A 144,179-nucleotide genomic window follows, 5' to 3' on the forward strand; every position below is an offset into this window, starting at 1 on the left:
GTTTTCTCAGATGGAGGCTTCTGAGAGGAGCTAAATCTGCGTGTGGAACTTCAAGGGAAACGATCGTATCTGATCCGCGCAGGGGGTGATGTGTGCCTGGCTGAGAGGCAGCCTCCCTCCCTAACCTGCTGTTCAAGGATTGCCATGGACGGTTCCCTACATCTTCTGTTGACTGTAAATAGCCAACCCCGGTGGGGAAAATCCCTCTGCAGAGTCCTGCCGGCTCAGTTCAACACCAAACAAAAGTGACAGAACACAGCTCTTTCTGTCGTAAGCAGAAATAGTTAATGCCGTGGGAAATCACGATAAGACAAAATCCTGCCTTTATGGACAAACAATGGAAGCCCACTTCATAAGACCACCCATGGTCCCAGAGAAAGTGGTTTTGAGAATTCAAGTCTTTTGGAGAGGCTAATGTGAAAGCAGCCATAAATCACACTGATTCAAATGCCTCTGGTGGTTTATGGACAGACCTGACCCTGATCTGCTTGATCCCTACAGGAGACGCCCTGTGACCTTCCTCGGGCTGAAATGTGACATAACCACCATCACGGTGAGCTGTTGACTTCATTCTGTATAATTACATGTCTAGAATCACTTACTAGGTCACACTGAAGTTTCTTAGGTGTTCTAGAAGGTTTGGGGAATCCTCAGTGTTGTTTAGTTTCAACCTGACTGATAAATTTAAGCTGCCTATGCCGAATCCGTTTTAAGAAAATCAGTCAATACCTTCTCAAGTTAAAATGGGACAAAGTCAGAACAACAACCAGCCAGCTGCAAAGAGACCTTCATTATAGTGATGACAGTGAAAATAAGTTGTTTGTGTGGCTACAAGATCCTTCAGACCTCCTGTTAGAACCTCACAAGCTTTGAGTTGCTTTTCTCAGAGAGTTGAGGGCACCCACGAGCTCAACCAGCACGCGTGGATACAGGAAACGTCTACATGAGCCAAGGAGCTGGTGTGCGGGTGGCGGTATGGAAGAGGGACAGCAGCTAATGTCCTTCCCTCAGGGAATCTGTAGTGTCGTTTAACACCACGGACTAACCAGCGGAGAGAATATGGCGTCACTTTCAAATAACCTAATTTTTTCCAGGAAGTTTAAAGTCCTCTCTCAAAATCTAATAATAGCTTTAAAAGCTTTACTGAAGGGAAGGAAGGTCAGAAGCTGGGAAGGCAAAACGAAACTCTCACAGTGACCGATGTTGCTCTGTGGGAGTTTAGTCCACTCCTCTGCAGGAAAACAGTCTACTGACCTCTGGAAAGAATGAGTATAAAACTTCTCCTTTATTTTTCCCCTATGTATGTCAGGAAATGAAGGAGGCAAAAGAAGAGATCGTAATAAAATCTTGATGCCAAAGCTTCTCAAATAACTCAGAGCATTCTTCAGTAGTCTGACATGCCTGAGAAATAGAACCAGGTCACCAGGAAGGATTTCAAATCTCCCTCATGACCTTTGAGGGGCCAGGGAGGGAGCGTTACACTGGAAGGATCAGAACTCAGGGAGACCCCCACGCGGAGAGCAAGAGGGGAAAACAAATTTGTATTCCCATCACTTTTTTTTTTTTTTACTGGACATGTCAGTATGAATGAATACCAGATAACAATTTTATTCACATATAAAAAAGGGTATTACAAAAGTATTTGTAAGAAAATGAAAATTTACAAATTTGTAAATTCCAGTATGCAAAATAGTAATGATGAAATCTAAATTGATTCAAGCTGGCGACCTTCAAGCAATGACAGACTCTCTTCTTTTTTCTTTTTTTTTTTTTCTTTTTTTTTTAACTAGCACAGACAGTAGAGCTTAACCAGATAATAGCAACACGAACACTTTATCTAGAGTACAAAAATCTATACTGGAAAAATATATTCCATATACACAAAATGAGAAAACCCATGCCTTTACATGGTTGTTCCCCAAATCCTCGTCTCATTCTTGTTGGTGGGTTTCTGCACCATTAGACGTCACACCGATTCTCACTCCCAGTCTCATTACCCGATGATGATTTCCCAGCACCCACGTGGGGAATCCATGTGGGTGCTAGAGGGATATTCCGACTGTGGGAAACGCAGACGGGATTTTCCTCTCAAGTGTTTACCCAAAGTATAGAAGAACCTAGCATTATTGTATGTTTCTGTAGTCACTGGTGGTCAAGTGTCTTCATCTTGATAAAATAACCCAGGATTTTCCGAATGCAGCATCAGATGAAATTGACGTTTAACCCTCAGTATTTCCCTACTGATCAAAAGTCATGTTTCAGGGTTTGGGGGCCACAGTCTCATTCCCATCGATCCAGCCTTCTCTCCAGCAACTATACGTCTTTGAAGTCGAGGAGGGTTTCTACATGTGGAAAATATATTCAGGTCACCAGAAGGAGCACAACCCTGGCCTACTTTGATCATCCCTCTGTCAAAACAGAACGATCAGATTGCAAACAATGGCACACACATGCGAATTACAGGGAAACCACTCAAGGAAACTCCAGTGTGCATTTTCATGGACATCTTGTGGTCAAATCCTAAATATTGTACATGACTTTCCTGAAGCAACTCTCATCAGAGCTGGTGAGTTAATCAAAGTTGAAAAACCATTGGTTCATGCTACAAAAAAAAAAAAAAAAAAAAAGAGGAAAAGCCAATCAGTTATGGCTGGGTATTAAATAGACGCAGAAGGCTATGGGTTACCCTGAGACGACTCCAATTTCTTATTTTGGATAAAGGAACCGAGGTCACGAGAATCCACACACGTTTGAACCTAAAACTGCAGCTAGATAACCTAGCCCAGCCACGAGGAAGAGGACTCATTAGATTTTCCTAAATACCCTGCAAAGAGTGGAAACACAGTTTCAAGAAGTGAGAAGATAAGTATGTCCTAAGATTTTTTTTTTTTTTAATGCAGTTTAAACGTTAGGTAAAAGACACTGCTTTGGTTGGGGCAGTTGTGAAACAGAAGAATTTTAGTGCACTCAAACGCAATGCTGTTCTGTTTCTCTTTTAAGTGCAAGTGTGACAGAGCCAACGGTAATCAGTGAAAAGACAAAGGCCAGAGCTGATCATGCAGGTTCAAGTAGGAAACAAATCAATCCTCTTCTGGTAATTCCTCCCCAGGGCACGAAGAGTAACAGCAAACGAGCCATCCCCTGGTTCGTGACTGAACTGGGTTCATTTCTATCTTAGCTGTAGAGAGAATTCTGGTGTGTAACTACCAAGCAGGTGAGGGATGGGGTGCCAGAATGAAGCACTTACACCCAGCCTCAGTGGCTGAGATAGGAGATCACGGTGGGAACGAAACGTACACGGTCGGAGGGAGCACCGTCGTACTTGGCCAGACTGCCTAAGGGGAATCACCAACTGTTCACCTATATGCCGTCTACAAATTGTGCTTTTTCTTTTTGTTCTACTAGGTAGTGCAGTCTCACGGGACTACCCGCACGGTGTTCCATCTTGGCGGCAGGGGAACCTGACATGTAGTTTCTAAAGCCCTTCGTGTCAGACAGGATGCGAAACAAACAAACACAAAACCACAACCCAACTCACAGGTGCAGAGAACAGACTGGTGGTTGTCAGAGGCAGGACACTGGCGGGTGAGGAGGATGGGAAGGAAAAAAAAAGAACATTATCTTTACAAATACCACTTTTGTGTAAAGGACAGCTTCTGCATCTTTTGAGCCCAGTCACAGGGACAGAAGTAACAAATGCTTCCGATCGACTGATTTCCGCAGAAGTATGTTAATCAGTGCACACAGGTCTCTAGGATAGATGTGCTCAGTGGTTTGCAAGGCGGGTAATCAGTGAAAAGACCACGTTCCCAGCCCGGGCCCTCTCGATACTGGGTCTAGCAGGGCTCCAGAGACCAGTGGCCGAGGTTACTCGTGTCGACTCCAGCAAAGACTTGCTCTCCTCTGATTCCTAGTCGGGCCAGTTCACTTCACCTAACAGACCCATGATGTAGGCAGGTGGCGTGCAAGTCCGTTCTTACCTCCTAAACTAATCAGACGACGGAAACGTGAGCTTCCTCAGATACACGCGCTCAGTTTGGAACCACTCTCCATAAAAACTAAGGAAACCAATCCGACGTTGACTTTTAACAGGATCAGCGGCTATATGAAATTATTTCTGGAGAGCAAACGTCAGCGAAAACTTACACCCTGGGTCTTCAGTCTGGTAAGACCACATTCGCCATGCAAATACGCATGAATGCACTTCTGTTTCTTGTTACATGCTCATAATCTCGTAGGCTGCAAACTCAACCCATCAGTCTTTGAAGTCTCGCTTGTGGCATAGAAGCTTCTTGTTCAGGAAAGATGCAAAGTATCGTGAGTGCCTGGAGTCTTTGCTTGTTATTCCTTGACGTTTCAGCTTACAGCTGGTCTGGCTCAGAAGCAACTGGTTGAAAGGCTTAAAACGCCATCAGTTTGGTTCAGATTTATTTTCTTTCCCCCCAGAAGCCATGCAAGGTCCAGACAGTGCTCAGTCCATAAGCCCAAGCGGAGGAGTAAGTGCCTGCTGGGTTCCATCCGTATTCTTCTCCTGCAGAAAGAAGCAAGTCCTTTAAGCTTCCCAAAACAGCAACAGAAGGAGAGCTTGAAAAACAACCTCACGAACAAAAGCTGCTAAACTGGAATCATTCAAAATTATTGTACGTGACTTTTAACTAGGAGTACACATGAACTTAACAACATATAGACAAGCAGCTCATTCATGGTGTCTGAATATCCGGGTATCCACGTATTCTGAGAATACAGTAAAGATTTTATAACAACTCACAGCCCCTCAGCATTTGCAAACAACACTGCAGAGGCGATCATGTGACCCACAGCCAACAACATGTATTAACACGTGATTCTTTGGCTGATTTCCAACCCCATTCAAATATTTAAAGTTTGTTTCTGTGTTGTGTTCTTGTAAAGCATTTGTAGGTAAAGATGTTAGGATCTGTTAGTCCCTTCTTTAAAAGAACAAAGATGATTAGTGAATAGTGACATTCTTATTCTTTGCATTTAAAACTTCTGCTAAACCACTGGAGAAAGTTTAGAGATGGTTTAGAAAGGATTCCTCTAGAGATCCTCAGCAAAGTGGCACCCTTAGATCTGTCCCTTATCACAGAAGGGCAGCGACCTGACTTCTGGAGGGATTGGCCAACTGCACTTTACTGCAGTGGATAAAACCTTCCTTTTATGCTGTAACCTTTCATTCACTTATTTACCACTATTTTGGCATTGGTGACCTATCGGGTACGTTTACAGGAGAACATTTTTTCCCCTGAGTTGAAGGACAGTACCTACATATAGAAACTTCTGAAAGAACTCTTAATAATATGAGATCGTTTCATCAAATATATCTATCAGTTAATATGACAGTAAGAACCACATTAACACTATTGTGGGAGACAAATGTTAGTCATTTTGCCAATACGGAAAAAAAAAAGTTTAAAAGATTGAGCAGCCAGATCGTAGGTCATATCTTTTTTTTTTTTTTTTAACCACTCCTATTATTTTATGTTGACATTTCCAATGATGGCTAAAAACATCACCCCCAAAAAAGCTTTTCCTGTAGGTAAACAGCCTGGCCTCATGCTCCCAAGTATCCTAGCAACTGATGTCCCAAATATCTTAGTCTGTTCCTCTTCTGGGGAGGTGTGTTTGGGAAAATTTGATTAGAATTGAGTCATTCAGACTCAAGAAGGTTCTCACACCTATTTACTTTATCCTGCACCGTAACTATCATCATCAGATTCTGGGTGGTCTTAAACCAGCCACAAGAAAGCTACTGTGTAAAAGTACAGTTTTTGGAAACAAATGCATCATGCCTTAGCAATCTGAGCCTCACACCAAGCAAAGACAAAAGTGCCACTGTGCATTCTGTGGTATAGACGTGTATCCAATGGTCACGTCGCAGGTCTTAACTTCCACAATGTTAAGTGTCAATTACATCTCAAGCTGAAGCAAAGGGGAGAACTGAGGCTAAAAAACTGAAAATATGAGTGAATTCCTAGATAAGAATTTCAAGTTCCATTGAAAAGATATAGAAATAAATCACTAAAAGGGGGGAGGCTATAATGGCTACGGCTGTCCTTACGCGTTTTCCAAACAGGAATGCCGCGCTTTGCTGGATTACGAATGAGCCCATGGGCTCAAGGTGTTCAGTCAAGCTGACTAAACACAAACTCAAGGAACCGGAAGTCCTCTGGTTCATAATACCAAGCTGCTGAACGAAAATTCTTTATGTGAAGTAAGTATGTTCCCTACCTTGGAGAATCAGCCTGGTAAGAGGAAATCCGAATTGCCTTCTGGAATCTAATGGATTGAACAAAAACAGAACTAGTTGAGCTAAATTCTTGGTCGACCCTTGAAACTAAGAGACTTAATCTCCCAAAGATGCGCAGTTGTGTCTCCCTCCTGGTTGCTTTTGAAGATTAAGGTTCACTCACTAAGCATCACACGTTCAGTAAGTGCAACCAAACATAAAGTGCTTTCCAGAACCTGGAAAAGATGATCTCTTAAATGGGCTCAAAATATTGTTGTTGGTTTTGGTTATAGGGAGAAAACTGAAATGATTCACGTTTTAACAATTCCTTTCTTGAGTTCAGAATGTCTCGCTTATATTTACCAAATTATCCAGTGAGGGGATACATCTTGGAAAGCTAATAAAAACCTGTCATCACTAAATTACGTTGTGCAACCTGAACGGAATGTAACATTTTCCCATTCATTTTATACATAATTATAACTTTCTTTTCATAATAATTTGGGTTGAAAGTATCTTTATGTAGATCACCATTACCTTGACAATGGTCTTTGAAAAGAAGTCAGTGCCATTATCTACACCAGTCTTCTACACTAACCCATTTTACATTCACGTAGCTGTAATAATAATGCTTACCAGCATCCCCCCACCTCACCGACAATATAATCAGAAAAAAGGTAGAGAATGCTTTGGTTCTGACACCACTCGGCATCAAGATGCTTCACTCCTTAGTCTTCGAATTTACATCACAAAATTGGGCGTGAGCTACACAATAAGCTGAGCAGTACTTTTATTGGCTGGCAATGCTCTGGAAAACCCGCGGTAGTCACCGGGAGCGCAATTCCAGCTACTCCATCTCGCCCCTGGCAACAGATATGTGGGGAAAGGTAGCAGACATTTGTGAAGGTCACACAAGCAAGTTCATGATCAAAACCAATTGACCTGATACACAAGAAACTTGGACATCTTGTAATTTTAATATTTTAAAAATCCCAAGACTTTTATTTTAGAGTACTTGGAAAGGGCATCCGACTGGGAAGTTGGGGTTAGTTGCTAAAGGGGTGGGGTCTCTTTCTCCAAGCTGTTCTCTGCCTCTGTCACCTGCTCTCGGGACCTGTTGCCTCCTTCGGGCAGCTGGGTGTGCTCAGCCCCGAAGGTTTGTGAGCCATGGGGTCCATTCTTGGGACCTATGCAACTTGGCTAACTCTTAAGTCTTTTCTTATTATTATCACGGAAGTCATAAAAATGATGGGACAGCTCAAAAGAACAAGGTCAGTAAACACCTTCCTCAGCTACAGAGGTATGTATTTTACATTTTAAATGCCTAATTGGTTTGCTTTTTCTTCCCTTATCTCTTCTGTATTTCCTTTATTTGGAGAGAAACCACCTTGTTTTTCTCCAAAGCCAACAAGTGTTTCCTGCGTAGAATTCCCTGTAAATTCTCTATAGAATTTTCTTGGTAGTTCAGAAAAAAAAAAAGTATCGCAGATTTAGATCAACATATAACCTACGTGCTGTTCTTGAACACATCTCTATTCACACTTTGACTTCAGGCTGTGTCTAACGTAATTAGACAAGGACACATCCCCTTGTGGAAACAGAGGCACGCATTGAGAGTGCACCCACGCGCCAGAGCATTTTTCCCACAGGCTGCGTGTGCAGGCGGGGCCTTGTGGGGCCTGGGAGCCTTGCTGGTGCTGTGATTCTGCCCTTTTTTTTTGAAGGCGGGCATCATTTCTCCGGAAGACTATTCCAACAGTGTATGTGCTTTCACGTTAGGGAAATGTTTGCAGACCTCAAATCAAAGGAAAGGCGACATCCTCGCCGAAGGGGAGAGCAGAGGTGGTGCCCGGGGATCTGTGATGCTTCTCTGCCTCCAGCCTTGCAGCAGGCCTGAAAGGCCCATCTCCCTGCAGTCACCACCTCCCCGCAACCCTGATTTTAAACCCTTGGTTCTAGAAGGTTCGTAGGCAGTATTTGGACCCAGATCACAACCGGCAATTTCCAACGAAACCGATCAAAGCAGAGCAATCTCGAACACAACAGTGAACGAGAGAAACTTTGAGAGATCCAAGTTCCCATCAACCCGACGGTGAATGAAGTGCATTTCAGTATTGGGAGTAAAGCATCACAGGGAAAATAAAGGTGAGGGGTGGTTTACAAGACGTTCCGAGACGGACTCCTCTCTCTCAGCCAGGAATGGAGCTAGGGGGTGCCGTGCTAAGTAGCTGGATTTATGAAGAGTAAGAGAACACAGCTGCTCAGTATGGCCTTATAGGGTAGCTGTTAGTTAAACCAAGAAAAGACTCCTGAAATTCAATTTAAAACACATTCTCCAAACAGACTAGAACAAGAAGTTCCAGAAGATGGAAAAACCTTCTCATCGGGTCCCCCCACATTCTACGGTGAGAGGAATCCCATCCCTCGGGCCTGGCACGAGTCGATGCCACGTCCTTACTGACACCAGCCACTGCCTTACCTGGAGGGACGTCTGAGCGGTCAGGCCGATCATGTCGCCGCTCTCCTGATGCAGCTGGCTTCTAGCAGGCAGTGTAGCCTGAGTTAGCACTGATTCCGTCAGTGAGCTGTGAGGTCTAGAGAAATCAGCGGCATCTGTCAAGTTTTCAGGAGGGGCTTGAATTGGAAGAGCTCCACCAACCGAATCCTGACGACTGTCTGAATCCGAGGAGAATGAGCAGTGGTTTTCCGGACCGAGAGGATGAACGTCTTCTCCAGTGAGTTCAGGATCAGAGTCACAAAAAGAGATGTCGTCACCACAGACGGGGTTCCGCATCAGAGGCCAGGCATCTGAAAACTCGCCACAGGTGGACCTTGAAAGGGACCCGAAGAAAGTGGGCATGGTCTCCCCCACCGGACCTGCGTGTCTGAACACACATTCAAAAGGTCTGTAACTCTGTAGGGAGGAAAAAACACCACTACTGGGCAATACGCCGTCTCTGCTTTTAAGTTTTCTGGATGGAACGGCAACCGATGACGTCAGACTTCTAGTGTTTCCTTTGCCATAAACTTGCTTCAATGAACTTACTTTATAACGCTGAAGTTTCATACCTACTGGTAATCAAGATCGTTATTCTTAACCCGATGTCTAAAATATGGTTTCCTGGGCTTAACTGAGTTTCTTGATGGCTATTCTAAAATTCTAGGGGTAAATGACATGCTAACTGTTACTTACGGATGACAGAAGTGTCACAGATCACGGACAGGAGAAAAAAATGAAATGAATGGAGCATAACGTGTGAAGGACACGGCACTGGGCATCAGTAGCCTTGAGAGACTTACTTATCTGTTGCCAAAGATTTGTCCCTCTCTGATGTCCAGAATGTCACGAATAACCTGCTTTAAATGATCTCTCATAGTTTCGCGGGAAAACTGGCAAATTAGTAGAGCGCATATTTGCACAAGGGGATATAGAATCACGCGGATTAAAAATACCGAGTTACCTCTCCTGAAGAGTGGTCTTGGAATGCACTCTACAGCCCAGAGTCACCCGGTCGATGCTGCAGGCCTCGTCACAGCACAGGGACGGAATCAAGTGAACCGGCCCTGGGAAAGTCAGCGGAGGCGTGAGACACGAGGTGTTCTTCTGACAACTTTCTCTTTAATACCAGTTCGACGTTGCTGTGGGAAATCCAGCCATTTCCCCCCTTGGGTGACTTTTTTTGGAGAAAGGAAATGCGAGGTTTCATTCTCTCCCTCTTTTGTTACCTTACAAAAATGAGCAAGCACTTCTGTGAAGTACCTGGAGGGGCAGCCAAAGCCAGAGAGCCCGGAAGTGGCATGGGGGGTGCCTGGGGCCGGGGGTGGGGCGCTGTTGTTTAATGGGGACAGAGTTTCAGTCTGGGAAGGGGTTCTGGAGGTGGGTGGCGGTGGGGGTGGCACAGCGGTGGGAGTGTCCTTAATGCCACCGAACTGAACAGTTGATGTTAGACTGATACATTTTATGTTATATATATATATATTTTTTTTTCGTCTTGTATTACCCATATTTATATTATTTCATTGCAGTTTAGCCCCAGTAGAACATACAGGTCTTGGGCCCTAGGATAAAATCAGCCATTTTATGGTACATACGTTTTACCACAAGAAAATGAGACTCGCGTGACGGTAGAAATAGCACGTTTCTGTTGAGTGGCCTGGCGGTACAGGACAGGGGCACAGAGATGTTCCAGCCCTCTCACACACAGACACACACACACACACACACACACCACACACATCACACATCTACACACACACCCCACACACATCCACATCACACACACACACACACAATTATTTTTTTACTGGTGAGAATGTAACATAAGGAATAACTAGATGTATGTACACAGCTTTACAAGCCATTTTGTTCACTGAGGCAGGTTACATTTTTGGTTACAAAGATAATATGAGTTTACTGAAGAAAAAAATTAGGCAGAAGAGAGAGAGTATGAGTAGGGGAGATTGGTCGGGGGGCGGGGAGAGAGAGAGGAATCCTTTTTAATGTTTGTTTATTTTTGAGAGACTGACAGAGCATGAGCAAGGGAGGGGCAGAGAGAGAGGGAGACACGGAATCTGAAGCAGGCTCCAGGCTCCGAGCTGTCAGCACAGAGCCCGATGTGGGGCTCAAACTCACGAACCGTGAGATCATGACCTGAGCCGAAATCGAGTTGGACGTTCAACCGAATGAGTTACCCAGGTGCCCCACAGGAAAAAAAAAGACTAAGAAGAGTGGGATTAGATAAGAAATTTACAAATAGAGATTACCCCCTCCTATAAACTGGACATGAACACTGTCAACATTTGGTGAACAGCCTTCTAGACTTCTATTTACATACAAATATAATTCTGATTTTTATAGAACCACAAACATACTAAAGCATATAAAAAAACACACACACAGAAAAAGATGTGAAGAAATTATGTGTTTACATATATACACCTATACGTTTTTGTGTGTATCCAAAGTTTTCATGAGAAGTGACTTCTTTTATAAAAAGGAAAAAATATTGTGAAGTTAATGTTTTCCTTTTTTAAGACGAATGTTAAGTATTGACACGCAATTGCAAACCAGCACGCAGTAGGACAGATACCTGCACACCTTTGCCTAGACCTCTATCTGCGCATATGCTCCTCTGAGCACAGGGAACTCGCCCGGACCCACTGCCAATCAGCTCAGCAGGTCTGTGTCATGCTCACCGTGAGACGTTTCAAAATTATTTAAAAGTAAAAGGTACTGCCATTCCTTTTAGAAATGGCTTTTCCTAGGGCTCAAGCAGTGAACGTGCGAGATAAGCCTGGAACTTTGTGCCAGAAATTAAGAAAGCGCCAAGAGAATAATCAGGACGTGTCAAGATGACACATGAGCCACCCTGAAGGGACTTCCACTGGCCTAGGCTAGGAAATTGTGAGCGCCAAGGTAAGTAACGGTAGCAAAGGAGCATTAGCCGCGGAAGAGGGTCCAGGAGTCCATGCTAATTCGTGTAAATAAATGGGGAAGAAGAATTTCTTTCTTACCATAGGAAACCAGCTAATAAATGTGGAGAGAATGATGGAATTATGAAACCAGCATCATGGTAATTACTGATGCAGGTAAGAACCATCGGGGGATGCTAAACTCCGGGGTAAAAGTTTGGAGGGTAATGGGATATTTATATGGTGTCAGAGAGTCTCCCAGAAGGTATTTGTCAATTACACAGAGAACAACAAGAATTTTACAGCAGCAAAAACCTGGCCGATGCCACCTTAACGAAGGGACCTAAATGAACCTGACCGGGAATGGGGCGGCTGCACAAGCTGTGGCTCCTGATATGGGGCACGGAGAAGGACACAGCATCGCCTCTGCGGTACTTGGGAATCCAGTCGTCTGGAAACAGCAGACAAATACTGGCCTGTGCCCATCAAAAAGAATGATGTCATGACACAAAGAAAGATTAAGGACCTGTGCCAGATTAAAATCAGGTAACCCTAACCCTAACCCTAACCCGGTCTAAGTGGGAAACGCTCAGCTTAAGGAGTGGCTCCAAGGCCATTGAGGTCTGCGGGAAACCCTGCCGTCTGTCTCCCTCCCTGCTGTTCTTTAAGAAATCCTGAAAGACATTCATGGATACCTCCAAGCTCGGCTTGAATCCACCAGACAAGACAGGATACACACTCCTACTCTACAAAAGGACCCTATCAGTGGCTCCTGGGTGGCTCGGTCAGTTAAATGTCTGGCTTCGGCTTAGGTCACGATCTTGCAGTTCGTGAGTTCCAGCCCCACCTCGGGCTCTGTGCTGACAGCCTGTCGGCGCAGAGCCTGCCAAGGATCCCCTCGCCCCCTATCTCTCTCGGCCCCTCCCTGGCTTGCGCTCTCTCAAAAATAAATAAACGTTTTGAAAAAAGGATTAATAGAAGGTTGACATTATTTTAACTCTATTGACCCAAAACAATAAAGGCAAATTTGCTTTTCAAAGTTGCTGAATAATTCTAGAATTTTAATAAGCTGCTTCTCTTCTTTTTAATATGTAGAAGGCTCAAAACACCAAAACCATCGGGAGACAGAGAATAACTTAAGACTAGCTGTAATTAGAAAACGAAGCAGAGCTCCTCAGCTGTGGGACAAACGGGGACAATTCCTTGCAGGGTCGGCGTCCCTGGGGTTCCCCTGACGGCCCCTTACCCCACTGCACTTACCGCAGGTCTGGGCCGAGTCCCGGTGACACTTACAACACGGTCTGGGAGCAGATCCGTTGAGCTGAGGTCTGTCAAAACATGACAGTTCAGAACCGTTGTACTGAATGTCCTGTGCTCTCAGAGACCCTACAGGGGGCGAGAATTCGGTCAGTGGGGACCATTTCCTCCGTAAAGGAGCCCATGAACACCATATGCAGACATGCACCATTCTGGCCCTTGTCTTTCTGAAGAAAAAGGTGGCTAGCGTTCCCATCTAAAAATACTTCTCCTCACACGGAGACACAAATATGAAGCAATTTGTCAAAGCTCACGCCATAGAGTACTTCTGTTGCCAGAACGAAGACCGACTTCCATTTTTGCCTGGAGGCACGGGACACAGTCGCCTTTCCAATGTCCTTCTACAGCGGTGCCCCTGGGGGACCGGGTGGCTGTGAGCCCGTTTCCACGTGTGCTCTGTCCCTTTCACAGCTCTCGACCCTTGTCTTGGTCAAGGCCCTCAGGGAGGCTCGAGTGACCACGACGATAAACACACTTCACCCAGATGCTAAGGAACAGACAGAGCTCAACACTCACAGCTGGGTTTCTTCTCCATGAACTGCCTCTTACAATAGATGACACAGAGGACGAGCAGGGCCAGCAGGACGGTGGCCAGGGCGCTGCAGATCACGGCCGCCAGGGCTGTGTCCCGCGGGCTGGAGGCCGTGGACGGGATCTTCACGAGGTTGACCTTGCTGGTACCTGGAAACCACAGGAAGGGGATCAGCAGGCTCTCGACAACCCAGGAGACTCTGACGTTTCCACCCGACATGGTGGTTGCCTTTAATAACGGCCTCCGTGCAAGGTAAGTAAGAGCCCAGAACACAGGGGGAGGGATTTCCAGATGGTTCGAGCGTTCCCACCTCCTGGGAGACTTCTTTAAAACTACACCTCCTCCCGGTAGCCTTCCCACAGCACTCTGGACACACAACCTTCAATGCATCGTGTTGTCTGAATGTGCCTCTAGGCCCGCTGGGCCAGAGCTGTTGGGCAGCTGGAATTCTTCATCTTTCTGTGTCTCCCAGTAGTTGATGCAGAATTTGGCACATAGTAGGTGTGTCACGATTGTTATTTAATTGGAACTGGACGACCTAGATTTTCAAACGGCCTGAATTAAGGCGTGCTTTTTGGGGCAACTTCAGGGAAAAACAAGGAGCTAGAATGTTCACAACCTAATAATAGCCCCCGACTTCTGAGACAGTAAATATTTTTCATGCCTGGCTGTTAAATTACTGAACATCTAAATTTTGCAGGAAAAAAACACAATTCCTGTTATTATACTATGGTTGGGCAGCACTGTAATGTGGTACGAAAGTGTCAATAAAGAGATTTTATTTTGTATGTTTATTTATTTTGAGAGAGAGTGCATGAGGAGGGGAGGGACACAGAGAGAGGGAGAGAGAGAGAATCCCAAGGAAGCCTGGCGTTGTCGTGCAGAGCCCGACATGGGCTCGATCTCACAAACCGCCAGATCTTGACCTGAGCCGAAATCAAGACTTGATGCTTAACTGACTGGGCCACCCAGGCGCCCTGAGATTCTGCTTTAGAGGGTGGGACTGCGCCATGGTTAAGGGCTGGAATCTCACTGCTTGGGTTAACCTCTGGATGTGCAACCTTGAGCCAATTACTCAATCTGTTGGAGTCTCATGCACGCCTCTGCTCTCTGGAGGGGTTGCTAGTAACCGTCCCCCCTATTGAGAGGACAAAATGCATTATCAGGAAAAGCGTGTAGAGCACGTCCTGTACGCAGTGCTCTAGAATCATTAGCTCTCGACTGCTATCATTATTAATGATGATAATAATCAGCACTCACAGTTTTAGGGTACGGGGATGAACAAACATCTCATGTAGTGCAGCCGCTCCGTAACTGAATTAACCGGACAAGAATCTGAGAGAGCCTGAAACCTACACAGAGGGGCAATTACGTTTTCTCCTCCTCTGGGCACCTGACCCCTGAGTGAGGTGGGCCCTCATTCTGTCCCTTCGGATGCTCTCAGCTCCTTGGAATCCCCCTGAGGCTGAGGGTTACTCCAGACCACTGCTGCCTGAGGGAAACGTAACACGTGCCCCTCATGTTCGTTTAAGTTGTCTAGATGCCCTGTTAAAAAAAAAAAAGAAAAGAAAAACAGGGGCGCCTGGGTGGCTCAGTCAGTCGAGCGTCCGACTCTTGGTTCCGGCTCAGGTCATGATCTCACAGTCGGTGAGATCAAGCCCCACGGCAATGGAGCGTACTGTCAGCACGGAGCCTGCTTGCGATGTTCTCTCTCCCTCTCTCTCTGCCCTTCCCTGTGCTCTCTCTCGTCTCTCATTAAATAAATAAATAAACTAAAAAAAAAAGTACAATTAATCTATTTTACCTAACCCAACATACCTTAAAATATATGTATTCACGTATTCGATATAAAAATTATTAGTGGCGTCTTTTACGCTGTGTATTTTGTACAACAATGTCAAAGCCCAGTGTGCCTTCACGTTGATATGCCCATCTCCGTTTGCACTAAGCACATTTCGGGTGCTCCATAGCCACCTACAGCTAATGGCTATTGTCTGGACATCAACACTCTAGACGTTAAGGGTTGGCGTCTGTATTTGTGCGGCATGGCCCCTAAAGGCAAGCCAACTCATCAGCTGGTAACTGTCTTTCTTTCTTTCTTTTTTTAATGTTTATTTTTGAGAGAGAGCGAGAGAGAGAGAGGGAGAGCAAGCGTGAGCAGGGGAGGGGCAGAGAGGGGAGATGGTGGACAGAAGATCCGAAGCAGGCTCCTCCCTGGTAGCAGCGAGCCCCATGCGGGGCTTGAGCTCACGAACGGTGAGATCATGACCTGAGCCAAAGTTGGATGCTCAACCGACTGGGCCACCCAGGCGCCCCAGCTGGTACCTTTCTTCTGGTCCCTGGTTACACATCTGCCTTCCCCCATAAGATTGTTTTCCACCGTGCGACACTTGAGGGTAGAAACAGAAACTTCTAGGTTTGTAATGTTGAATCATAAAAACATGATAGCAGGGTGATCATCTGAGAACACTGAATCTTGGTATTTCTAGGCTCAGTGACTCTGGGGCCACCCTGATAAAAGTTTCTTATTGCCCGGTGGAAGGCACCTAAGCTATATGGCTTGGGTTTGGATGATTAGGAATCATAGTCCAATCAGACATTTTAAAGGATGTTTGCTCATAAACATGTTGAATATTCCTACAAATAGTTACCACTTACAGCCATACAGACACCCTATAATAACCAAATAGCAGGTACTGAAGTTTATCCCACAGCAAAGTACATCCCTGACCCGACAGAGATGGAATCTGAATCTGAAACAGCCTCTGCGGGTGGACAGGTGCACAAGAGGGTGTACAAACACAGGAACCGCTGGACAAACCACCCTGACCAATCGATAACTGAACAGGAATTCGTATCCTACGCAAGGGACAGGGTAGGTGGCCTGCAGGGGAAGGGACCTGGGAGATTTGGCCCAAACGGTGAAGTGGTGGGAAACTGCCACCTCGCTCGTGTTTGTGCGAAAGGGGCTTGACTTCAGAGCGGGATCAGGTCCTCTCGCTTAGCCTCTTCATCACATAACGCAGCTCCACACGACGCGGGGCTTTAGCAAGAGCTGTTGTCGGGATGAAACACGGCACATGATTGGAGCTGAAGATCTCAAAGTTCCTAACTATGTAGTAACTGCCGAGTTAAGCGCATTGATTCATACAGTATTGGATATTCGGGAAAACCCTACTAAGACTTCAGGTTCCAGTGGAGTCCCTACCAGAACCTGTAAGTTCTTGCTTAACCTCCTTTAAAATATGTTACTCACCTCATTTGCCTTCATCTGACAGCAACTGTTTCCAACTTATAAACATGCTAAAATGCCCCCGGTGGGGATTTTATTTTGAGTTTGGTGGTTGGTGACTCAGGATCTATTTTCCCCAAGCTAATCATAAAGGTCCTATGAATACATATCTTTCCACAGTAGGGTATTAATACTGTAATTTCAGTGACACCGAATTGCCATAATAACTCAGTAAGCCCCCTCGCTAACATTTCCCTGGCAGTAGCATCTGGAGATGAACAAGAAAAATACAGTAGTTTTGCCTCTCAGTGTTTGACATCGACGTAAGAAAAGGTATCCTGCTAACTCCAACACCCCCTCAGAGAGGTCTCCATGGGAAGCAGGGCTCTGGAAACCACATTTTGGATTTTTGTTTTTATGTCCAAGTTTATGACAACGGTTACAGCAAACAAGCCATTTTGTAGGACATGGGCTCATCCTTCTCAGTTCCATCATCACATACAGCAAAGCAGACGTAAATGTGGACGTTGTGGGAGACTGGGCCGCACAGCGTTTGATTTAAGAACAACCCCAGGGGCGCCTGGGTGGCTCAGTCAGTTAAGTGTCTGACTCTTGAGTTCAGCTCAGGTCATGATCTCACCGTTGGTGAGTTTGAGCCCCATGTGGGGCTCCGCACCTGGGATTCTCGTTCTCCCTCCATGTCTGCCCCTTCCCTAGTTGCATTCTCTCTCCCTCTCTCTCTCAAAATAAAGTAAATGAAAAAAAAAAAAGAAGCAGCAGCAGCAGCCCAGAAACTCATTCACATAAGTTTCTGGTAAAAGTCTGTTTCCTTATCATTCTTTTTGAGGGGAGAAAGAGAGGGGGGCGTTTGGTACCAGTTATAGAAAGTGGTTTCTCTTACATTAAGTCCCGGTTAATTGAGATATTGCTGAGAAATTCTCAGGAAAGGCTTTATCTGCTACCAACTGAAAGTTTCGCTTTGCTGACCTGTGATTGCCACAATGATACTGAGATGAAAAGATTCTTTCCACCCGCGTGCCTTGACTACATTCCCGTCCACAGTTGACCAAGCGTACTGAATGCCGGTGAGGACTTTCACCCATGCCTTATTAGGATTCTGAAGAGTTGGGAACAGGAATGTCCACAGTCTCTGGAAAGTTTTAACTCTTCTGGAATACAAAGGCATCTCTTACCCTAATTAAGCTATTAAATTCCACTATCGTCTTAGCACTACCTTCTGGCAATTTACTTCAGAGTGAGAGCTGTTTTCTTAGCCGAAATTTTGCTCTACTGTTAGGTAACTGGAATTTCATATCTACATTTCCGTAGGCGTGCAGCTCAACTAACAGGCGCTGAGTATCTACCGTGAATAAGACATCCTACAAAGCATTAAATAAGCCGAAAGAGAATCTGAATAGAAGAAAACGGAGGTCACCAAGAAAGTCTGGCAAGGGTTTCTAGAGAAGTCCACGTTTACCCTCTTTGGAGTGCGACCAAGGTGCAAAACATCCAAACCGCAGAGATACTCTGCCCTCAGAATGTAGCTGCAGAGACGCATATATTGGAGAGATCTGTTCTCGGACTCTGACTACTCATGGAAAAGTCTTAGAAGAGGAACACTCCTCAGAAGCTGCAGATCGGGAACTCAAGTGCAGGCTGCCGACATCCCCGAAATGCGCTTCTCAGACCTCTGGGTGCTTGTAGAACTCTGGACGCTGCTTATGCACCCCCGGTGATTTCACTCCCTTGACAACTGGGCAGAGCCGGGAAAGTGCGCGGACAACCTGTGTCTCCTAGATGAGAAAACCAAGACTTCAGGTAATTTGCCCAAGGTGCTACAGCAAAGCGGGGACAGCTCAGGAACTGGAGCCAGGCCTTGGGACCCTTTCGGGTGGACCACACTGGTCTGTGGATGCAGGTGGCTTCTGAGAAACACATTCTCCCAGGGAAAGATGAAGCACAGCGTGGCTCGTGTCTACGTGATGGATGTGCTCTTGCCTGCAGGTTGAATCCAGCCGGGCCACGGGGGGATCGGGGGACTTTCTGAACAGCAGACCGTCCAGGTGTGCATGAAGCCAGTTCCGCACGGACGTGTCTTCCCCCGAGAGAATATTTCAGGGCCCCTCGGCCTCAGTGTGGGTCTTGCAGGTGGGCACGCAGGGCGTCGCCTGGGCATCACTGAGGCGGGGAGGAGGGGAACTGAACCCAGGAAGGGTCGGAAGCATCAGGCTCGTGTGCGTGCTCCGTGAGGTCTCGTGTGCATTTCCGTGCTTCTTCCGTGCAGATGTCCCTACCTGCTTAACCACCCCAGCTTCCTAGTGGTCTGTTTAAAACCTGCTGAACAGAAGATCCTTCTTCCCCGAGTACGTTCCTGACAAAGGGCTCTGTTCAGGGAGGGCTGGCTTGGGAGCAGGGAAACTGGTCTCCCCATTCCGGCTCTCACGGCTCTCCGCGCTGGCCATGGACAAGACACGCCCCCTCTCTGAATCTCGGCTTCCTCCCAGGGAAGAGTCGGTGGCTGGTCACACAGACACCAGGATCCACCAGCAGGGAGGCCGAGGGCTCACTGAGAGTGTCTCTCGGGCCGGGTGAGTGCGGTGCTAGCTTCTGCGCACCCTCGGACACGTTCGCTATCACGAAAGTCCCGTGACCGATCTGCGGCCTGGCCGGTTTCTTCCTACGCGAAGGACCGTGGCCTTGACATTAAAGAACAAGATGAAGCAGGATGCTGTCTTTCCCTCCCCCGCATTTGTGCGTCCAGTCTGCACAGCTTCCCTGAACTCTAGATTCATCTATCCAACAGCTTACCGGACATCTCTGCGCGGACGGAGATGCATCTCAGGCTCAAAACTGAGTCCAGAGCAAGACCTCTGACAACCTCCGACAGCCCCAACCCCCTCATTTCCTCCCACACCCCTCCCTCCCCACAGACCTTTCCCGCCCATCACTGCCGGTCCGCAAGGCTCGTCCTGGGCCGCACGGATCGCTCTTTCGGCTGCCCCTCTGCAAACATCACCCGCTTAGCGAGGCTTCCCCACCAAGCCCTTTCAAACTGCAGTGCCTCCCCGCTCCGTGTTCCCTACCCCCCTTCTCTGCTTGCTTTTCCTTCTCACTACTTACTGCCATCTGACACTTGATGTATTTGTTTGATTCATCATCCTTCTCCCCTCTGGCGGGGGTAACAGAACGTATCCTGCACCCCCAAACACACCCACCGGCGTTGGGCCCACCAAGAGGCCACGTTTCCCAGCCTCCTTTGCAGCCAGATGATGCCATGTCTAAGTCAGAGCCAACAGGGAAAGGGGGCGATGGACAGAAGTGATCCGTCACCTCTGACGGAGGGACGAGCAGCTTGCCCCAGACATCGCCTTCACTGTGGGCTGGAAGCTGGATACGGCTGGACCGTGCCCAGTCTTGAGCCTACGGATGAAGGAGCTATCCAAAGGCTGGCAAAGCGCTGGGGGCTCTGAATGACAGCCGCGAGGCGGGCCTGTGCCACCACCCAGAACTGGCTGCACGACCGCAGAGGTGGGAGAGGAACGTCTGTCTTACGCGGGCAGCGGTATTTTGGGGTCTCCTTCCACCCCTGGTGACGGTGCAGGTGCGGGCAGCTGGCGACACCGGGTGTGACGTTACTGTGACCACAGGTGGAAGCACAAGGGTTGCTCGGGGCTGGCGATACACAAACCTGGAAGATTGCTGAATGAATAGGAGACGACAGCTTCACCTTCCCCAGGCAGTTTTAATTAGCGCTCCAAGCACCGGTCACAGAGGGGTCTTATTTTAGTTATTATACGCCAAGTGTAATCTGAAGTCACTCGTACATATATAGTGATGACTAATTTGTAGTGAATTACCAAAGAAGCTAGCAAAGGGAAGGACCTTCGGGAGGCCAACCACCTCAGCTTCCAGCGAAAGCCGCCTTGGTGCCGACTTTGGAAACTGATTCCGAGCTGAACCGGATAAAGGGAACAATTAGGCACTCCCATCATTTTACCAAATCAAACGTACTCAGCTTACACTTTTTCGGGGCCCCGCCCCCTCACACTATGCAGAAGCGTGGAGAAAATGACACACGAATCTACAGAACTGTTGATGACAGGAACCTGTGATTATTTTCTAGAGACAGTTACCCGGCTTATCAACACTACAGGCCAAACATCGTGTCTGCAGGCAAACGCCTAGAGCGGGCCGGCCCCTTACTTACTCACGTTCGAAATGTCATAATAATCCTCTGCAGTGAGGGTTTGTTGATGAAGAAGGCTATACATCGCTATAAATATATGTATGCTTTTTCACTTCAAGCAAATATTGGGTGGTTGGATCTAGATTTGAGACTGGTTTATCTGACACTCAAATTTATGCTCGCTCGCTTTTTTTTTTTTTTTTTTTTTTTTTTTTTGGTAAATTATGCTATGCTTTCCCCAACCATTTAGAGCAAAAAATATATTACCGTGTGAAAGATTCTTGGCTCAAATTTTGTACAGACGAGTAAATTCTAGTTAATTGGCTAACTAACATACACAATATAACTTGACCTAATCCAAAACACAGATCTAGCTTCACAAATTCAAACTGTCTTGGGGCACCTGGGCGGGGCTCAGTTAAGCATCTGACTTTGGCTCAGGTCATGGTCTTGTGGTTCGTGAATTCAGGCCCCATGTCAGGCTCTGTGCTGACAGCTCAGAGCCTGGAGCCTGCTTCCAATTCTGTGTCTCCCTCTCTCTGACTCTCTCCCACTCATGTTCGCTCTCTCTCTCTCTCAATAAACATAAAAAAAAATTCAAACTGTCTTATCCCCAAGATTAAAGAGGCTATTGTTGCATTTTACTGCAGGGAAAAATAACTTATGACCTTTTTAAGCATTATTTTTTAAACTTTATTTTTAAGGTCTTTATGATATACTTAGATGAGTAGCAAATAGGTATAGTAGGGAAGAGCAAGTTGTAAACGAATTATGCTTTCTAAGTTCCATTTTCGAGATTTCACTAGTACCTTGTGTTTCCATCAGAGGGTTTAGCACATGCAAATAACACATCAGGTTTTCTGCCCTATGACAGACAGGTCATTCTAGTTCCAAGGAAACAGTTCAGTTCATTGCTTTCTGTGCTCTCCTGTCATCACCAATAAAAATCCCACACCAAATGAAGGTTTAACGAGATTAAAGCCCAGTGAATCTGTTTCTGGAAATGTTCTTAATTAAAAAAAAAATGTATTAACAAAGAGCTCTTTGCAACGTTAACTGAGGCAAGGACACAGTTTTGGAGTGCAAGCTTTATATTGTTAATCTAAACTGGCTAAACAAAATTATCGTTGTTAACACTCACATATGAATTCCAGATATACCACAAGAGTCGGCCACTAAACGAAAACAGTTGGATTTTTTTAATCCACTTTATACCAAGCATTCTGACACTGGATAAATGTAAAAGAGTGAGACGTCATCATATTTATTTATTTTTTTCATTTTAGACTTGGGTTTTAGAACTATGTGGTTTGTTTTGCAGTAACTGATGGGAATATTAGTCCAAAATGAGCTTTTTCTATGTGTTTCTAGGTATGTATACTTAAACTGGACTGATTTTTTTTATTGTGGTAAAATATACGTAACATTTACCACTAGTGACATCGAATATATTCACAACATTGTGCAACTGTCACAACTAATTCCAGAACGTTTTCATCGCCTCAGAAGGAAAGCCCATACCCACTGAGTACTCAATCCCCATTCTCCTTTCTCTCGACTTCCTGGCAAGCGCTAATCTGCTTTCTGTCTCGATGAATTTTCCTAGTCTGGATATTTCATATGGATGGAATCATGCAATATTATGTGGCCTTTTGTGTCTGGCTTCTCTCACTTAGCGTCATGTTTTCAAGGTTCAACCGTTTTGTATTATTATAAGAACTCCATTCCTTTCACACTTGAGTAACATTCCACGGTATGGACATACAGCTTTTGCTTATCCTTTCATCAGATAACGGACATTGGGGTTGTCTCTACCTTTTGGCTACTGTGAATAATGCTGCCATGAAGATTCACGTATCAGCTTTTCCCATATATTTTAAAACTTTTCACAAAGATGCATTGTTTTACATGCTATCAAAAGACACGTTATTATTACACTAAAGCATTAAGCCGATGAATGACTCGGGAAATAAAAGTATTTCCTGAGCAAGAACGAAGAGGACAGTGGAGGATGACGATGACGGAGAGTAGAGACACTGGTCGGGGTTAGTTCACGTAGGGAGGAGTTTGGATTCTATTCCAAGAATAACAGGATATAGTCAACAACAGCAGAATATATACTCTTCTCGAGTGTATATGGAGTATTACCCAGGACAGAACATTTGTGAGGTCACAAAACTAGTTTCAATAAATTTTAAAAGTTGAAATCATGTGGGGCACCTGGGTGGCTCAGTCGGTTAAGCGCCTGACTTCGGCTCAGGTCATGATCTCACAGTCTGTGAGTTCGAGCCCCATGTCAGGCTGTGTGCTGACAGCTCAGAGCCTGGAGCCCGCTTCAGATTCTGTGTTTCCCCCTCTCTCTGCCCCTCCCCTGCTCCTCTCTCTCTGTCTCAAAAATAAATAAAAACATTTAAAAAAAATTAAAAAAAAAAGAAAAAGAAGATCTAAAGTCAATAACTTAACTTTCAGCTTTTAAGACATTAGAAGAAGAGCAAATTAAATCAAAAGCAGGTGGAAGGAACTACTAAGGATCAGAGCAGAGATAAATGAAACGGAGAATAGAAAACAATACAGGGAATCAATAAGACCAACAGTTGATTCTTTGAAAAGATCAACAAAATTGACAAAAACGTCAGATGGACCAAAAAAAAAAAAAATGGAAAGGATTTAAGTGATTAAAATCAGAATTGAAAGGGAGGACACAGCTACGGACTTTACAGAAATGAAAAGGAGTCTAAGACAATCCCGTGAATAGCTGTACAGCAACACATTAAATAAACCAGATGAAAAGCACAATTCTTAGAAACATACAAACCAACAAAGCCGAAACAGAAGGAATAGAAAATCAGAAGAGACCTATCAGAAGTAAGGAAATGGACTCAGAAATCAAAAACCTCCCCAAAAACAAAAGCCCAAGACTGGATGGCTGCACTGGTGAATTCTACCAAGTATGCCTGTATGTATTTATGATTTTTTTCTTTTGAGAGCGAGAGACTGCATGCACAAGAGAGGAAGGGGGACAGGGAGAGGGAGAGAGAGAATCCCAAGCAGACTTCATACTCAGTGCAGAGCCCGATGTGGGGCTTGATCTCACAACCTTGAGATCATGACCTGACTGGAAACCAAGAGTTTAACCAACCGAGCCATCCAGGTGCCCCTCTACCAAGCATTTAAAGAAGAATTCACAAAAAATAAATAAATAAATAAATAAATAAATAAATAAATAAATAAATAAGTAAATAGAAGAATTCACATCAGACCTTCTCAAACCATTCCAAAAAGAAAAAGAGAGACTACTTCCAAACTTTCTATGAGTTCAGCATTACCCTGATAGCAAAGCTAGATAAGGGCACTACAAAGAAAGAAAAACACAGATCAAGATCCTTTATAGACACAAAAACCCTCGACAAAATCACAGCAAATCAAATTCAGCAGCACGTCAAAGGATCACACACCATGACCAGGTGGGATTTATCCCAGAAAGGCAGTGATGATTAATAAACATCAGTCAGTGAAATACTTAATAACGAAATGAAAGGGAGAAAAAAAAAACAACACTGATCATCTCAATTATGCTGCAAAAACACTTCACGAAATCCAACACCCTTTCATGATAAGAGTACTGAAAAAGGGGGCCCCTGGGTGGCTCAGTCTGTTGAGCGTCTGAATCTTGATTTCAGTTCAAGTCATGATCTCATGGTTTGTGGATCGAGCTCCGTGTCCTGCTCTGTGTGGACAGTGTGGAACCTGCTTGGGATTCTCTCTCTCCTCCCTCTCTCTCTGCCCCTCCCCTTGTGCACGTGCACTCTCTCTCAAAAACAAGTAAGGGAATATTTAAGAAAAAAAAATTTTTAAATACTGAATGAATTAGGAAGACAAAGGAACTTCCTCAACACGATAAAGGTCATATGTGAGAAACCCATAGCTGACATCATATTCAATGATAAAAAACTGAATGCTTTTCCCCCCAAAACAGGAAGAAGACAAGAATGCTTGCTTTAACCACTTCTATTCAACCTCGTGCCAGAAGTCCTTGCCAAAGTAGCTAAGCAAGGAAAAGAAACAAAAGACACCCTAAGTGGAAAGGAAGAAGCAAAATTTCCTCTGTTCACAGACAACTTGGTCTTCTACGTAGAAACCCCAGAAGATTCCACAAAAAGATAGGACAAATTAATAAACAAATTCAGTCAAGTTTTAGAGACGAATCAACACATAAAAATCAGCTGTATTTCTATACACTAGCAAGAGACAATCCCCAAAATTAAGAAAATAATTCCATTTGTAGTATCATCAAAAAGATTAAAATACTTAAGAATAAATTTCACCAAGGAGGTGTAAACTTGTACACTGGAAATCGCAAAACGCCGCTGAAAGAAGTTACAGGAGAGCAAAACAAATGGAAAGACATCCCGTCTTCATGTATGAAATACTTAGTGTTGCTCAAACGACAATACCACCCACAGTGACACGCGCAAGGCGCCTAGCTGGTTCCGTCAATAAAGCATGTGACTCTGATCTCAAGGCCACTCATTAGTCCAAGCCCCACACTGGGCATAGAGCTTACTTTATTTTGTCATTATTATTTTTTAATGTTTTACTTTATTTTTGAGAGAGAGAGGGAGAGAGAGAGAGAGAGAGGGAGGGAGGGGGGGGAGACAGAGAGGGAGAGAGAGAGAGAGAGAGAGAGAGAGAGAGAGAGAACGAGTGGGGGAGGGGCAGAGAGAAAGGGACACACAATCCTAAGCAGGCTCCAGGCTCTGAGCTGTCAGCACAGAGCCTGACATGGAGCTCGAACTCACGAACTGCAAGATCATGACCTGAGCTGAAGTCGGACGCTTAACTGACAGGTGCCCCGGGCCTGAAGATTAGTTCAGATTTAAATTTAAAAACTCACTAGAAAGTAACAAAGTGATAAGCATGATTCAATGCAATCTCTATCAAAATCCCAATGGCTTTTTTTTTCTTTGCAGGAATGAAAACAAATCCTAAAATTCATATAGAACTTCAAGGAACCCTAAGTAACCAAAACAATCTTGAAAAAAGGAATTGAAGGATTCACACTTCCCAAATTCCAAACTTACTATAAATGCTGTAGTATTCAGAAAAGTATGGTACTGACATAAGGATAGACATACAGACCAATGGGAAATGAGTTAAGAGTCCAGAAATAAGCCCATACAAGTCAACTGATTTTTAACAAGGGTATCGAGACCATTCAATGCGGGAAAGAACAGTGTCTTCAACAAATGTTGCTGGAAAAACTGGATATCCACATGCCAAAGGATGAAGTTCTTATGTATCTCATCGTATTAAAAGACCAACTAAAAAAATGAATCCAAGACCTAAATCTGAAAGTTGAAAGCTATAAATTCTTAGAAGAAAACATAAGGGAAAATGTCCATGACCTTGGGTTTGGCAATGATTCCTTAAATATACACCAAACGCACAGGCAATGAAAGAAAAAAGATAGGTTGGGCTTTATCAAATTAAAAAAGTTTTGTGCTTCAAAGGACACCATCAAGGACATGAATGACAAGCCACAAAGTGTGAGAAAATATTTGCAAACCACATATCTGGGAAGTGTTCAGTGTTCAGAGTATATAAAGAACTTCTCCAACCCTACAAAAAGGCAAGCAATCCAAAATGGACAAAGTACTTAAACATCACTTCTCCGAAGAAGGTATATGGACGGCCAAAGGGCCCAAGAAAAAAATACTCAACATCATTAATCATTAGGCAAATGCAAATAAAGACCACAATGAGATACCCCCTCACACCTACCAGGATGATGATGATACAGAAAATAAGTGTTGGTAAAGATGTGCACATTGCTGGTGGGAACATCAGTGATATGGCCACTGGAGGATACAATGTGGCAAACAGAAATACCTGTTCTGTTTACCATTCTGTTTACAATGTGGCAAACAGAAATACCATACAACCAGCACTTTTACTCCTAAGTATATACTCAAAAGGATAGAAAACGGGGACTCAAATAGATCCTTCCACGCCAGTGTTCACACCAATGGCCACAAGGCGGAAACAACCCCGTCACCTATCAACTGATGATTGGGTAACACAACTGTGGTGTATACATAAAATGGAATGTCACCCAGCCTTAAAAAGGGAGTGAAAACTTGGTACATGCTACCACGTGAACAAACCGTGAAAACATTATGCTAAGTGAAATAAACCAGGCACCAGAGGCCATATATTGATACAATTCCTCTTGTATGAAACGCCCACCACAGGCAAGTTGACAGAGTCAGAAAGCAGAGCAGACCTCACAAGGGGTGGACACGGGAGGCCAACAGGGAGGTACCGCTTAGTTGCCAGGGTTTCTGTCCGGACTGACGAAGGGTTAGGGAAGCAGATGGTGGGGGGGGGGGGGGGGCAGCACAACACTGTGGACGTAGTTAATGCCGCCGAACTGTACACGTCCAAATGGCGAGTTCTATCACCGTAGAAAAAGGATAGGAGGAAGTGACTAGAGGGTTTCAGGGTGGACGGTGACGGGCTCTGACTTATACTTTAGAAAGAGGGCCGCCTGCAGAGGGAGAGAGGACATCTGGTGGGAGGGACCACGAGGGGTCCAGACGACAAGGATCACGGCTCGGGTTGAGCTCATAGCCAGGGCGGTGTCGTCGACCGGCTGTATTTGCGAAAGACTTGTTGTGAGAGCAGCTGGATACACTGAATGGCAGTTGGATGCAAGGCAGACGGAATCCAGAATGATGCCTAGGTGTCTGAAGAACACGGGCAAATCATAGTCCATTTGCTAATTTTTGGGGAGAGTGAAAACTTGGAAGGATGGTGGGTGGGGGGGAGGTGGCAGGAAGGTAAGGAATAGACAATTCTGTTTTGACTGTCACGTTCGAGATACCTATTCTCTACCCGTGTGGGGCTGTGGAGTTGGCAGATGGCTGGACGAACAAGACCGAGGAGAGACAGGAACCGGAGACACAAATGTGAAAATCCTGAGTTCGCGGATAACACCTGAAGCCAAAGGGCTGGTAAAATCCTCCCCCCCCCACCCCCATATGTAACGTAGTCAAAGACAAGGACCTAGCACAGAACCCAGGTACGCTGTGAATTTAGGAAATCTGATGGAAGAGGAGGAGCTAGCCTCTGAGACCAGAAAAATAAGCAGGAACGGTGTTAAGGAAGCCTGGAAAAGAATGTGTTTCAAGAAGGAAGTGGTAAACCAAAGTTTACTGGGATGAATTCTTCTGATTCTTAAATAACCAGGCTACGTCACGGTATTTTATTTTAGGGACTAATAATAGAAAGGAAATTTTAACATTCCAGCAGGAAGCTAAGCAGGTTTGTGATTTTCAAAAGCTAGTGACCTTGCTCATTGGAGCTACTGTTGAATAAATTTTTGAATTAAGATAAACCAAAATGTGATTTAAAAATACAATGTCACCAAGTAAAATTATACAAGCAAAGCACGGTGGAAGTTCGTAATAAATAGTAATCATGACTTGAGCAAGATCCCACTGCTTATGCAAGATTATTTACTTTAAAAAAGTTACCATTTTTCAAATGAATGCTAGAAAGATCAGACCGGGATCTGCATCTTTTTCCTAAGGAGCCATTCTGACTTGACTTTGAAGCATCACCCAAATGTGTACATTTTTAGCTTGACATCTCTGTTTACCAGCATCTGAGACCAGTAAACATCGTCCAGAGTATCTTCTAACTCCTGTATCTAGGACAGACAGGTGTGTGTGTGTGTGTGTGTGTGTGTGTGTGTGTGTGTGTGTACAATCAAAAGTTCACCACGTCTGCAGGTTTCAAACACGTTCTGAGTGCCAAGTTTCCAAGTTAGTGCTCTAAATGTTTTTACGGATTTTCTTTTTTGAACTGAGAGCACATCAAAACCACTACAGCTCTGCAAGCCCTTCTCCTTTGTGGAGCCACATTGTAACTAATGTCTGTTGATAAAGAACTTCTGAGCTTCACTCCTTGCGAGTTCCCTTGGAGCCAGCACACTAATTACCATTTCTTCCGTGATTTAAATGCAAGTGAATCGAGGCAGAATCCCAAAGGGGCCCCAGGCTTGCTTGCTTTTAATGCTCGGGCAGATGATTCACAAACATGGCTGTATTATAAACAGAGCCCAACCCTAAGAAGTTAACTTTTATCAGTCGATTCCCCGCCTGGCCAAGTTGTATCTAAGGGCCACTGCATATAAAGAAAGTGGAACGTGAAAGGATGTCCTTGGAACGCCAACGATCCACGTATATGAAACCCAGTCTATTGCAATGGCACTGACAAGGTCTGCAGCTGTAGCATTATGGGATGAAGGTTATTCTGTTCTTTAGAGCGTGGTGGAGCAGGTGACCCTGAGAGTTCCCACTAAGACTCTTTGAACCCTCTCCCCAGTGGGCGGCCCTGACTTGATCAATTTCTTCTTCCTCTGGGCTGCCTGCCCATCACGGTTTTATTGCCATTGTCAGCCTGTTACCATGTTTGCTGGGAGGAAGCCATGAAGAAAATGCGACATACCCTTCTTGGGGGAGCGGGGAGGGAGGGGGAAATATAACTGCACTCGTTCCTAAATTTAAAGCACCAAGGAGTGCACTCCACACTTATGTTTATTCTCATATCCTTATATGAAGACATTTAAACAGTAATTTCCCTTAGATTCATAACACACATTACTCCTTACTGTAAGACACTTAGAAATATATGGCTATACCACCGTCTGAATTACAGAAGGAGAGGTGCAAATATTGCAATTACAACATTAGTTATGACCATCAAAGCTTTATCTTGCATTCTGGAACGCTTTCGCCAAAACATTGTGTTCAATTTCTTAGAACAGATGTGTAATTGGAAAAGTATAAAGTTCTTTAAATAACAGGTCTATCAGTTATTTGCGATCTTATCTCCGCTCTTAAACCTTCACTGAAGCCAGTAGTTTTAAATCATCTCTCAGAGAGTAAAACAAAGGCAACTGATTGTTAATAATTTGGTACTGACACAACACTATTATGAATCAAAGGGTTAAAGGTGGCAGCATATTTTAATTATGTAGAACAGTCGTTTTCCATTAGACCCACTGATGAAGCAGAAAATGGTACCAATGACTGTCCAGATATATTAATATACCTAATAACAAACTGAATGGGCAGATTCTACTGGTAAACAGCTCATATCATGTAGAGGATATTCACATTGTGTGTACATGAAACTGATTTTACTAAGGGAGAGCTAAAACAGCGAACGCACGTACTCTAAAGGCCTGATCTGCTGTTTCTGCTGGGGGCTCTGCTGTGGGAAGGTACTACGAGAACTGGAGGCATTGCTTGTTGACCAGTTTAAGCACTTTGCTTCTGAAGGCTCACAGATTAAATCTTTAAAAAGGATTAAGACAGAAACCTGCCTCCACTGGTCCGTATGTGATACCTGTATATCAACAGGTGTTCATCCTTTGTTCCTTTTGTCTTTTCCTGGTTTTAAAACTTACTGTAAAGGGGCACCTGGGTGGCTCATTCGGTGAAGCACCCAACTCTTGGCTCCAGCTCAGGTCATGAGCTCATGGTTCATGAGTTTGAGCCCCACACCTGGCTTTACGCTGACAGTGTAGAATCTGCTTGGGATTTTCTCTCTCCCTCTCTCTCTGCCCCTCTCCCCTCCCCACGCTTTCTCTCAAAAAAATAAATTTAAAATAAAAACATGTTTGGTTTTTTTTTTTTTTTTTAGAACTTACTGTAAAACACTACACGTTGTAATTGTTAAGAACTCTGTAGTAAACAGTCTGGGTTTCGAATCCCCACCTGGTCACTTAGCAGCAGCGTTACGACCAGCAATGACAACTTTTTGCCTCAGTTGCCTCATGGATAAAATCAGGAGAGAATAATAGCTACCTCACGGGACTTTTTGTGAGAACTAAATGAAAGAATGCATTTAAAGGGATTATTAGTAGAGTACCTCACGCACAGTAAAATTTCTGTGTGAACCATGCTTTTCCCCAAGACCGTTCAGAATCGGACATGATATTGTCATTATTATTATGTCAGGATTCGGATTGTCTTTTAAGCGGGTTGAAACCACCTACATAGTAGATAGGCTGTGGAATAAATGGGTGGGGTGAGCATAAATGTGTCCTCGTAACACACCCCTAAAGCACTGGAAAGTTCAGAAAGAAAATTAACAATAAAACAAACCAAAATAGTTCCCCCCAGAAGTTTAGATGCATTTCTTATAAAAGACATAGTTCCCACTGCTTTTACGGAAGTATCTCAGACGCTTACCAACATGATCCAACTGGTAACATTACGCAATGTTCAATAACAGTAAGCAACAATGAACAAAATACCTAAACCTCAAGGAATACTGGGACTAAAATGGTAAAACCATTACTAAGAAAATCCTTTAGGGGGAAAAAAAAGAAAGAAAGAAAAAGGAAACATCCAAGGGGCACCTTGGTGGCTCAGTCGGTTAAAGGGCTGACTCTCGATTTTGGCTCAAGTCATGATCTCACAGTCATGAGACTGAGTCCCGCGTGGGGCTCCACACTGGGTGTGGAACTTGCCTGGGATTCTCTCTCTCTCCCTCTCTCTCAAAAAGTGACAAACAAACAAAAAAACTCCGACAAGCAAATAAAAAAGTTTAATTACCTATTAGTTACAGTGATACCTCTGATGATCCAGAACTTGGGCATAACCGCCAAGAGTTGAAGGCAACCCCTACGGTTCATGTTCTCACTTGAGGGATACAGAAGACGAAGGCCAGGACCTGTACTTACTTTTCCTCAAACGCACCTTGTTGAGAATTCTGCAGGGGTGAGGGCCAAGCTGACCTTACCCCAAGTGAGGGCAATCTTGGTACAAGGTCTCCAAATTCTTCCAAAGGCTTATAGTAAGTTATTATTAGCATAGGTATTTGGAAAGAATGAACTAAAATAACGATTCCTCTTTCTTCCCTCGCTCCTTGAGCAGGACTTATTACCTACATAGTGACAGACACACAGAACCAGAAGAAGCGCTAAGGAGAAAGAAGGGTGCACATTTAAATCACATGCAGAGAAGGGGTAGGGAAGGAGGAGAGAGGTACAGAAATGATGTCTGAAAGGAAGACGCAGAGAGGAAGTCGAGGTCTCTTCATGGACACCTCATTTGTCTGGTTCTACTGCCAATATTTAATTGGCAAGATTACGGCAAGATTACGGCAGAAAAAAAGACCAGTTACGTGGGCAGGGTAGTTTGACTCTGTTCATTCATGAGGGTGGGTTGGTGACACTCAGGTGAACATCTTCGACATGGAGGACTGTCAGCACGGGAAGAGAAGGACTCACTCTTGGGAGGAGTGAAAAGAAGGAAGAGAAAGAAAGGAAGAGAAAGAAGGAGAAAGACGAACGGAAGGCCCGCTGGCCCAGCAGAGCAGCTGTAAGCAGAAAGATACAGAGACCAATGGAAAACTGTATCCTATGTATCCTATGCCTCTTTGCTCTCCTTAATTTACCTTTTTATTTTTACCGGGAGGGTCAAACTCTCCCTCAAAGTTGGCCACATTGCAGTAGTCAAGGAAGTCTGCAACAGCATTTATTCGGCAATAAGCGGACGGTATGAAACAAAGTAGGGATTTGCTCGTTTCGAACTCTCATCAACACGGCTCAGTGCATTTGCTGACCTGAATTGCTAACCTGTGAGTTTACAAAACCTGATTTAAAAAACTAAGGCAGAAGTCACCAAGTCTGTGGTTGGTGCGTATAGACACGGGCTTGGTTCCCTATTCAACGCAGACCATTATTTTCCATGCAAACCTCCTCCAAGTAAATACAGGGCCTCTGACATTTTTTAAAGAGTCTTTGGAAAAATAAAAAATAAAAACAAAAATAAATAAAGAGTCTTTGGGGCAGCTGAGCTCCTCTCTCCTCTCAGGCTGCACCACCCAGAACCCTCTCCACTGCTCCAGACATCGCCACGCCGACGCATGGGATGGTGTAGATGCCGACTCACACTGCAAAGGGAGGTGATGGTACTTTGTAAGTGCAAAGGGTTGTTATCGTGCCAATGTAGTTTAGTTTTGCTCCTAAGCTGGAAACACACAGTACCATCATTCATGCTGACTGCTCTGGTAAGTGCTTTGTATTTAAACTGCTGGAAACATTGATTTTAGAATACTCTTTCACATCCAGCACCGATGCTGCTTTCAAAGATCGACTTTCCGAATACTTGGGTCTTTCTCCTCGTCCCCCCTACAGCCACCACCTTGGTTCTCGCTTGTCACCCCTTCCTCAACTGCACACCACGGCCTCCAAAGCGGTTTGCGTCCTGCCAGGCGTGTGGACCACGGGCTGGACGCAGGAGCCTGTTTTGTTTGGACCACACAGCATTGGCTGGGGAGTTGCCTAAGCCGTGAAGGCAAGTGTGGACTCAGACCCACGATCCTTCATGGTTTGCTCCCCAGCACTGGGTGTGGGGGGAGGGAGACACCAGGGGAAGAAGGGGGACGAATCAACCCAGCATGTGGATGTGGCTGAGCACTCACTCCGTCACGGCTGACTCTGTTACCGACAGTGAGTGGCAAAGATTTTTAAAAATTTCTTTAAATGTAGCTTTAGGGGCGCCTGGGGGCTCAGTCGCTTAAGCGTCCGACTTCGGCTCAGGTCATGATCTCGCGGTCTGTGCATTCGAGCCCCGCGTCGGGCTCTGGGCTGACAGCTCGGAGTCTGGAGCCCGCTTCGGAGTCTGTGTCTCCCTCTCTCTCTGCCCCTCCCCCATTCGCGCTCTGTCTCGAAAATAAACATGAAAAAAAGTACAATACATAAATACACGCGGCTTTGGATTTTACTTAGTAGTCCAATATGTGAATGTTTCTAACCAGAAAAGGAAAATTACCTGTATTTATAAGACGTTTTAACCAAACAGCTGTATTTCTTTCCAACAGGACGAAAGAGAATCATAGATGCACAAGGTAAAGAGTTTTTGCTCTTTACGACGCACGCGTCATGGAACGCGCTATCAGAAATGCAGCAACGAAAGTAAGGGCGCTGGGCAGCCCGGTGACGGGACCAGAGCAGGTGCGACGCAGGGCCGAGCAGACCAAGGGGTCAGGGGCACTGCTGAGAGAGGCGCTGGGCTGCTGGCTGAGGGATTCAGTCTGGCGACAGACAGCAAGGCAGCTGTGAAGGCCGGGGAGGCAGGAAGAGCGTGACCTGCGACCTGCGAGGCTGGAGGTCAGAGAGCACGGCGAAGTTCACCCAGGACGTGAAGAAGCGTTCCGGAAGGGAGAAAATCCCAGGCAGCGGCCCTGTCGCTGGAGGCCGATGTCACAGTGGCTGAGACTCGGCGAATTACTTCACTAGGCTGGGTTTCTGCCGTTCGTCATCTGGCTTCAGATCACCGGGCCTAGAGGTCTGTGGCCCGCCAGGGAAAACAGGACGAAACGACCACGCGTGTCTCTGAGGGAAAAGAAAAGAGAAGGAAGAGAGGCGGAGAAGGCAGCTCTCACAGGAGAGTGGCTGGCCGGGCAGGGAGGCGACCGACAGCCGCTGGCCGCCCGCAGCGGAGACCGCCGGGTCAACTAAAGACCGTCGCCGCCACGTGCTGTTCCGGGAAAGCCGGTCACGCCCACGGCGAGCTCGCTGCTCCTTCTCTTGGGAACTCGGTGGACTACAAGCGTAACTCTTCGGTGCTTCCATCGTGATGAACACCATAATTAACGCCGGAAACATCATAAGCCACAGAATGGCAGCGGATTGTCTATGGCAGTTCTCCGCGCCCACAGTAAAGCGAAGCGACTTTTCCCGCCTCCGAGGATGTTTTTCTTCTTCTTCTTATCCCACAGTCCTGTAAGGTCTTGCTGTGTTTATCGGACCGATGAAACGATGGAGCGCTTAAACTCCCACACCGGGACACCAAGAGGACACCATAGAAGAAACACATCATTACGGCCTTAAACATCTGTGCCGAAGGATACACAGGCTCAAAGACAGTTTTGCTTCAACTGGGACTAACAGACGGGGTTGCCATCTGGGAACTGGAACAAAGATCCGAAACTGGGCCTTACGAAACAGCGCGCTTAACCCTTTGGGTGCCAGAGTCCATTTCGGCGCCTGGACTCCATATCCTTGTAAAAGCATGACCTTGTTCATTTTGCCTCAGAGTGGAGAAGGCGGCGTCAAAGAGGCAAGCTTTTACCTAAGGACGCTGCCTCCTGTAATTGTGAGCTTCTCTGTTATTAGCAAAGTGGATAATTTTTATTTACCTCGCTGCAGCATTTAAAGAAGTAATCTCCTGTGAAATTACCCTGAGATGATGAAACTCAAAATGATTTCTGCCCATTCACTTCCAACTACGGAAAAATAAGGCATGTACATTTATGCACAGCTTAACACGGCTGGGTCTACACTGAAAAGGAAATCGGGATTTAGGCTGTGCTTCTTGGTGTCGCCTAGTCCAGCAGAATTGATTCTGCTACTTACGAATTTATATATAATTTTAGAGTCGACAGAACTTACGGTAACGAACAAAACCCTGGGTGAAGTCGGAAAGAGCCCGCTCTTCTGCGGACTTGGAACATGGAGCAGATTCAGGAATTCGACCAATGATTTCCTCTCTTCAAATGATTAGCATCTTCGTTTGGTACACGAAGAAACCTGGGTCACGGAAAATCTAAATGTCTGGTTTGAAAGTTAGTACAAAGACCAGGACTCCAAATCACGTCCTCTTCCCAGGGAAGGTTACGTGAGCTAACGTGTAAGACGCATCAAGCCGATACTGGTCCGTACTGGTCCTGGGATGATCAAAGCGGGTGGTTACGTGAGTGTCCCTTCGGTCCTAATTAGCTCTAGACGTCAGAGAGAAAGTCCCCCGACTTTACGGTTCAGATCTTTGCCGAGGCCCTAAAATAACAGACGACAGTTATGATGAACTAAAATCTAATGATACTGATGTGACATCTGAGGTGAACCTCTTCCCAATTTGTGACCTCCCCGACTTTCGGGAAGAAATCAAATGCTGTGGCATCACAGGGAGCCGGCAAAATGTAACAAGTATTATAGTATTAATACAACTAATAATTAAATTAATGAAATGCATTGAAATTTATTAAATTAAATGAAGTAGTAATTAAATCTTGAGCAAAGGGCGAAGGCCTGTTTATTTGCTGTATCGGCTGAACATACCGTGTGCCACTAGTCTCCTCTCTTCCCTTGCCCCCCTGAAGGCTAGTCTGAACCGCAACCAGAAGGGCTTTTTAAGTTAAGTCAGGTCGTGTCATTCCTGTGGGGACCCTGGGGTCTCTACAATGGCCCACCAGCTCTACTTGGCCCACACCCTCTCCCCAGGCCCATCCATCCCATTCACTGGGCTCCAGCCTCTGCTAAGTGTGTTGCTGGCTTTGCCCCAAATCGCAGCCCCCAGCTCACTCTCTCCTCCTCTCCTTCAGGGTTCTGTCCTAGGATCACTCTACATAGGCCTCTCCCTGGCCACCTTATTTTAAATGATACCCCTTCTCTGGAGCGTTAGAATGCCAACTGGCTGGGGACTGAGAATTTCATCTGTTTTTCATTGTGGGGTCCCCAGTACCCATGTCAGTGCTCAGGGAAGGCATTCAACATATTTGTCAACGAACAAGAGGGCAGACTGATCTACAGGTCATTCGCGACATCACAGAGATGCCCTGAGGATGATTCCGCTGTATCCATACTACATCAGGCGCTCAAAAAGTCTTCCCTGACACGCTTCCTGAGTTCAAGAGCCCAACACCAAAAAGTATTTATTTTTTTTTTCATTTTAAAGAAAAGCATGCCTCCTGTGACCACTGGAAAGCTTTCCAAAAATGATTAATTTTCAATGACATTTTCAGGTCTGATAGATTTTGCTCATTTAAAGACAAAATGCAACGTTTCATGCCATAACGCTTGGGTCTCATGATAGAAACGTTAAACATGGTCAGAACACACTAATATATACGTGCATAAATTTTTGAAAACGCAAGAGAACAAAAAGATGCCCAAGCCATATCTTCAAGGCAGCTGGTAAATAGGATAAAAAGAACCCTTCTGAGGCTACTCCACCAAAGTTGTCAGTTAACAGCACTTCCCTTCTGAGAGAAAGGATGCAACGTTTTACATCTTTATAGGGAGATGATTACACGGGCATATACATCTGTCAAAACTCACCAAATTATGTGCATTTGCTTGCATGCCAATTACATTTCAATTAAGTTAAAAAATTATTGTGTAGCGGTTAAAAAGAAGAGGCACTGTCCTCCCTTTCATTGTAACTGTGTAAGTATCAAGGAAAGATATTTCTTGAATATTTAAGAAAATGGCTACATGATTAATAACATAGATAAGACTTCCATGAAAACTTAAAACCATTTCTCTGAGATCATCAAGATAATTTTAAAAAGCCGTCAAAGTAATGTTTTGAGCCACCAAAGTGGGATATCATCTTGAAAAACCCTAATTCCTATTTGATACAGGACTTCAGCCTTTCAATTTTTACTTTCGACCACCTTTTCCAAATTGGAGTTATTTTACGCCTTTTCTTCCAGTAGAGCGACTCAATTACGTTTCATTTATAGTTTCACAACTTTGTCTTAATTTAACGATTATTTTTAAACTCTGTTATAGGCACAAGAGAGGTCCTTCCGAGTTCGCTTGGAGAGGCGAATATACAGCTTGCTGGTCTACGCCGTCAGGCCGACCTGGGATCGGATCCTGGCTCCTTTTCTCTGCGCCTGATGCCTAGCTGTGAAGGGAAGGCACTGGAGAAGCACAGAGAAACAGTGCAAGCTCAGGCTGGGACAGGCAGGTGGAATGTCTGGTCCCCTTCAGAATTCAAGCTGTGCTATTTTCAACCCTCCTGGTGATTCTCTTTTCCCTCCTCAAAATGAGGTGCCTCAAATTAAATCCCCTTCCAGCCGATGGAGGAAGTGGCCGGAGGCACTGACCCTTGTTTAAAGAGAAAAGAGACCTCCATCCGTTGGTGAAGGTGACATATTCCAGTTCCTTCTGGAATGTGAGCCCACAGGGGACCAAACCCTGGTCTCCTGGCACAAGGTGAGCCCTTCCATACTACATCCTGAAAATAAATGTCCCCCTGTAGGAAGGGGAAGGCTTTCTAAGTTTAAACGCTGAGGATCTCCACTGCAGGTGTGGCACAAACTGCTAGAATGCTTTCTCCACGTTTATTTAGATGCTAAGCATTTAATGGGCACACACACAAATCACTGTTCCATTTACAAAGTCCACAACTTCATGAAACAGGCCTGTTGGATTTCATATTTTTTTTTTTAATTTTTTTTTTCAACGTTTATTTATTTTTGGGACAGAGAGAGACAGAGCATGAACGGGGGAGGGGCAGAGAAAGAGGAAGACACAGAATCGGAAACAGGCTCCAGGCTCCGAGCCATCAGCCCAGAGCCTGACGCGGGGCTCGAACTCACGGACCGCGAGATCGTGACCTGGCTGAAGTCGGACGCTTAACCGACTGCGCCACCCAGGCGCCCCGGATTTCATATTTTTTAAATAAACTGTACTTAATCTAACATTCATTTAATTTAGTGATGGCCTTTAACAAACCACAACCTGTTTCTTCATGAGTAAATATTTAAACCGGCTCACTGACTTTAAATGTTTCAAAGAGACTGCAGATAAAGGGCAGAGAAGTCCGACTTATAGCTGACTGGGTAATAATCAACAGCTACCGGGATCAAAGCCTGTGGGTTCCTTTTGTATCTCCAGCTCAGGACACCCCTGCCTCCCAGATGTCACAGGCAAACAGGCACTTCCCCAGAGAGACTGCGAGCGGGGGAGAGACAGAGAGAGAGAGACAGAGAGAGAGAGACAGAGAGAGAGAAAGTCCCAAGCAGGCTCCGTGCTGTCAGCTCAGAGCCCAGCACCGTGGGGCTCTATCTCATGAACCAGGAGATTGTGACCTGAGCTGCAATCCGAAGTCAGATGCTTAACTGACGGAGCCACCCAGGCGCCCCTGAAGAAGTCTTGATTTCTATAACTTGCATGAGGCTAGGGCTAAGACAAATATTTGAAATAGCTACCTGATCATACAAAGCGGTAGCATTTATAGCACACTTTTCCTCTAACGAGGCCAACCCATTTAGACTCTCCAGCTATTTTTCCAACGTCCCTGGAAAAGGAGGAGTTTGCTCTAGCCCATTTTCAACCTATTTGCAGACGCCCGTTCGCCCCGTAAGCAAATGAGCTTCACAAAGGATTCATCATTTTCTAAGGAAATCCGTCTAAAACCATTACAGTGGGTTTCTGCTTTCTTAAAAAGATTTCAACAAATACAAGTGGATCATCTCCCCACCTCTTTTTCGGGGCCCAGGAAGAAGAGGGAGAGCTACGGCTAGCAGGAGTGGTATTACCAGGACCCTCAGGGGTCCGGCACTGGGACGCGTAGGTCTGTTTGCGCTGCGCTAAATGGCACAACATCTCAGCTGGTTCGGAGCTCCTGTGGCTGCTTTGTGCATGTTTGGGACTCCTCCCCGCTGGACCGCAGGCTGCCCTTCTGCTTCTCGCCTTCTCCATCTCTGCCTCTGCTAGATCCTTCCCGCCCCTCCTCCCTCCCCCGGGGCTGCTTCACTTGGCACAGCAATGCTTAGGACAAAAAAAAAACCACAATGGGTGGATTCCACGGGAGGGCTGGAAAGGTGCTCTGCTGTGCGGGGATTCTGCAGGGACGCTGGCTGATTTGTTTCTTGGGTCTCCACGTAAGCAACCTTTAGCCGCTACTATTTTAGACCGTACATGCCAGGAACTGGGCTTTTAACCTCAGCAGTTTATGTGCCGAAAACGTCCAGAAAAAAAGCTGAAGTCTGCTTGCGATTCACCGAACGCCAAGGTCTCTTCCTCTGCCCCCTCCCCTTTCAGAGAAAACCTGAAGACGCATCGTATTGGCACGGATTCCAAAACACTTGCAACTTCCTTCCTTTTAAGCTCGTTTCTGGTTTCTTTAAAAGACGCTTTTCCCAGGCACCCTACCTTTAGAAGAACCTCACGATAGTTGCACATGAATACCTTTGGACCCAGAAGCTGTGGGCACCCATCCGCAGTGCGATCGTGGGGAAAGACTGCTTCCTGCACAGCGATGTGAACAGCAACGATGCGTGTAACACAGCAGCCTTACAATCCAACTGTAGCCCAAATACCTAAATGGTACTTTAATCAATAATGCCACTAAAACTGGGGCACCTGGGTGGCTCAGTCGGTTAAGCGTCCGACGTCGGCTCGGGTCGTGATCTCACGGTTCGCGGGTTCGAGCCCCATGCCGGGCTCTGTGCCGACAGCTCAGAGCCTGGAACCTGCTTCGGATTCTGTGTCTCCCTCTCTCTCTGCCCCTCCCCTGCTCACGCTCTGTCTCTCTCTGTCTCTTAATAATAAATAAACGTTTAAAAAAATAATGTCATTAAAATAATGCTTAGATAGTATATGAAAAAAATTATAGCGTAAGTAGAAAAAGGCAAAGCAGTATGAACACCATAATTACATCGAATTTTCAAATATCAGTGGTAAAGATTGAAAAAGGATCAGAGGAAAACCACCCAGATGCTGGCTTTTGTTTCGTATGTATGCGCTAATGCGGGAAATGCTTTGCTTATGGTATTCTCCCTCCTTGTTTTCTACTAATCGTTAAAAGTTATCTTTAAGGAGCAAGCATTTCTTTTAAAAGGTTATTTCGATGTTACCTTTCTCTGTTAATTTGGAAGGTATCTTAAGTTTCTTTTGAAAAATAATCCTTTTTTAAGGCTGTCATTTATTACGTATTGGTACAGAGACCTGCTGTGTTTAGAGACGGGTAAGCCATGTAAAACTCCTAAATAGTTGCAGGCCAGCATAGCTCCTGCTTTTCTCTCTTTCCCCCACACAGAGACTTATCTGGTCACTTATCTCTTTGGAATCACGTGGCTTGTTTTACAAAGCCCCCAAGAACAAAGCAAACATCTAGGTTAAACACACTTAAATAAAGCTGCGCTGGATGAAAAACCGCTTTGAATTTTTTCAAAACCATTTGTTCCAACCACAGTATTTGTTCCAAATTAAGTAAACATTGCTCAAAGAAATCATACAAAATCTGCATTTCTTATCAGACCCAGGGCAGGATGTAGTTCTTCTAAAATTTCTTGTGTGTTCCCCCCCCCACCTCCCCCCCCCCCCCCCCCCCCGCAATTTCTCCTTAATGCCCTAAATGGGTGCATATTTTTAGAAAGTGAAGATAAAAGCAATGAGGAACAAAGCCCCAAGCAGGGACTTTTATGTAAATGGTGCCTTTTATTGATCTGCAATTTACATTGATGTCACCAATCAACCCTGTGCTCTTGGTCACAAATTAATGCTATTGGTGAGCTGACAAAGAGGTGACCAGTGGACTAATCAATTGCCTTCACACATCCATCAGTATTAGCTTGAGGGGAGGGAAGCTGAAATTAGCTCACGCTGGTCAGGCAGGTGGCAGGGGCCTTGGGCAGTGGGGACAGAGAGGAAAGAGACCAGCCTCTGTAGGGTTGCTGCAGCCTGGTATTGTAGCCATTCCAGTCATCAAACACAAAATCCACCGCAGCCCCTTTCTGGGTATCCTTTGTTGCTCCCCTGCCAGTGGGGGTGGAAGACAGCAAGACAACAATCAAAGGCAGCTGCACCCTGAGATCCTCCCCATGTGGGACAACTCCCAACCTCCATATGCTCCAAGGAGCACACGTGGGCTGGGGTGGGACGGCGGGAGATGTAGGGCAGGTGCGGTCATCACTTAGAGCAGGCCGGCAGGTAAACCGTCATTACTGAGCTAACTCTGTGGCAGGTATGTTTCTGGATCTGATTTCATTTAGTTCTATCGAAAACCTGCATGAGGTATTCCGTGCTCACATACTGGAAGAATTAATGTTAAAATGCCCATAGTACTCAAAGCAATGCACAGATTCAATGCAGCTCCTATCAACATTTGAATGGCATTTTTCACAGAAATAGAACAAACCTTCCTAAAATGTGTATGGAACCATAAAGACCTGAACGGACAAAGCAATCTTGAGAAAAAAAGGACAAAGCTGGAGGTAACATGCTTCCTAATTTCAAACTATATTACAAAGCTATAGTAATCAAAACAGTATGGTATTGGCATAAAAACAGATCAATGGGACAGAATAGAGAACGCAGAAATAAATCCACAGATAGGGGGTCAATTAATTTACGACAGAGGAAATATACAATGTATTGTATACAATTGTATACAATAAATATACAATGAGGAAAGGACAATCTCTTCAATAAATGGTGTTGGGGAAAAGTGGACAGCCACATGCAGAAGAGTGAAACTGAACCACTTTCTAACACCATATACAAAAATTAACTCAAAATGGATGAAAAACTTAAATGTAAGACCTGAATCCATAAAATTCCTAGAAAAGAAAAGAGACAGTAAACTCCTTGACATCAGTTCTTGGTGATGATTTTTGGGATCTGACACCGAAAGCAACGGCAACAAAAGCAGAAATAAACGAGTGGGTCTACATCAAACTAAAAAACTTCTGCACACCAAAGGAAACCATCGACAAAGTGAAAAAGCAACCTACTGAATGGGAGAAGATAGAAACATCATATATCCCAAGGGGTTAATATCCAACATATATAAAGAACTCACAGAACTCAATAGCAAAAGGAATTCTGATTAAAAGATGGGCAAGGGGTCTAAATAGACCTTTTCCAAAGAAGACATACAGATGGCCAACAGGTACATGAACTCATCATCACTCATGAACAGGTACACGAGCTCAACATCACTCATCATCAAAATCACAATGAGATATCACCTCACACTTGTTAGAATGGCTACTATCAGACAAAAAATAACAAATGTTGGCAAGGATGTGGAGAAAGGGGAATCCTTGGCACTGTTGGTGGGAATGCAAACTGGTGCAGCCAGGCTGTAGAAAATAGTATGGAGGTTCCAAAAAAAAAAAAAAAATTAAAAATAGGACTACCATACGACTGAGCAATTCCACTTCTGGGTATTTATCTGAAGAAAATGAAAACACTAAGTCAAAAAGATATCTGCACCCCATGTTCGCTGCAGCATTATTTATGATAGCCAAGACAGGAAACAACGTAAGTGTCCACTGATGGATGAATAAAGAAAACGTGGTTGACAGAAATGTGGGAAGTTTTCAGTCTTGCGTTTCTGTTAAGTCGTTACTTTGGTATGCTTCAGGTATTACATCAATATAAGAAAATGTACTTAACATTTATTTCAAAGTACTCTTGTGTTACTAATATGGACTGTTATTTTCAAGACTTATTTGTAGCTTGCTATAAGCTGCACATTTAGGGCACCACTTACGTATGTTCTGGGGCACCTTCAGAGGTGGCCTGAGTCACCCCTGTAGCAGAAGCATCTACAGACGTCACGGGAGAAGCAAACAATGCCCTGCTATGACCGCGAACTTCATCTGGACTCTTGGTGCCCCCGGGAAAGCCACTGTTTTCTCCGATCGACTTCCCTCCCACACTCCGTAATGAGAACTTCAAAGACCTGTGCTTTTCCAGCCTCTGAGTTCCCTGGCTCCTGCCTGACTTGGCAGAAAACAGTGCCTCCTACTTCACACACACAGAAGCCAAGTCCATGAGCCCCCGCCCCCCACCTCCTGCCACCGAAGGCAGAAGTCCATGGTCGCTGCCCCCGCTCCCCTCTTCTCTCGTTAGAGCAGGGAGCACTCCCTCCTTCCAGAGAGGGCCAACCCGACAATTATGCTTCAGGGTCCTCTTCCAGCAGCCCTTATGCGACTGCCCATTCCAGTGTTTTCTCATATAAAATAGTCAACCTCTCTCAACCTTTCCCTTCAACCTGCAAACAAGCAAATGTGTTGCTCACCTAAGGAACGAAATTAAACAAAACCCTTCGCTGGCTGCACACTCCCGTGTCACCTTCACAGGCAAACCTCCGGACAGTTGTCCAGAACTGTCTCGACTCCGCCCCTCGTTTCATTATCACCTGGTTGCATCTCCATTACTCACTAAGACGGTGATGTCGATGTCACCACAGACCTCCGGGGTCCTAAGTGCAACCGACTCGACTTGCACACACCATCCAATGGCTGCGGGACTCTACATACTCTCCTGGCTTCTTCTGACTTCCCTGGCTCATCCTCCTCTAACCGACCCTTTAGATCACAGCTTGAAAGTCATAGCTCTGTAAAGTCGTCCCTAATGTTCCTACATCATTATCCGCTATACATTCTTAGAGCACCACAGATCCCTCCAGGCACAGGACCGGCCCGTCACACTTTTGCAGCCATGTGGGTAGGATGTGAATACTGTTGCATGTGGGGTAGTCAGTTGACAACTCCCCCCGCTATACCATAAGCTCCAATAAGAATCGGGGTCTACTGGTCCATCATCGTGGGCCTGGCTCCCATTGGGCGCTCAGATATTTGTTCAACAGCTAAATGAACAAGGCTCTGTCTCACAGGACAATGGTATTTCACTTGGCCAATCAGAGTCTCTCCTGCAGAGGCATGACCCGAAAGTACAGACCGAAGCGGCCCCTTGGAAGCATGGGGGGAAATGAGGAGACATAAACAGAGTCCCCACTGGCTGAGAAACCATGGTGGTGCTGACCAGAACCCAGGGCAGAACTCACAGCCTCCTGCCACAGAGGGGCGACAGCTCCCACACTCCAGCGCTGCCCCAGGCCCCAAGTAAGGGCTGCCCCCAAGTTCAGGGAAGTTCCAGCCTCTCACTACCATGTAGAGCCTCAAAACAAACCCCATTATTTGAGGCGGCTTGAGTGGTGCCACTTTCTTACAGCTGACTCTAAATAAAACAGGAACTCTTCAGCAGGAAAAAAAAAAATCACCAGAGTAGTAGTTCTTTGTGGATGACTTGAAACACCCAAAGTAGAAGAAATGAAAACATAAGGTTCCTTACAGAAACCCCCCAAAAGACTTCAAGATCTCTTTTGAGGAGATTAGTTGTGTGCGCCCTGGAATTATTCCCAAGAACTGTGCCAAAGGCAGCAAACCTTCCTTTACAGAGATAAGGATTAACACTCACTCAAGACCACCAGACCATTGTTTCATGATTTGGAAGGCTATTACCTGGCACACGGCATTTCCCACTTAGAAAAATAACTTGTTTTTCCTTGCTTTCTAAAAAGTGGCATTTATGGAGGAATAGATCTGTACCCATACATTAAACCAGTTAACTTTCTCTTCAAATTGTAACTTACTCAGGACTTTACAACACATTAGAAGTTAAATGTGAAAACTATGTTGCAAGTCTAATTTATGATGTCCGAGCTTAGCCAGATCCCCAAAGGCAAAAAATTCCAATGCCTCAGACTTATGACCAGATCATATTAAATTTAAACCGAGTAAATTAAAGAGAAAAAATAACCCAAGTACTTTCCAACTCTAAACTGGGCAATAGCAGTTACTTTACTAAATCTTTTAATGGTACTTTGGGATGAAATACATGATCTTAATTTGCCTTCTGGGCAAAATGATGGCTGAGCTGACCCACAGGCATGACCAGGTCGCCGCCCTGTTTTAATTGGCAAGAGGACATGTCCTTTTACGGGCTGTGTAGCATAAAGCATCTCCTCTACATTAGGTTTTTAGAGTTTTGGTTTAAATGATGAATATTAAAGCAAACAAAAAGTCAACATGTCGTAGATTACATGTTTGTTTTTCTTAGGGAGACAGCAGAGTGTGGTGGTAAGGACACGACGTTTGACATTAGACAGACAGATGAGGGTCTGAATTGTGTCTCCACTGTTTCCCAGCCAACCATGGAAAATTATTCTTCTTTCTGGACCTGGTGTCCTCATCGATAAATTTAGACTGGTGATAGGGCAGCGGGAAAGTTAAGGAAAACAACGGTTTCCCTATTGTGGCTGAAACATAACAGTCAAAACTGCATTTGTTAAATGCAATGAATTATTTGGCCAATGTTTGCATATTATAAAAACAGGGCCAATATGCATTTCTGTAAAGCTCAGAATCCCCTCCCCCCCTTTTTTTTTTGCCTTTCTACTACATTAAACAAAGAATAGAAAGTAATGCATTTCGGTAAAGGACATAATAATATGGATTGCAAATTACGTGACATTCTTGAAAACACAAGCACTATGTGGCCTTATCAGTAATACAGTCACTTTCAGTTAGTTCAGAGGGTGCTTTTGTCACAGAAGAAGCAAGAACACATCAAAGAGACCCCAAATATATACATGTCTATTACCAACGCTCCCCAGAAAGGCATGAGCGACCTATACACAGGATCAACACCTCCCACCCTCTCCCTCCTGGACACAGAAGCACAACCCACTGGAGCCCTGCTCAGCAAAGACAAGCCTTGAGCCCGCCTGCCCCGGGGGGAGCCCATCTGCTGATTTCTTTCCTGGCCCATCACCTGTGAGTTTCCACTGGCCAGATCTGTATGTGGGATTAAGAAAAGCCAGGAGCCACTCTCCTTCCTATTCAAAATCAATGCAAACTGAGAACTTCTAACAAATATTTTTTATATCAAAGGGGAAAATATGACAGAAAAAGATCAATGTTAATACAGAGAAGAAAAGGCAAAAATTTCTCATTCATAGTTGTATTTCTGCCATGCAATGGGTTTTCTATTTATCTGTGAAATGAGAAAAATGAAGGAGTGAATGAAAGGAGCCAGTATTTAACTTAATGATATATTAATGAGGGTGGTGAATCATGGACAGGAATGTCTCTGGAAAGGCAGGGAAGTGGCCACATAACAGTGCCTGGGGACTAAGAAGGGAAAACACAGGAATTCGTGGGGCCAAGGCAAAGACCTTACGCATTAGGATTTGGATCACCTAGTTAATTGGAGTTGCCCGAGTTCCATATCCAGAATGAAGATAAGAGTTAGAATGAAACAAGAGGCAGCAAAGTGTCTGTATTTCCCTCTGAGAGTCAAACCAAGGGACACAGTTGGCTGACTGGGGCACACAACAAAAGGACTTTATATCTTGCTGGAGGCTTGACAAAAGAATGCGCATTATAAGCCCCACTGTAGACAAAGACTGTGCTCCATTTGCTAACCGTAGAAAGGTTTCTAAAAGCCTTTGGAGTTCACTCACAGTGTGGCTCGTAAGGGGGTGGGGGGTCCCCGCAAGGTACACACTCCATGTCTTGAAAACCGACGAGTTTTGTCTTCCTATAAAATCTGGAAGAGAAAGAAAATAATCCTCATTAGGTCTTCCTTCTAAGCTCCAAGTTGCAGCTAACAGATTCATGATAATTTACAAATTACCAGTTCTACTTTTTTAAAAAAGCAATTCAAAGGCTTAAACATAGCAGTATCTTAGACAGACACATCCTTAGATGCGGTGAACATTTAAGAAATATCAATTCCACTAGACATTGTAAATTCTACTCAGCCCCTCTATATTGAGATGGTCGTGCTGGTGAGGGAATAGGAAATCAGTGGTCTTTTGCAATTCTATTGTAACTTAAATGACAAAACCCCTCGTAAATCAAGTGCTAGTTTTTAAACACCCGAAATTCAGAGCCCCCAAAGAGCCAAGCAAACCATAAATGCAATGGAAAAATGTAGGGAGATACTTATGTAACTTTCATACAGGGTTATTTTTGTAGGCATGACAAGAAACCCAGGAGCTGGAATGGAAGAGATAATAGCTTTTACCACACACACATACACAAACGCGCGCGCGCGCACACACACACACACAATACTGCTGAAGAGCAAAAAGAAATAAAGCACCATCAACATAGTTAACGGGCAAAATAACCCTGAAAAATAGTGCTAATCATAGCATTGTCTGTAATTTCAGTCTGTAATAGAAACAGGCAAAGAACATTAACTCCCAAAAAGAAGAACATTTCATAATTTAAAACTTTCAGTGAAAACTAAAAAGCGTGATGCAATTAAATGTTAAAAAAATTTAACACTGAAATGCTAGACCCTGTGAAACTAATCAAGTAAATGCACACTGCAGTGAAAATGTACCATTTTTACTCAGAACACTAGTGAGTACAGACAAAACAGCACATGTCTGGATGCCAGTGGCGTCATAAAGGCCACTTGTAGAAGGGCAGTTCAGCGATACGCCATCAGAACCCAATAAAATAGTTTATACATCCTTTAACCAGGAGGTTCATTTTTTTGAAATTTTTCCTAAAGAAACAACCAAGTGGGTAACGCGGTATTTACAACAATGCAATCGTGTTATTATTTCTAAAAGAAAAAAACCCAGTTAGGCACGCTTTCAGTACATAACAGTCGATACGACTAGCCACGGTAGTCCCGAGGCAATGGAATACGACGTAGATCTAGTATACATATTTTTTTTTAACTCATGAAATATCAGTAGGTGAAAAAAAGAAAGGAGAATAACATAATTCTATTTTGTACGAACACACACTCTGGTATAGATCCTTTCAGATTTTTTTTTTTTTTTTACCAAAGCAGCTAAAATAATTTACATACATGTATTTGCACTGAAAAAATGTGGAAGCATATTATATACCAAATATTAACAGTGATTATTTAGGGGTGCCTGGGTGGCTCAGTCGGTTAAGCAGCCAACTTGGGCTCGGGTCATGATCTCACACTCCGTGAGTTCGAGCCCCACGTAGGGCTCTGTGCCAACAGCCCGGAGCCTGGAGCCGGCTTCGGATTCTGTGTCCCTCTCTCTCTGCCCCTCCCTCACTCACACTCTGTCTCTTTCTCTCAAAAAACAAATTAACATTTGAAAATTTTAAGAAAACAGTGATTAGTTGTAAATGTATTTCAAAATATATTTTTTTCTATGACAAAATAGTGATTTGGAGAATCAATTTGCAGATCAAGTTTATAAAGAGCAACACAGATGAAATTATTTTATGAAATTGGATATTGTAGTAGCAAATCTGTATGATTTATGGTTGAAGCAAAATTTTTCTTAAAAAAAATTTTTTTTAACGTTTATTTATTTTTGAGACAGAGACAGACAGAGCATGAACGGGGGAGGGTCAGAGAGAGGGAGACACAGAATCTGAAACAGGCTCCAGGCTCTGAGCTGTCAGCACAGAGCCCGACGCGGGGCTCGGACCCACGAACCGCGAGATCATGACCTGAGCCGAAGTTGGATGCTCAACCGACTGAGCCACCCAGGCGCCCCTGCAAAATTTTTCTTTAAAAGCAGATAAATTACCTCAAATGCTAAGGTACATTCAGTATTTGCCTAACCTTCCATTTTCATTTGACTATGAAAATATGTCCATATTGTAATATGGTGACTTCCCACCTGGTTTTATTTAAAAATTTATTTTGTGATGCATAAAGCAATGGTCAAAGAACAAAGGTGGAGGAGTAACACTTCCTGATACTGAAACATATTACAAAGCTATAATAATCAATAGAGTGCAATACACAACACAGCGTACCACATACAATACAGTTCAATAGCCAATTACAGCTACAATAATCAATACTGGTACAAAGACAAGACACGTAGACCAATGGAACAAGACAGCCCAGAAATAAACTCTCACATATAGGGTCAAATGATCTTCAGCAAGAGTACCAAGGCCACCTAAACGGAGACAGGTCTTCAACAAATGGTGCTGGGAAAACTGGATATCCACATGCAAAAGTTGGAACCTTATCTAACACCCTATACAAAAACTAATTCAAAATGAATTAAAAACCTAAACATAAGACCCAAAACTATAAAACTCCTAAAAGAAAACAGGAGAAAAACTTCATGACTCTGAATTTGGCAATGATTTCTTGGATGTGACGTCAAAATGCAATCAAAAGGCATATGTGAAATAGGCAACAAAAGCAAAAACTGATAACCTGGGCTACGTGAAATTTTCTGCATGAAAGGACACAATCAATGTATACTTATCCCCAAACTCATCAAGTTTATACATTAAATATGTACAGCTTTTTAATTGTCAATTATACCTCAATAAACTGATTAAAACCAAGTAGATCATATCAAAAAAAAAGTTTTAAATGACAATAAAATAATAATCTTCTTTTCCAGGATTAAAAAAAACACAAGGATACAATCGACAATCAACGGAGTGAAAAATGAACCTGCACTAGGGGAGAAAATCTTTGCAAATCCTGTATTTGGTAAGGAGTTGATGTCTAGGATATTCACTCAACAACAAAAATCAAATAACCTGATTAAAAGATGGGCAAAGGACTTGAAGAGACATTTCTGCAAAGATGGTATACAAATGGCCAATAAGCACATGAAAAGAGGGCTACAGCCAACATCACGCCTCATCAGGAAAATGCACTTCAAAACCACAATGAAGTATCACTTCACACCCATCAGGACGGCTACCGAAAAGCAAACCAAAGCAACACAGAAACCATCGAGTGTGGGGAGGCTTCGGAGGGGAATTGGAAGAGCTGTGCACCGTTGGTGGGAAAGTGAGATGGTGCTACGGAGATCAGTAAGGAGGTTCCTCAAAACACGAAAAACACAACGGCCATCTGATCCAGCAATTCCACTCCTGGGTTGATTGCAAGAGAACGGAAGGCAGGGTGTAGGTGAGATATTTGCACCCTTACTCCTAGCATCACTATTCACAACAGCCAAAAGGTGCATGTCCAAATATCCACGGGGCAAATGGAGGGGTAAACAAAATGAGCCCTAGCCATATAATGGAATATTATCCAGCCTTGAAAACGAAGGAAATCCTGGGGGCGCCTGGGCGGCTCAGTCAGTTAAGCATCTGGCTCTTGGTTTCGGCTGAGGTCACGATCTGATCTCACGGTTTCGTGAGTTCGAGCCCCACATCAGGCTCTGTGCTGGCAGCACGCTGGGGATTCTGTCCCACCCTCTCTCTCTCTGCCCTGCCCCCACTCATGCTGTCTCCATCTCTTTCAAAACAAATGAATAAACTTAAAAAAGTTTTGTTTTAAAAAGAACAGACCTGCTCTAATTTAAAAAAAAAAAAAAAAAAAAAAAGGATGGGAGGAAGGAAATCCTGTCCCAGTCCCATCCTAGAACACGGATGAATCTTAAGGACGTTATGTTAAGTGAAACAAACCAGTCACAAAAGGAGAAATACTACATGATTCCACTCAGATTAGGTATGTAATCAAATTCACATAAACAGTGATTACCAGGGGCCGAAGGGAGCAGGAAAGGGGGATAGGTTGTTGTTTACTGGGTATAGAGTTTCAGTTTGGGAAGATGAAAATGTTCTAGAGATCTGTTCCAAACAACGTAAATGTACTTAACACGAGTAACCTATACACTTAAAAATGGTTAAGACGATAAACCTTATGTTATTTTTCACAACCAAAAATGCATAAAAATTTTTGAAGTAAGGTAAAAACCGTAGCGTAATGTAAGACAGCATTATTACAGATGTATTTCTTACTAAACATCGTAATATATGCAGACTACTATTATTTATCCTCTCGGCCAGAAAATCTGCCAAATTACAAGTAAACATCGACACAGTCTACAATAGTTTTACATGTGAAAACTCATTTTTGTAAATAAGCAGAACAGAAAGTGAAATAAAAGAATGTTACACCCAACATTTTCAACATCGCATTTTGATACTGAAACACACATTTTAAAACTTCTTAAAAACTAAGGAAATGGAAAGCATGGAGAATCCAATGCAGATGTCATTAAATGTTTTTAAAACAAGGACCTCTCCTTGTGACAAAACGCTTTTGAGGTCTAAGCTTTCCCTAACAAATGAATCACATATATTTGCCAAAAGTATACTGATGGAAATATATTATGAGTTTGAGGGCCATTATGGAAATGAAACTAGAAGGTGAGCAAATCACATCATTTTTTTTTTTTAATTTTTTAATGTTTATTTATTTTTGAGAGGGAGAGAGACAGGCCGTGAGCAGGGGAGGGGCAGAGAGAGAGGGAGACAGAATCCGAAGCAGGCTCCAGGCTCCGAGCTGTCGGCACAGAGCCCGACGTGGGGCTCGAACTCATGAACTGTGAGATCGTGACCTGAGCCAAAGTTGGATGCTCAACAGACTGAGCCACCCAGGCGCCCCAATCACATCATGTTTAAATGACCATTAAACGCTAAGCAGAAATAGCTTGAAATGCTGACTAGAAATGAGGTTGAGTGGACACACCAATTCATGAGGCTCCCACGTATGTAACCGCTGCACCCACGGACAGATGATGCTTGGACGTGACCCAGAGCGCCTATCTGCAGCTGCACGGAGATTACACCAAAGCATTCAGAATCTGCCCTGCCAGCTTCTTTATTCCAATGGCGTAATGGCAGAATCTAAGGTTTTTTAAACTTAATTTTTAATTCTGATTTAGCTTTTCAACTAAAAAAAAATGTAACAAAATGTTTAAAACCATCCACCGACTCTCCTTTTTTTCTGTTTAGTACAAAGTGCGATTAATTCAGAATTCTAAAAACGAGTAGTTACTAAACTACCAGTTATGTACTCGCCATCACAGACATTGTGCTTTTAATTGTTAGAAAAGTTGCCTCAAAATTATCCTCCAATTTGAAGATGAAGGTATAGAAATTAGAGTTTTCCTACGTAACTGAAGGGGCACCTGGGTGGCTCAGTCAGTTGAGCGTCCGACTCTTGATTTCGGCTGAGGTCATGATCTCATGGTTTGTAAGTCTGAGCCCTGACGTGGGTTCTGTGCTGACAGTGTGAAGCCTGCTTGGGATTCTCTCTCTTCCTCTCTCTCTCTCAAAATAAATAAGCATTTAATAAAAATAAAAATCTTTAAAAAATATGTAACTGAAAGTATTAAGTGGATAAAGAAATGTATCAATCTTTAAAAAATATTTTACCTTCTCTTGCTTAGACTGCCATGGTTTTAGGGACACAGAAACATTGGTAACTCTGCTTTCTGACCAAGTGAGAAAGGACACAAATTTTAAAAAATAAAATGAGGGGCGCCTGGGTGGCTCAGTCGGTTGAGCATCCGACTTCGGCTCAGGTCACGATCTCACGGTCCGTGAGTTCAAGCCCCGCGTCGGGCTCTGGGCTGATGGCTCAGAGCCTGGAGCCTGCTTCCGATTCTGTGTCCCCCTCTCTCTCTGCCCCTCCCCTGCTCATGCTCTGTCTCTGTCTCAAAAATAAATTAAAAACATATAAAAAACTTGAAAAATAAAATGAAATAAAAGGGATCAGGACATATACAGGTGTTTGGCTAAACTGGGATCCATAGGGGAACTTCGAATTTTACACTGGGCGTTCACATGGCTAATGCACACAGAAAAAGGAAATCATGCTGGATTTTACCTAATCACAGTAAATGCATCTTTTAGACCCAAAACTTTCTCCAACGCTGAATTTGAAAAGAATTTTTAATTGAACTCAATCCAAACACCAGTTTGCCTGACGAACGCCATGTTTGAAAAGGGCCATTTTAAGAAAACCTGGTTGTAAACCGTCAACTGTTCAATCAATGAAAGCATTTCTGCAGGGAAAACGACACACCACAGTCCAGCTCTCGTTTTATACTGAGCTCGCTCGATACAGCCCGGAAGGCAGTCACCATGTCCTGTGCATTACAGGCAGGCCACGGTCAAACGTTCTGCAGTGGATGTTCTACGTACTGGATGACCACTCTGTTCTCTCCCTTTCTCTCACCGGCACCCAGCTTCATACCGACGGACGGCCTACTGTTTATGTTCCTTAGCAACTGACAGCAAGGGCCCCTTGAAAGCGAACAAATACCTACGAGGAGATGAACCATCAGGGTCAGGGCCAAGAACAGTGCGGTGCTTAGGGATCTCACGCTGGATACTCTGCCCCTACTCTGAGAATGGGCAAGGGGGGCCCCACGTCAAGACGACAGAGCCCGCCAAGGCAATTCAGGCAGCTTCCAGGAGCAAGGAGGCTGGCGGGGCGCCAGGGTGTACTGGGGCTGGGGCACAGAAGGGCTGTGGCAGGCCGCATGGTTAGCCTCAGTCACAGAGGCTCCAGGGGAGGGCTCCCTGTGACACCAGACATGTGGTTAGGCACAGGGGCTCAGCAGTAGCATGACAAGTGGGGTGACCTTGGGCGTGTCATTTATCCCCTCCAAGGATCGATTTTCCCTTGGTAAAGGGGGTTTGATATTAATCCCTGGTTTACGGAGTGGTTTTGATGATTAAATAAGCTAACCTGCACACAGTGCTCAACTCATCATAAATGCTCAATAAACGTCAGCTATCGTCGTCACGAGAAGCAGCAAAGAACTGGTAGGGGCTGGGTTATCCTTCCAGGCGGGGGCCCATGTCCCCTTGGCAGAGAAGGGAGGGGAACACGGGAGACAGAGAAGGCGGCTGCAGGCCCACTGGCCACACTCTAAAAACACCTCACAAAAAACCCAAAAAAGCAGCAGTCATGTAAATAAAGCTTTCACTGGCTTCTAGTAACACCAATCGGTGAGGATGTCAGATATGTATTTAGTGCTTACTAGGGGCCAGGCACTCTGCTGGGCGCTTTACATGCATTGCATCCTCGATCCTTCCAGCGATGCTGCAGGTCGGTATTATCAGATGACAACGTACAGGTGAGAAGAACAGGTGTCAGAGAAATTAAGGAACTGGCCTGAAGTCGTTGGACACGTTTGGGAACAAGGGCACTGAGGCTCCAATCACTCACACCGAGGCACAGGGGACACACTATTTCCACGCCCTACTGCTTGTGGGGAAAAGGCAGCTGCTGTCCTATTGGGGCTGAACCTTAGGACAGCAGAGGACTCTTTTTTTTTTTTTAATTATTGCTTTTTATTCCTTTTCTTAAAAACATTTTTTTTAATGTTTATTTTTGAAAGAGATAGAGTGTGAGTGGGGGAGGGGCAGAGAGAGAGGGAGACACAGAATCCAAAGCAGGCTCCAGGCTCTGAGCTGTCAGCCCAGAGCCCGATGCAGGGCCCGAACCCGGGAACAGTGAGATCATGACCTGAGCCAAAGTCGGACGCTCAACCGACTGAGCCACCCAGATGCCCCGGGATCATTTTTCTGAGAGCAATATGCCATTTGCTTATTTTCTTTCTGCCTCAGTTTTCCTATCTATAAAACGGGTTCCAACTGTTTACCTTCTTCACACAAATATAGTCAACCTGGGTGAGCACTTTAAAACAGTCTGGAAATCCTGGGTTAAAGTCACTACATAATTATTGCCTGCCTCGTACATTCATGCTGGCTTAGAAAGGATGTAATTTTAAACTAATCGTATAAATAAACTATGAAACATCATTCAAATGTCTACTCCCTTGTATCTGACTTTCCCACATCTGAGCATTTACTTAAAAAATGAGCAAACATTACAGAAGCTAAGCCAGTGGGTTCAGGTGACAACGAATGAGGTTAAGCATGAGGAAGCACTTCTGGTGGGAGGTCCTGGGGAGAGTGCGTCCTGTCTCAGACTCTACAGCGTATCCCTGTGGGCTCCTTCTTTGTAAAAACCGAGACCCTGGGTCCTGTGCTTTTCCGCACTCCCGCTGCCCCCTGAATCTCCTCAGGACCTCTTCTCCCTGCCCCAAAGATGAAGGGCACCCACGTGCTTTTATCAGACTTGTAGAAGAGGAACAACGGAGACGCGTCAGACGTTGGGTTTGTGTTCCTCAATCAGATTTGCACAAGGTCAGAACTCCGGCTGATGATATTCATAGGTATCAGCATCGTCTGAGATTACAGACCATTCCTTTTTTTTTTAATGGCAGATTTACTGATACCTGATTCACATACCTTATAATCCACCCACGTGAAGTACACAATTAAATGGTCTTGAGTGTACTCACAGAGGCACGCAACCATTGGAATGATCGGTGTTAAGACATTTTCATCACACCAAAAAAAGAAAGCCGGTAGCCTTGAGTGGTCACCCCTCACTCTTCCCCACGCTCCCCAGCCACCGGCCCCAGGAAACCACTAATTGAATTTCTGTCTCTATCGAGAAAGGACGGGTGTGGATGACCGTTCCGGTTTCTTCACACCAACACTTGTCATTGTCTGTCTTTTTGGTCGCAGCCATTCTAGTGGGCTTGAAGTATGTGGTTTTAATTTGCATTTCCCTGACATTGAGCATCTTTTCATGTGCTTACTGGCTGCCTGAATGTCTTCTTTGGAGAAATGTCTATTCAGATCCTTCACCCATATTTTAATTGGGTTATTGGTCTTTCCATGAGTGAGTTGTAAGAGTTCTTTACGTATTCTAGATGAGACAGTCCCTAGTCACCTGTATGATTTACAAATAGTTTCTCTAATTCTGTGGGTTGTCTTTTCGTTTTCTTGATGATATCCTTTGGAGCACAAAAGATTTTCATTTGGGTGGAGGCCACGAGCTGGTTATCCTTCCACTGCCTGTGTTTCCGGTGTTACACAATTACAATTTGCACCGGTTCAGATGCTGAATCATCGCGTAGCGTCACACGTAGCCCGTAAGGCTCTTTCCTACCCTGTTTCTGCCCTTCAGGCCCACAGGTCTGTCTTCCCCTCTCACCTCAGCAACAGCCACGGCGCCTTTCGGTGACCCGTGGCGTGCTCTCGCTACGTCCAGCGAGAGCCGCGCCTCTGCAGCGACCTCGAGCCTAGACTCCTCGGGGGCCCGAACTCCAGGGTCATGTCCACGACAGGGCCTGTCTCCACATCCCCTGTGTCCGCAGCAGTGCCCCTCCCCAACACAACTGCTCTGAGTCTCGCTCAGAGCCCCCTGCCCTGATCACCCACCCCGGGCACGCCTGGTTCGCCTCACCCGCTCCAGGTTCCTCTCCTACAACAGAACTCACTTCTGTGTTATTATTTACTGTTTGGCCCTTTCTAAATCCCTTATTAGGACACAAGCTTCACGCAGGTAGGGCGCTCGGCCTCTGTACCTCAGCAACGCCTCGCTTCTCCCAAAGCCGCTTCACAAAAACCCGCGGAAATGAGCGAACACCTGTGATCCGCATCTCTCTGATCACGAACGCGGATGAGCATCGCCATCTGATCACAGGCCACACGTGTTTCCTCTTTTGTGAACTGCCCGTCCGCTCGTTTGTCCACTTGTCCACATTTTCTTTTTCATCGATTTATAGGGAACGCTTTAGGGTCTCGCGACGCTAATCCTTTGTTAGTGTGCTTATTCACTTTATTTATAACCAGCGCCTGCCACAGTGCACAGCGGGCAAGGATGGAGTCACGACCATGCGACAAATGTGTTCCGCTTCCCATCGGTGTGGGTTCACACTTGGGAGGGAACAAGGGAAAAGCCCGCTTAAAAATAATCCAGGGAGGCCTGGGTGGCTCAGTCGGGGTAAGCTCAGGGCATGATCTCATGGTTCGGGAGTTCGAGCCCTGCGTCGGGCTCTGTGCTGACAGCTCAGAGCCCGTTTCGGATCCTCTGTCCCCTCTCCCCACCCCCCCACCTCCTCTCTGCACCTCTCCTGCTCCTGCTTGCACTCTCTCTCTCTCTCTCTCAAAAATAAACAAACATTAAAAAAAAACCTTAAAAAACTTAAGCCAATAATTATGAGGCAGAGAAATCGTGCAACCTACCCTGGCAAGCAGTCCCCGCAGACGGCGTCGCTGGTGACAGAGCAGTTGGCCTTCTGGAAGCGGTTCACCACCGCGCACTCCAGGCACGGCTTGCATTTCTGAAAGCCCCAGTCCTCCTTGAACCGGTGCGGCCGGCATGTCAGGCACCGGGCATCCTCCCCGTAGCCAAAGCCACATTCCTGCAGGGATTCACAAGCACCAGAACGCTATTCAGACGTCGCAAGTGTGAAAAAGACGAAAAAGACAGCGGGGATAAAAGGAAGAGCTGGTCTAATAACTACGGAGTGGGTTTTCCTGGACACAAAGGCAGCTCTTCCGGCAAGTTCAAATGTGTCTCCCGCTGCTAATCATCTCTCTTACTGCATTAAGTATTCTTAGTCATCCACTTTATTCAAGAAGCCACGAGCATTTGCATAAGAAAGGTCCCCTGGGACCCCCTGCTGCTGCATTATGGCCAGTTTATGGCAGAATTATGGCCCTTTCTTCTTCTCCAATTAAGCCAGTCATGTGCATGTTCAGAAACTGAAGTCAGAGAAAAACTCAGACGCTTACTTACTTATCAGGGCAGGAAATATGGACTCTGATAGCAACGGTGATAGTTTCTTTTTTTTTTTTTTCCACTTTTATTCATTTACTTATTTATTTTTTACTATGAAATTTATTGTCAAACTGGTTTCCATACAACAACAGTGATATTTTCAAACCGAGGCTAACCGGGTAAGAAATTTCCTAAGCTGACGATCTGGAAGGTCTACCCAGAAGAGGGCACCTTGAAATGTTCAGCCGTTTATGGTTGTGTGATAGTAGGAAGGTTCCTATTTCTTAGAAGAATACGGAATTCTTGTTTGGATTCAACTGTGTGACACCAAAGGTCCAAGGATGAGCAGCACACATGGTTCATTTCCACAAGGTCCAGAACCAAATAAATCATAGCCTGCCGTGTAATGCAAATACGATGCAACAACACGAAGAATGGTGTAGACACGTGTTCACAATCGCTTTAAAAATAAGTCATAACACAGAATGAGAAGTACGTGTCCGTCCCTTACAAAAGCATTAATAATTAGTGTAATTATTATACTCAGTGACATTGAGTTGGTTAATAATAATCAATAACATCAATTGGGTTACTCGGTGCACATTATCTCATGAATTCGTACTTCTTCCCGATGAGGGAACCACCATCATTATTCCCATTTCATGAATGGGGGTAGGGAGCTTCCCAGAAGGTATGTACCTGAACCCAGGTGACATAGCTAATGTTAGAAGCAGGATTTGAACCTACCCAGTTGAACCCCAGAATCAGATTCCACACCACCTCACTGTGGGATCTGTCGGGTACGTTCTCTCTCCGTCTGGAGAGCATACCGAGCAAGCCCACAAACACAGCTCAATGCAGCAGAGGAGAAGAGCCCCACCAATATCTCTTGGCTCCCTCCCCTGTAAACTTTGGATGCAGAATGCAAATCCCCGCTCATTCAAAATGCCCATTTGCCTATAAAACTTACATGCCTAAAATCCTTGATCTGTAGTTACATCCACAGTCAGCTAAGCGGTATTTATCGGTCAAAAACGAAATCAAAACAAACACAAAGGGTAGTGTCCCTGTACTCAATAAGCTACTGAATAAAATATTCAGAATATTTTTGGCTAATGAACTCGTTCACGTCTTAGAGGAGCAGTACGTTCCTTCCTCATTTCAGTTACTCAGCTCGCCTTTCACATGTGAGCCCTGAACATGCACAACAAAGGGTAGGGGACCAAGAAAGCAGAAGGTCAACAACCTTCTTAATCCCTAGTGTCCTAAACCAAGGCACAGACTGAAGGGAAAAAAAAATCTGACTTGAAGAATGGATTCACTAGAGATTATCTTTGGGTGGGGGGGGGGGGCGGGGGAGAGGGGGATAGTGAAATTATGAGGTGTTTTGAATTTTCATAATTCTCTGATAATTTACTCTTTGGCAAAACGCATCTATGACTCTGGCAACCAGGAAAACAACAAAGATACATATTCAAAAAGAATTTCTTGGGGGGTACACTAGGTCTTTGCAGGGAGGTCCCTGCTGGTTTTGGTGCTTTGTACGTGGGCGCTGTGCTTCTGCACGGGGGCAGAAGTGGGTTTTTGCCCAGTACGTTAGTTGCCGAGAGAGCCGAGTGCATCCCAAGGCTCTCTTTCAGTATAGATGGGAGCCGCCCTGTCACAATCTTCCGGGATCAAAGGGTGGTAGGTGTGACATTTGGGTAGGGGCGTGGGGACCTCGCTGTCCACAGGTTCGGCACCTCCACGTCAAAGGTTCACGCAAGAGCCAAGTTTCAAAATCACACTTGGATCCAGGCGGCTGGGACTGGAAGGGTCTCATATACAAGTTACAACCCAACAAAGAAAGAAAGGAAAAAGGAAGAGGGCAGAAGAGGCAAAACAAAGGGAAAGAGAAATGAGAAAGACAAGAAGGTGTCTTAGCTGGGAATACATGAAATGCCGTTTTTCCAGCGAGGCTGATATGGAAGAAAAAGTGTGTCTGACAATGGAGCCAAAGACACATGAGCTTGAAGGCCAACGTTGCCACTCGTCAGCTAAGCTATTTGGGGAACTCTGATCCTCAGTCGCTACATCTGTGAGAGGGGGTCAGTACTCGCCTGCCCTCCAGGGCTGTTTTGAGGAATAAAAGGGAAAAAAACATAGACAAGCTGTAAATTATAAATCGAGCACAGGGTGAGCGCTCACCAGATAAATGATACCTTTTAGATTCTCTACGGCCCAACAAACCAACTGTTCTGATTTAAGTATGATAAAGCCCCACTGGGGACCTTCAGGCTCCAGTGTTTTGCCGGGTTACCAGAAAGACCTCTTTCCACCTAAATTATTTTCGTTGAATAAAATAGGTCTAAAACGGAATTATCCGTCTTTTAACAACGGTACGTGGAATACAATTTAGCCGCACCTGCCTGGGTCAAGTGCGTGCGCTGGGTGGGCAGTTTGCGGTTTTAATTCCCCTGCCGGGCAGTGAACAATCATTCTTGCTCCTGCTCAGTATCTCTGCCTCCAGCAGTTCACTTCCTCTTCCATCCTGAGAAACAAACTAGACAGACAGCCAAGTGGACACCAACTTGAAAGAACTACAAGTAGGTGTTTTGACGGGTCTCATCTCTTTTGAAAAACAACAAATACTTTTGAGTCCTGACTGGATTCCAGAGTTTATAATGGTACACGGGAACCGTTTTGACCCCCGTATTTCTGCCATATACCATTGTGTGTCATTTACATGTCGTTATACTTCATAGAATGAGGATTTCGTGAAGCTTTTTTTTTTTGGTCCATTCTAAAGATTTTATTTAAAAAAAATTTTTTTTAATGCTTATTTATTTCTGAGACAGACAGAGACAGAACATGAATGGGGGAGGGGCAGAGAGAGAGGGAGAAGCAGAATCCCAAGCAGGCTCCAGGCTCTGAGCTGTTGGCACAGAGCCCAACGCGGGGCTCGAACTCACAGACCACGAGAATGTGACCTGAGCCGAAGTCGGCCGCTCAACCTACTGAGCCCACCCAGGCACCCCAAGATTTTATTTTTTAAGTAATCTCTACACAGTGTGGGGCTTGAACTGATGAACCCAACATCAAGAGTTGCATGCCCCAGGGACTGAGCCAGCCAGGTGCTCCTTTCTAGTCCATTCTATATTGGACCAAATTACATATGAAAAAAAACAACAAAGCCAGGCTCTAATGCATCATAATTTTGCCTTCATTGTCTGGATATTAATTTACTAGTTCTGCTTAGATTTTATATGTTTTACTGGCAACAATAGTAATTTTGGAGTAGATTTAGGTGAGAGGTTGATCACAAAATAATACCTAAATGTACTGAACAGGTACAGTGAACCGTATAGTCTCCTAGGAACCTTTATACAGAGATTGATTATTTGAAGGAATTCAGTTTAAAATATATTTTCTCTAAAGCATTTGTCACTTTTTAAAAGACAACATTAAAACACCGACCTAATATTATTTTTAAACTTTTAAAACATGCTTGCACTTCATGATGGTCTAAGGAACTTATAAAGTGATCGTTCTGTATTTGAGAGGAATCTGAGAAACTTAACAGAAGACCATGGGGGAAGGGAAGGGGAAAAGCAGTTTCAAACAGAGAGGGAGGCAAACCCATAAGAGACTGAAATACAGAGAACAATCTGAGGGTTGATGGGGGGGCGGGGAAAATGGGTGATGGGCATTGAAGAGGGCACTTGTTGGGATGAGCACTGGGTGTTGGATGGAAGCGATGAATCATGGGAAGCTACTTCCGAAGCCAAGAGCACACTGTATACTCTGTATGTTAGCTAACTTGACAAAAAATTATACTAAAAAAAAACAACAACCAGAAATCTTGAATTAACCATTGAATTAACCAGAAATTCAGAGAAGGTATTTCCGAGGAATTAAGTGACAGCATGGTGTCCACGGCAGCAATCGCTTTTAGAGCTAATTGTCTTATTTCTAAAGCACCATAAACAGAGACCCTGCAATTATTTGAAATCCAGGCTATAAAGTAAACAGCATATAAACATTAAATTACCCCCCAATATAAATGTCTACTTTGATGTTTTTATTTCATTCAGTAAAAGTAGGTGGTTAAAATGCCTTGAAACCTTTCCCATTAAGTTCAATAAATAACTAGCGAGAGAAAAAGGAAAAAGGCCAAACGGCGTAGAGAATGGCCCCCCAGCCTCCTGCCCAGAGTAACACTGCTGAGAGAGCACTGAGACTGTGCCTTTGTAACCCTGTGTCCTCTCCCCTAGGGCCAGTGACTGTTTCTGCTGTCTTTTCATCCCTTTTTATGCTGAAAAAACTTCCACTGCACACAAGATTTGTATTAAAAAAAAAAAAAAAATCAAACAGTGCACCTTCCTTCCCATCCCTGGTCTCACGTCCCGTTCCCTCCACACAGGCAAACACTGCCACCAGCTTTTGGGAGAACCTCCCGGAAACATCCCAATGTCTTCCGCGTGCGCGTGCTTTTTTTAATTTTTTTTTTTTTTAACGTTTATTTATTTTTGAGACAGAGAGAGATAGAGCATGAACGGGGGAGAGTCACAGAGAGAGGGAGACACAGAATCCGAAACAGGCTCCAGGCTCTGAGCCGTCAGCCCAGAGCCCGACGCGGGGCTCGAACCCACGAACCGTGAGATCGTGACCTGAGCCGAAGTCGGCCGCTTAACCGACCGAGCCACCCAGGCGCCCCCACACGCGTGTGTTTAAACACGCTGTTCCGCAACTAGTTTTTCAGTTTCCCCCCCCTCGGTGCGTCTGCATATGGAGAGCCCGCCATGGTGCGGCTACAGCTGAATCCATTCCGCTGGAGCCCACTCACCCTGCACCCCAAGTACCGGGACGGAGGGGGCAGCCGTGGGCGTCCGCTGAAGTACGCGGGCCCTGGTCAGTGGCCTAACTCTGCCGCGGATGACAACAGCATGCCACCTTTTGGGCCTTCCCTCCGTTACTTTTGGGTAGAAAGGGGGCAACTCCCCTAGGCGTGCGGTTTTCCCCAGCAGGCTAGTATACTGCCGCTGGGAAGAAAAGAAATGGTAGGAATGGGTTTGTGGTGAGGGAAAACAAAGAGTCCTCAGAAAAGAGAGTAAGCTGGCCGTGCTGACTGGGGTCCCGCTGAGCTTTCTGAGCAGCCTTCACGGGCTCCTGGGAGCTGCCTTCCCAGTTAGGCCCCAACCCCGGGCCTTGTGCTCCAGAGCCCGTTGTCTGAGACTCCTGTGCCTGCTTAGCCAGAATCCCCTACCCTCCTATCTGCTCACCCTCCATACCTGGCCAAATTGCTTCCTGCCCCTCCACCCTCTGGCCACCCTGGCCTGCCTTCAGCAAGAATCCTGTTAGGCCTGCTTTAGCCACAATCCCCTTTCCCCTGATGTTTCCTCTTAGGAATTTTCCGTCCACTGCCCCCCACCTGGCCCCTTGGCTAAAATCCCCTCTTGTCCATGTTGTATTTGGAATTGAGCCCAGTTCCATACTGAGGCCTCTCTTTCCCTATTGCGATAGTTCCTGAGCGAAGTCTGTTTTTACGGCTTTCCCCTCTGTCCTGCTGTGGTTCTCTGAAACTTCCCAGGTCACAACTAGGGCTCTCCCTCTCACCATTTCCTTGGAAGGACCACATGTGTGTTTGGTGAGGGAGGATACGTGGGAGGGGACCGGGACGGGAGTGGGGGCGTTAGTCATCAGCCTGGGTGTCCGCATTAGAGATACGACTTTTATTTTTATGGCGCGCCGTCTGGCCATTCATATCAGTGGTAGAAATGCATTTAGCCTTCAACATAATCCTAGAGTCTTTAGTTTTGAAATTACGACTTGGTACCTTTGGAGAAATACTTACGATGTCCCTGAGTCCCTGGGGAACCTTTTTTATTAATGAGCTTGGAGGTGGGAAAATATACACGTGAAGAATAACCCATTAAAAAAAAACATTACAAATAAATAAATAAATAAATAAAGCACAGCTATAGGAGCCCTACCTATTTCCCCAGATCCTACAATAAGAGAACAATCCCCAGTATCTGACGCCTCCCTCCACCACTCTCTCCCCAGAGCCTCTCAGAGTACGTGGTACTTATGAAGCTTCTTCGCTTGACCAAACTTCAGCCAGGATCCTTGACCTTCCTCTGGGCCCATCCGTGTACCTCCTTACAAAATCCAGCCTTAGCAAATGCTCTGCTCCGTCAGCTGCACCAGAACCACCCACCCTTAACATCTGCTCACGTTCCTCCTCCTCCGTTTGAAGCTCGGTCACCCTGGCTTATCATCTCCAGCAGAGAATTGTTACATTTGCGTTGACCAGGCCCCCCCTGCCCCCGGCTGCTTCCCCTCAGCGATCTTCTACCCGCTGCCCCTTGCTCCTTGGCGATCCATTCCCGTGAGCTCATGCTGCACGGGGACGGAGCCCCCTGGCTCCCCCCTCCACTGTAAGATCCCACAGTGGCCGTCCCCCTCCATCCCTAAAGCCTGCCTTGCCATCCTTAAAAAGTGCCATGGAATACCTTCTTCTTTAACAACGCATACCAGGCCGGTGAGTAACACAGCAATGTTTGCTGACCAAACAATGGATGAACGAGTATGCTTGAAGGCACCATTTCCTAAGTTGTTGTGGTTTCATTAGTAGTATCATTATTGCTTTATTGTAGGCAGCGCTAGCCTACAGAGGCCACGGCAGCGTCCCACGTGGTAAGGCCACGTAGACCGTGTGGGCTGGTGCAGGTGGGCGGCGTGGGGTGTGTGTGTGTGTGTGTGTGTGCGTGTGTGTGTGTGTGAGCGGCTTCCTTATCTTGGTTCCAAGGCAGGAGAAGGGCTGCGTCCAGCTGGGCCATTTCCACCCAAGCTGGCGGCAGCAGGAGCTCTGACACCCTGCCCAATATTTTTAAGCCACGTTTGGTGGCTTTCCAGTGGCAAAACGACTCAGAGTAAACAGTCCTCAAATCCCCTTCTCTCTCTTCGCCCTCTGCAAATTCAACACTTAGCAAAAACACAAGTGGATCCCACCTACACGCTCCCGGAGCAGCGCCCCAGACCAGAGGGGAGACGCTCACAGACCATCGACTGGCCAGGAAGCACATCCGGGGGGCCTCGGGTCGAAAGCACTATTCACTTGGAAAGCAAGCCGGTAAGTTATTAACTTTGGTTCTTTGAACTTTAAAAGCTCAAATCTGGACCGAGAAGAAGTTATTCGTAGAGAAAGTCTAGCGCATGCAAATGGATATGACACATTAGATTTATGTGCCTGGTATTTAGAAATCAGCTTTCTAATTTCCTTTAATAAAACAACACCAAAGACAGTTCCCGCCCCCCCCCCACCTCCACCAACTTCCAGTTTATGAAAATCTGTAACTGAGTTTTTTAAAGAAAAATTACAAGCTAGAGCTTGCTAATATCTGCCAAACACCGCTGGGCTCGATTAGGTATAATTAAACAGAAATAAAGTGAGCAACACTGTAATTAAATGGCAGAAATGAATCTTTTTCATGCTTGCAAATTACTCTAATTTTTTTTGTGTGCATGTGTGACTTTCTTCATGGGGATGAAAACAGCTTTCCAAAAAGTAGATGTCTTCAAAAATCGGAAGCCAGGCACGCACCCGTGGGGAGCAAAGTGTGTTGTTGTTTACGAGAATTAATTTTTTCACATTAGCAAAAGTCCTCCCAATAATTGGTTAGAAAAGCTTCCTTTGAAAACCGTGCCAGAAGCTTGAAGACTATGTCAAGTGGTTCATGCAAAAACTAGTTTCCTGGTTTACTGCTGGGAGGCGATCATGTTAAAAGCACATTGTTGGCAATAATACTCGGTGAGGAGGAGGGGCTGTGGCCGCGCAGATTCTAGACGGTAAGAAGTAAAAGGCTAATGTGGTCACTCGGGGAAAACAAAAGTCATCCTCTCCCACATATCGCCAAGCTGCTTATTTTCGTAAGCCGCAAGGCCAGCCGTGTAGCTCTCCTGTGCACATTCGTGGCTCCAAACGTCCAGCATGTACCGCTTATGGAGCTATGAAAACAACAGTTTGTATTTTTTTGCCTCAGAAATAGGAAGAAGGCATTATCAATTCTCTTCCTCATAAACTTTTGAAACCTAAGCCCCGTCATGGAAGAGGAGGCGACTATGGTTCCATGGGAGAGCGTCCTCAAAGCCGACCCCGCTCGGCTCCATGGCCTGTCCTACACTTTCCCAAAGACACAGAAAGATGACCCGCGAGCCTGCATGACTAAAAAGAACTTGACTGAGTAGCCAGGATGCTTGGGGCTTTCAGGGAAAGAACTGGAAACCAAAAGAGCTAAGTCCGGAAGACAGCTCAGAAGGCACAAGAGGGGGACACAGAGGGCACCACCCGGTGTGAGGAGCCACACCCAGGATGCCCATGTGGCCGGACCAAACAGAAGCAGAAGCAGGTGGGTGTTTGGAGAGCAGTGGCCGGGCCCAGGGCTGCTCAGACGAGGAAGGGGAGGAAGAAGGCTGACCAGGAAGGCAGCTCCTGGAATGCACAAGCATGAGGTCAACATGATTTGGAGATCCCTTTGTTTTAGAAGTCGGTCCTGGGCCAGAATTTTGGGAGGAACGTTCACCACTCTAGAGCTGCAGTGTCTAATATGACAGCCACAACTGCGTGTGGCAAAACTCAAATTTAATCAATTACAACGCAATAAAATGTAAAACCCAGTGCTTCCGGTGACACAAGCCACCTTTCAGGTGTTCATGAATACATTTCAAGTGGCTTGTAACCCCCGTGTTGGCCAGTGGAGACACAGACCATTCCGTCATCGCAGCGAATTCAACCGTAGCACCGTACTCGAGCATTATTCAAAATGAGAAAAAGACCATTACTCCCATGTGGCCCCACCGCCTTCTCCCAGCACATCACTTACTAACGGTGACAATGGACTGATCCACTAACCATCTCTGTGTCTGTTTCCTCATCTATAAGACAGGAGGCGTTATACCCTCTATTTAAGACATATGTTAAAAGGACTCCAGTAGTTAATATATAAATACCACATAGAACCTGGCTCATTATAATAAACGTTAGCTAATACCTATTGGTTGCATGATATGTATTGCAGAATAACAACCGAAAGCATATTTGAGAAGCAGTGCATATTTGTTACAAGAAATCCTTTTCATGCACATAACCCAAAGTATCCTGGGTGAAAGGTCAAACTAGATAATCATTTAAAAAGTGGCTAATTGGGGGCATCTGGTTTCAGTTCAGGTCATGATCTCGTGGTTTGTGAGTTTCAGCCCCACGTTGGGCTCTGCACCGACAGGGTGGAGCCTGCTTGGGATATTCTCTCTCTCCCTCTCTCTCTCTCTCTCTCCCCACCCCCCGCCCCCCCCCCAAAATATATAAACTTAAAAAAAAGTGGGTAGCAAAGGGAAGGGTCTCAATCTAAACAAGCAACAATAGTTATTATTGAGCCTGGAGCTTCTGTGCAGACTTCTTACTATCTAATAATTGAAAGGAAGTGAAAAGAGGTCAGAGGAACCACTGACCACACATGTCAGGTGTACCAAAAAGCATACTGTCTCCAGGAATGCTATTCCGGTAACTTCCCCCAAACCCAACTACATGTTTTAAATGGCAGAGACCTGACAATGGGAAAGTCAGCCCAGGCATCTTGAGGAAAACAAAAAACAAACCAGAATTGAATGCATTCCAAAGAAAATAATCATTAGGAGTAATAAAGCCACAGATGGAAATATTAACTCTACCTGCTTACCCAGAGTATTTCCAGGCTTCAGGTTTAAGACATAAACACGTTTATAACTTGAAGAACCTCATGACCCAGTCTTTTGGTATTTTGGGTAGAGACAAATGATATTAGAAAATGGACATCAAGTTTAAGTTATGTTTACTACAGCAAAACAATTAACTTAATAATGTTAGAATAATAGTTATTTGAAAGCTTTCCTGTCTGGTGAAAATGCACTTTTTTTTTTACCCTTAATGTAAAGAAAACTTTAGTTGTGATTATCAGTAATTTGATTCAGCTTTTCTACTTTTTAATAACTCACTTTAAAATATTTACTGTTTATTGGGCATTCAAAATTTCAAGCACCACAGGTAACCAAAATTTTAACCCTCAGTTAAAAAGCTAAGGACTACTGAACTTAGTCATCTCATTACAGATTAACAGGTATCCAAACTTATATTTCGTGAAAGAAGTAAAAAACAATTCAATTATTTATAAATATTTCACTATTTTTTTTAAAAAAAAGCTTACTCTTAGCCAGAAATGTAAAACTTGGACATCATGACTAACCTGTTGAATATATTTGCTAATTTAAGTGATTTATCTGATTTTAATATACTCAGAACTTAATTTTTTTTCCTCTGAAAGATGTATGTTACTACAGAAGACCTAATCAGGGCAGCCCGGAAAGAAGAAACTGTAAAATCATGAATGGACAGTTTAGAAACTTCTGGCTCCAAGGTGATTGCTTATTAAAAACTCAAGCTCTTTGTCTTGATTAGTTAACTAGGAAACAAATATATATACTTCCAATGACGTGTTTGACTTCTTTGCTCCCTTAGGCCATAAGCAAGGCTAAGTTGGGAACTTTATTTACTAGGAGCTAAAACCAAGATAAGACACTTGGCAAAATACATAATTTAAAACACACACACACACACACACACACACACACACATTCATTAACTTTTATAATACAAGATTTAAGTGTCACTTTTTCTCCCCAAAACTATCTGAGGTTGACTGACTTGCTCACTCCTTTAGCAAAGGTATACTCTGCCTGCTAGGAGCTACGCAGGGGTGGAAGCCAAGGTCAGCTCCAGACGCCTACCCTCAAGGTGGACACCCCAGGCTGTGCAGGGACATGGCGTATACATTTGTAACATTTGTGCACCCGCGTGGGTCTTACCCTAAGTTTTCAGTGACATATTGCCTTTAGTTTTATTCTTTCTCACTCAGTTTGTCCTGGTCTTTTTTAAATGAAGAAAATGATAGTAAATAGTGAAACAGAAATATTAACAAATACACTAAGTAATAAAGGCAGAACTATTCAGATGGCTTCCCTTTGGTTGATTCCAGTGTCAGAGGGTTAAACGCCTATTTCAACACTTGGGGGAAATTACTACCTAGAGAAAAACATTTCCTCTGGAAATCCATGAAAAATTACGAAATAGAAAAACTATCACCAGATCGTCTCAGTAGATGGATTATTAAAAAAAAAAAAATCAGAGTTGATAGGACCTTCATCCTATTTTTTCAATTAGAAAGTTAGGTGTTTTTAAATAAAAATTTTTAATAAAACAGCTTAGATAAAAATGCTAAAGGGGCGCCTGGGTGGCTCAGTCGGTTGAGCGTCCGACTTCGGCTCGGGTCATGATCTCACGGTTCATGAGTTCAAGCCTCACGTCGGGCTCTGTGCTGAGAGCTCAGAGCCTGGAGCTTGCTTCGGATTCTGTGTCTTTTCTCTCTGCCCCTCCCCCATTCGTGCTCGCACACGCTCTCTCTATCTCAAAATAAATAAACGTTTAAAAAGTTTTTTTTAATACTAAATAAAAAAAAAATTTAGAACTCATAGAACCTTCATCATCTGGTCTGATTTCCGAGAAATTACTTGGAGGTTATATTTTCTAAATTCAAAGAATGAAGGAAAGGAAGCAGCCTCTTGAAAATGTTTTATACGTCTCTCAGCATCTGTGACATTTCACTCAGATTTGCACAGAGATTTGGGAAAAGAAGAACTTCTGAGGGGTAGCAACTTCATCATCTACTTTCCTCTCGGGCACTGCCTGCACTTGTAACTACATTACGCACTGATCCCAGACCTTCAGTTGGCTCCAAAGAATCCCTGTCCGCCCAACACAACAAAACCCACCTGAAAATGCACCTTACTACAATCAACAGAGACTGAAAAATACCAGCGGTGGAAATGCTACAGTCAACATAACACAGGATCCGAAGGTCGGCCAGCTTCAATCCAAATGTAAAAGCCCTGGGTACTAAACGGCACCACTTACTTAACACAACAAGCAGAGGAAAGCCATCCACCGGGAATCAGTTGGGGAACGCATGACATTTTGTTTCCTGCTGGTTGTAGATCATTGGTCAAAACTCTATGCGTGACAAGACTCCACATTAAAGGAGGGTAGTCTGTAGGGGAAAAGGACTTCTCTTTGGAACGTCACTCTAAGTAAAAAGAAAAACCTTTTGTTCCTTTTCTGCGAGGAAGACTGATGATTTAGAACAAAATGAGATACCAATTATCCACAACTAGTAACATCTTCAAAAGGTCAGATAATAAAGCAAATGGATGTTTAGCTCCAAACATGCCCATAAAAGAGGAAGTCAGTGAAAATATCCACGATTCTGAAATATGCTTCTTAACACACAGTGGTCAAGGTGAATACACTTAAAACGATCTTGGGAGTAACATACACCCAACATGGGGAGACTAACAATCATGCATGTTGTCAAAAGAATGTGAAAAACCCTGGTTTGGAAAGTAACTGCTACCATGGGACGTGGTTACTGTAGGTGCTACTTTTGGACCAGCAATGGGAATATTCATTTTAAGAAAAAGAAGGTCCAGTAAGAGAAGATATCACTAGCATTTTCTCTTATCACTCCTTTCTTTTTAAATCTTTAGTAAACATTGATTCTTTTTAATTAATGCAAATACACCTTAATCATTCTATTCTTTCAACGAAATACGATAACACAAATTACATAAAACATGTATTAAATTCTAATTATTGGAACCTACTTCCTTTATCTCAGTAAGACATATGAATCAAAGGTATTGGAAAGAGAACTGTGCAATCTTTGGCTAAAGTAACATAGGGACAGGCGCCTGGGTGGTTCAGTCAGGTAAGCATCTGACTCTGGATTTCGGCTCAGGTCATGATCTCACGATTTGTGAGATTGAGCCCCGAGTCGGGCTCTGTGCTGACATCACGGAGCCTCCTTGGGATTCTCTCTCTCCCTCTTTCTCTTTGCCCCTCCCCTGCTCATCAGCTCTTTCTCAAAATAAATAAATAAACTAAAAATAAAAGTAAATGTTTATTTATTTTTGAGACAGAGAGAGACAGAGTGTGAGCCAGGGAGGGGCAGAGAGAGGAGGAGACACAGAATCTGAAGCAGCCTCCAGGCTCTGAGCCATCAGCACAGAGCCCAATGCGGGACTTGATCTCAGGAGCCATGAGATCATAACCTGAGCCGAAGTCAGATGATTAACCCACTGAGCCACCAGACGCACCCCCCCCCCCAAAAATTAAAAAAAGAAAGTAACCTAATGATCCAAGAATTATCTCATGGTGTCAAATCTTCACTAGTAATTAACTAAAAGAATCTAGCCAGAAAGAATGTATTTTAAAAACACAGATCTACCCCTTCTCCATGCATCCGATACCTACCTTAGACAGCTCCATGCCTGGCCCACACTGCTTGCAGAGAACGCAATTTCCAGACCCATCCCTGTATTCTTGTTGTCGACAGTCTCCTGTTTCGCAAATCACTCTACATACCTGAAAAAAAAAAAAGTTTCCCAAACGTTGTATTTTTTTATTTTTGAGAGAGAGAGAGAGAGAGAGAGAGAGAGACAGAGGGTGAGCGGGAGACGGGGAGAGAGAGGGAGACACAGAATCAGAAGCAGGCTCCAGGCTCTAAACTGTTGGCACAGAGCCCGATGCAAGGCTCAAACCTACAGACCGTGAGACCATGACCTGAGCTGAAGTCGGACACCTGAGTCACCCAGGTGCCTCCCAAAAACGTTATTTTAAAGTAAGTTCATCACATTTTTTTTTTTTTTGCAAGAAAGCAGCAACATTATCAGTGTTGTTCATATAAGCACTGAATGTCAATGTTAATGTGGAGTGAGGCCGATTTAATTTTCACACTTTAGGAAGAAAAATCACTTTCTGAACAAGTCAGTGGACAAATAAATCAATAAACCTGATTCTCCTCTGTATTCCCTGAATGAGGTCTTTTTTTTTTTTTTTTTTAAATGAATGGCCTATTCCCTTTTCTAAGTAAGAAGCACTGGGCAAGCAGACTGTTGCTCTGTAGAATGCCTGTCACACACAGGGGTATCGGAAATTGTTTTTGATGGTTGTAATAATGAGCCATTATTTAGTACAAACTGCCTCCACCTTGACACGAGAGTGTCTACAATGATGTCCTGCAAACTAATTGAATAAAATCAAAGCCTGAACCTCTTGAGCAGGCAGAAGGGGAGGATTCAAGGCAGAGTTCAGCACTAGAAAATGATCTGGGGCTAAAGGCCTAATAATATCTTCCCGCCTCTCTTAACTCCCCTTGACTACCCATCTTAAGGAGTCTGATTTTATTTAAGAGAGGTATGAGACTCCATTCCACCACAAAGAGACTGCAATGGCTTTGCGAAAGAAATTCCACGACCTCCCTCCTAGACCAGTCATTCGAACGTTTAACAGCCCCAGCTGAAAGAAAGGAAATTTTCCTTGCCGTACCTGAACCTCAGAATCCAATGTGACCCATTTCCCCTCACTTTGTCTTTCAAGAAGACTTCAGGTACTGTCTTCAGGGTAAATAAGTCTTTTCACATTTGCAGGTGATGATCCTATCTCCAGATTTAACGAATTTCAATTCTTGTGAACATCTTATAGGTCTTTGCGTCAAGTTTTCAAACATTAAAACTCTCCAACTGTCTTTAGTCCTTTTTGGGACCAAGAAGGATATAAGTAACCGTATAAAAATAACAGCTCTTTTGAAAGTCAATTCTAGTGTCTTCACACACACACCATGGAAGTCATGAACTCCAATTAGAATCTGGTCTCGTCAGGGTCTAGGGTGTATTGTAGAGGCATTTGCCTATAAACCCGAGGGCGCACCATTGTCATTGGTTATAAGTTACGCTGTGATTTTATTGCTTCATCTAAATGTAGTAAAATAATTTTAGGGGTGCCTGAGTAGCTCAGGCTGTTAAGTGTCCGACTCTTGGTTTCGGCTCATGATCTCACGGTTCTGTGAATTCGAGCCCCTCCTGGGGTTCCTCCGTGCTGACAGTGCATGCAGAGGCTGTTTGGGATTCTCTGTCCCCTCCCCGACTCACGCTGACTCTGTCTCAGAATAAATAAATAAACTTAAAAGAAGAAAATAATTGTAACCATCAGTACAAATGTCAAGACTCGGCAGCAATCTTTGCTTCTTAATTACACGCGACGCTGACAAAACACAATTTGAAGGAAAAATTGAGAAGATGGCACTGGAAAAAACAAAACAGTTTCAATACGATTTATAGCGATTCTTTCCCACCTTCTTATGAAAGTAAAGACTTGACTTACCAAATAGGCCAGTAAAACCACAACGGTGCGGAATGCCCTCTCTTGTCCCAGGTGCGCTTTGAAAGTCATGGCTCCCTTTTGTTGAAGAGTTTTCTAAAAGACAAGAAGATCTAGTTAACCGGAATAACACTGGTCACCGTGTTCTTGTATTTACCCTAGAATGTTTACCGTTAATAGATATACTAGGTAATACTATTTATGTTTTAAAGGAAATCGCTCTGTAAAAGATACACAGACAAACAATAGGTAAGCCTTTAACAATTTCGGTTGGGAGAATGAAAGCTTTGTCCTTCTGAAATTGGTCCAAAATTCTTTCTGGCTCCGAATTCCTGGGCTATCCATGACTTTATTTTCTTCTTTTTTTAAAAAATATCTTATTTTTTGAAGTAGTCTTTACATCCACTGTGGGGTTCGCGTTTAAAACCCCAAGATCAAGAGCCACGTGCTCTACTGACTGAGCCAACCGGGAGCCCCCACACATGCCTTTATTTTCTACCCAGGCCTCGACAGTGTCCAAACTACTCCACCCAGCAGAGAGGTATATTCAAACAGCGACTATATAAACCGCCATGGAGATGGGTTTGGTCAGTGCCAAGAGGGGAATGAATAATAGGGGTAAAACAACAGTAAACGTGTGCTAACCACTCTACGCCAGGTACTGTCTTCGGCGCATTAGCTCATTTACCTTCCGAAGTACTCCAGAAGGGAGATACCGTCATTATCCCCGCTTTAGAGATGGGGAAACTGAGGCTCAGAGAGGGCTGGATCACACTGCACTAGGCCACACTGCTAGTAAGAGGCAGGGCAGGGAGCACACCCAGGTGGGTTGGCTCCCGTGTCCCTGCGTCACTATCCCCGGCAACACAGTCGTGACGCTTGGATGGTGGGGCTTCAGCTCCACTAAGAAGCCGACACGGCCAATGTCTGGCATGCGTGAGTTCCTCCTCCAACCAGTACAGTGAAGGTAATCTCCGGGCAGAATAATAAGCATTTATTTTAAAACACCTAAAAATCATTCACAAGTGATGAAATTGGAGGCATTTACCTTTCAACAAAAGGTAAACCAAACCTCTTCATCTTTGCGAGAAATGACCTAAAATGTAGCAACAAACAGGGTTGCCTTTCTTACAGGTCCACACAACGTCAAGAGAAGAGATTTATGTTTTTTAAAAAAAAAGAAGAAGTGAACATTCAGCTGGTGGCTCCATCCATCAGGTAGAGAAGCAAGGGTTCAGTTTCCCTTCCAAGTGGAATCTTCTAAAACTAACAGACACCCAGAGCAGACAATCAGGCCACTTAGAAAGAAATCAGAGCAGGGGCTCTTGGGCGGCTCACTCGGTGAAGCATCGACTTCGGCTCAGGTCATGATCTCACGGTTCATGGGTTCGAGCCCCGCGTCGGGCTCTGTGCTGACAGCTCGGAGCCTGGAGCCCGCTTCGGATTCTGTGTCTCCCTCTCGCTCTACCCCTCCCATGCTTGCACTCTGTCTCTGTCTCTCTCTCTCTCAAAAATGAACATTAATTAAAAAAAAGAAACAAACAAACAAACCAGGGCAGAGAACCAGAACTGTGGGCCAAAGACCTCAAGAAAGACAGTAACGACAACAACAAAGGAAGTGGAGCGGGGCCAGGCGGGTGGCCGTGTCACTGCTGGCCAAGCAGCCAGCCAGGGGTTAGCCTGAACAAGCCGGGACAGCAACAACCCACAAGGTCACCCCCGTCGCCTGAGTAGGTCCAATTATCGGGGCAATAAGGAATCATTTACACGTTTGCTGAATGAATGACCCATTCTGAGCGAATTCCAAGTGTTGTGGGGTGTTTTTGTTTGTTTGTTCGCTTTTGCTTTTCTAGCTTTTTGGTCACATCTTTTTTCCTCCTTGCATATCTCAGAATGACCCAGCAATTACCCAACCATGCGGCTTCCTGCTTGTGCAGACACGGGATTGGGATGAGATAAACTCACATTCCCTAAAAAGTATGCTTCAGGTTATCTCTTTTTCGACATGGTCCTGATTTTTAAAAATGTGCTAATTTTTAAAAGTAGTAGCATAAAATCCGTACGGATTTAGCTAATATGGAAAAGAGGGTATAAATACCCGTGCATTTACACAAAACATGAGAAGAAAAGAGATTGACAGAGTCAGAGTACAGCACAATCAGGCAACTGGTCTGGACAGATCGCTATACTGGGATACCGTACCCACTGCTGGGGGTGGAACACAAATACTTAGCATCTTCCCGCCGGGCGATCACTGCCATGCACACCAAGTGAGAAGTCATGGCAATATGATTCAGAAGATACACCTGTTTTATGTACAAAAATAGATGAGCCAGGGGCGCCCGGGTGGCTTGGTCGGTTAAGCGTCCGACCTCGGCTCAGGTCATGATCTCACGGTTTGTGACTTCGAGCCCTGCATCGAGCTCTGTGCCAACAGCTCAGAGCCTGGAGCCTGCTTCGGATTCTGTGTCTCCCTCTCTCTCTGCCCCTCCCCCACTCATGCTCTCTCTCTCTCTCTCTCTCTCTCTCTCTCTCTCATAAATAAATAAACTTAAAAAAAGTTTAAAAAAATAAGAAAGGAGCCAGGACACCATCAACGGTTAGGTTCCTTCATATCGTGGCATCCTGGCTGAACGTTTCCCCCTCTGTTTCCTATAACTTCTTTGTAGTGTAAGTATTTCATTGTTCATGAAGTAAATGAAAAAAATACATGTATAATGTTCTTCAGGCAAACAGATAACTGCAGAGTCCTGCTTGAAAAGTCTACAAATTAAAAGAAGTGACGAGATAAAAATCACATAAACACTATTAAGGAAAAAGCAAAATTAACTACAGTACTATGATTTGTGCCTCAGAAAGACAGATTTTTTTTTTTTAGATTTTTTAAGGTAGAAACTGAATGGAACTATAGCCTATGTGCTGACTTGTGTTATTCTCCCAACACATATGCTAAACTGAATAGCTTGAGTGGGTTTACATTTGCAAATTATCCTTTAAACTCCTCAGCCTGGACCTAGGCCCTTACAGTCTCACCTGCTGGCCTGCCTGCCTGGTCACTGCTCTCATGACCCTCTGGCTGTGCCACAGCCCAATAGCCACGTTCTTCCTGAACGCCCGTGGTCTTGCCCTGTTGCACAGACTGTAACTTTGGTCTTGACAGACGTCCCCCCTCAATCCCTCCAAGAACCAGGTCAACTGTCACCCTGCTGAGATGCTGTCCACAAGCAAGCACACTGAAGAGATCTGCTCCCTGTGGCCCTAGAGGTCTTTCTTGCCTCCATGCACCGTACCGATCGTATGGCCTAGCAGTTATGCTTATTTTCGCTCACCAGATTGTATGTTCCTTGAAAATAGGAAGCACGCATCATTGCTCTCTGTATTTCCGGTGCCTAGAATACTGCCTGGCACACACAGGCACACAAATGTTTGCTGGATTAAATGCGTGGAGAAGCACAAAACGATGAATGTGTTGTGGAAAACAGGTGAGAGGTGGTTGCACATATTCTGGGGTGAACGAGAATAAACATTCCATCTCAGATAGATCTTATTACTATCTCATAATATCTATGGGGTATTAAGTGCATTGGACTAGAAGGCAGGACTGAAGGAGGATTTTTCTCTCTACAAACCCTAATTCACTTTAAAAAATGTGAGCAGTTTTTTTTTTTTTTTTTTCCCCAGGTTTCCAGGAGCTAGAGATTGAAATGTGCTGTTGGAATATGTCACTTCTCTTTTCTGTGACTTCTCTCTTAGCTTGGTTTTTTTTTTATACCAAGGGGCTGGGAAATAATTTCGACTGGGTCGACTGTTCTGACAGCAGTTGGGGATGATCCAAAATCCAGGTTCAAACAGTTTTCTGCACGTGAGCCCGACACGGGTAAAAACACCCTGGTCTTAGGGGAAACTGGCAACCAGAACGCGTGGGTTTTCAGTCCCGTTTCTTAGCGATGTCACTTTGAAGCTACATAGCCATAACGACAGAACCTATCTCACAGGGGAGTTGTGGGGATTACTGGAGATGATGTTTATAAAGCGCTTAGCCCAGCACCTAAAACAGAACAGACGCTTAGCGGATGACTGGGGCTGATGTCATTACTACCGCAGTTGTTCCTGCCAAGGTCACTCATTAGCGTGTGAATTTGGACAAGTTACTTAATCTGAGTCTCAGTTTCCTCATCTCTACATAGGGCACAGTGACAACACCTCCTGAACTTCCTGTGAGTTTAACAGCACTTAAAAAGCACTTCCGGGGAAAGTTCATTGATACAAACTGTTTCTAGTAAGTGCTGCATCGGTGTTAGCGATGATTACTGTTGTCGATGACGTTATGATTGGAGGCCATATGATCCAATGCGTGTGACAGTTCTTGAAGACTGTAACCTGTTAGACAGGCAGGCGACATTATTCAGATGGCCACAATCCGGTGGCTGGTGATGCTTTAGATCTCTAGACCCACAGGTCTGCAGAAAACATTCAAACACTAAGAATCAATTCAAAGTCTGCACTAAGCACTTATATGTTGAGGGTTGCGGTAAGGCTTTACGAAAAGTATAATTTTTTCCCTTACTCCCACACTGTAAAGTAGATATTTATTCCCACCCGATATGAGAGAAGACCAGGGGTCAAGGACACGTGATAGAAAGGTGAAAACCGAATCGAGTTCACGCCTGGTAACTCCAAAGCGAGGCTCGCGGCCACCCTGCCAGGTTGACTCAGGGTTAGATCATCATACGCCGTGGCACCCAATGGTCATTTGGCACAGTAGGAGTGCCTGAGCAAAACTGATCAACAAAAGCAAAACTATATAACCAAATAACACATGTAACGATGTACTCATTCAGCACGCTTTGATTAAACGGTTATTAGGTGCTTGAAAGGAGGCAATATCAAGTTGGGGCAGGACAGTACAAAGGTGCACTTTGAGGAAGCTCATAGCTTAGCAGGGGCAGGGACATCTCCTAAGCACCCTTTAGCCTAGCCTGGCAAAGGGCTGTTTGGAAACAATTTAGCTGGTAGGGTGTTGTAAGTGTGACTTTGCACTTCCCGGAATAAAGCGAAATACCTTGTGAAATGCTTCGGCGTTCATAAAAAGAAGGAAAACGTAACGAAATAGCGAGTGTTCAAAGAATGATATTTAAAATAAAAACAAGGCAATAAAAAGGTATTTACTGAAACGGCTTTTAGCTTCTGAACATTCGGGGTCTGGCCCAGACGGAAAACGACTTCAGCGTTCTGCTTATTTGGAGATGACTTATCAGCCACGAGACGTACAAATGACCGGGATCATGGGTTTTCACAGTTTGCCGAAACAATCCAGACCAGATAGGGCCTACTAACCACCAAGCCACCATTCTCGCGAAACGTGTGCAGAGAAGCTGGCTATCGCTAAGCGATGAGGAAAAGCCTAATGACGCCTGGTTTACTGTATTCGAGGAGTCTGGCCCTTCTGCCCCACCGGCGGCATCAACAGCACCCAACAGAGCGGCAGGGCTGGGAGACCCAGGCAAGCAGAACAAAGGCACAGGCGCCTCAGGGGCAGAGCTGGCAGACGTTGTGCTCGGCGGCACGGAAAGGGGCTGCTTATCAAGTCAAGCTGCTCGGCCTGCTCATTCGAACGAAGGGTAACTCACTCACACGATATGTCCTAGCTGGCCAGCCGCTAACGGGGGCAGATCCAAGGGGCGCGGCAACGCACACGCCCTCTGCTTCCTTGTCCAGATCACGGAAACCTACGCTGCTGTGTCCTCAGGCCAAGAAACCAGGCCCCCAGCAGCTGTTCACAGGAGCCCGCTAGAGAGGAGCAGTTATGGGCGCCACCTCCCATCGGCCAGGCAGACCACTGGATCCCAAACCACGGCAGCCGTCTCCACCTGCAGTTGGCTCAGTGACCGCCCCTCTTTTGTCTTGGGTCCTTCCTACGTGTACTGTGACTCTATCTGCCACGCCTGGCCCACCATCTGTCAAAGTTCTTCTGGGCTCTCCCTGAATCTGGGATGACACCTCTCCTTCGTGCTTCCCTGGCACCGCCCCTGCACCCTGGGTTCCTCTCCACCCCGCAGCATAATTACCCGGTTAGTCCACTCTCTTTGCAGCCCGATGCTACTGCATCTGGCCAGCAGCATTATTTTCTACAGTCACGGTGGTTCTTATTTTGTTTTTTTAATGTTTGTTTATTTTTTGAGAGACAGAGAGAGACAGAGTGTGAGCAGGGGAGGGGCAGACAGAGAGAGAGAGAGAGACACGGAATCCCAAGCAGGCTCCAGGCTCCGAGCTGTCAGCACAGAGCCCAACGCAGGGCTCGAGCCCACCAGCTGTGAGATCATGACCCGAGCCAAAGTCAGACCCTTAACTGACTGAGCCATCCAGGCGCCCCTAATTTTTTAAAATAAGTTTCCAATATCAAAAATAAAGAATTCTCTTGAAAAACTAGAAAATCTGGCAACCATGAGTCCCACATCAAGGCAGCACGAGCGAGAGCTGAGCTATCAGTTGTCCCTTACACAGAAGAACATATACGTCCTAGCGCCCCAGTCTCCACCACTCCCTAATGCGCACTGAGAACCCTCCCTTCACTTCAGCACCAACCAACCCATTTGAGTTTACCACCAATTATGGTTTGAGGACTTAATGGCAAGATTAACTGATTTCGCTGTAGAACTCTAACCCAAAATATGTGCCCAGTACACATTGAATGAATGGAGAAATTCACTAATTAGCTATAACATTTTAGCTCTTATGATTGTTATAAGGACTAAAACAATATGTGTTGAAAATATGTGCAGCTGTAACTTGAGATTGAAATATAAATTGCTTTGGTAGAACACGATTCAGTTCAGGACCCCACTTCTTGAATATCGTGCTATCATATTAACAAAGATCACTAACGAAGAATCTGGTATTTATTTTTCTTTTTTTTTAAATTTTTTTTTTCAACGTTTTTTATTTATTTTTGGGACAGAGAGAGACAGTGCATGAACGGGGGAGGGGCAGAGAGAGAGGGAGACACAGAATCGGAAACATGCTCCAAGCTCCGAGCCGTCAGCCCAGAGCCTGATGCGGGGCTCGAACTCATGGACCGAGAGATCGTGACCTGGCTGAAGTCGGACGATCAACCGACTGTGCCACCCAGGCGCCCCAATTTTTCTAATTTTAACAATCCATTAACTCTCTCTGAGAATGACCTTTATTTTTTGTCTTACAAATGACCAGAACGCACGCATTTCAGAGTAATTCGAATAACCTGGATATTTTTTCCAGAATAAATTAATTTTAGTTTTTTATCCTTTTACGGTTATTTGATTTATTATCCAACATACAGTGCCCGCAATAGGTAACAGTTTTCATCTCATAAAACTGTATTACCATTATGTAATAAGGCTGCATTCAACTCATACGTTTTTCCAATGTGCAATAAATTGAAATATTTTTTTAAAAAATCAACATTAAAGTAAACTGGCAGGCTTACAATTTATAAAAATCAGCTTTGAAATAAAGCCAGTGCTATGCATACGGCCTTTTTAATGGTGGACCATAATCATAAATGGCTTAGAAATAAGGTCAGTCCCAGATGCTGAGAGAATAAAAACTAGTTAGCAATGTAGGGTACGGCTATTTCCAAGCAGGACAGTGACCCCGGCCTCTGGCCTCCTCCCACCTTAACCCTCCCTTTCCTTACGTTCTGAAAATCATTCTTCCTACATCATACAGTGGGCAGCCTCTTTGTAGCCTAGGAAGCCTCACAAAGGCATGCGGTAATAAGGATATACATATTGTTGTTGGCTGGGAAATGAGAAAGATTTCCCTTTTTCAGATCATGAAATAGTTTCTACTAAAAACTCCACAAGCTTTACAACGTTCTGTTGCCAAACACAATACCTTCAATTCCCCCAAAGTTCAAAAACATTAGGGGCCACTCACTGTCAAGGCTTCTACAATAATTTTTTTTTTTTTTTTTTTTTAAGAACTTAACCCAGGACAGGGTTTTTGAAGATGAATTCTTTTGGTTTCTCTGAGTTGTGGACTCGCTCATCTTTGCCTTAGGAAAATCACGGTCAGGGTTCTCGAGAAATGTGGCATACTGTAACTAGGGCACCTCCCCCCACCTCACTGCAATTCATAAATGTTTTTCTGTCTCAAAACGCAAATAGAACAACGGTAGCATGAAGGAGTGTGGGGGCCTCAAAGGCCGACACGGCGTATCTTCAGAGAACTGCGCATAGCCATTTCTAAAACACAGCTGTTTCAATTTTTATTTTAGAAGTCTGGATCGGTTCCAAAACTTCTCTTTGAAACATTCGAAGGTTCTTTTCCAGTATAAGTGGCGTCCATTCTTTTAGATCTCCTCGTGTTAAACCTATCCAAGCCCACTGAAGAGGGGCTCCGTAATATTTAATCTCCAGATACACAAGTTCCTTTGTTTTATCTAATTGCTGATGGGTGCCTGTTCTCTTTGTAAAGCCCGGGTTTTAAAACCTCAGTTTGAAAGGCACATATTCTGTGATGTGTGGACTGAAAGATAGCCCGATACTGTTTAAACATCTTACTTTTAAATGTAAACATTTTAGGTGGATGAAATACAATGAATGAACTCACTGCTCAACGTAAATCACGAAAAGAAACTGTGTTCACAGTGCTTTACTGTTGTTTCTTCAGTTAGAAAGTTACTCTAAAAAGGCTATGAACGTTTCACAATAATCAGCTGCCATGAGACAAACGTACTTCACTGTGGAACCGCTCCCGGCTCTTATCACATAAGCAGCTGTCTATTTATTTGGAGTGTACATTTATTCAAGGTGGGTATTCTTATTCAACCTGTCATCAACAGAGATAGGGGATGTTGGCCTTTCCCCGAATTTTAAATGCTTGACTTTAAATATTGACTCGGCAGATTTGAAAGGACTTGCTTTCTTCATATGTTCACGGTGCCTGCAGCTTTTTTGTGTTTTAGTAATTTCTGAATGATGGAAGGGATCACAGGGGATTGGGCTAAGCTTGGAGATTTAAATACACGAGAAAGGAGAATCAAATTCTCTTCGTGGGTGTTAGCTGAATATTTCACTCATGTTTCGAAAACTCCCAACATGCCCTCGATTCACGTATTAAGAGCTGTAACCAGTAAATTAAATTAACGTATCAAGGACAACACGTGACCCTCACATGTCTCCATTTTTCCGTTCATATGTTGTGTGCAGGTAGGTACAAAGGAAATCCAGTGATTACCTGAAGTAAAGACATTTCATTTACTTTTCTTTTCTTTTAAAAAGCTTATATTAGGAGTGTTCCTTACTCAATTTTCCGGATAGGAAAGGTACTGTAAGACTGCAATTTCGAGTGCATAAACGTCTTCACATGTCCTTAACTTCAAATTCAAGATGCAGCCTAGACTCCCAGTCAAAAGACACTCTCGTCAAGGATGGTAACTTCCATCAATGTCCCAGAAAATACTAATACAATATCTCAAAGTCAGCACTTACTGTGGAAAAAAAATTCTCAAGTCAATAAAGTCATGTGGCCTTGGTAAGAGGGTAGATGTTATGGCATTTCATAGATCAAAAAATAAAGAACTTACAGAGCTATGCATTGATGTCAAGGTGTTATTTTCGCAATGAAATGCATTTCTAGGTTTTGTATTATTTTCAGGACAACTCGATAAATATCACCCAAGATAAATTCTTTTTAAGCACCCACATCTCTGTGAATGATGATTAATGCCGAACACGTTCTTCTTCCACAGTGGGACTCCATTCTCACCCCCTTCAAGTTGCCAATCTTTAACTCAGAGACTAAGCAGCGCTTTGCAATAAGATATTTGTAAACTACACGAAAGCAGCACTGGCGAAAATGCCCGAGGTGAAACTGCACAACAGAAAACATACTGAGCAAATCCTGAACTAATGCAACATAATCCTCCCTTTTGCAGAGCAGTACCGGATCATGAAATAACAGCGTATTAAAATCTTCCGTTTGCATAAGTCATGTTTAACAATAACTGTTTCCTGTTTATGTGAACAAACTGTCTTCTAGTAAAGGAAAACCGTCAATGGAGTAGAAAACTACACCTGCATAAGTATTTTGAGTTATTTCAGCTAAAGAAATACGGCACGAGGCTTATGATCGTGTTTGCAGATCGAGTCCTTTGGTGAAAATGCAAAAAAAAAAAAAAAAAAAAAAGAAAAAAAAAAAGACTCACATGGATTCCTCCCATGTCCGATGAACAGTTTGCTACCATCAAAACGGATCACTGAACGCCGAGCCTCCCAAACTTCATCTTCGACAGTTGATCACTAAATTTCTCTGGGACGCAACCCAGACGAGGGCCGCGAGCATTGACCTTCCTCCCTCATCTACGACCTGCTCTGCCCATCACCGTCCTGACAGATGGTCCCAGGTCTGCGAGATTCCGCTTCCACGGAATTTGTTTACGGAGGACTCGCAAGGGCCGTGAGTGCCCTCTGCCCCACCCCACGGCGGCGGGGCGGGCGGGCCAGGCCCGCGCCCGCTTCCCCCGAGCAGCGCCGCGTCCACGCAGGGGCGCCGCGTCCACGCAGGGGCGCCGCGCGGCTGCGAGGTGCCCGGGGCACACGCTGCAGCGCCACCTTTCCGGGCCCGGCTTCAGCCTCCCGCAGGTTCATCTACACGCGCGCACACGTTTGCCTCACAAGCCGTTTCCCATTTCCAAGATCCCTGGATGTTAAGACCCAGTCCCGCCGCTCCCACCGCCGGCGGAGACCCGGAGGCGTTCGCTTTCCCGCGTCCCCCTCGCGGCCGCGACCAAAGCTCCGGCATCTGCAGAGCGTCCTCCCTCCTCCCCTGGCTGTCACCCCGCCCGGGGGTCACCTTCGCCCGGCTCGGTCCGCCCGCCTCCCTCCGCTGCGCGGGAGCAGCCCTCGCCGGCGACCCTCGCCTCAGGCAGCCGCCTCCTCCCCGGCTGCCGAGCCTCGGGGACCCACCCCGGGCGGGGGCGAGGGCGAGGGACCTCCGCGCGGCCCCCGGCGGAGCCGGGCACCTACCTTCCCAGTGACCCGGGAGGCTTCGCCGGCCGCCGCTCCCCGTCGCGCCCTGCAGGTCCAGGCGGGCTTGCGGCCAAAGGGGCGCGCGGAAAGGGCCGGGTGCAGGGTACCGGGCGCGCAGGCGGGTCTGGGGGGGTCCTCTTCGCGCGCGAGCCGGACGCTTCCCTGTGCTGCGGGCCGCGCGCTCTCCGGTAGCCCGGCAACGGCAGCCGCCTCCCGGGCCCCGCCCACCCAGGGCCGGCCCCGCCCACCCAGGGCCGGCCCCGCCCACCCAGGGCCGGCCCGCCCACCCAGGGCCGGCCCCGCCCACCCAGGGCCGGCCCCGCCCACCCAGGGCCGGCCCCGCCCACCCAGGGCCCCTCCCGTCCTCTCGCCCCGCCTCCGGCCCTGGGCCGCCCCAGCTGTGCTCAACCCCGGCTCCCCTCCTACTGCCGAGCCGAGGTCAGAGGCGCAGAAGGCTTGACCCCTGAGGCTGCGGGAGCTGGCGAATGCTTCCCGCAGGCTAAGGGGCCGGGGGTGGGGGGGGGGGGGTGGGGGGAGAGCGGGGCCCCGAGACCAGCAAAAGCTTGGCTGTGTGAGGGGAAATGCCTTTGGCGAAGGCAGAGAGCCGCAGTTTGTACCCTGGACGTATTTTCTCAGGACCTTTGTGCCTTTCCCTTGCCTGGTCGCATTACCCAGCACCTGCTTCTGCGTAGGAGGAAAGACACCCCCCCCCCCCCCCCCCAGAAAACGATGTGGCACGTTTGCTCTGGTCGATCAAAATCATGATGACCTGGCTCGTCAATAATCGTCTCATTCACTCATTGATACATTTTTCCAGCAGATACTCACCCAAGGCGCCCCCTCCCCCACCTTGGCCAGAAACCTCTAAGGATCAGTTAACAAGGTGAATCCTTGTACATACGCTTGGGTCCCCCTCCTCCACGCCAGCACTAGCCCAATCCAACCGTTAAGGTCGCTCCATAACCTGGAAGCCGCTGGCCATGTGGGGGAGCACAGAGTGCTGGCTCCACGCCTTAACAAAGTATTTTGTGGAAGGTGTTGAAACTTATGCACTTGAGTTTATGCACTTATCAAACGGAGCTAACGGTGCCCAGTTTGCAAATTTGTTGGAAGGAGTAAAAGAATGAGGTACCTAAAAAATACTTTTTCAGCAGTAGAATGCCATAGAAATGTAAGCAGCTATTGTTTCATCTGTCCAGCGGGTAAATAAAAGGGGAAATTTCCTTCAAACACAAGATACGTTCATGACTTTAGTGAAAAGAGGCATCCACCGCTTGTCTGTTGGTTTTGTTTTCCTGACACAATGACACCACTCTTTGGATGGAACCATAGCCTGTGTTTCTTTACGATACCTTAAAGCCCATAGTAGCCCCTCGATAAATGTTTGTTGATGAATAAATGAATGAGTTGTTCTAGTTAATTTCTGATAGTACATCTTGAGGCCTTGAGCACACCATAGTGCTAGGCCAGAAAGTATATTCAAAAGCATTCCCAAGGGTCACACCTCAAGATGACCTACTTCAAATCTAACCCAGTCTGAATACAGACCCCAACATCGACTTTGTAAATAACTTACAAATGATATGCACCATCTTATTTGAACCTCACGGCAAGACTTCCATCCTTAGATGAGAGGTGGTTTCACACCATCCACAGTGAGGTCAATTTGCTCTTTGATGAAAAGTGGGGGGGGGGTTCGGCTTTGCAGCGACTTTATCAATCCATTCATTCCTTCCAGCACAAACCACTCTCTGTGAGAGGAGTTCTGATCAGTGCAGCTTTCTGCATCTTCCTAAACGTCCCCGGGCTCGGGCTGCCCTAGCCTAGCATCATGTGCTGCTGCTCAGGGAAGTTTCATGCAGAGCAGTCTGCCGTATTTATCGGGAGATAGGAAGAGAGCCTCGCAGCCCATCTGTGCCGTCGCCTGGCACAACTACACGACTGCACTCCTGTGCGTGTTATACCGAAGTCACCTGTTTGATTGCGCCCCTTTCCCTACCTGGACTTGAATCACCCGGAGGGCACGTGTTACTTCCTTAACGTCCCCGGGTCTGGCACCTAGAGCACTCAGCGTCTCGGTGAAGCCCAATTGTTGCCTCTTCCTTTGTGAGGTCTCACACAGTCACCCTTTCTTCCTCTAAAAAGAGGAAGGGAAAACCCTTTGTCCCACTAACTCCACCAAGGTACAGGCCCTCCCCACCGTGCCCGGGGATATTGCCGCAGTCAACCTTTCTCTCCGCTGGTCGGTCCGGCGGTCTGCTTCCTCCCGCCTTTCATCACCGGCAGTGTCTAATTAAAAGGTTTACGAGAGGCTCCTCATTGTTAAGACCGGCTTTCCGGCTCCTTAAATTAGCATTCAAAGGTTGCCGTGTTTGGGGCTCTGCCCACATTTTCAGCCTTATCTTTCTCTCCTCTAGACCACACACTTTCTGTTCTGGCCAAACTGGTCGGCTCGCCTTGCCTCGAATGTGCCCCGAACTTCCCCTTTCCTTCCACTTAATACTCACTAATGCTCTGCCTCCTCACTTACTTACACCTGCTTCTATCTCAGAACCAGCTGGAAAGCCACAGCTCTCACGAGTCTATCCAAGATTCGTGGGCTTCCTACAATGATAGCACTTGCATCCAAGTGGGACTTACTTAGCTTTCTGCCTTAAGGAGTTAAAAATGCTTACAGAGAAGGGGTGTATTTTGTTCAAACTTGTATCTCTGATAATATCAAACATCCAAGCAAATGCTCAATAAATGTTTTCTCAGTGGAATTTCATCTGCCAACTTGAGAACTACCTCTGTGACTTCAGCTAAAAGCTCTTTTGTTCTCTGGCCTCCTCTTGTACTTGGAGACAGTAAGACATTATTTAGCCCATTAGTTCTTGCGTCATTTCATGTGTGTATGATTGATCTGCCCGGTTAGCCTATTAGTTCACTCTAGAGAGAGACATTATTTTTGACATGCATCGGCCTTGGCATCAGATTATCTGGTCTTGGATGCCAACTTGCCATCCACTATTGCATATCCTGGGAAAAGGAACTTAGCCTCTTTAAATTTCCTTTTTTTTTTTTTTTTTTTCTCACCTGTAAAATTTGTCTCATCGGTGGTTGCTCAATAAAACAAGGCATTTAAAGCACTCAGCTCCATGCCTGGCACAGAGTAAATGCTCACTAAATGGCAGCCATCATTACGATGGCAGGGTATCTATTGTAGGGCATCCAAAGCCTAGCAGCAGTAAATAAATGATAATTGAAATGATATTTGACAGTGGGGGCAAAGAGCACTGGAATTCTGCACTCTAGCTATTGCACGCATCTTATCCTTAAAGAAGAGGCTGGTTAAGTTCAGTAAATACTGCCCACTTTACCACACTCATTCAGATGCTGGAAGACAAGAGGCTATTCCCCCCCTCCACTTAAACTAGTGAAGTAACAAACTTTAAAAAAAAACAGTTTTAGTGACCAGTCAGCTCACTAAAAGCAAAGTTCAAGGAAAATTGGTTGACTTCCTAGTAATTTCTAGTGTAGATCACTAGTCCTTGGGAAAAGGCAACAGAATGCAGGCCACATGAAGGTACTGAATTTTGTCTGTCAGTGGAATTTAATTTACAGTGCCTGGCACATAGTAGGTGCTCATTAACATTTGTTGAATGAGTTAACAAGTGGGAGTGACGATCTCAAAGATGAATAAAGTTTGTCAAATACAGTTAAGAAAATGAGGGAAAAAATAACCAAGATGCAGCTACTTAAGTAACTCGCAACACCCATTGCCGCCAATCCCGGATGATCAGTGCCGGGTTGGGGCCAGACATGCTGTGACTTGCTCAAGGTCACACACCAAGTTCATAATAAAGCTGGAGTCAGAACCCAGGCCCCCTGAGTCTTAACATAATGTTCACCATACCACTACATGAGCCAATATACGTGCAAAGGCCAACGAGGTTATTTAGAGCAAAGCTGTTATGAGTGAATAGCAGCTGCAGTGATCTTTGTGAATTTATGGCATCCCCCATTGGCTAGACTTGTCATGTGTTTAATGAGAAAAGAAATGGCCCTGGACCCTCCTCCTCTCTTTCCTGATAAATATGGCAGTCTCCTCCGCATGTGGCTGAATGAAAGACCAGGCTTGCTGGGAACAGCCCAAGAATGGGGACATTTAGCAGGATGCAGAAAGCTGTACTTATCAGCACGCCTCTCGCAGAGGGTGGTTTATGCTGGAAGGAATGGTTTGATAAAGTTGCTGGAAAGCCCCACCTGCCCATCTCAGCTCTCCCTCCCTCTTTTCATCAAAGAGCAAACTGAACTCACCCTGGATGCTGTGAAACCACCTGTCAGTCTAAGGATGAGAGACTTGGTAACTTCTCAGTGGTGATTCCAGCCAGTGGGTGGGTTTGAGGAACAATTCAGGGGCTGACGCTGAATGGCGAGGGACAGTAGAGGGGAAATTAAGCACTGCCATCGGGGAGCCTCCCCTGCCCTCCTTTTCAGGGCCAGTTTTCTAAATTGGGCTGACAAAATGATAAAGCATTATCCTATCAAGGGGGCACCAAATTATTAATTTTTCCAGGGCGACTTGGACTGTCTCTGCCATCACAGAGAAGAGAGTCTGACCAAGCAGGTGGCAGATGTCTGAGTTCTGTCTAGTGAAGCAGAGGAAGAATGGTTTATGTCTTGAGATCCTTTATAGCTATAGATTCTAGGCTAACTGATGGAAAGCTCTATCAAAAATTTCTAATAGCTCTTATAAAATATATCAAAAGAGGGGCGCCTGGGTGGCTCAGTCGGTTGAGCATCCGACTTCGGCTCAGGTCATGATCTCACGGTCTGTGAGTTCAAGCCCCGCGTTGGGCTCTGTGCTGACAGCTCAGAGCCTGGAGCCTGCTTCAGATTCTGTGTCTCCCTCTCTCTCTTCCCCTCCCCTGCTCATGCTCTGTCTCTCTCTGTCTCAAAAATAAATAAAAACGTTTAAAAATAAAATAAAATAAAATATATCAAAAGAAAGTAAACTACAGAACCTGTTTTTTGGGCAAAATCAAGTTGGTTCTATATAATTCTTGTGATGGAAACAATTAACGGTCCAGCCCTAGAACAAAAGAACCCAGGGTCTGAAATCAGATACACTCAAGTGCTGCCACTTAATTAGCCTTGTGATCTCGCACATGTTGTCTATGAGTCTCTCTGAGACTCACTTTCCTCATCTGTACCATGAAGGAGACAATTATAAATTTAAATGAGAGAGTGTTTGAAAAAACACTGTGAGAGTGCCTGGCACACAAGTCCTCAATACGTATCAGTGAATTAATTAATTAGTGAATTAAGAAATATTAGCGACTGTTATGGAATAATAATCTGTAAAGCTTTATATGAAAACTTTAGGAGGATGAGAAGACTTGGGGATGGCTATTTGGCCTTAAGAGCAGTATCTACGTTCAAGCTTTATAGTCAATAAGTTGAATTTATTCGCAAGAAATGTTTCTTTCTTGAGGGAAAAAAGGAACAGAAAGAGTTAAAGAAAACTTGTTCAAGGATTCTTAATGTAATCAAATGTGGCATGGAACACAGATCATGTACAAGCCATATGAAATTTGCAAAGTAAAATCTCACAAAAATCCCACAGGGAATCTCCTCAACGAATAATGACATTTCATTCACTATTAAACTTTTCAGGGACATCTTCTCAGAAAATATAAATTCCTGGAAAACACATAAAGATTTTATGATGACCCACTTGTATATGCACACATACACAGGCAGACTCACACAAATATATAGAATTGCACATTGCGCCAAGACTTCGACTTTTGATAAAAATTATTTTAGGGGCACCTGGGGGGCTTAGGAGGTTACATGTCTGACTCTTGATTTCCCTCAGGTCATGATCTCACGGTGGTGAGATTGAGCCCTGTGTCAGGCTCTTTGCTGGGCATGGAGATTCTCTCTCTTAAGATTCTCTCTCTCCCTGTCCCTCTGCCCCTCCCCTGCCTGCGTGTGCGCGCTCTCTCTCTCTCTCAAAAAAAAAAAAAAAAAAATCATCTTAAACATTATGGTCCAGCATGTGTTCAGACTGCTTAGAAATACAGAAGCAGGGGCGCCTGGGTGGCTCAGTCGGTTAAGCATCCGACTTCGGCTCAGGTCATGATCTCGCGGTCCGTGAGTTTGAGCCCCGCGTCGGGCTCTGTGCTGACAGCTCGGAGCCTGGAGCCTGTTTCAGATTCTGTGTCTCCCTCTCTCTGACCCTCCCCTGTTCATGCTCTGTCTCTCCCTGTCTCAAAAATAAATAAAAAACAAAGTTAAAAAAAAATACAGAAGCAAAAGGAACAGGTAGAACATAACCAGACTAATTCAGCTAACTGACATCTATTGAGGAAACAAAAATATATACTCCATTAGGAAGTGGCTATCTTACTCTTTACCTTTCAGACTAACATTTTTCTCTGTTCAGCTACATAGTGCATTGAATTTGTTGTGCAGTTGTTAGAAAATAGACGATGCGTGGTGAAACAGAGAGAACACTGGATTAGGACTTGAAAAACCAGCCATGTGACCTTGGTTAGGAGAGTCAAGTTAACTTTTCTCTAATCTCAGTCTGCTCATCTGCAAAATGGCTATAAAAATTCCACCGGCTTATTTCACAACGAGATAGTCAACTCCCTCATTTCACACAGGAGAAAAACGAGTAGTGAAGTGACTCTCTTAAGGTCACATAGCGAATCAGGACTAGAAAAGTCTTTTGAAGACTTGGTCCTTCTACAGTAACAACACTGCCATTGAAGCAATAGATAGGAGAGTGCTTTGAAAAAAATGCAATACAAGGGTGTCGTTCATGGAAGTATTATGGATCAGGGCCACTTAAGTCACGATTGAGATCATCATGTGGCAATTAATTAAGAAATGCCTTTCGACGCCATACCTGTAGCTCAGCAATAGCCATCTTCCTTTTAAAATCAAATACAATCTGTTTCATTTCTCAACCAGGACCCAAGAAGTAAACAATTAACTGAATTAATTCAGAAACCGAAGTGGATTTTCAGGGACTTGACTTGCCCAAGCTAGTTTTCTACAAAGCCGAAATTAATCAGGTAATCGCTGATTCTCCCTTTTGTTTAGTGCTGAGGAGTGTTTGTATCTGTTAAAATGTATCTGTTAAAATGAACCTGTTAGCAGAATAAGCAATCATTTAAGAAATTTTATAAATCCCAAATGTAAACTAAATGATCAAGTTCCTCGGCGTGTTATTTCTTCAGGCATCTTCTCCACTGGTTACTTTAAAAGCTTAATTTTCTTTATTGGAATGTGAACATGAATACTGCTTTTGTGATTTAAAGAGGATTTTTTTCAGCAAACAATTGAAAGAATCGACCTAAATTGATACCCCAGGATATTTTTGAACTGGCTTTGTTACACTGTCAGCAGAACAAAAATTTAAATGCCTCTCCTGGCGTCGTGACTAAAAAACAACAGTTAAATCTCTTAGATTAAATTCTTACCCACACATCTCTAAAATATAGTCAGCTTAGTATGGTTTTAAATAATATCCTCTTAACAGTTATCACAGTTTTAAAATTAAACAAACAGTGCTAATTACCCTCCTTCTAATATCTGGAGGAAAGTTTAGAAAGTAATTAAATTAATTGGCTCTGAAAAATTAATTACATATGAAATGAGGCTCATTAGACCTTTCCTGTTTCATCAGAATTTCAAACTAAAGGATAACTAATCTTATCACTTATAATTTCTTTGTGGTTCAGCTAGCATAAAATATGCCATTGTGATGATAATTATTTTACCCAAATAAAGACTAGAACACTAAAGTGAACTAATGTGAACACAGACTCTTTTGCACTGTATTAAAATCTTGCCTCTCCATGTAAAGAGTTCTCTGTGTGTGTGCGCGAGTTGTGCGTGTGTGTGTGTGTGTGTGTGTGATCACTGAACTGACAAAAAACAACAGTTAACTTTCAAATTTGGCACCCACTGCAAGATATGTTTTGGGTTTGCCAAGTGGAGTATAAACCAAAGTGAGAATTTGACTAAAACCTGTGTGGAGCATGGCAACTGTTGATTACTCAGATAGTTTTCATAAACAGTTGGCAACTTTTAACTGGCAACAGCTGTCACTATAAATTTAAAGTAAATGTTAATTTAGGAATACCAACGGCGGGAACGTTTCTGTAAACAAGGCTTGTGCTATTTCCAAAGGTTACAGAAAATCACTAGAGAATTTTTTAGACAAAACTTGGCACAGCTTTACCCTCTCTGGTTTAAAAGTCCTTCAGTTTTACACCTAAAAGGCTTTAATCGTACTTGAATGCCTTTTCAGTGGTTCCCTTGAGGATGCAAACTGCATAAGGAAATGTAGTTGATGGGTTTACGTCTTGGAGGTGAGAGAATAAATAAACTAAGGAACAGTCTTGCCAAAGATGCAGTATACTCTTTTAGGTAAGAAAATAAGGAAAGCCGTGGGGCATCTAGGAAAGTTCTTCGGCCTGTTTACTAAATAAAGTAACCTGTAAACACTCAACGCAATTACAGCTTACAGATCTCAGGCTCCGAAGGCGGGTTGTATGCTAAAGTTAGCGCTCTGTTTTCTCCTGTTTGAACAACTCATTTCCAAGTGCAGTTTGCATGACCCGTTGCCAACCCTTTTGTATCACCTCTAAAAACGGCATGGAGAATCATAGTTACTCTGATACACCCAGGAAACACAATGTGGTATTCAAGCAGAGAAATGCCCGCTTTTAATTGACTGAAGCCGTCATTTCCTTAGAGCACACAGGAAAAGTGAAGTGAAAGCTGCGACAAAACATAAAATTTGTACCTGCAAACGTGCTGAACTCTTTCCAGGACTCACCCTTTCGGCAACTCAGTTTCTCCGTGGCAGCATTTCTGTGCCAAGTGCTGCTACCTTCCCAAAAATGTATGTCAGCACAAGCCCGGACGAAACTTCAAATCCAGGAAAATAAAATTAACCATGCAGATCAAAGGCAGACGAGCAGGGAGATGAAATGCCGTAATCTGATCGGCGATCAGTTGCAGAACATCAAAGGCAGGGCTAAGTTTATATATATGCATGGATATCAAGAAAGTTCCCTTTCCGCAGGTAGTTGCCCTCCCCTCCTTGTCCACAAATTCTTTTGTTTCACACGGATCACGTTGTTTTCCTCTCTCTCTCTCTCTTTTTTTTCCCCCTTCCCCTTTGCAACCAGGCGATACCCGTGGCTCTCCCAAGCTTGAGCTGAGTGGCTGGATCCGTAGCCTTTTCGGTTCCCAAGCCGTGTTGTGGATTGTGTGTTGGAGGCTTTGCCTAGTGCCAGCGGGTTCTGCTTGATCCCTTTCATCTCGCTGAACTGCAGATCCCATGACATCATTCAGCGCCGTGGGACTGGTAGGAGAGCTATAATTCAGCCTGTGGGGGAGCAGAGCTCCGGAGAAGCCAGAGTCTGCCTGATTTCCAATCACGTTAGGCTAGTGTGCCTCACGCAGCACAGTTTCTGTTATCTGTTTCCCAGGTGGAAAGGACAGTGATTGCGGGAGTGTGATAAGATCCCTGATCCATCTGGGTTCCAAAGGACTGCCTTTAATTGCCTCTTCGTTGATAAGAATCACAATGTTTTCCACAAAGCCTGGGTGTCAAATATTCAGAGTAGTTAAATAGCACTCTAAGACCATTCCAGACAACACCCAGGGGCTCTGCTGCAAGGAGAGGGGAACATTTTAAAAATGTCGTCTTTGTCTGAAGCGTGACCCATCTTTAAGGACTTAAAGCAAACTGTCTTTTCCTGGAAACTTAAATTAGTAGAGGTTGAACACCAGCGAAACAGTGGTGTTTCAATTAAAGTAATTACTCCGCGGATAACCAGCAATTAATCACTGGCTAAATATGTACCACCCTCTCCCTTAAGCCTGAGGGCAGAGACTTACTCTTGGTCTTTATTGGGGATTCTGAAAACTATATTTTAAAACAACATGTAGTTCTTAGTTTTTATTTTATTTTATTTTTTTAACGTTTATTTATTTTTGAGACAGGGAGAGACAGAGCATGAACGGGGGAGGGGCAGAGAGAGAGGGAGACACAGAATCTGAAACAGGCTCGCCACGGGGCTCGAACTCACGGACCGCGAGATCATGACCCGAGCCGAAGTCAGATGCTTAACCAACTGAGCCACCCAGGCGCCCCTGTAGTTCTTAGATAGGTGTAATTCAGTTACACCTGTTGGGCATTTTTTAAATTCACAAAAGAAAAGGACTCGGTAGAGGAAAGCCGTTGCCCCGTGCTAACCCCAAAGCTATCCGTGCCTTCGGAATTGTTTCTCCTAAATGCATAGTTTGCACTTGTAACTCACAAAAAATCACCACGTTGGTCTCATTCTCCGTAATTTAAAATGAGACCTGTTGCACATTATTTAGAGTTCTCTTAACGATCGGTTCTTGACAATGGCCGATTCGATACAACAAGATGATTTTATTTTTAGTGTTTATCAAAACAGAAGATCATCAGAAATTTTGTCTTCATCACAATCCGGGGTACAGGGCATCTCTGAATTCCAGACCACTCGTTCATGGAATGAAGGAAAATGTTCTATTTTCTGAGGGAAATTTGCCAACTTTTAGAAGGTCAGGTGAAAACATTTTTGCAAACCTGAGAACACAGTAGAATCTAATCATTCTTTATGTAACTTCTCTCCCTAATTTGTTTCGTCTAATTTTTCCTGAAAGTGTATTTTATAGTGGGTTCTGTGAATCTCGAAAGAAATTTAATAGCAAAACATTGGCTTGAACAGCTACTGAGCTCAGTATAAATGACATTTAAATAGTCACGTTTCTTTTTCAACACTTCCTTTATAATTTTTCTACCGCACACATCATTGCTCGAAGAGGCCCAGAGCGCCAATGGTGTTTGAAGTGCAGGTGTCATTCTTTATGACTTCTTAAAAGCAGGGCAGGAAAAAAATCCTGGGATCCCTGGACTCCACGTAACATTTCTGGCGATGCTAAGGCGAATTCAATGAAAACATTTCAAAAGACAAAACAGTTCCGAGCGGGCATGTGCCCATTTCTTCTTGGAGGCCACCCACCCCTGCAACCAGCGTGAAACCCCTATCCCATCCCCCTGCACCCTGGAATAGGGCCTCCCTAGAAGCCGACGCAGGGAGTCAGAACACCTGGTGCTCTGCACGGTTCGTTGCAGCGGCGAGTAATCCTAGGGTCTTGCCCGAGTTCAACACCGGCAGAAATAGGTGAGGGACTGAACGAGGACTCTTACGGTTTCACCGGGAGCTTCCAGGAGGCGTTTGAAAGCAGGGACTCACACGAAAACCAGGCAAATGATCCTTGATGTACACAAATCTCATCGAGGGAGATTTGCTGTGCAAAACACGCCTAGCAATGCAGTAACGTCTTCGATGGGAGGGTTAATTCCCTGAGTCACTGAACATTATTATGAATTGGTCCTCCTGTGGCCAAGACCCGACCCCCTCGCCCCCCACGTGTGAGATGAAAGGAAATTGAGGTTAGGGGCCCATCTGTCGCCAGGAGCAGAGTGTGGCTGAAGGCCCTTCTGGAATGAGGAGGGACCTCTTGACCCGGGGCTCATTAGTGCTGTGCTTTGGCCCCACGGAGCTCCCTGCATTGTGGACATGTGGCCTGGACCATTGTGCTTTGTGAGCAGCACCCTGAAAGCAAAGCTTTTCTCTTTCCCTCCAAGAAACTTAGACGGGTGACGTTAAGTCTGGTGCCACGGTGATAAGAAATACGTCACTCCACTCTACGTCGTTACCTGTTGCAACAACACGAGGTGAGAACGTTTTATCGATGACTCCTAGTGCCACGTCACCCGTGAGCGGCTTTTGTTGCTCTTCCCCAAATGGCGTTTCAGCCACCTGGCTGTGAGTGGTGCAGGGACCGCGATCGGATCCCGGGTGAGGAGCTAGCTGCCCGCTACGTTTCACTGCACCTGAAACGGAGGAAGCTTCCACTTGTCATATCAAAGGATGGGGGGGGGGGGGCCCTTCCTGGGATTCTGGAGCAGGTGCCTCGCATGCCCCTCCGTCACCACCCACTGCTGTTTTTCTTCCCAGCAGCTGACACACGCTTCTTGGTTTCTCTGCTTTGACAGGAGAATCACATACACTCCTGCGATGGCGAGATACAGTTTCGGGTAACAGATTTTTTCCCCCTGCTAAGTTTCAAAGTTCTTGGAGTTACCTGGACCTCTTTTTTAACGCCGTCTCTTCTCAACTTTTTGTTTCGCGACATCCTGGGTTATACATCAGCTAACATAGTTGTAGGTACACAGATTGGGAGAAGTGATTTTAGAACTTGTTTCACGGACACGCTTTCCGTGTGTGGGGGCAGCTCGACGCTGCGGGGGGGGGGGGGGGGCAAGGGTACCGGAGTCTGACTTTTTTTTAATCCGTCACTTCATGACAGCTTGGACGATGTGGGCGAGACACGAAGCTTCTTTTTCCTACACTGCAAGAAGATGACAGCATCTGCGTCCTCGGTGTTGTTGAGACCACCAGCTTCTGTAAAGCCGATCAAGCGGTCCCACTGGAGTGTATATCCAAAGGAAATAAAATCGAAGAGGGAAGAGCTCCGTGTCCCCATGTTCATGGAAGCAGTTTTCACTACAGCCAAGAGAGAGGAGTAAGCTAAATGTCTGGTGACAGATAAATGGATAAAGAAAATGTGGTATATCTGCACAATGGGGTATTATTCAGACTTAAAGAGGAAGGAAAAGTTAACGTTTTTGACGGTGTGGATGAACCTGGAGTGGATAAGCCATACAGAGAAAGACAGATACTGCAGGAGCTCATTTATACGTGGAATCTTAAACCAGAAACAAACAAAAAGCCCCACTCAACTCATAGTAACAGGGAGTAGAGTGGTGCTTACCAGAAGTTGGGGGGTGGGGGGAACGGGGAGATTAAAACAAAAAACATCGGTTACCAGGGGCTTAGGGGAAGGGGCCATTGGAAGTTCTTGTTCAACGGGGACAGATATTCAGTATTGCAAGACGAAAAGAGATCCAGAGATGACAGTGACGGTCACGCAAAAATATAAATGCATTTAGTACCACTGAGGGGTGCGCTTAAAAATGGTTAAGATGGTGAATTTAATGTTAGTGTATTTTACCAAGAATTTCAAGAGGGAGAAAAATTGAGAATCAAGCAGAGAAAACTCTCAACAGAGAAGCTAAGTTTCATTTTTGTTCCCTGTGACGATTAAAGAATAATAGTGAAACACCGACCTTATTTGGAGAGCAAACTCAAATTTGAGTTGGGCTCGATCTTCAGAAGGATCAGGGCAGAACATCACCCTGTCCTGGGTCTGGTTAATGTGAGTCCGAGGTGAGCCCGGATGTCCTCAAGTCCTTTAGAGGCCAGGGACCACTCTTCCATTATCTGTTTATCTTCTACATGACCTTAAAAAGAAATGTTTCAAGTCTGTTAGAGGTTGAATTGTAGCCCCCAAATTCGTATGTTGGAACCCTAACCCCCAGGAACTTAGAATGGACGCTGGTCTTTACAGGAGTAAACAACTAAAATGAGGTCATTAGGGTGGGCTCTAATCTAATATGACCAGCTTCCTCATAAAGGCTGGAATTTGGTCACAGAGACATACAGATGGAACATGACGTGAATAGACCCAGGGAGAAGACGACCATGTATCAGCCAAGGAGAGAGGCCTAGAAGAGATTCTCCTGCAGCCTTCAGAAGGACCAACTCTGTCAGCATCTCGATCTCAGACCTCTTGCCTCCAAGAGCTGTGACGGTCTATGTCTGCTGTTTAAGCCACCCAGTCCAGAATAGGTACCACATTACATCAGTCCTAGGAACTGAGACAGAGCCCCCCGACACTTCAAAAGTCTTATATTCTCACCAGAAAGCTTCCTATCCACTTCCTAGAAACCTCTCTCAGCTCCTGTGGGCACCCCCTACTCCGGCTGGACTGCTTCCTCCCCTATGGGCAGAAAGTTTCTTTCGTCTCCAAAATATATCAGTTCAGGGGTACTATTGAGTGAAGCAGAACACTGCTGAAAGTAATTGAAGACAGGAATTAAAGCACAAAATTTGGCTGTTATAAATAAAGCTGCTAATGAACCCTTGTGGACAAGTCTTTGAGTGGATATAAATTTTTATTTCTCTTAGGTAAACACCTAGAAGGAGAAATTCTGGGTTATAGGGCATAGCTCTCTCCTTCTCTCTCACTCTCTTTCAAAAAAAAAATTAACTTAAAATAAAAGAAAGGAAAAAGAAATTGCCCAACTGTTTCCGCAAGTGGTTAGATCATTCTACATTCTTGTCCACAAGGTGTGAGATTCCCATTTGCTCCACATCCTTGATAACACTTGATAGTATCAGTCTTTATAACTGTAGCCATTCAAACGGAGCCCATTGGGGCCTGATGATGGTGTGAATTTGCGATTTGCTGATGCCAGTGCTTAACTTTTCTTACACAGATAGACCTCATTTTATGACACAGCTGCAGGTTGACGGAAACATCAAGTAGTTAATACAGAGGTTTCCCACGGAACCCCTAGGCTTTGTACACACTGTCCCGTATCATTTGCATCTTACATTAGTGTGGCGCACTTGTAATTAATGAATCAGTATTGATACATTGTCATGAACTGAAATCCTCAGTTTACACTGAAGCGCATTCGTTGTGTGGTAGCAGCCTATGGATTTTAACAAATGCGTCATGTCATGTATCTACCATTACAGTATCGTACAGAAGAGCTTCACCACCCTAAAAATCCTCTGTGCTCTACCTGTTCATCCCCAATGCCCTGAACTCCTGGCAACCAGTGATCTGTTTAATGTCTCCACAGTTTTGCCTTTTCCAGGATGTCACATAATAGAAATCGTACAGTGCGTAGCCTTTTCAGATTTGCCTCTTTCACTTGGGGATATGCATTGAAGGCTCCTCCCTGCCTTTTCATGGCTTCATAATAGCTCTTTTCTTTTCATCGCCGAATAACATTCCATTGTATGTTTGTTTACATATCGCATACATACAAACATGCCATAGTTTGTTTACATATCGCATAAAGACGTTGACATATCGGCTACATAAAACTTGGTCTCTTCCAAGTTTGGGCAGTTGTGAAAAACGTTGCTGAACATCTTTGTGCAGGTGTTTGTGTGGATGTAGGTTTTCAATTCAATTGGGTGAACAAATGCCTAGGAGCATGGTTTCTGGATCATATGATGAGATTATGGTTAGCTTGAAAGAACTTGCCTGTCTTCCAAAGTTACTGCTCCATTTTGCATTCTTCCATGCAGTGAGCAAGGGTTTCTGTTGCTCTGCATCCTTGTCAAGTGGTGTCAGTCTTCTTGGATTTTAGCATAATGTGTCATGGTATTTCATTATTTCAATTTGCAGTTACCTCGTGACCTATGACATTGAACGCCTTTTCATGTGCTTACTTGCTACCTGTACGTCTTCTCTGGTGAAGTTCCTATTCACATCTTTTGCATATTTTTTTGTTTTTATTTTTTGGGATTCTCAAAAAATTTATTTAAATTCAAGTTAGTTAGCATACAATGTAGTTCTGGTTTCAGGAGTAGAACTGGTCATTCGTCACTTACATATAACACCCAGTGCTCATCCCAGAAAGTGCCCCCCTTAATGCCCATCACCCATTTAGCCCGTCCCCCCACCCACCTCTGCTCCATCAACCCTCAGTTTGCTCTCTGTATTTAACAGTCTCTTATGGTTTGCCCCCCTCTCTGTTTTTATCTTATTTTTCCTTCCCTTCCCCTATGTGCATCTGTTTTGTTTCTTGAATTCCACATATGAGTGAAATCATATGATATTTATCTTTCTTTGCCTGGCTAATTTCGTTTAGCATAATACACTCTGGTTCCATCCACGCTGTTGCAAATGGCAAGATTTCATTCTTTTTGATTACCGAGCGGTATTCCATTGTATATCTATCTATCTATCTATCTATCTATCTATCTATCTATCTATCTATCTACCTACCTACCTATCACATCTTCTTTATCCATTCATCAGTAGATGGACATTTGGGCTCTTTGGCTATTGTCGATAGCTCTGCTGTAAACATTCAGCACGTGCCCCTTTGAATCAAGCATCTTTATATCTTTAGGATAAATACCTAGTAGTGCATGACACAGGACATGAAGAGACACTTTTCCGAAGAAGACATCCAGATGGCTAACAGACACATGAAAAGATGCTCCACATCACTCATCATCAGAGAAATACAAATCAAAACCACAAGGAGATACCACCTCACGCCTGTCAGAATGGCTAACATTAACAACTCAGGCAACAGCGGATGTTGGCGAGGATGCGGAGAAAGAGGCTCTCTCTTGCGCTGCTGGTGGGAATGCAAACTGGTGCAGCCACTCTGGAAAACAGTATGGAGGCGCCTCAAAAAATTAAAAATAGAACTATTCTATGACCCAGCAATTGCCCTAGTAGGCATTTATCCAAAGAATACAGGTGTGCTGTTTCGAAGGGACACATGCACCCCCATGTTTATAGCAGCACTATCAACAGTAGCCAAAGTATGGAAAGAGCCCAAATGTCCGTCGATGGATGAATGGATAAAGAAGATGTGGTATATATATACAATGGAGTATTACTCGGCAATCAAAAAGAATGACATCTTGCCATTTGCAGCTACGTGGATGGAACTGGAGGGTATTATGCTAAGCGACATTAGTCAGAGAAAGACAAATATCAAATGACTTCATTCATATGAGGACTTTAAGAGACAAAACAGATGAACATAAGGGAAGGGAAGACAAAATAATATAAAAATGGGGGGGTACAAAACGTAAGAGACTCTTAAATACAAGAACAAACAGAGGGTCACTGGAGGGGTCGTGGGATGGGGGATGAACTAAATGGGTAAGGGGCAGTAAGGAATCTACTTCTGAAATCATTGTTGCACCATGTGCTAACTAACTTGGATGTAAATTAAAAAATAAATTTTAAAAGAAGGAAAAAAAATAAATAAAAATTAACAAATTAAAAAAATAAAAATCTTGTATTGGAAAAAAAAAGGGGGGAGACAGGATCCCAAGCAGTCTTGGTGCCATGAGCACACAGCCCGATGCGGGGCTTGAACTCACAAACCACGAGATCGTGACCTGAGTAGATCAAGAGTCGAATGCTTAACCTACTGCACCGTCCAGGCACTCCGCCTTTGTACCTTTGTAAAAAACAAAAGACACCCCAGTTGACTATATTTTGTGTGAGTCTATTTCTGCATTCTATTCCCTTCTGTTGACCCATGTGTTTATTAGTCAGTACCTCACTGCATTTATTTACTGTAGCTTTATAATAAGTCTTGAAATCAGGTGGTGTCAATGCTCCAACTTTTTTTTTTCCAGTATTTTTTTGACTATTCTAGTTCTTGTGAATTTTCATACAAATTTTAGCATAAGCTTGTTGAAATCTCTCAGGGGTTTTAACTAACATTGTGTTGAATGTGTGGGTCTTACAATTGACATTGCAAAAGCTTCCAATCTATGAATGTGACCTCTCTCTCTCTTTCTCTCTCTCTCTCTCGGTTTTCTTTGATCAGTGTTTTAGGTCTGTTGCTATAAATATTCTTCACATATTTTACAAGACTTACACCTACGTATTTAATTGTTTGGTGTTGTTGTATATTATGTTGTTAATTTTGAATTTCAATTGTTCATTACGAATCTAGAGAAATACAATTGATTTTTGCATACCGACCTTTTATCCTGTTACCGTGCTAGAATAACTTACCAGTTCTAGGATTTTTAAAAAGCTTTGGGGGATGTTCTACACAAACAATGCTATCTACAAGTTGAGATTGTTTTATTATTTCTCCAATCTGCGTGTCTTCTGTTTCTTTTTTCTTGCCTTATTGCACTAACTAGGACTTTCATTAGATGTTAAATCAGAATAATAAGAGAAGACATCCTTGCCTTTGCCCTGCTCTCAAAGAAAAAGCATACAGTTTTCACCATTAGGTATAATAGTAGCTATAGGGCTTTTTCATATGCTTAACAATTTGGGGAAAGCCCTCTCTATCCCTAGTTTTCTGAGAGTTTTTATCATAAATGGATGGTGACTTGTAGGATATGATTTTTCTGCATCTATTGAGGTGATCATATGTTTTTTTTTTTTCAGTTTGTTTATATAGGGAATTACATGGATTGATTTTTACATGTTAGGTTAGTCTCGCATTCTTGGGATTTGATTGTGATATATGAGCTCTTTATATATATTGCTGGATTCGATTTGTTGATGATTTTCGGCCTGTGTGTTCATGATGCATAGCGATTTTTAGTTTTCTTTTCTTGGAATGTCTTTGTTTGGTGTATGGCTTGGGTATAGGGCAGTGCTAGCCTCCTAAAATGAGTTGGGAATGAATTACTTCATCTGCTATTTTATAAAGCACATAAAGCTTTTTATAAAGCATATACCATGGCATAGTTGCCATTGATAATTTGTAAAAAATGACTACATTAGAACTTTTCTAACATGATTCAAAGTCAAGACGTACGGATTGTACGAGTCTCAGAGTTTAGTACTGTTTTTTTTTCTAATTTCATAGACTATTGAAAGCAAGTAAGAGATGTAAAGAGTTTGGAAAAGGAAACTATTCTAGACAACTTACCACCTTTTAATGTCCTAGTTAGAACCATACGACTTAGGTGGATGGTCTCTCGCACGAGGTTCCCTTGGTTTGAAGTCCAGTACTTTGACATACACTTCTGAGGATGAACAAGTCATTTTAAACTTCAAATTCCCTCTCTCTAAAATGGGAATAATAAGAACACTGCTCCTTAGTTCTTGTCAACATTAGAATAGTACTGTCGCGTAGTAAGTATGGAACACATGTTAACTCTTGAGTATTTTAAGCATTGCTAAAAAAAAAGACATGTTATTTCTGACTGTAACAAGTGAGAAAAAGTTGTTCCTCTTTGGTAGAGAAAGCACTCTGTATTCCTCTTTTTAAAAGCATTTCTCATCTTGAAGCCAAAAGATATTTTGCATTTTGGCAGGCAACTTGTTTTATAGAATCTGGAAGTGGATAACTTTGAGTTTTAGAACTTGTTGCTGTGACGTTTCAGTATTATACAAACAAAAAGTTCAGTGTATCATGATAGTTTCTATTTTTAAAAAAAAAGTTTTTTTAACGTTTATTTATTTTTGAGACAGAGAGAGACAGAGCATGAACGGGGGAGGAGCAGAGAGAGAGGGAGACACAGAATCGGAAGCAGGCTCCAGGCTCTGAGCCATCAGCCCAGAGCCCAATGTGGGGCTTGAACTCCCGGACCGTGAGATCGTGACCTGAGCTGAAGTTGGACGCTTAACCGACTGAGCCACCCAGGCGCCCCTCATGATAGTTTTTAAAGGGGATACTTCATTCCTGTTCATGTTAGGAGTCAAGGTCAAGGACACGCCATTCTTTAGATGAATGTTTAAGATTATAATTAAGATTGTCTCAAAATAATACGTGAAGTGTGTAGCAAGTTCAATGACTGGTAGGACTTTCATATACAGGTACAGCGAGACAGGGAGTGATTCCTCCGGTCTCAGAGGGGCAGAGTCCCCCAAAACAGAGAAGGATGTTTGGCCTTTCATAAGTGCCCAAGCTGAGCGTATGGAGGAGGGCAAGACTCTCCATGGAGGCAGGGAGGAATAACTGGGAACACAGCAGGGGTGGTCTGTGTATGTCAGGGAGGAGGGAGGGGGCAGCATTTTGTGATTCTGCTCTCCTGGTGCGGTGTGGGCTCCTACCGAGAGGGGCAAAAACTTGGTACTGGGAAGGAACAAGAATTCTTGTGCTAAGATTAAGGGCGTGGTCTTGCAAGGCTGCACATGACATGGGTGAACGGTGAGGACTTCAGCCAGTAAAAGGTGGAGGAATCCAACTGGTAAAAAGTCCGGAGAGTGACCACAAGTGAAGGACTCTGGGGCCACATGCACATGGGACCTGGCGGGAGAGCCTTTATCATCAGAGACAGTGAAGTGTCCAGCCCTCCCTCAAATGTCTCCATGATGATCTGACAGCTCCTTTGGGGTCTCCAACGGGTCGGCAACATGGTGGCACTTTGCTTTCCTATGCGTTCTGCAGAGTTATTGACAAGAGCTCCCAGTTAACTCTCCCCCTTCCGCCTGGCACTCTGCTAGATTCACAGTTCGAAGGCTACGAGAGGGAGGGTCAGGAGAGCTATGTCACTTTCCAAGGTCCCATGGCTAAAATCGACCTCAAGAGCATATGACTCTACAGCTCTGTTCTGTTACAAGATCACACTATTTCACTATTGTTTTCTGTTAATTAAATATCTCTAAAACGCTGTTTTTGTTTTCACAAGTAGGGAGCCCTGCCAACCTAAGTGTTAATAGCCTCTGTAAATTAATCTAGGCTTCTCGCACCATAGGAATCCCCAACAGGAGGCTTATGTGTCGGGCTCTGAAAAAATGTTAAATTTCAAGCATGGGGATTTTTTTCCCCCGATTACACAAACAACACGTATTAATTATGGGAATTTGGATAATTAAAGAAAAACAAAGTAAGAAAAAAATCACTCCTATCACCCATAATTCTAATTTATTCTCTTTTTTGAAAAGCTGTGTAGTTTTTGAGAATTAAAGCAAGAAGTAAAAGCATCGTCCTGCTCTCAGAAGTGACCCCGGCCAACAGCTCCCTGAACATACTTCTAGACAGATGTCCTTTTGATTCGAGGCCACTCCCAGTTGCTGCCTCGAGCGCCACTGCCCTTTTCGTTACTGGTGGACGCGACTAGAGAAGGTGGCGAACGTGCCGTTTCCTGCCAAGGGTGTTCTCGTCTCCTATTTATTTAACCTTCCGGTTGCTACCCTAAGTACCGCCTCGGTGTGATACTTAATACAGGAAATGCGTTCTGCTGCTTTATGTCACAACTGTATCTGCGCGCAAAGCGTTATGAAACAGGTGCCTCTGACAATCGGTCCCTTTATTGGGAAGGTCTCTGACACCGGGGGAGAGGCTGTAACGTAAGACACTGTCCCCAGATGCGGTTCCTAAGAAAAAGGTCGCTTGTGTTGGAATTTGAATGGGTTTTGCACCCTGTCCTCTCTGAAGGTCTAGCGTGAAAAGAGAACCATGACTCAGAGATGAGAACATCGGTCCGGGAGTCTATAACGAGAGCTCAAAGACAGAGACGTGTGCACTGGAGAGGATCCCTCCTTACTTCCAATCCAAATCCATCACACGGGGGGCAACACACATGCCTCCTGTGCACGTGCACACACACACACACCATGCACTGTGCACACACACACACACACACACACACTGCACTGTGCACACACATACACACACACACAAAGGCGACCGTGCTGCATTCCGCTGTATTGTTTCCTGTTTTACTGTTGGAATGTTTTACTTATTTATTTTGAGAGAGGGCACGAGTGGGGGAGAGGCAGAGAGACAGAATCTGCTGTCAGGGCAGAGCCTGACGTGGGCTGCATTTCGCAAATCATGCGGCCGTGACCTGAACCTAGATGGGGGGTCAGACGCTCAACCGACTGAGCCACCCAGGCTCCCCATCTGCTGTATTATTTTAAAACTTACTTTTGTCCTAAGTATACCAAAATGCTAGCGTGATATTCGTTTATTAGTGGCTAGTAGGGTATTTCCAATGATTTTGTTGATGTAAACGTACCATAGGTAATATTTTTGCCAGAATGTGCTTATATTTCTGTAGGAAAGATTGCTAGAAGATTGTTAGGTCAAGTGACATGCATTTATAGTTGTATGGTAATGCCACATTGCTCTCAAAAAGGTCATACTAGTTAACATTACTGCCAGGAGTATATGAAAACGGACCGTTTTTTCCAACTTTCGCTTTGCTTCACATTGAATTTGATCAGCATTTTTCTTTCTGGGGCCAATTAGATAGGTGAAAAATATATCTCACTGTGTTTTTAAAATATAATTTATTGTCAGGTTAGCTAACATACAGAGTATACAGTGTGCTCTTGGCTTCGGAAGTAGCTTCCCATGATTCATCGCTTCCATCCAACACCCAGTGCTCATCCCAACAAGTGCCCCCCTCAACTTTCATTCCTTCTTTGCGTCGAAGTGAAGAGGGGCAGTTTTTCACAAATTTATTGGTCATTGTGTTTCCACTATCGTGACTTGCTGTCTTTGTCTATTATTTAACATGTTCTGATTGATTTGAAACAATGATTTTTATATATAAATAACAATTTATGTATTACATATGTTATAAATATTGTTGCCGAATCTGCTTACTTGCGTTTTAAACTTGTCTGTGTTCGTATATCGTATATGCACATAACACAATCAATCAAATCAATTATTTTTAGCTTGTGGCGTACTATTATCTGAGACTCTGCTCATTTATTACTTTATTTTGCTCTATTGTGTTTTATTGAATTGCATTTCATTTTATGTTACACATTTTCCCTCCTACCCTCATTTCTAATTTCATTTTCTACCCCCTTCCCCAGTATGCACACTGTGCCGTGCCTCGATGCACAAAGAAACAATCTGATATTTTCTTTCTTGCGGATTTCTGGAGTTTGTGTTATGATTAGGAAAGGCTATCTCCTCTGAGTTAGAAGACCCTTGTTTTCAACAGCAATATCAAGCCCCCATGTCACCTTCAGAATACTTAGCTTACGTACTAAAGGGTTTTCAGTGTTTGTATGTCTTACAATGTTAATATTTTTAGGACAACTGTTTTTAAGGTATAGTCTCTTTCTGCAACAGTGCAGCCTAAATTTACACACGGGGAAAAATTCTTCAGTTTCCCCTCGTAAGTGGGCTGGCTCCTCACCTTTTCCACGAGAAGAAAGACAAGTGTTTCTCTTCACCATGCCATGAAGTCTGGGCTTCCTTGAGTCTATTTGGATCTATATGGATGGTCCAAAATCTCCCTTGAGATTATGCGCCTAAGTCAACCGGGCTGCGTAACAAAGTACCATAGACTGGATGGCTTAACAACAGACATTTGTTTCTCACCGTTCCGGAGCCTGGAAGTCTGAGATCAGGGTGTCAGCAGCCAGCTGCCTTCTCGCTCTGCCCCCACATGGTCGGGGTAGGGGAAGGGAGACAGAGAGACAGAGACAGAAGCAAGCTTTCTTTTGTCTCTCCTAATAAGGGCACAAATCCCACTTTGAGGGCTCCGCCCTCATGACTTAATTACCTCCCCAAAGCCCACCTCCAAATACCATCACATTGGGGATTAGGCTTTCAACATATGAGTGGGGGGCGGGGTGGACACAAACATTCAGTCCCCAGCATCATGTCACTTCCCTTGCCTATAGGATGGAGACAGAGCTTCCTCCTAAGACAGTGGGTCATCTGACCTTCTGTGAGCTTCCACACGATTCCTTTAAAAGTCTGAACTTTGGGTTCCAGGAGCATAAATCCTATTTTGTTTGGCAATGCATACCCAAGGCCCAGCATATGCCCAGCACACCGAATCCCCAAAGCTGGCACGTAGCAGGCTCTGAAAGAACATTCATTGAATGAACAAATGAGGGGGCGCGTGGATGAATGAATTTAGTTCTCATATGTGGGAACTTCCACTTTCCTGTGTCTTCTTCTCAAAGCTGTTTTGTCCAACAGGTTAATGTGGAGGAACTAGAAATAGTAATCGGGCCAGGAGAGAGGTTGATGCAACTTTGACACAGTTCGGCCAAGGTCATTGTTTTGTAAGGAATAGGGTCAGAGTCAAGGTAATAGGAGAAATAGGCTTGATCACGAACTCCTCACATGGTTTTGTGATGAGTTATGTTTTCTTCAGGTACCTCAGGGGGTTAATGAGTTTCAGCTTCGCTGGTGGAGAGACATCAAGAGCTGCCCATTTCTGTCCGTCCTCTGTCTGTGGGACAAGGGCTTGGCCACCTCTCTAGAGATGGGAGCCTAACAGAGAGGCTCCACGAAGTTTGGTGAAAGCCTCCTCCGTTACCCTCTAGTGGGGGCCAACTTTCCCGATCGAGGGGTGGGGGCAGCGGGTGGAGGGCTTTCATGTCAGAACCTAGGAGGACTGAGAGATGAGGCCCAGGGAATCAGGGCACCTGGAACGCCCTCTCCAGAACTAAACAGAGGCACATCGCCCGTCTTGGCTGGAACGGCGGAGGGAGTTAGGTGAACAAAGGAGCGATTGTTGGCCATCGCCTCACTCAATTTCCTCCCATCCTGCCCACCAAGCTGAAAAACCTTAGGATATTTAGCTCACTCATTCTTCCGGGGGAAGTGTTACTTACAGGGCTCTTGGAAGCGAGTGTGTTTGATCTGAAAAAGATGGGAGGTTGTACTGATTTTTGGCAAGAGCGCAGCCCCTCAGCTACGGGCCTTCTGAGAAGCACCAGTCATCTTGCTGGGGTGCACTGGTAGAGGGGAACGCCAGCCGGCAGAGGACCCCAACTCCAGGGACTAAAGCACGCCCTCCCGGGTCCACCCCCCTGCCCCCAGGGGGCACACAGCCACCTTCTGTGGGACCAAAATGAGGGGAGGCTGTGATCTAGAGTACCTTAGGAATTAGTGAAAATTAGAAACAACCCAATTGTTCAAAACAGAGCAACGGTTAAGTAGATGGTGGAAATACACTCTCTAGCTATTTGAAAACATGACGTGAAATATACAGAAGGACATCTATGCTATTTGTTGATTTTTTTTTTTAATGCAAGTTGCATAGCAATCTGTGATATAAACCCATTAAAAATTCTCCATATGCATGGTATACATTTGCATACATGCAGAGAGAAATAAAACGGGAAGAGTGGTAGACAACCAGAATAGCCTGCTCTTTTTCGGGAAGCTTTCCCTAACGTCACCGGGGATGGATACCCCTTGTCTCTCCCTCTTGAACGACCCCTTTCAACCCCTACTGTCTCTGTTGTAGCATTTCTCTCAGTCTTACAAGTGGTTTCTGCTCCCACTGTGCACATTAGACCCTGCGCCCTTTGAAGACAGGACCCACGTTGTACCCATCCGTACCAGCACCCTCAAGTCTAGCTGAGAACCAACCGGGCAGCCGATGAAGAGTGAGATCAGGCCGGCAACACGTCACTCGTTACCTTACGATGCAGCCCACCCCCCACAGTCATCTTATTGCTGGTGAAGGGTGTAGGTAAAAAGAAACGACACAGTCCCGACTTTCATCTGGTAGGGTTGTCACGAACTATGGCAAGAATGCTCTCATGGCTCTTGGCCGTGCAAGGTCTCATCTCCGACTTCGGTGGGCCCCATGTGAAGCTCGATCTAGGCGGAGAGGTTGCAGCAAGCAGGGCTGCTCATTTGTGTGTGAGGGAGAAGGCCTTGCCCCTCAGCCTAAGCACCTCACTGTGTCCGACAACAGGTGGGTTGACCTTCAGGGACGCCTGGCTCCAACGTCGTTGTTCCGCTAGGACAAAGCTGTGCTGTTTACGAACCTATTTTGCGATTTGGAACAAATCTATTCTAAGCTGGAATAACAATGTGAAAATTTGGAAGTCTGGCAGAGGAAAAAATGTCCTAGAATTTGCTAATCACTAAACTGAGATGGTCACACGGAGTCAGAGAGGGTTGCATTAAAAAAAAAAAATTTTTTTTAACGTTTATTTATTTGTGAGACAGAGAGAGACAGAGCATGAATGGGGGAGGGTCAGAGAGAGAGGGAGACACAGAATCTGAAACAGGCTCCAGGCTCTGAGCAGTCAGCACAGAGCCCGACACGGGGCTCGAACTCACAGACAGTGAGATCATGACCTGAGCCAAAGTCGGCTGCTCAACTGACTGAGCCACCCAGGTGCCCCCCCCCCCTTTTTATTATTTTTTTTAAAGATAAAGGTATTGCCATATGGTGGGAATCAGGTCCCCTTGTGGCAAAGACCTGGGATTAGCCCCTGTTTGGTCACCAGGCTTGTGTCTTTTGGAGAAGTCACTCAGCCTCTCCGATGACAATGGTTACCTCAAGCTTGTTTCTGGCTTTTAAAATTCTGTCGTCCTAAACTGGGCATTGTCTGATTAACAGAGATGCTATGTAGGGAACACATACGGTGACGGCAACTATTCAAAGGTTTTCCCCTTTGTATACGTCAATATGACTTTGCCGCATAAGTCATACTCTGCCAAAAAGTAGATGTAATGTCACTGGTGGATGTGAAAGGACGTGAAAGACGCTGGGCAGCAGGTAGGAGAAGGTAAGTGAGCCCATCAAATGATGGGTAACAGAGGCCAGAAGTACAGTGAGATATAATGATTCCCAAAGGGAGTTATTCAGGCTTAGTTTCTGCGATGGACGTAGCGGATCTAACACTTCCCATGGTCTCATTTTGCAAAAGCCTCGATTGTTATTTTTGGGACTATTTCCTGCTATTCTAGGTACGCTGTTCTTTCTTTAGTTTAACCTTTGCTGTTTCACCTCCAAGCACGCAAAATAAGGACTTGCGTCCTCTAGCTGGGAGGCACCTTTTAAAAAGTTAACACCTTTTAAATATTTGTAGACGCTTATCAAGTACCCAGGTACCCCTCTCCGCCGTTACTTGGCCAATCTACACACCGCCAGGTCTTTTGATCTTAACGCACGAGTCACTCCTTTGATCATTTTGGTGCCTTGCTCGGGATCCTCTCAACTGTATCAACTTACTTCTGTTAACAAATATCGCTCCAAGCAGTCCGACTATAGTCTTTGGAGAAGCAGATTGCAGAGAGAATATTCCTTTACTGTTCCATGATGTAAATCTCTGCAGCATTTGGCCCCGCTCAAGACTTTCTCTATGACTATAACTGAAGTCATTTCAAGCTTACAGTTAAACAGGCTAGCCCTTCTGGTTTCTCACAATAATAAAACGTGGGGTGGCTTTACCCGTGGGGTAACAGAAAGGGCTGTTTATCACCATCTTCTGCTGATGAATTTGGGTCCACCTTCTCCTGATTGGTCAAGCATTTCAATTGAAATAGATAAGCTTTAAAATACGAATACCACTGTGAGGGGATACGTTGACCTCAATTTCCACAAAGCCGTAACCACACTGACTACATATATTTCCTAGAACTTTTTTTAAAAATTCATTTTAATGTTTATTTATTTTTGAGAGACAGACAGAGACAGAGCATGAGCAGAGGGAGAGGGAGACACAGAATCCGAAGCAGGCTCCAGGCTTTGAGTCAGCACAGAGCCTGTCGCGGGGCTCGAACCCACGTACTGTGAGATCATGACCTGATCTGAAGTCGGACGCTTAACGGACTGAGCCACCCAGGCGCCCCTCCTAGAACGTTTTTAATTCTGGGGCCTCGAATTAGAAAATTAACCACAGAAAGGGAAAGAGGCAGGGAGAAGTTTGCAACAAGAAGAGAAGAAAAACTCAGGTAAATGTTATATTGTAGATTTCATCATTTGCCTTAGGGCCAGTCCTGCTCTTGGGGCTCCTTTGGGGACTGGATCAATGCCCTGTACAAATTGGAAGCCATATTTAGCACCTCGTATGGGGTGTGGCGCAGAAGATGGCCGAGAAAGAGTGGTTGAATAACTAAATGACTAGTTTTTGTTAGGAATTATCTGTTATCTCTTTGGTTCTGTTACTCGTTCATTGGGTAGACGAGTACATATTCTCTTTTCTAAGTTATGCCCTATTTTGTAGTATGTTATCTCTTTTTTTTCCTCCATAAATTCGAGAGCATTATTCTCCAAATCTATTTTTTGTGTGTGATGTTTCTCAGTTTCCTGTGAAAATTTCACTATCCCACCTAGTTCCATTTTTCATCATCCAAAAAAGACAGATTCCATGTTATCCAGAATTGTGCTTGTTCAATCCAATGTGAATTAATAAAGGGATTATTAACAGGATACTGTCTTCTCCAAGACCAAACTTCACATTCCCTGAAATTTGTATTTTTGCATTATAAGCAGTAACACAGCTCAGCACCTTAATTACAGGGAAAAGTGTGTAAGTGAATGCAGAGATTTCTAAGGAATTTTTACCTAGACAACAGAGTTTTGTAGATTAAAACCAGCCCCTTTGCATTACCTCAAGAAGTAAAATAGAAACCTTCTGTTGGAGGCCAGATTTTCCAGAATTCTTCGTGGCTGGCTTTCCAAAGCAGACCTTGCCACTCGAGGTAGCTGTTGAAGTTTGTGAGTGAGATGCCAAAAAACTCCCAAAGAAATGTTCCTGCTGGAAACTGCTTAGGGACCAATGCCATGGTGGCATCTACAATAGGAGTTTCAGCAGATTCATACTTCAAAAAGTTTTAAAGTTAGGGACCTATTTTTTTTTTTTTTTTCCTTCTAGTCTATTTACTCTGCAATGTCATATGCTATCTCTGGAACATTTTCCACAAGGAATCGGTCCTTGGTTTTAAAGTGGTAAGAAGCAACGAAGAAAAAAAAAAAAGACAAACCAAAAAATAGACTCTTCACTATAGAGAACTGATTGTTACCAGAGGGAGTGGGGGGATGGGTGAAATAGGTGATGGGGATTAAGAATACACTTATCACGATGAGCACTGAGTAATGTATAGAATTTTTGATTCCTTACATTGTACACCTGCAACTAATCCAATACTGTATGTTACCTATACTGGCATCAACATAAATTTTTTTTTAATGTTTATATTTATTTTTGAGACAGAGAGAGACAGAGCATGAGCGGGGGAGGGGCAGAAAGAGAGGGAGACATAGACTTCCAAGCAGGCTCCAGGCTCCCAGCTGTCAGCACAGAACCTGAGATCATGACCTGACCTGAAGTCCGACGCTCAACCGACTGAGCTACCCAGGCGCCCCTGGCATCAACATCTGAAAATAAATAAATAAACAAACAAATAGAAGCAGGTGCAACATCTAAAAAAAAAAAAAAAGAAGTGGTAAAAACTTTCTTTGTTTTTCTTTGTATATACAATGTTTAGGAATAGATTTTGTCTAGACGGCCAGAAGTTTAGTCAGTTAAAAAATATTTATTATTATTATTTTTTATAAAAGCAAAATACTATGTTAGACACGGGGGTTGGGGGGGTGGAGGGTCATAAAACATAGCCCTGACCTTAAGGAAGCTCATATCTGGTGACAGAGACAGATGTGTACCCAGATAATCCTGAGCAGACATAGGGAGTTGGAAGAAAGCATGTAAATGAAGGCTCCGCGTGGACCAAGTTAGGGTTTAGATTCCAAACTGAAATGCTTCCAGTAGCTTCCAGTCTACCAAGTGGTGGCTGTGCCAGGTAGTCGGAGGTATTGTTTTCATCTTGCGAGACGTTTCCCCCGCATTCATGAAACACGATTGCAATCTCTAGCTCTCCAGGGTCGTGCAGGGGATCATTGAGATTGGAAATCTGGCCGAACGCGAAGCCCATGAAGTTCATGCACCATAACGCTCATTTCCTCCCTATTCCTTCTGGGTGAGCGGCAGGCTTCTCAGCACACTGATCAAACAGGAGAAGCTCGTTTCACTCCCTTCGTTCTTCCTGAAGCTGATGAAGCAGAGTCGACTTAATTAGTCTCAAGTGGAATCTCAACTATTTATCCCAGAACGTGAGTGTGTCTGGGCGCGCCTTGTATCCACAGCACATTTATGGCAGCCCTGGCCGGGTGGATTTTCCAGAAACCCGATGAAGCAGGAGCCCCACAAACCTTTGCAGCCTGCTTCGTGGGGCTCACGATTCTACTCCAGCAGCACCTGCTATCCGGCGGCGGCGCGCTGGCAAGGTTTCCTTTCCTTCCCCGGCCAGGGCCAGGCCCCTCACCCTCTCACGCATGCGCGCCACCAGTCCCTGGCCACGGGGAAGGTAGGCTGGCTCCGGCCGCAGGGCGGCGCTGCGGGCAAGGCGCGCACCGGACGGGGCACAGCGGGTGGGAGGTAAGAGCCACGGAGAGCCGGAAGGGGGTAGGGCTCGTGCCTATTTAAAAATTAACCCCCATGATGGTCTTGGAGTTAGGTGAGTTAATACAATATACAACAACAGAAAGAAAGAAAGAAAGAGAGAAAGAAAGAAAGAAAGAAAGAAAGAAAGAAAGAAAAGAGGAAAGAAAAAGGTGGAAAGGGAAGGAAGAAGGAAAGAGAAGCAAAAGGAAAAATCTTCCAACCATTTATGTTCTGTGTAACCGCAGGGGAAGGGGAAAGACCTTCTTTTCTCTCTCTTTTTTTTTTAACTAAACATTTTTAGTTACACAATATTAAATTTTTTTAAATGTTTTTATTTTTGAGAGAGTGAGTGGGGGAGGGGCAGAGAGGGAGACACAGAATCCAAAGCAGGCTCCAGGCTCCGAGCTGTCAGCACAGAGCCTGACATGGGGCTCAACCTGGTCAACCACGAGATCATGACCTAGGCCAAAGTCAGCCGCTTAACCGACTGAGCCCCCCGGGCGCCCCTTAATTACACAATATTTTAAATATCCAAAAGCATGCAGTTGGATCTCATCGAGACTTGACATTTTTCTTCATCAAAAGACGTCAGGAAGGAAATAAAAGCGAGCCCCAGATTCATGAGACGTGTATCTGAAGAAGACTTCTCCAGAACAGGTGAAGCTTTACAAAGGATAAGCAAAGACAATAAACCTAAATTTTAAAGGGAGCACCTTGGGGCGCCTGGGTGGCGCAGTCGGTTAAGCGTCCGACTTCAGCCAGGTCACGATCTCGCGGTCCGTGAGTTCGAGCCCCGCGTCAGGCTCTGGGCTGATGGCTCGGAGCCTGGAGCCTGTTTCCGATTCTGTGTCTCCCTCTCTCTCTGCCCCTCCCCCGTTCATGCTCTGTCTCTCTCTGTCCCAAAAATAAATAAACATTGGAAATAAAAAAAAAAAAAAAAAAAAAAAATTTAAAAAAAAAAAAAATAAAGGGAGCACCTTGCAAACGAGGATGTCCGGATGGCCAACAAGTGAATAAAGGGGCTTAACATCATTGCTCATCAGGAAAATGCAAATTAAAATCTGAACTGAGATACACCACACACCCACCAGAATGGCTACAATTTAAAAAAGACGGACAGTAACAAGTGTTGGCAGGATCGGGGCCACTGCAGTTAGGACATTGCTGGTGCTGGTGTTAATGGTACAACCACTTTAGAAAACTATTTGGCAATTTTTACTGAATCCAAGCATATACAAGATTCGGATGGTCCAGTTCTAGAATATACGCAAGCGAAATGGGGGCATACGTTTGTAAACAAATACGTTCCAGAAATTTATAGGTGCTTTCTGCATAATGGCCAAACCCTGAGAAAAAAATCAAATGCCTGCCATGGGAGGGTGCCGTGGAGGGAAATCATTGCGGTATATGCATGCAGTGGAATACTATTACTATACTATAGTAATTACTATTACTTTAACTTTTAAAAAGTGATCTACTGGTACATACGAAACGTGGATAAATCTCAATGATGTTACGTTGAGTGAAAGAAGGCAGACACATGAGTATATATATTGTATAAGTCCGTTTATATGAATTTCAAGAAACAGGCAAACTTAACTGATAATAGAAGTCAGAATAGTGATTATCGGGGCGCCCGGGTGGCTCAGTCGGTTAAGCGTCTGACTTCGGCTCAGGTCACAATCTCACAGTTTGTGAGTTTGAGCCCCACGTCAGGCTCTGTGCTGACAGCTCAGAGCCTGGAGCCTGTTTCAGATTCTGTGTCTCCCTCTCTCTGACCCTCCCCCGTTCATGCTCTGTCTCTCTCTGTCTCAAAAATAAATAAACGTTAAAAAAAATTAAAAAAAAAAGAATAGTGATTATCTGTACACTTAAGATTGGTGTACTTTATTATACAGATATCCATCAATTTAAATAAGAGTATGAAAAATAGTAGACAACACATATTCCTTATCTATAGCATCCAATCTACTTTGATGCTAACATTTGCCATATCTGCTTCATTTTTTTGTTGTTGATTAGAATACAAAACAATACATTTGGAACTGTCTCCACATTCTAGCTACATTTCTCAGTCCCCAAAGGCGATCAGTCTTCTGAAAGAGGTCTGTATCCTGGCCCCTATGTCTCAATCTAAGCCTACTCTGCACCACGCAATATTCTGGTTCCTGGAGATGTAGCCAGCCATGAAACACACAAATGTCCCTGCGCTTCTGCAGCTGACATTTGAAAGAATGTAGGGACAGACAATGAGCGAAAACTAGGTAAAACACGTGGAGTGTTAGATGAGAAGGCATGCTAAGGAAAAAAATAAAACAGGAAAAGAAAACAAGGAGGGGGTAGGGGCGTGTTCAATTTGGGATAAGATCGCCAGGGAGCAACTCGGCGACGGGATTACATTTTAGGAAGATCCGGAGAAAGAAAAGGAATGAAGCACGCAGACACCAGGGCCACAGGCATGCCGGGCCAAGGGAACCCAGGTTCAAGGGGTGAGGTTGGGGCAGCTCTGGAGCAATGAACAGAGTGAGAGGGCCAAGGGCTGGGGTGAGGTGTAGCCTTGCAGTCCATCGTAAGGAGTTTTTGAGGTAGGAGCCATTCGAGGGTTTTGAGCGGAAGGGTGGCTTGACCCGACAAATGTTTAGCGGCGTCATTCCGGCTACCGTGCGGAGCGTGGATTCTAGGCAGGACGCGAGCACAAGGAGGGAGACCAGTTAGGGGAGTGAAGCAATAATAATCCGGGGCGGAGTTGGGGGTGGCTTGGCCCGGCTAGTTAGCAGGGATGCGGGCAGGACTGGTTGAATTCCAGATAGATTTTGAATTTGTGGAAAGTGCCTACATCGCCATCCACCAATATAACATTATTGTGTGCGTTTGACAATTTACATGTATGGATTTATACCCCACGAAGTCTCTGGCAGGTCATTTTTCTTCGAGACTCATCAGTGTCAAGGCACGTAGATTATTTTATCTGCTTTATGCTATAACATGGTGTGAACACTCATCTATTCATATATATAGCAAGAACTTGTTGAGAGTCTACTAAGAGTCAGGCACTGTTCTAGGTGCTGAGCATTGGGAAAGAGCAAGAGACAAACATCTTTGTCACATGGATGTTAACAGTTAGTGTTTGTTCATTGACCTGGTGATGCGTAGTTAGGTTGTTTCCAGGTCTTCACTACTTCAAAGTGCTGCAAAGGACATCACTGAACTCGTATACAACTCTATGTGTACATGTATATGTGAGATTTTTACAAGGATACCTTAAACGCAGCATTTAGGGGTTTGCCGGCTGCTATCAGGTTGTTTCCCAAAGTGGTTGTTCTGATTCTCAGTTGGCCCTTAGTTCTCATTCCTCCACTAACCCCACCCAGTGCTTGGTTTTAAACTTTGGCCAGCTAATGAGTATGAAATTATATTTTATTATTTTTAGCTCCATTTCCTGATTACTAGTGACTTTGGATATCTTTTGAAATGCTTATTGACCATTTATATTTTTTTCTTTTTTGAACCACCCATTCATGTACTTTGCCGGTTTCCACCTTGGTTTATCTTTTACTTGTTGAATTGCTGAATGTCACATGTACATTTTGATACTAATTCGTGGCTGATTGTACATGCAGTGATCACCTTTTATCTTTGTCTCAGATATATTTTTTATGCTGAAGTTAAATAATGTTAACATAATAAAATTCATAAATCTTTTCTTTAAATTTTTTCATGTTTATTTGTTTTTGAGAAAGAGAGACAGAGTATGAGCAGAGGAGGGGCAGGGAAAGAGGGAGACACAGAATCTGAAGCAGGATCCAGACTCTAAGCTGTCAGCACAGAGCCCGACACGGGGCTCAAACTCATGAACCCGTGAGCTCAAGACCTGAGCCGAAGCTGGACGCTTAACCAACTAAGCCACCCAGGCGCCCTGGAATGTCTATTTATTTTTGAGAGAGAGAGAAAGACAGAGTGTGAGCAGAGGAGGGGCAGAGAAAGAGGGAGACACAGAATCTGAAGCAGGATCCAGACTCTAAGCTGTCAGCACAGAGCCTGACACGGGGCTCAAACCCATGAACCGCAAGACCATGACCTGAGCCGATGTCAAACACTTAACTGACGGAGCGACCCAGGTGCCCCCAAATTTATAAATCTTTTTGATGAATTATAAGGTATTTGCTTTCTTTTGTCTTGTTTAAGTAATATTTCTTTATTCCAAAGTTGCAAAGATATTCTGTATTTTTTCTCCTATTTTTCACTGTTTTGCTTTTCACACTTAGATTTTTAAATGCATTTGGAATTTATTTTTGTGTTTGGGGTGAAATAGATGCAGTGTATCCCCCACAGAGAATAGCTAAGTGTCCCAGTATACGCAATAAAACTAATTGCACACAAAAAGATTGTATTTGAAATACTTTTCGTAAGAGATTAGGTATTTAGTCATTTTGACTTTCTTTTTTTTTAATTAATCAATTTATTTTGAGAGAGAGCACATGCACCAGAAAGGGAAAGAGAGAGTGTGAGCAGGGGAGGGGCAGGGAGATAAAGAATCCCACGCAGGCTCTGCAGTGACAGCACAGAGCCTGACATGGGGCTCGAACCCACCAACCATGAGATCGTGACCTGAGCCAAAATCAGGAGTTGGCCACTCAACCGACGGAACCACCCAGATGCCCTCATTTTGACTCTCTTTTAAAATAATTCAGACAGGGGCGCCTGGGTGGCTCAGTCGGTTGAGCGGCCGACTTCAGCTCAGGTCACGATCTCGCGGTCCGGGAGTCCGAGCCCCGCGTCGGGCTCTGGGCTGATGGCTCGGAGCCTGGAGCCTGTTTCCGATTCTGTGTCTCCCTCTCTCTCTGCCCCGCCCCCGTTCATGCTCTCTCTCTGTCTCAAAATAAATAAATAAACATTAAAAAAATTAAAAAAAAAATAAAATAATTCAGACATATTATCAAAGGTTGTTAGGACTGTTAGATTACCACAGGAAAAAAACAAAAACAAAAACAAAAAACCAACCAAGGTCAAATTCCTTCCAGGTAGTAAGAGGAGCACAATTTGTTGAGTAGTTCATACTTTCCCCACCCAGAATGCTGTCTCTAGAGTACTGCATATATGTTATACATAAAATAAACTCTTCCTTGGTTTTCATTTTATTCCATAGGCCCATTTAATAATGTTAGATTTGGGGGGCGCCTGGGTGGCGCAGCCGGTTAAGCGTCCGACTTCAGCCAGGTCACGATCTCGCGGTCCGTGAGTTTGAGCCCCGCGTCGGGCTCTGAGCTGATGGCTCGGAGCCTGGAGCCTGTTTCCGATTCTGTGTCTCCCTCTCTCTCTGCCCCTCCCCTGTTCATGCTCTGTCTCTCTCTGTCCCAAAAATAAAATAAAACGTTGAGAAAAAAAAAAAAATTTTTAATAATGTTAGATTTGGGTACAACATTTTTGAAGTTTAAGAAAAGGCCTCTTCCATTTCCTGTTTGCTATTTTTTGTTTTAAATTATGAATTTGTTTGAAATTATATATCAGAACTATGATACATCTTCTAACATGATTATAAGATTTTCCTCATCTTGTCTGTTAATAGGATGAATCACACGAACAGATTTCTCTGAAGTTAAATTTCTTGAGAATAAACCCACCTCGGTCAATCGCAAACTAGCCTATGTAAATTTGGGGCTGCATAACTCTTAGTTATTGTCTGGTAGGCAGCAGGAGCCTCTGAAAAGTTTGAGGTGGCTCACAATCTCTCCGCCAGGTATAATGAAGCCGTATCTTAGACAAAATTCTGTACACATACTAACATGTACTCAACCAATATTGATTTAAAAGTGGATATAAAACTGTTCGTATACCCAGTCCTCTACTCTAGATGAAATTCCAGCCCTCTGTACATTTGGGTCCTCTGAGCAGCACTTTGCATGCAATGCATGACAACATTCCATGATCTGTGTCAAGCAAACAGATATTTGCTTCGACCGGTGGCCGGATTCCAAGTGTATTTTGTTTAAAGATTAAGCCCTCAAAGCATCTCTGTGGGTTCAGACGATAGACTCATTCAATTCTTATGTCCTATAAGGGTGAGGGATGCCTCTGAAATACGTTCGCCTATCCCCATATTCTAAATATGTTTAATTCCATCATTGAGAGGGCATTTTTTTTGAAAGAGAGAGAGCACATGTGTGCATGTGTGCGTGAGCTGGGGAGGGGCAGAGGGAGAGAGAGAGAGAGAGGGAGAGAGTGAGAGAGAGAATCCCAAGCAGGGTCTGTGGTGTCAGCACAGAGCCTGATGCGGGGCTCAACTTCATGACTGTGAAATCATGAACTGAGCTGAAATCAAGAGTCAGATGCTCAACTGACTGAGCCACCCAGGCGCCCCGAGAGCACCTTTTTCACACACATTATGCTAATTGATAATTCTTCATGTGCTGGCTAAACACCCTTAAATGTGGACTTATGATTATAAAAGTTGACTGTGCTGTGTTGAAATTTGAATTTACTGAAACAAATATGCTATCACTCTTTCTTGGCTAAAGAATTACAAGATTACAGATAAAATAAATAATTGCTTTAATAATTTAACAAATATTTATGGTATATTTTAGGTAATGGAGATATAGCAGGAAGGAAACAGATCAAAGTCCCCAACCTGATAGAACTTCCATTCTGGTAAGGGAGACCGAATAAAAGGAGGTGGGGGTGGGGGGTGGGGGGTAAAGATGAAGTTAGATTGTGTGTTAAAAGCTTATAAATACCTTCCACTTCCTTCGCGTTGGAGTTGTGGTCACTGGGCTCACCCTTCTGCCACCAACAATTAGACAAGTGGACAAGATCAAGAAATAGGTGAACACATTGCCGTACAGGGAGTGTGGGATTGCGATTCCTGAGGGAAGGGAACAGACAGGGTGAGACTTACTATCATCCTGGCTTTAGACCTGGAAGGACTCACAACTGTGTTCAGGATTTAAAGGAAGACGCGTACATAACCAGAAGGGAAATTGAAGATACATATATATTTCTTTATATATATTATATATAACCATATATAAGTATTTATAATATATAATTTATACATAATTATCTATAATATATAATTACATAATCTTATATATATTTAAGATACTACATATCAGGGGCGCCTGGGTGGCTCAGTCAGTTATGCATCCGACTCTTGATCTCAGCTCAGGTCGTGATCTCCAGGGTCAAGGGATTGGGCCCTGCATAGGGCTCTGTGCTGACAGTGTGGAGCCTGCTTGGGATTCTCTCTCTCCCTCTCTCTCTGCCCCTACCTCTCTCGCTCAAAATAAATAAATAAGCTTAAAAAAGATATTAAATTATACATATATATGTGTGTGTGTGTGTGTGTGTGTATAACTTATAGAGTTGAAACCTTGTAGAGTTGAAAACTATAATACCTGAAAAGAAAAATCACTGAGTGGGATTAGCAGCAGATTAAACACTGCAGAAGGAAGAACGGCAGTAACGTTGGAGAAATAGCATTAGAAACTATCCAAATTGATGCACACACAGAGAAAAAAAAAGGCTGAACAAAAATGAACAGTGCTTTAGTGGCATTTGGGAAAATATGAAATGGTTCAACATGTCATTTGAATGAGAAGAGGGCAGAAAATATTTTTGAAGAAATATGAGTTAATATTTTCCAAAATTTGGTGAAAACTGTATGTCAATAGATCCAAGAAGTTCAATAAATACCAACCAGAAGAAGCATGAATGAAAACACACCAAGGCACATCACCGTCAAATTACTAAAAACCAATGATTCAGGAAAAAATCTTAAATGCAGCCAGAGCGGGGAAGAAGACATTACGTTCACAAGAACAAATTAAGAATGTCCCACACTTCTTAGGACCAGCGAGAGCCAGAAAACAATGGTATCTTTACATTTCTGAAAAAAAAGTGAGAGCATACAAGCGTATGTCCAGTGAAAATACTCTTCAAAAATGAAGGCAAAATATTTACTTTTATTGAAGACAAACTCTGGAAAGATTTTTTTTCCCAGTAGGCCTCTACTATAAGCAATGTTAAAAGAAATTCCTCTGGTTGAAGTAACATCATACTAGCAAGTTGGATCTTAAAGAGGAGCGAAAAACACCAGAAATGGTAAATACGTAAGTGAATGCAACAGCTTAAAGAAGAAGTAATAACCAATATAACACTGTATGTTAATTATCTGGAATTATAAATAAACAAACAGACAAGAAAAATTAAAGAAGTAGGAATAACATTTTATTTTGGATCTTGTAATAAGTGTAGAAGCAAAATACGTGACAGCAGTAGCACGAACAATGAGATGGAGTGAAAGGAAGTATACTCGAATGGTTAAGAAAACAGGCAAGTTACCAATGTTAGGAATGAGAGTGGATCATCACTACAGGTCATACAGATATGAAAAAAATAATAAGAGGATATTATGAATGACCTTTTGTTAGTAAATTTAAAAACAAATTGTCAGTGTGATCCAAGAAGAAATGGAAAATATTAATAGTTTGCTCTTAAATATTTTAATGTGTTACTGAATCTCTTGAGGAAGAAAATTTCAGACCCAGGTAGTTTTCGATCGGCAAATTCTACACAGTCTTCCCATCAATCTTTGAAAATACAGAGGAAAAGAAAAACACTTTTCAACTTATTTTTTGATGTGAACATTAACCAGATACCAAATCCAGAAAGACATTACCAGAAAAGAAAGAAAGAAAGAAAGAAAGAAAGAAAGAAAGAAAGAAAGAAAGAAAACTATCTATGTATTGTAAACATAGAGTTAAAAAAAATCCTTATAAAAATTCTAGCCAATCACTGTATATGAACTAACTGGAATTTAAATAAAAACTTTAAAAAAATTTAGCCAATCAAACTCCATCAATATATAAAAAGGATTAATGTATCATGTTCAAGTCGGCTTCGCCCTGGGAACGTAAGACTGGCTCAACCTTAAAAAAAAAATCAACCAAAATACTTCACTATATTAACAGAATACACATAACCACCAGAATCTTAACATGCATGGAAAACTCTTTGACAAAATTCAACATCCACTAATATGAAGTAATCTAAGCAAACTGGGAATAAAAGGAATAAAAGAAAACTTCCTCAATCTGATAAGGATCATCTGTGAAAAACTCAGAGCTAACAACACATTTAATGGAAAAAGCCTGAACATTTTCTCTCTAAGGAACAAGGCAAGGATGTCTGTTTTCTCCACTTGAGTGCAACATTGCCAAAAAAGAGAGAAAAGAGGTAAGGAAGAAAGGAAGGAAGAGGAAAAGGAAGGTATATAAATGGTAAGAGAAATAGTAAAACTGTCTTTAAACAATACCTTTCACAATGACATCAAAGACATAAAAAGATAAAGTTACCTAATGATTAAATTTAACAAAATCTTGTAAGATCCGTTCACCAAGAGAAATGAAAGACTATCTAAATAAAGAGATACATTGTATTAACAGATTGAAGACTCAATACGTGTTTTTAAATTTTTAATTGCAGTAAAATATGCATTAAAAAAATTCCCCATCTTATCCACTTGTAAGCATACAGTTCAGTAGTGCTGAGTATATTCATATTGTTATGCAACCAATCTCCAGAACATTTTTCATCTTGCAAAAACAAAACTCCATATACATTAATTGATAATTCCTTATTCTCTTCCTTCAACGGCTCCTGGTAACTGCCATTCTACTTTCTGTTTCTATAAATTTGAGTAGATTCCTTCCATAATTGGAATCATATAGTATTTGTCTTTTTGTGACTAGCTTATTTTACTCAGCATAACATTCTCAATGTTCATCTATGTTGTAGCGTATGTCAGAACTTCCTAGAGGGTTCAGTGTTTTTTAAAAGATGATTCTCTTGAAACTGATCTATAGATTTAATGTAAGCTCAGTCAAAATCCCAGCAGGCTTTTGGGGTAGAAATTGAAAAGCGGATTCTAAAAGTATATAGAAATGCAAATAACCTGGAATAGTCAAAACAATTTTGAACACTAAGAGATAAAGTTGGAGAACTTACCTTCCTGATGTCAAGTTTTGCTAACGAGTAATCATGACAGGGTGGAATTATGTTAAGACAGGTAGAAATCAGGGGGGTAGAATACTGTATTATTCAGAGTTCTCAATAGGATATGTACAGATATATATATCTGTCTACATATGAGATTTATTACAGGAATTGGTTGACATGATCATGGAGGCCAACAAGTTCCATGATCTGCCATTTGCAGACTAGAGAACCAGGGAAGCTGATGGTGTGGTGCCGTCTGAATCCAAAGGCTGAGAACCCAGGTAGCTAAAAGTGGAAAGACCAGCCAGAGTCCAAATGCCTGAGAAGAGGTGTGGCAAAGCTTGATGGTGTAAGTCTTGGTCAGTGTGAAAATCTGAGAATCAGGAGCAGAGACGTTAGAGGGTAAGAGAAGATAGATGTCCAGCTCAAGCAAAGAGTATAAATTTGCCCTTCCTTGACCTTTCTGTTCTATCCAGTCCCTCAGCAGATGGGACAAGGCCTGCCTGGACTGGTGAGTGCAATCTTCATTCCTCTGTCTACCAAATCATCTGCTAATCTCCTCTGCAGACACATCAAGAAATCATGGTTTACCAGCTACCTGGGCATATCTTAGCCCACATTGACATTCACAGATACACGGTCTGGAAATAGACCCACATATGTATGGTCAATTGATTTTTCAACAAAGATGCCAAGACAATTCAATGGGAGAAAGGATGTCTTTTCAGCACATGGAAAACAGATGGATTTCACTTCTGAATGACCCTTGCTTGAAAATATGAATTCAGAATAGATCATATGTCTAAACATAAATTTAAAACTGTAAAACTTCTAGAAGAAAACACAGGAAATAGCCTTTGTGACTTTGGGACAGCAAAAATTTGTTAGCACACCAAAACACCAAGAAGAAAATAAAATAGTAATAACAATATTTAAAACTTCTGTTCTTCCAAGTATTGTAAAAAATGAAAAGGTAACCACAGAGGGAGCGATAATATTTAGTATATACATATACATTACATACATAAACTTTATTGTCTAGACTTATACTCCCTTAAAGTTGATCTAAAAAGACAACAGTTTTAAGCAACAGAGAAATATAACATTGCATTGTTGAATTCAGTCTGCTAATATTCAGAATTTTTACATCCGTGTTAAACAACGATTGGCTTGCAGCTTTTCCTTCTGAGACACTGTTATTTGATTATTTTTAGGATTATAGCAGCATCACAAAATGAAATGATGTGCTCTCCACTTCCTTTTTCAAATATAGTTAGTTCATTAAAAAGGCTATTTTTTCCAAAATTTAGTAAACTTGTTTGTAAAACAGTCTAAGGGTGGCCTGTTGGTTTAGTCATGGTTGTTTTTTTATTGTTTCCCCACTGACTTGACTTTTTAAAATGACTATAAAGGTTTTTCTTTTGAGATTTATAAAAGTTTTGAGTCAATCGAATCATCTTCTAGAGTGGCTTGTATTTTGTGCTCATTTTCAAAGTCATTAAAATATAGATTTCATAATATTACCTTGCTATTTTAGCTTATTTCTATGTCCTTTCGTAGCTAAGTTCCAAATATAGGGCACAACTGCTGAGAATCCTACATGAAGTCCATAAATGTCCATGTCCTGAAAGAACATGATTTCTGTCTTTATTAACAAAAATATATCCTAATGATTATTTTACTTAGAAATTATAAGATATCATATATATACATACATATACATATATATATTGATAATATATATATATATATCATATATATAAATCTTTTTTTTTTTAAGAAAGAGAGAGAGAGAGAGAGCAGGGGAGAGGCAGAGAGAGGGAGAGAGAATCCCAAGCAGGCTCCACGCTCAGCATGGAGTCTGATGCTGGGCTTGAACTCACAAACCACAAAATCATGACCTGAGCCAAAATCAAAAGTCCGATGCTCAACTGACCGAGCCACCCAGGCACCCCTATCTGCTGTATCTTCTAAGAAACTAGGAAAATCCATTTATTTTTCCAAAAGGTTATTTCTCCCCCTTTCTTCTTCTCTCTTTCCTTCTGTCAATTTCTCAAAGAATTAAGAAGACGAGACTCTGCGGAGAATCAATGTAGTGAAACCTGATCTTAAGAAAATTATAGTCATGTTGCCCAACATGTAAGGTTTAAATAGAAGTAAAGCTAGAAGCGTAGGCTGGATCTAGAATACAAGGCTACATAATCAAGGGTGTGTGCTATCAATGTGGTCTATGACTGTTAATGTTGACCTAGGTCACCTGGTTGAGGTAGTGTTTGGGAGGTTTCTCCACTGTAAAGCCATTTTCTGTCCTCCCCCTCTCTATTCTATACCCTTTGGAAGGAAGCTTGCTTTTCTCTTTTCTGTCAGTTAAACTGATTTGTGAACCTAGCGAGGGTAGGAATCCCATTGGTATCAGAACTCCCCACACAAGGCTTTCTCATCAGAAGTCCTTCACTAAGCAATGACATTGCCTCTTTGCTTTGGTGTCTGTGTCCCAAATGAGTCTTTCCAGCTCGGCGGCATGAGCAAGGTTAGCTCTTCGAGGAGGAGTGTCAAGAGGACCGACCTCACCAAAAATATTCGTGTCAGTGCCATTGGGGCATCATCTTTCCTCCTTATTTGTCCTAAAATTGGCCTTTGGGATGGCACTTTGGGCAGGGTTTTATACAATATAGTATGAATGATGCCCCCTGGAGTTGTGCTGTGGGATAAACTACAAAAGGGGTGATCTGTTTCCTGAAGGAAACTATTAAAATGTATGTGCACCTTCTAGCATCAGGGTATACATTCCCTTTCTCACATAATCATAGGGACTGGAGAAAGCAACAAGAACTCATCCCACAGCGACAAGACCCGTACGGGACCCACAGAGGAAAGATGAGGGTCTCCGAGGGCAGGCACAGAGTGATCAGGAAGTCTAGAAAGCCAGAGGGATGTGGGAGGAATGAATCACTTTGTGCTTGACTAAAAGCCAAGAGTATACGAAAGCCAGGGTGTTTTAAAAATAGATGTTTTTAAGAGATGTTTTAAAATAAATAAGGAGTTAGTGAAGTATCTTAGGAAAGCTTACACAGATTTGCTGATAACAATATTTAGCATATACTGAATGCTTATCATATATCAGGCACTGTTTGACATTTTACAGTTTGTCTTGGTTTCTTGAACTCTTGGTTTCTCGAACTCTCGCGTGCATCAGAACTACCTGGATGCCTTCTGATTTAGTGGGTCTGGGTGGGGCCAGAAAACTGGCACATCTAATAAGCCCCCAGATAATGCTGTTGCTGCTGATTTGTGGATCACACGTTGAAAATCCCTGGTTTGGGGCACCAGGTGGCTCAGCCGGTTAAGCGGCCGACTCTTGGTTTTCGCTCAGGTCATGATCTCACAGTCTGTGAGATCAAGCCTTGTGTTGGGCTCTGCACTGGCAGCATGGAACCTGCTTGGGATCCTCTCTCTCCGTCTCTCTCTGCCCCTCCACTGCAGTCTCTCTCTCAAAATAAATATACATTAAAAAGAAAAAAGAAAATCACTGTTTTAACTCATTTAATTCTGACAAATACCTTTGAGGGAGATACTGTTATTATTCCCATTTTATGTGCAAGGAAACTGAGACAGAGAAAATGAATAATGTAGCTGCACACCCACCATCCCCCCAGAGGGGGGATTTGAACCTTAGCAGTCTGACTTTGGTTCTGGATCTTAAATGCTACACCACACAGTGTCCTAGATAATTGGTTCCACCAAAGAAATCTTCTCCATCTAAGACAGCATCCTGGCAGATTTACTGCTGATTTAGTTTTAAAGATATTATCCCCCAAAGGCAGCAAATATTTGACACGTAGTGAAATAAGCTATGTATATTGGCAAAATCTTGGCTTAAAAAAATCATTCACTGTGATAATTGTCTTTCAAAGTGAGTGAGGTAGATACTAAAAAAAAAAAAAAAAAAAAAAAAAAAAAAAAAAAAGAAGAAGTTAACATAATAAAACCATCAAATCTTTCCGGAATTTCAAGATTTAACCCTGAATGTGGATTACTGTTTGCACCGAATTGAAAAGCTTCTTCAAAACTATTTACCATTTTCTCTTCTGGCTTCCTGTGGACAGAGCAGGTCAAAACGTGTTATATAAACTCAACAGAAAACATTTCCAAGTTAAATTTAGTTGTTTATAGTTTAGTTATTTAGTTATTACGGAGTCTATAATTTAAGGCATGGTGGGCACACAGAACACATTGCACATCTAATGACGACTGTGGTTATTAACCTAAATGACACGTTATGCTCTAAAGGGCTTCTGAGAGTTTACAGCAGAGTAAAAATAACATTAATGCACAGTCAGATCAGTTCAGAAAATGAAGAGGGAAAAAAAAACCCCAGAGCAGAATGTCTAGTGAGATGGGTCTTCAGAAAACCATGTACAGGTCAGTTTCCCCCCAAATCTTGACAAAGAGTGACATGTGAAGGGATTGATGTATGCACACGTACATGACGTCAAGATGCTTCTGTTGGTTTATAATGATTTTACAGCATCAGCAACTGGCGATGGAAGAATGTGAAATCTCTCTTCATGTTCTCGAGGTCAGAAGACTAGGGAAGACTCTGTCTAACTTATTTCACTTAGCATTATACCCTCTACATCCATCCATGTTGTTGCACATGGCGAGATGGCATCCTTTTCGTGGCTGAGGAATATTCTGTTGTCTTACATGCCACATCTTCCTATCCTTTCGTCTATGGATGGACAGGCTCCATCCCTGTTGGGTTGCTTCCCTATCTTCCCTACCAAGTGAACTAAATCAGGAGAGAAAGACAAATACCACATGATTTCGCTCCTCTGTGGAATTTAAGAAGCAAAACAAACAAGCAAGCAAAGAAAAAAAGAGACAAGACAGACTCTTAAACACGGAGAAGAAATGGTAGTTACCGGAGGAGAGGGGGATGGGGGTGGGGTGGGAAATGGATAAAATAGCTAAAGGGAAGTAAGAGGTACAAACTTCCAGAAAATAATAAATAAGTCACGGATGTGAACAGTACAGCACAGGGACTATAGTCAATAAGGTGGTAATAACGTCGTTTAGTGACAGATGGAGACCACACTGCTCGTGGTGAGCACGGAGTGATGTACAGGATGGTTGAATCAATATGCTGTACACGTGAAACTAATATGACACTGCATGTTAATTATATTTAAAAAAACAAAGAACAAAAGAGGATTGGGAACCCCCCCCCCCCGCCATCGTGTGGTTCAGTCTGGTAAGTGGTGGTCGGATGCCTGTTCCTTCCACCTAATTTAAGTCTCTTTGAGTGTGGGTCTCACACTACTGACCTTCTTTGCTTTGGAGGTGGGGCCGTCCCCAGCATTGTAGGATGTTCAGCAATCCCCCTGGCTTCTACCCACTACGTGAGAGTAGCAGCCGCTCCCAAGCTCCAGCTGAAGTAGTGAAAAATATCTCCAAACACCGTAAACGTGCTTTGGGGGGGGGGGGGGGGCAAAAGCACCCTCGGTTGTGAGAGCCATCGATTTTGACCTTCTCATCCTCTTCTCTCTTAAATCGTCGTCACTAAGGGCACACCATGCTTCGTAGACCTTGCGAATCATTCTTAAGCAATCCCTTTGCCTTTTTTTCCCTCTAGATGAACAACTTCAAATCATACGTGGTACCTTCGCTTCCCTGCTGGCGTTAATCTTCAGAGTTGGAAGGATCGTTGCCGATCCCGCTCTTTAACTTCCTCAACTATCAGGTTAGGCTCATGAAATAATATAACTGAGCCAGTTCTATTAAGAGAACGAATATAAAATCATGGTTCCAAACTGTTGGACGAAGGAAACCGTGAGTTACGGAAGGAAGAGGGTTGTTGTGGGGGACAACCAAGAAAAACAACATGGTAATTAAGTAGCTGTACGGCTGCTCCAGCAGGAGCTCAAGAAACCTTCATGGAAGCCATCAGCCCTGGAGTAGTTTATGCTGGCTCAGCCACTCCATTGGCTACTTTTTGTTTTCCTGAGCATACACGGGGCGGTTTGCTTTTCAAGAAGCGGCTCAGTAAAGAAGCACATCAGCGATACTGTAAAATCATTGAACCGAGGCAAAGACATTACAGAACAAAGACAGTGATGAGAGATGGTGGGGACATACCACAGCTTCAAAATGTAGCCCACAGCTTGCTAGAGAGGATTTCTGTTCAGCCTAGGCATGCAAATCAGTAAGAAGCAGGAAAATATACCAAATTTGCGGACACTGGGTTTAGTCATCAAAGAGACATATTTGCGTGCTCAGTCATGTATGTCTGTTGTTCAATATTAAAAATTTTTTAAACATTTATTTATTTTTGAGAGACAGAGAGAGGCAGAGTATGAGCAGGGGAGGGGCAGAGAGAGAGAGAGAGACCCAGAATCCGAAGCAGGCTCCAGGCTCCGAGCTGTCAGCACAGAGCCTGATGCTGGACTTGAACCAATGAACAGTGAGATCAATACCTGAGCTGCAGCCGGACACTTAACTGACTGAGCCACCCAGGCGCCCCAAGGACTCTACCTTTGTGACCTAATGACTTCCAAAGACCCCACCTCCTAATACCATCCCTTCGGGGGGTGGGATCTCCACATATGCATTTTGGGGGGAACACAAGTATTTGGTCTATAGCCAGCATTTCAATTGGGAACGTGGCAAAATGAGAACTGTGTAAAGTTCCCGAGGACAGTCAGTCTCAGGGGCAAACGTCACCGGCTTCCCATGTGCCTTTTCGGCAACACCCCTACCTGGGGTACCATCAGTCACCACGAGGGCATCCCCTCGCTTTGAGACAGACAAACTGGGGCCAGTAAAGGTGGAAATGGTGTCCCAAGGGCAGAAGGGTTTTGCTCTGAGGAAGCATGTCAGGTCACTTTCCTCTTAAGCCTGCAAGAATATTTCTTTATGTGTGGAAAGCTAAAACAGTGTGTTGTTGCCCGAAGCCCTCTCTCGCCCCGCTTTTGCCCTGAAGTAGAATTGTCCAAAAGGAGATGGATGTCTCCGGGGCCACCCAAAAACCAGCTCTTTGCCACCAGCAGCACTAGCTGGAGGAAAGAGGCTCACAAGCCTTGAGTGTGAATGAACTTGTACCTGCACGGTATCCGATGATTTATGCTCTATTTAGTATATATTTAAATTGACTCCTGTCTATTCCTAGATATTCCCTGCATGTGTGTGGTGTTTTAATCCCATTATTCTCTTTTGGCAGAATCCTCCTAGCGATTGACTGTGACAGGTAGTTTTTTCAAATCCCAAGGATTTCAAGAATGGACATAGCAGTGAACTAATCACAGAGTGCCTTTAAACGAAATGATCACAAAATAAACAAAGCCATACATCAAAGCAATGGGGAAGATCAAACATTAAGTGAGCCAACTGTGCATTTAGGGAGGACTTCAGAAACCCTGACTTGTACTCAGCTTTCATGAAAATGAGAATTATCACTATTGGTTAAAGTAAGGTCTTGAGTAAGAGGCTCCACACTGTTTTGGCAACATTATTTGGTTTCAACTCACAGCTACTAAATTACCCTTTGTTTCTTTTGAGTGAGCCAGAACTGCTCTGTATCATCTTGGACAATTCCGAAGTAACTTTCCAGAAATGCTCAGTGAAGTAAGGTATGTTTACTGGAGCTTTCCAATGAGATACTTCATAACCTTTAAATAGCACTCTTTGAAATGGAACAATTATGAATGTGTCCAACGAGATGACGGATGTGGTTGTAAATAGCTCATGGGGTGTGTGTCTATTTTGTGATTCGGAGATAATGGACCAAAAGAAGAAAAAAACCTCAGTTTAAAAACCTTTTTTCACTTGTGATGGAACTTCTCCATTAATCACACACACACACACACACACACACACACACACACACACACACACGCACGTATTCAGTTGCATGTTGCACTATGAAAAATACAGGAAACCTCCTGGATGGGGAGGTTTGCTATCATTATTTCTATTTCATAGTTGGGGTAACCAAGTTCTAGAAGAGATAAACAACTAGCCTTCGTTATTCGGTCCTCACTGGAAAGCTAACATCCAGGTGTGCTGACAAGCAAAGGCCTTCTGAAAGGCAAGACTCACCTCACTGGGAGTCCTTTCGCTGTGAGGGTTTGCTAAGTGATGGCAGGAACCCAGCTGATGCATCGTATCCTCAGTCTCCTGGGGCTCTCATCTTGCTTCCCAGCCCCCAACAGCCCAAACACAATTGCCTCCGGGTTTGAAAGAATCTGCTGGACAGGGCGGAGCTTCAAGGGGCACCACAGATAGCAACGACATTAATGGATGCTAATGGGCATGACCTTCGCTGATTAAATCCAGCCTCAGCTCTGGGGCCCCTGCAGGTATTTTAGAGAAACAATAACTTTTATTTTCCCTCCGTGCTAAGCTGTCTATAAATGAGAAAAAGGAACCACCTGAGCTGCTCTGAGCAGGTGCCTGAGCCCCAGGCTTTCCCAGGATGGCTGTTCTGCGCAGTTCAGGACGTCAAGAGGCCGGCAAGGGAGTGTGGCTTTTCACGTGTTGTGCCTCCACTTGCCCAACTCTCAACTCACTGCTAACCCCGTGCAGTGTGATCTGCGTCCTGTCTGGTCTCAGCAATCACTAACCACTGAACACCACTTCCAGTGCCTGTTCTCCCCACCGTCATCGTCCTTGCCCGGATGTCCTCCCCGGGCTGCCTCCAGGTGAGGTGGGACTTGTGTGGTCCATGTAGTGTTGACTATCGTAGTTTAGTTTTTAAACTCGAGTTAGTTGCTAAGCTTTAATATTTGCATGTCTATCTGCATTCTGGATTTTGTCAAAACCTCGGAAGATTTAATGTTTTGGTTTTTTTTTTTTTTTTTTTATATTTATTTTTGAGACAGAGCTTGAGCGGGGAGGGGCAGGGAGAGAGGGAGACACAGAATCCGAAGCAGGCTCCAGGCTCCGAGCCGTCAGCCCAGAGCCAGACGAGGGGCTCGAACTCGTCAACTGCGAGATTGTGACCTGAGCTGAAGTCGGACGCTCAACTGACTGACCCACGCAGGCGCCCCCAAACCTCGGAAGATTTGAATGTGCGGAGTCAACACTCCCTCGAGCTGAGGACTGCTCCCCGTAAGATGAGACCAGGGTCCCTGCTTCCCTGCTGTAGCTCACCCAGCCAATGCCCAGCATCCTGGGGCCCCTTAGGCATTTATGAGAGTTTCTCATCCCTCCCTTTTGTCAACGCAAGGCACCACTGACCTCATGGCTTGTGAGATGTAGTGGCCTCCACTCTCTGGCATCTTGCTCTTTCTGGGCCCTCCTTCAACTACGTCTCCCACATTCTCCTATCCTTTCAATGGAGGTGTTCCCTAGAGGGGAGATCTGTCTTTGGTCTTCTCTCTCCTCTCTCCCTTGGCACCCCTCGATCCCTGATTTGAATTAGCAATGCTCTAAAGATGATATTTATAGCCTTTTCTCAATGCAACCAAATACGGTTGAACATAAGTGCAAAAATGGAAAAAAGATCCTTTAGGAGTAAAATGTAAGTAAGGAATAAGATATATGTATAAACAAATGCAGTGCAATTTGATAAAGTCTGCAGACTTAAAACTTTGCCTTTTGCTTAGAAGGGACTCTGTGGACTCGTGGTCTCCTACCCAACCACATGCCAAATTCCGGAGGCTGTTCTTTAAATCTTTTTTAAAGTTTATTTATTTTTGAGACAAAGAGAGAGACAGAGCATGAGCCGGGGAGGGGCAGAGAGAGAGGGAGACACAGAATCCGAAGCAGGCTCCAGGCTCCGAGCTGTCAGCACAGAGCCCGACGAGGGGCTCGAACTCACAGACTGTGAGATGGTGACCTGAGCTGAAGTCGGACACTTGCCCACTGAATCACTCAGGTGCCCCTGGCTCAAATATCTCTTGAACCCACACCCTCCTTTTCAATTCGGTGCCTACGGGTGTCATCTGTCTCTGTTCTCCGTTGCCAGAGGTGGGCTTTGGCAAAAAGTTCACCGCGTCTCCCCAGCATGCCGGGTCGTCTCTGATTTGGGCATGCTGTCCCCCTGCCTAGAACGTCTCCTCTGTTCGTTTTGGCCGTGTGAATGCCATTATCCTCAAATGGCACAGACTGCTCGCCCCATCCCCTCTCTGGTTCATTTTCTGATAGAGAGCAGAGACTGCACTCTCCCAGAAAAATCCCCCCTCCCTGTGTTTCTAGACCACTTTGTTTATGCCTCTGCGACAGGTTTACCTCACTCTGCTTCCTAGTGGAGCTGTATGTACACTCTTAATTTTTCCCCCTTTCAAGGTCATAGGCTCCTTCAGGGCTGAGCGTATCACTTTTCAACTGTTTTTTGTTTCCTGGGGCTAGGCTTTGTGTCTTGCATCGTTGTCGATGTTTAGTAAATACGTACTGAATAACATGGGTAATATCAAAAATGACATATGGGCTCTTCTGTCATCCGGATCATTCACTTGACAAACTTGATGCAAAAGTTGAGTAGAAAAAAATAGGCCCAAGTAGAATTAACAATGAAAAGGATAAAACCTGTACCAAACATTTACATTCTTATGTGTGACATTAGAACATATTAGGAACAAAATGTGTCTTAAGGTAAGACGTCTGCAAAGATAATGAGAGTCGGTGGATAGTGGGAATCAGTATGAAATATGCTATCTGACGCAAGTTTAAAGAATTATATAGAAACCTAGATTTTCACTACAGGTAAAGAAAAACCCTGCATTTATGGAGCATATAAAGTTCTGTGTTTGGATAGAATTAGGTTGGAGAAAATAATTTGGTGGCAGGGGTGGGGATGAATCAGATCTGCCCTAAATTTTTTGTGACAGGTAAATGCAACTGAACGCAACCATAACTAAGTAAGGGTTTGTCTGAGAACCCAAGAGTCTTATAGGTTGGGGGCAGGAGACTATTAGGTCCCCACAGTGGCTCCTGGAAGGCCTTGGTGGTGAGAACAGAGACATGGAGGAGGGCAGGTTGAGCAGGGTTGCGGGACCCAGCCGGCCCCTGTGGAATGCAGGTGCACGTAGGAGAAGCGAGCTCGCAGGGAGTGAAAGCTGACGGGCAGAGCTTGGAAGTGGTCCAGGTGGCCATCCAAATGGTGAGATCATTTAAGGCCTGTCCAGGTTACCCAAGGATATCTCTGACTATCACGGAAGAGTGGGGAATGAGGGAAACTGTCTACTCTCCTACTTGGGTCGGAGTACTTGGTCCTACGCTGAGATAAGCTGAAAGGAAGCAGACAGATTCACTGGCAGAAAGCCTTCTCCGTGACACATGGCAGGATGTCCAGGCTTTCTAGGATCATCCTACCATGTGTAAGATTGGAGTCCGTTTTATTTTTTTATGTATTTTTTTTTTAATTTTTTTTTCAACATTTATTTATTTTTGGGACAGAGAGAGACAGAGCATGAACGGGGGAGGGGCAGAGAGAGAGGGAGACACAGAACTGGAAACAGGCTCCAGGCTCTGAGCCATCAGCCCAGAGCCCGACGCGGGGCTCGAACTCACAGACCCCGAGATCGTGACCTGGCTGAAGTCGGACGCTTAACCGACTGCGCCACCCAGGCGCCCCTGGAGTCCGTTTTAAAGTGAACTGTAGGGGCGCCCGAGTGGCTTAGTTGGTTGAGCGTCGGGCTCTTGATTTTAGCTCAGGTCATGATCTCATGGTTTGTGAGTTCGATCCCTGCAGTGGGTTCTATGCTGACATCGTGGAGCCTGCTTGGGATTCTGTCTCCCTTTCTCTCTGCCCCTCCCCCACTTGCTGTCTTTCTCTCTGTCTCAGAAAAAATAAAAATAAACTTAAAAAAATAATAAAGTGAACCGTGTGTGTGCGTGCGTGTGTGTGTGTGTGTGTGTGTGTGTCTGGGAGGGGGATTTTCCTCTGATCAGTGTCCCTATAACACTGGCATCCTTAGAAGGAGAACCATACATCCACCGTCACTTTCACTCTGTGGGATCACTTGGGTCTGAATACTAGAGCCTGTAACCTGGGATTGAATTAGCATTTATGGATACATATATGAAAAGAAACACACTGGAAGACCCAAGGCTTGGATCTGAATTCCAGAACCATACCTCCGTAGCTGTTTCACTGATGTTTGAGAAAGTCCAAAGCACAGTGCCTGGAACAGGGAATAAGAATTAAGTTTGGGTCTAGTTTATTCTTTTTTCTCTGGACTTTTTTCTTTAGACTTACCTCACGTTTTCCCTTTTCAGGTGGCAAAAATAAGTAAGTAAATAAATAAACTGAAGCGCAGAAAGGTTAAGGAATTTGGAGGAGGTCAGAGAAGAAAGAATCAGATTTTAAACTCTTCAAAAGTTCTATGCTCATTTTAACTTACCAAGCGCTTTACATTTTAGGCCGATTTTGTTTATTCTCCACAACGCATCCCGTGATTCAGTATTTCTGTCACTCACCAGTAATAATAGGTTGCTTTGGACCGGTCTCGATTGTATGGGATCTCATCGCCGAGTGGAAGCAGAGACTGAGGCAGGGAAAGGGACACTCAAGGTAGCAGACAAGATCCATCAGATCTCAGGACCCTGTCCCTCATCGTGAGTCCTACCGGGCGGAGTGAGAAGAAGAGTATGGCGCTCTTGGAGTCACATCACAAATAACTTGTGTCCCTTGGGGACAGCTGATGAGCTTGTGCGGGTCTGGCGTTAACCGTAAGCAGTTGGAGAAAGAAGAAGAAATGAGGCGAACGCAAACCAATAGTGACGTTTGTCATGATGGCTAAAATGGGTCAGCGTGAGGTCCACCCCAATGTATAGAATCAGCAAGGTGGCTCGGGTTGGGAGGAGGTGACGCATTATGGCAATAGCATATCAATTGATGATAAAACAGGAACTCTACCATCACTTCTTCCAAAAGCAATGCCCATGGGTACCATGAATACCCAGCTAGGGATACCCTATTGTCTTCTGTGAATATTTTCTACAATATGGTTTTTGCACCACCTGCTGGCAAAGACCTACCTCTCACTGAAGGAAAGGCACGCATTTAAACTTTTGGCAAGCAAGGCGTTGGGGAGCTCAAACTCAACTTTGTTTATTGGAAACATGTAGCTACCACTGCTAAATGGCATCCAATTCCTTGTCACCACCTTGTTAGCAAGTTTTAAATTGTGCCAGGTGATACACACAGGTGTTTTCTTTCTAAAAGTGTCATAATAATGTGAGAAGATTATTCTGGATTAAGTTAGTGAGAAAGGGAATATTATTTTCAGTGATTAAGAGAGACAGTCCCTCCAATATGCCTGTCTAACACACAGGCTAATCTTTTTGGGGGAGGGAAGCATTTCCAGGCTACTATCATTTAGAAACGTTGAAGCAGCATTATTTATATTTTTGTTTCTCTATTGCCAAGGAGCCATTTAGATTTTTGTGATTGAGCAACACTTCGGGAATAATCCAAGAGTATCATGTTCTACCTTGAGTGTTTGAAGTGGCTTTTCTGGGTGAGATTTTGAAGAATATATGGAGACATTTTCATTGTGCTGTTTTTGCCACTTTGGAAAGAATTTGGTCTTTCTTTCTTCCCTCTCTTTCCCTCTTTCTCTCCTCCTCTCCTCTCCCCTCCCCTCTCCTCCCCTCCCCTCTCCTTTCCTCTCCTGGAGGGATGGATGAAAACTCTGAGCTAAGCTAATAGGAGGCAAGACAGACTGAAGTCTTCACTGATAACGATGTCAAATTCAGCTCATCTCCATCACTGCTCCTTGATGTTCTACAGCTGGGAACCTGGGTTGGGGAGCAGGCCCATAAATGGAGCCCTGATTGCACCTGGTGTTCAGAACAGGTGCGTTCCCTTCCTCCCTGCTCCACGTGCACCCTTAGTTTATAAGATGGAGAAGTGGTTTATCAGGACATATGATGGAACGCAAAGACTTTCCTTTAGAAGAATAGTGCTTCCATTCCCTATGTCAGTGGCCCTGAATAACGGGAACAAATTTCTTTATTCTTGGAGAATGTTTTTGTGAACTTTTTTTGATTTTGAAGAAACGTCTTCTTCCATCTTTATTCTTTAGTGTCCCTTTCCTCCATTCCGTCCCCTCTGCTTCAACTCAACATTCAGTCAACAGCGACTACGTAGAAGATCTGTACTTGGAAGACGGTAGGGGACGCACAAATCTGAAGGTGTGGTGCAGATGCTCAAAGAACCTAGTGCCTACTTTGGGAGAGAAATCTCCTTCGTGCGATGATATCACTGTCCTCAGAGGATCACTTATGAAAGTGCCTGGAAACGTCAAGGAGAGGTGGGTGACGTTGGCTGAGTGAACTAGAGAAGGGCCTAGAAAAAGAACCAGGCAGAAATACTGATGAGGAAACTCTACACCTGAATTCTTTATTCTCTCTTTTCACTGACTTCCATTTACTCTCTGATTTTTTTCTAACGAAAGTCACTTTTCCAGACACAAATTCTTACCTGTTCCTGTCACGCGTTTCCTTCTCCTCAGGGCAGGCACGGTGCCTTCACAGAGGGACAAGGGACGGTGGGCGTTTAATAGACTCCGTTAAACTCTCTTTTGATTGGTACAAAATATTTTGGTAGCCTTTTCAAAAGAACAGATTCACGTTTTTAATCAGCAGAAGCTGGTGCTGTTGATGATAAGCGTTGTTCCAAATGTTGCCTCTATTGGGATGTAAGCTACAAAGCTCTGTTTGTTATTTTAAAGTGGCATCTGGAAATACACTTTTGATCTAATATTGAAGTCCTCTTGAATTACCTAAGCTGTTCCACATGGAATCAAACGCATAGAACGTGTCTTGGGAGGGCTATTTCAAAGACAGAGGAATTGAATTCATGTTTGGTGGCCACATCAATGTCTTGCAGGCTCTCATAACCCTTTTGTTTTCCAGATAAATCCGTGAAACAGATGTGGCTAAACGATATTGAAGAGATGCCATTGTGGAGTGAACTGGCCACGTTTAAGAGCACAAGTGGCTCCTTTGGAAATGATGCTTTGGCTTGTAGTTTTAGATCTTGCTTAGATCAATTACAATTCAGATCAGTTACAATTCTGTCGTAAGTAAACGTAGCCTTTTAAAACAAAGGAACTCATATGAAAGGCGGTGGTATTTTGCAACAGCTTATACAAATCTGAACAAAGCAAGGTGATGGAAAAATCTCAATAGCTTCGGACCTAGAACTTAAGCGATTGCAAAGAGCATATTTTCTCGCAAAATACGTGTTCTATTCCATCGGCTAGAAAGTCTCCGATCAAATAAAACCTTTTAAATTTTTTTTAAATGAGTGAAAAAATTGAGGACAGGCCTAGAAGAGGATTTTAATTTTTTGAAAATGTTTATATTCCAAGTAACTCTTATCATTAAAGAATAAATAAACATTCAGCTAATTGATAAGAGACAGCCTAAGAAATGAGATTGTGAAATTGGGTGATCTGTTACAAATGCTTAAAGAAAGCTAATATCCTTGTCTAAAATATCGTTTGGTTGAGATAAAATACCTGTGTGTCTGGCTTTTTTTTTTTTCTTCTACATGTGTTTCTGATCTAACAAGTGATTGGCCAAGCTTTTCATTTTAGATATAGTATTGTGCCTTGTCTCTTCTCCGGAGAAAAGTTTGGACTGGTTTGGCTTCTAGAAACACGGGCTTGCTCTGTCATTCTTAACTGCAAAAGAAAACTCACTAAGTTGGGTACATAAGAAAGTCAGACAGGCTTTTGCTCTATTCAACCTGCATAGCGTCATAAATTCAAAAGGGAATGCTTTTTCTATCAGACGTGATCGCCCCCATGCTGCTCTTTGGAAATAATCTATCACCTCTGGGTTGGGCACAGGCCCACTCCTTGGAGGATCCCTTGGGGAATCCCACCGGAAGACGCTGCCCCTGCCCCCAGTTACTGGAAGTCTCACTCTCAGCTCTGCCGGGGGCTCTGGCTAGAAGACTCCATTAAAAAGGTATGTGCTCCCTGTTTGGCTCCCTGTCTGGGATTCGTGAAACCAGAATGTAAGGCTTTGATTATAAACCTTTGACTTCTGGTATTTGTAATTTAAACTATAAAAAATTGCCTCAGAAAACGTTGTAGCGCATGGGCCCCCGTAATAGTGTAACTGTATTGTTAACTTTTTATTGGGAAACCAATGGTCATCTGCCATTATTTGGACTTAAGACTACTTGCTTCAAAACTTGAAACAATACAATTTTGGGGGGTACGATCTTTAGGCAACTTCATGAAAGTTGGTGTTAATCACACTGTAGTCTTATGATAGCTCAAATGGACATTTTGCTTTCTTTTACCAGGCCTGATATAACACCAGCCAGAAACAGTAAGACAGTAAGAAAGCTGATTATTAGTGAAGATGTATTTGTAGTGGCCTCTATAGTTTGAAAAAATAACTTTTAGGAAGGCACTAAACCTTCATTTTCCATACGGACTTCATTGCCGATTTTCCTGAAATGATAAACCTTAAGAAAAAGTATAACTCTGCATGGGCTAATTCATATAAACCGAGTTCATTGTAACTTTAGACAGCTAGTATCACGGAGGCTTAAATTATTCGGATGGACTGTGTTGATCAAGTTACCAAATATTAATTACTAGAAGGCTTCATCTCTGTTTCTCTTTGTACTGCGTGAGCCAAAGATCCTGTTATGAGAATTTATGAGATCCTGCCCCAATAGAAGCCCGCTATGAAAAACCATCGCTGTGTACAAGGCACCTATTCTCGGCCCCTGTTGTGTAATCTGACTTCACATCAGGGTGGCTGGTTTCCCAGGTGCTGTGGGCACGGTACCAAGGAAACTAATAAAACTCAAGTCATGGGTCTGATTGGTACGGGAGCCCCGGCAAAGGATCAGATCCCTGGCCCAGTGGATGCTGTTGGCCTCAAGGAATAGAAATGTCAATCTACAGCTGAGAGGGAGTTAGCCAAACAGTCAATGCACACACCCCAATGGTGGTGGAAAATGCCACTTCTGGTGAGTTCTGCTTCCACGCAGCGTGTAGAAAACCGCAAAAGTCATCGCTCCCACCCTGCCGATGACAAAAGGCTGGATCATCTACGACATGGTAACTTTTCAGAAGCCCATCAGAAAGTTGAGGTCACAAGGCCACTGAGTGAATGGCATTTCAAAGAGGGACCACCCTTCCAGCAGAGCCCAGATCTGTGAGTTGCTGCACCTTGGGCAGCGCGTAAAGGGAGGCGGCCACCCTAGAAGCAAGTAAGAAGGAATCAGTTACAATCTTGACAGATTCCTAAAGCCCAAGCGGGGGTGAGCGTGTCTGTCTGGAATAACTGGGGGCCCAGACCTAAAGGGAGGACGCGCTCACTCATGGGCTGTTCATGCAGGAGACTGGGCAGGGGGAGCCCCTGTCAGTGGCAGGGTGACAGAAGTGAGCAGCTGCCTCTGGGGACCCGCACAAATGCCACCCACACACTTTTCCTCTTACAAAGCAAAAGCCTTAATGGTCAAGGGAGGAGAGCAAAGTCTCTACCGGGGAAGCAGGCAAGACCTTCTGCTTCCAAAGAGGCAAAGACAAAACCTGACTGCCCTAGGGGAAGAATGGAAAACTCTCCTGCCCCCAGGACAGGGGAGGAAGGAACGAAGTCTCCACGTGTCTCCTGGAGGAGAAAAGGACACCTTGTTGGAACCATGGATCAGCTCTCCATGGGTTAATTTATTTATTTATTTATTTATTTATTTATTTTTTTATTTTTAAAAATTTTTTTTTTCAACATTTATTTATTTTTGGGACAGAGAGAGACAGAGCATGAACGGGGGAGGAGCAGAGAGAGAGGGAGACACAGAATCGGAAACAGGCTCCAGGCTCTGAGCCATCAGCCCAGAGCCCGACGCGGGGCTCGAACTCACGGACCGCGAGATCGTGACCTGGCTGAAGTCGGACGCTTAACCGACTGCGCCACCCAGGCGCCCCCATGGGTTAATTTATTTAATGATGACTCACTTTCCAAATTTGAGGCAGCTTAGGATAGAGTATAATTAAACAGTAAGTTTAATCAAAATGAGACAGGAAAATATGTGGTTAGTCTCGTTACTGTGACCCCATTATCTGCAGTTTTCAGTTACCCGTATTTAGTTACCTGTATCATCAGAAGGTCAGTAGTAGCCTGACGTTGGGTCACCTCCCTCGTTTCCTCACGGAGGCATTTTATCATCTCACGTCGTCACAAGAGGGGTGAGTGCCACACAATAAGATATTTCGAGAGCGACCACATTCACGTAACTTTTGTTACGTGTATCGTCAGAGTTCTATTTTGTCATTAGTTATTGTTGTTAATCTCATATGGTGTCTAACTTATGAACTGAACTTTATCATAGGTATTTTTTTTAATGTTTATTTATTTATTTTGAGAGAGAAAGAGAAGGAGTCTGTGTGTGCACGAGCGGGGAAGGGGCAGAGAGAGGGAGAGAGAGAATCCCAAGCAGACTTCCTGCTGACAGTGTGGAGCCTGATGCAGGGCTCGATCTCATGAACCACCGTGAGATTATGACCTGGGTCGAAACCTCAAGTTGGGTGCTTAACTGACTGAGCCATAGGTATGTTTTTATAGGAAAAAAACAGTACAGATCTTCCTCAGCTTATGATGGAAGATGGAAGAGGCTTATTATGGTTAATCCCTATAAGCCCATGGTAGGTTGAAAATGTTGTAAGTCAAAATGCCTTTAATACACCTAACCTACCAAACGTCACAGCCGAGCCTATCCTCCCTTAAACGCGCTTACAACATTGACTTTAGCTGACAGTTGGGCAAAATCATCGAACACAAAGCCTATTTTTTAACCAAGTGCTAAGTAGCTCATGTAACTGATCGAATGCCATCCTGAAAGTGACAAGTAGTGTGGAGGTCTGGGTGCGGAACGGTTGTTGGGCCTGGTGACGGTGTGCCTGGCTGGGAGCCCCAGCATCACGGGAGAGGACCCTCCCACGTACCGCTAGCCCGGGAAAGGATCCGAATGCAAAATTCAAGTATGGCTCATACCCAACGCATGTCACTTTGGCACCATTGTGAAGTCAAAAAATCCCAAGTCAAACCACTATAAGTAAGGGGACTGCCTGTAAATACAGGGTACGGTTCTATCGGTGGTTTCAGGCATCCACCGGGGGCTCGGAAGTTTCCCCAGCAGGGATGAGGGAGGGCCTCTGTATTTGGTTCTGACGGGGCAGCCAGGACAAAAACGTAAGCTTAATGGCTTAAAGAATTCTAATGTGGGATGTTCATAAATTCCTTCATCGAGACAACCTTTTCCTAGCGGTCAGTACTGAGTGGAGAGCATCAGACTTTACACAAGGGGCTTGGGTGATGACATAGTATTTATTTCATCAGTCAATGAATATTTATTGTTCATCAGGCTAGGCCTGTGCGAGACTTGGGGACAAAAAGACACAGTTTCTGTTCTCTAGGGACTTTCAATGGGGTCTTTAAGAGAATCCTTATGTTTGGCTACCAAACGAGTGAGAGTGGCCTCCTTTTACAAATGTTGAGAAATCTGGCCAGGGTTGGAATGAAAGGAGACAATCCCAGCTCAAGGTGCGCTAGGAAGCTTGGGCAGCTGTGGGCAGAGGTTGGGTTTTCCTCAAAGTTAAGCTTTGAACTCATCCAAATATCTAGGCACAGATTCATGTGACACGGTGGAATTCCTGCCATGGTGCATGGCAAAGAGAACAGCCACCCAGAGGCTTTTTCTTGTCCATAGCACCAGTCATTTACATAGGTAAAACGCTTAACAGTCCCCTGGGGGAATATCTGCTTCTGCACTCCAGGTCGCCTAGTAGGATGAATCGGCTGCGAATGTTTCTATAAAATTGTGCTCTCCCCCGCCTTTCCTCTCTGCCCTTTACTACTTCAGAAGGCCTTGTATAAAGAAAAAAGTGCTCTTGGTCACTATGTGGGGCTTGATGCCCAGGGAAGTGTCTCCCCCATACCCCAGAATCATTTGCCAACCCATGAGAGACATTCAGAAAGTATCTGGCTTAGCGTATTTTCTTGAAACGGGTGCTGCAGAGAATCACTAGTATTTCATAACTCTAGGAAGAAAAAGACATAACCAAATGTTAACCCTGGATAAATGATCTCTAGCTAGAATGATTCTGAGTCAGTTAATTGTCTCCAGAGGGAGGCATCTAAAAAAAAGTACACAGTGTGTAACTGCTATGTGTAAGGACCTAGGGACTTATC

At 44.1% G+C, this 144,179-nt stretch overlaps 1 protein-coding gene and 1 long non-coding RNA gene across 8 annotated transcripts; both read right to left on the reverse strand.

The window, feature by feature from the left end:
- Positions 1-1,592: 1,592 nt before the first annotated feature.
- On the reverse strand, positions 1,593-93,585 carry TNFRSF19 (TNF receptor superfamily member 19). 7 transcript variants are annotated; one of them, XM_086715159.1, is made up of 11 exons: positions 83,384-83,725; positions 73,198-73,290; positions 71,290-71,400; positions 57,374-57,552; positions 46,999-47,084; positions 13,493-13,657; positions 12,920-13,045; positions 9,709-9,811; positions 8,727-9,132; positions 6,250-6,297; positions 1,593-4,531 (listed from the first exon to the last, which is right to left on the reverse strand). In XM_086715159.1, exons 1-10 carry the CDS (start codon positions 83,420-83,422, stop codon positions 6,259-6,261), a joined length of 1,347 nt encoding a protein of 448 aa, XP_086571285.1. In that variant the 5' UTR covers positions 83,423-83,725; the 3' UTR covers positions 1,593-4,531; positions 6,250-6,258. The 7 variants fall into 7 exon arrangements, with proteins under 7 accessions (XP_086571285.1, XP_086571295.1, XP_086571287.1 ...); XM_086715169.1 differs by lacking the exons at positions 6,250-6,297; positions 83,384-83,725 and adding an exon at positions 93,049-93,585; XM_086715161.1 differs by lacking the exons at positions 6,250-6,297; positions 83,384-83,725 and adding an exon at positions 93,016-93,584.
- Positions 93,586-113,107: 19,522 nt separating this feature from the next.
- Positions 113,108-132,342, reverse strand: LOC147584894 (uncharacterized). The gene is made up of 3 exons (XR_015254120.1): positions 132,111-132,342; positions 120,752-120,879; positions 113,108-113,625 (listed from the first exon to the last, which is right to left on the reverse strand). It is a non-coding gene; the product is annotated as an uncharacterized LOC147584894 (long non-coding RNA).
- Between the last annotated feature and the right edge of the window lie 11,837 nt (positions 132,343-144,179).

The sequence above is a fragment of the Puma concolor genome, chromosome A1, assembly GCF_028749965.1.
Source record: "Puma concolor isolate L17-30 chromosome A1, mPumCon1.1.hap2, whole genome shotgun sequence".
In the NCBI taxonomy this organism is placed as follows: Eukaryota; Metazoa; Chordata; class Mammalia; order Carnivora; family Felidae; genus Puma; species Puma concolor.

Excerpts from the sequence above, each read along its gene's own strand:
- TNFRSF19 (XM_086715157.1), bottom strand. The coding sequence starts at position 83,422 with ATGGTAGCAAACTGTTCATCGGACATGGGAGGAATCCAT. Across the intron at positions 73,291-83,383 it reads CGGACATGGGAGGAATCCAT|AAAACTCTTCAACAAAAGGG; the intron begins GTGAGTCTTTTT and ends CTTGTCTTTTAG. Across the intron at positions 71,401-73,197 it reads TGGTTTTACTGGCCTATTTG|GTATGTAGAGTGATTTGCGA; the intron begins GTAAGTCAAGTC and ends TTTTTTTTTCAG.